The 142,877-nt window shown below is 43.0% G+C and overlaps 5 protein-coding genes across 8 annotated transcripts; 1 reads left to right on the top strand and 4 right to left on the bottom strand.

Moving 5' to 3' along the window:
- Positions 1-37,312: 37,312 nt before the first annotated feature.
- SPA17 (sperm autoantigenic protein 17) lies at positions 37,313-50,114 on the bottom strand. The gene is made up of 5 exons (XM_082749012.1): positions 49,952-50,114; positions 48,669-48,849; positions 43,025-43,095; positions 40,862-40,948; positions 37,313-37,658 (listed from the first exon to the last, which is right to left on the bottom strand). The coding sequence occupies exons 2-5, from the start codon at positions 48,820-48,822 to the stop codon at positions 37,521-37,523; spliced, it is 450 nt and encodes a 149-aa protein (XP_082605138.1). The 5' UTR covers positions 48,823-48,849; positions 49,952-50,114; the 3' UTR covers positions 37,313-37,520.
- SIAE (sialic acid acetylesterase) lies at positions 50,055-88,613 on the top strand. The gene is made up of 10 exons (XM_082749011.1): positions 50,055-50,324; positions 54,240-54,401; positions 62,393-62,568; positions 71,709-71,847; positions 75,430-75,607; positions 76,997-77,106; positions 77,657-77,790; positions 84,442-84,596; positions 85,823-86,012; positions 87,430-88,613. The coding sequence occupies exons 1-10, from the start codon at positions 50,258-50,260 to the stop codon at positions 87,679-87,681; spliced, it is 1,563 nt and encodes a 520-aa protein (XP_082605137.1). The 5' UTR covers positions 50,055-50,257; the 3' UTR covers positions 87,682-88,613.
- A 704-nt stretch (positions 88,614-89,317) lies between these two features.
- TBRG1 (transforming growth factor beta regulator 1) lies at positions 89,318-101,385 on the bottom strand. Of its 2 annotated transcripts, none has more exons than XR_014316355.1 (9): positions 101,025-101,383; positions 99,179-99,249; positions 98,324-98,556; positions 97,581-97,717; positions 97,157-97,303; positions 93,253-93,350; positions 92,899-93,009; positions 92,377-92,605; positions 89,318-91,706 (listed from the first exon to the last, which is right to left on the bottom strand). XR_014316355.1 is itself a non-coding variant. In XM_082749010.1 (9 exons), exons 1-9 carry the CDS (start codon positions 101,172-101,174, stop codon positions 91,561-91,563), a joined length of 1,236 nt encoding a protein of 411 aa, XP_082605136.1. In that variant the 5' UTR covers positions 101,175-101,385; the 3' UTR covers positions 89,318-91,560. The 2 variants fall into 2 exon arrangements, 1 of the variants encoding a protein (XP_082605136.1); XM_082749010.1 differs by having other exon boundaries at positions 92,377-92,519; positions 101,025-101,385.
- A 3,133-nt stretch (positions 101,386-104,518) lies between these two features.
- PANX3 (pannexin 3) lies at positions 104,519-111,900 on the bottom strand. Its single transcript, XM_082684419.1, has 5 exons — positions 111,174-111,900; positions 109,850-109,992; positions 107,158-107,372; positions 104,945-105,615; positions 104,519-104,823 (listed from the first exon to the last, which is right to left on the bottom strand). Exons 1-4 carry the CDS (start codon positions 111,352-111,354, stop codon positions 104,976-104,978), a joined length of 1,179 nt encoding a protein of 392 aa, XP_082540545.1. The 5' UTR covers positions 111,355-111,900; the 3' UTR covers positions 104,519-104,823; positions 104,945-104,975.
- Positions 111,901-115,384: 3,484 nt separating this feature from the next.
- On the bottom strand, positions 115,385-142,665 carry OR8A1 (olfactory receptor family 8 subfamily A member 1; the record flags this gene model as incomplete). 3 transcript variants are annotated; one of them, XM_082683830.1, is made up of 4 exons in its annotated part: positions 115,385-115,553; positions 115,902-115,973; positions 138,093-138,133; positions 141,781-142,665. In XM_082683830.1, coding segments are annotated over 3 exons (927 nt in total). In that variant the 3' UTR covers positions 115,385-115,553; positions 115,902-115,972. The 3 variants fall into 3 exon arrangements, with proteins under 3 accessions (XP_082539956.1, XP_082539958.1, XP_082539957.1); XM_082683832.1 differs by lacking the exons at positions 115,385-115,553; positions 115,902-115,973 and adding exons at positions 129,914-129,925; positions 138,486-138,559; XM_082683831.1 differs by lacking the exons at positions 115,385-115,553; positions 115,902-115,973 and adding exons at positions 132,589-132,634; positions 138,486-138,559.
- Positions 142,666-142,877: the final 212 nt, after the last annotated feature.

Genomic DNA, 142,877 nt, shown 5'->3' with positions numbered 1-142,877 from the left:
TAAATAAAAAAACTTTAAAAATAAATAAATAAATAAAGTGGGCATTACTTTTAATCACTACAAGGGGATGCTTTGCCCCTAGAAGCAGAAACCTTGGGCACACTGTGAGGGCACTTATTATGATTATTATAAACCAGTACCTATATGCAAGAACTTTTTTTTTTTTAAGATTTTATTTATTTATTTGACAGAGAGAGATCACAAGCAGGCAGAGAGGCAGGCAGAGAGGCAGGCAGAGAGAGAGGAGGAAGCAGGCTTCCTGATGAGCAGAGAGCATGATGCGGGGCTCAATCCCAGGACCCTGAGATCATGACCTGAGCCGAAGGCAGCGGCTTAACCACCCAGGTGCCTGGAGAATGAGCCACCCAGGTGCCTGGAGAACTTTTTCTTTTTTTTTTTTTAAAGATTTTATTTATTTATTTGACAGAGATCACAAGTAGGCTGAGAGACAGGCAGAGAGAGAGGAGGAAGCAGGCTCCCCGTTGAGCAGAGAGCCCGATGCAGGGCTCGATTCCAGGACCCCGGGATCATGACCTGAGCCGAAAGCAGAGGCTTTAACCCACTGAGCCACCCAGGCGCCCCTGCAAGAACTTTTGAATTTACTTGAAAGTAAAGTAGACATGTCATAAGTCTGAAAGGTCTCAAATCATTTTCCTAGAGCATTTTCTGTGCCAAATATTTATTTTGAGCATTTATTATGTGCCATCTGCTTTACACCAAGGGCATCACATATTGTACTGATCAAGCCTTTTTTGGTTGTAAGGGATAGAAACCCAGTTTCCATTAGCATGAGCATAAGTTCACTGCAAGGACAGAGGGGGAGCTTCAGTAACACCAATTCCAGGAATATAAAATATTAAAAAGATTCTCCTCTTGCCTTTTAATTTCTTGTCTTTGCTTCATTTTGCATAATGCTGCCCTCCTCATCGTACTGGAACTGTGGCTGCAGGCAGCTCTGAACTTAAACCATTACAGTCTTGAAATTAAAGGGAAATATCATTCTTCAATCCCAATTGCATTAATAATAACTAAAACATTCCTGGGAGAAGTGTCTGATAAACCAGACTCGGGCCACATGCTCATCCCTACCCCAATCCCTGTGGCTGGAAGGATGAACTAAAACTGACCCAGCCTGTTGCACAACCAGGTGGCCAGCTGGATTCTATGATGGACGTCCCCTCCAGAACCATTTGGTTAGAGTGGGCAAGAGCATTACCACCAAAGAAAAGGAGTTGTTCCTGATCAGGCTGACCGAGGAGTATAGGCCCAATTCAGTACATGAAGTCAGGCCATGCTAGTAATACTCCAGGGAAGCAATTACAATTATCCGTGTTTTATAGTCAAGGAACTTGTGGGGAAAGAGAGGTGAAGCAACTGGAACAAGGTCACACAGCTGGTGGGCAGAAGAGCTACGATTCTACTGGGGTTCGCTTCACTCCAAAGCTATGCCATTGCCTGGCCACCTCTCTTCTCTAGATGAGTTTCTCCTTGACCTATTAGAGTCATGGAGCCATCAGGAAAAATTACCCCAAATCTGCACACTGGGCAACGACCTTCTACCCCTCAGCTCCACTCCAGGAGACGCCATCTTTGTACTGCGGGCTCTTTTCAGGCTTCTGCTTCCTTTGGAGTTCCTAGCTGAAACAAAAATAAGGAATTAGTGGGCCGCTTGACTGGGTTGTCATGTCTGGACCCAGGGGCTTGGAATCCTATTGTAGGTTGCTGTTAGCCTTTCCATTTTCCAACCATGGTTCCCTCAGAGTCTCTCTGTGTTATCTTTACCCTCAGATTGGTGAGAAGGCTGCAGACAGGTCAGAAACAACAAAAGAAAGAGAGACCTTTTCCTCCTCTGCATACGCATAGCAAATTTTGTGCAGGTATTCTGCACAGTCCTTCTTGGGTATGTGTGCATGTTGCTGACCAATACTTGTGGACAACACAAACTCAGCCAACCTTTGGCCGGGGGGCTGGCAGTCACAAGCACGGTCACACCAAAACCTAACAAGGTGAAATCATAGACAGCAAAGAGTTGTGGTCAGTCCCTCCTTCTCTGTGCCTGGAGGATATGTAATGGTTTTTTTAGTGGCTGCCACACAGCCTGGGAATTGCTCATGTTTTGTCTTTCTCACTAGGCTGCAAATGCCTGTGGAGCCAGAATTTGGCCTTTCGTTTTGACATCTCAGGATCTAGCATGGTGCCTGAAATACAGCAGGAACTCGGTCAGTGTTTGTGGGTTGAATGGTTATAAGACAATGCTGTGGTTTGCATTGCTACGGTTAAAAAAGCAAGCATTCTCCAGGGGTCTGGCACACACAACAACCGTAAAAGCTATCACTTAGATGCCACTGGGTAGTTTACAAAGCAACGGATAACTCCTTGGCCAAAAACACGTTATATGTGCATCTCATTTAGACCTAAACCACAATGAAAATGTATGTGTCGCTTCTTACGAGCTTTGGACTTGGCTGGGTGCAGAGGAGGGAGAAGGAGGTTCCAGAAGGAAAGGGTGAAACCTGTAAGCGGGGTTTGGTCTTGCGGAGAGGCACGATGACGAGGACAATCAGACAACTTCTCGGAGACAGCATGCGCTAAGTTCTTCCATTGAAGTTGACCTTCAGGTGCTCCCTGGCGAAGGCCCAGCCTCTGTTCAGGTTCCAAGGAGGAAGCTGGATATGTAACCAGAGCAGGGTTAGAAGAGTGACTAGGAGATCAGCGAAAAAACATGACATGTGCAGGAAGGTTAAAGGCGCTGGAGATGACTCAGGTTGGAGAGGAGAAGGCCGAGAGGAAACTGAATCATTTTTTTCAAGCCAAAGAAGGGCTCCCCGGCTGGGGGATGGCGACCAGCTGTCCTCCTTTGCCTCTGCATGCAGAGCAAGGGGAAATGGGCTTAGACCGAAGGCAGGGCTAAGATTAGAGAGAAGGAAGAACTTGGCAGTGAGGGATGTTGTATAACCTAGTTTTCGAGACACTTGAGGACTGAGGAGACTCCCACACTCCTGGTCCGGGCCCAGTGGACGCGTATTTGGGGATGGTCTGGCATCTGGCTGGAGACGGAGGAGGGGGTCCTGTGGGCCCTTCTGTGTGGAGCCTGATCTCTCTGGGTGTCCTCAATTTCCCGTTGGAAGTAAAGTTCCCAAATTTTGGAGCTGGCAAGGCAGCACCTCCCCCACCCACCACGCACTGCACCAGTGTTCTGGGCTGGGTAATAATGCCTGTCATTTCCTCTCCCCGGGGGAGTGGGGCTGCAACCGCCCTGACAGCCCCGAGGGATTGAAGGCAACTAAAAATAGTGCATTAAATATAATCTGTTGAGGGGCACATTTGCATTGCTTTTCTTTCCCCCTTGCCTGTCTCTTCATCCTTCTGGGCAGGCCACTGCCTGGGTCTAACTCCGGGCACCGGGGCGCAGTTCCGAATTCCAGCTGCTCCCATTTTGTCGCAGAAGTGTTGTTTGGATGGGAGATCCGAGGGAGCAAATCCATATACTATCATCGAGGGTATCCTCCGGGGGTGTCCACTGGTGCGCCTCGTCGTCACTTCCTGTTGGGCCCTCTGGGCCCTGAGATGCGGGGAGTGAGGCTGGGAGTCGGGGAGGCAGTGTTGAGAGGGAGAGTCAGCCCAGGCTGTGTTCTCCCGCCACTTCTGTCTGTGGCACAGTCTCGGAGGTTAAATATTAATTAAAAGCAGAATGACAGGGAGAGCGGAGCAGCGTCACTTTTTATCCCAACACAAATGCTAATTTCCTTGCTAGTATACTGAGACTTTGCAGTGGGATTGGGAGCCCAGGCAGAATAGGTGGGGAGGGGGAATGAGGGGAGGAGAGGGGCGATGGGAGGGGGGAGGCCTGCCTTAGAGCTGGTAAGAGAGGAATGAGGCAGCCGAGGTATTGGTGCTGGAATTGGAGAAAGAAGTAGAGGGCTTGCAGGTTACAGAGTTCATGGTCACAACACCCTCCTAGGCTCCCCCTACTTTAACAGTCATGATCTAACAACTGTGGTAGAGCTGGCTCTCCCCAGGAGTCTAAAGCAAGGGTCCTGGGGTCCATGCATTGGTTACAGGGTTCACAAAACCCTGAAGATGCAGGTGTCTTGCATAGTTGCAAAACTATGTGTGCACGCGTAAAAGGTATTTGTGGGGCAGTAGTGAATTTCCATCAGGGCTGGCGAGATGTTCAACAGAGTCATCCTCAGCGTGTGGTATCCACCTTTGAGGTCTCCTCAAAGCCCAAGATGGCTGCTAGAGCCTTAGCTCAGGCTAAGGCTCTATCTTCTGGATAGGGAGCAGGAGAAAGCTGGGGTGGGCAGAGAGGGCAGAAAAGATCCACTCCAGTCTTCTGTCCCCCTATTAGTAAGCTATCCCAGAAATTCACCTCCAATTTACTGGCCACACCCACCTGCAGGAGAGGCTGGGAAATACGGTCTTTTAACTGACCGTGTTGCAGCTCCATATAAAATCAGTGTTTCTGTTAATAAGAAAAGGGAGAGAGTGGCAGACCCTTAGAAATTTCTGCAGCAGGCTCTGTCTCGCAAAAGGTCAAGAATCTCAGCTTTGGGAGAGGAGATGTTGCCATCTGGCCAAGGGTTCCATGCCCCTGCCCAGACAAAGATGCTTATAGAAACAGACCGAAAATCCAGGTGCCTCCTTTGTTCAGATGGAGTCCCGTCAGCCACTCCAGAGTTGACAGCTGGATCTTCAGCGGCTGGTGGTCCCACTTGAGGTGGGCAGGGTCAGCCTCCGATAAGGATGGTTATTTGAAAGGAAGCTAACTACCCCGGTTCTTGTTCCCCTGAGGAATGTGGCTCACAGGAGGCTTTGTGGTATGTGTCTAGGAACAGCTTTGTTTGGTCTCTCGTAATTATCTTCTTTCTGGCAGCACTTTGTTCCCCACAACCTGGAATAGGTGGCTGAGGAGAAGGAAGACATTGTTACTTTTCTTTTCTTTTAAGACTCTATTTATTTATTTGACAGAGAGAGAGAGATCGCAAGTAGGCAGAGAGGCAGGCAGAGAGAGAGGGGGCAAGCAGAATCGCTGCTGAGCAGAGAGCCCGATGGGGGACTCGATCCCAGGACCCTGAGATCATGACCTGAGCTGAAGGCAGAGGCTTAACCCACTGAGCCACTGAGGTGGCCCAAAGTTGTTACTTTCTGAGGGAAGAGGCCAATGGGGATGAGTCTGGGACGTGAGTGTCAGAGAAGTGAACTGGGCCAGTGAGAGATTCTATTTGTTGAGTACCTGGGTTGTATATTCAATTCAATCCTATTTATTTATTTTAGTCTTTGAAACTTTGTACATGCTCTTCCTAATGGAAATGGTCTTTCCATGATGGACGTTGATCCCTCTTCAAGAGTAAGCTCCATGAAACCGTTCCTGACTCCCCTTGCCCAAATGCCACCCTCACCCCCGCCTCAGGAAACTCGTTGCAGTTCTGGACCTATCTTTATTACAACATTCATCACCTTGTTTAAAATTGTTGACTTGTTTCCCTCCATTAGGCCAAGAGCTCCTAAATGATAATGTTTCATGATTACTTAGGGTGTGCAAGTCTTAGTAGGGCTTGATACCTGTTTGACGGGGGATGAACACATTTTGAAAGTGTTAATGAACATCTATTGTGAGCAGATAATTTAGAATTAAGAAGGGGATTAAACAAATTGCAAAGATACTGGCTTCTGAGAGTTCAACAGTCTAGAGGGTAAGACAGGAGAGTAGATTCCTGATCTGAAACAAAAGTAAGGGTGAGAAGATGCAGGTTATTTTTAGAAGGGGGAGGGAGAGATTAATTAAACAACAGGGGATCTTGGAAGGTTCAATATAATTTATAAGATATATAATATATAATTCAGATGACCAAAGTGTATTCATCAGATATATTTGGTCTTCATGTACAGTTTCTGAAAACATTTCAGAGCCATGAAGGTGAAATGGGTATAATGGGTATTTTATTACTAATACAGCTGACTTTTGGACCCCACCCAAGTTTGGGGGCTGGTTGCCAGAAGGACCAACCTTGTGGTTGGAACTTTCAGCCTCCTTCCCCCAACCTCTGGGGAGAGGGGCTGAAGGTTGAATTGGACAATAGGCAATGCTTAGCCAATTATGACTGTGTCATAAAGCCTCCATTAAAACCAAGAGGACAGTATTTGGGTTCTTTTTAAGGAAGCTTCCATACTTGGGGAGCCAGAATGCCCCTACATGCAGCCGAGTGGGGCCCTAAGCTCCAGGAGGACAGAGCTCCTTTGTTCACGAACTCACGCTATGCATCTCTTCATTTGGCTGCTGATTTACATCCTTTATCACACCCTTTTATACACTGGTAAATGTAAGTGAGCGTTTCCAGGAGTTCTGTGAGCTGTTCTAGCATATTCATTAAGTCTAAGGAGGAGGTTGTTAGAGCCTCCAATCTGTAGCTGGTTGGTCAGAAGCAAAGGTGTCAGCCTTGGGCTTGTGACTCACATCTGAAGTGGGGGATGGGGAGCATCTTGTAGGACTGAACCTTTAACCACAGGATAACCTGATGTTGTCTCCAGGTAGTTGGTGTCAGAATTGAATTCTCAGACACCAGCAGCCTCTCTGAGAATTACTTGGTGTAGCGTGTGTGGGCCTGCTCTCCAACCCCCACCATAGGAATTGGGGTCAGGAACCCTAAAGGAGAGGGGTAACACTGATTTTTGGGAGGCCTTGAAGGAAAAGCCAAGCCTCCGTCTTTAAGGCAGGCCTGGGGAGAAGGGGCAAGGGAAAGGAAGAAACATGTGCCCTCTTCGGAGATGAGGTATTTTGACAGAGTTGGAAATCCCTATGGGAATCTAGAAGTGTTTTTACCTGTTTGTTTAAAGATGGGGAGACGGGTGCTCTGTGTGCATTCGGTTGAGTACACGGCTCAGTCTTGTGCTGGAAGAAGGCTGCTGTTTTGTTCCTGTATGGCTGGCAGGTAGGTGTTCGTGATGGTGTCAGGACGGGGAGGTTTCGCTGTCCAGCGGGGGGGAGGAAGCCAAAAGCCTGGGTGGGGCCGGGGTCTGGGATGGGTGTCCTCTTGGTCCGAGTGCCTCGGCCCCCTTGGGGAAGGAGGTCCCTTGCTAGGTGTTCCCCTCACCCTTCCCTTTTCTGTCTTTCTTAAAATACCCTGTGTTCTTGCAGCAGTGCGGCTGCTAATCTAAAATAAAAACAGCAGGAAATGCAAATGGTCAGGTTCTCCTAGCAACAGGAGCGAACCCACGCAGGGCGTGTGGAGCAGAGCAAAGCTGTCCTGAAGCTGGGATGCGGGTGGCTGGGCAAGGAGCGAGTGTCCTCTTCCAGCTCGGCCCTCTAACTTCAGACAGCGACTCTCTGGTGGGCAGCCACCTGCCGTGCAGAAGAAACTCTCCAGGAAGTGGATGGGGGCAAAGGTTCTGGGGAGCAGGTGCCAGGGTGGGATGGGCGGCAGCTGGAGTGAAGACATATGATAGCAGTGGTTGGAATGGTGCTTCTCAGAACCTGACACTAGGGGACCAAGTAGGCACATGACTGGGGAAGGGCCTCAATTTGTGGGCATGTTCCTGTGTGTCCATTTTGATCAACCCATGGAGTCTTGTCACTCCTAAGGTTATGAAATCAAAGGAAGTAAGGTTTCCCTTGCTACCCAAAAGTGGAGCATTCCTCTGAAATCGTTCCTAAATCAAAATGATATAAAATGAAGAACCAATTACCATCAATTTATATGGAAAATTTTTTAACAGTTGCAGATGCCCAAAATAACCTTTCTCGAGCCTTTCTGATATCTTAGGGTGCCTCTTGGATGCACGAAATAAAACAAGATCAAGCACAGGTGCTCACAGTCACAGGTCAAAGCTCTGGTGGGACCGTTCTCACTGTTTGGGGGAGCGGGTGTGCACATTGCCTCTTTGGGACAAACACACCCCGAACACTATTTTCACTTTTCACCTTCTGTCATTAAAGCGGAAATCCCCTCTGGATTTCTTTCAGTGAGTGAAGACAGGTGTCGTTATTGTACGTCTTTCGTAAAAGCAGAGTGATGTAAGGTGAACTTTCGGGAAGTGGAGGATAACCTGTAGAAGATGATTGCGATTCCTAGGTAAGGGGATCAAAACCAGGAAACTACCAAGACTCTTAGAGACAGCCAACTTGATCCTCTTCTGTTACAAATGAAGAAACTGAGTTCCAGACATGTAAGTGACTTTCCCAAGACAGAGATCTCATTAGTGGCAGAAGGGATGACGAGAAAACAGGTATCCAGGCCGAGACTCATTCCATTTTAAGTCGAAACTGCTGTTGGTGTTCCTTTGCATACAGCTTGATAATTAGAAGCCACGATCACCCTGACGGGGGCCCTGGGGGAGAAGGCATCTTAGGTATGTCAAATAAATCTAAAGACATTTGAGAGACAAATGGGGCCATGCCCGCTGGGGAGTAAGGTGGAAAAGTTAGCATCTGGAGGCAAGAGGCTTTGGCTGGGGGTTAGAGAGAAAAGGATGTCTCTCAAATTGCCACACAGCTCCCAGTGCTGCAGGCATTCCTGGGGGCCTCACAGTGGGAAATGAGAAGAAGAGCATTCCTTCCCCTTCACCCCCTACATCAAGGATATGTGGTGGAAAATGGGGGAAGGTGTGGGCAATTTGTTCAAGGGGACAAGTCCATGCTCTGTAGATCTTGGAACAGAACTCTGGAATTCGGGCTCCCTGACTCCCAGAGAGGTCCATGTGGCCCAGACTGGGTGGTTTCGTATTATATAAGCAACTCTTCCATTACTCAGTCTCTGGCTTCCTCCTGCTTGTCTTCAGCAGCATCCCCCTCAGAAAACACCGTGGAAGGAAAGGGTTCTTAGTTCCAGCTGAGTCTTGGGAACTTGCATATATTGTCAGTCTGGAGGATTCCAGGGTAGGTGGCTGGGCCCATAACAGCGACAAGCCATGCCGGGGAAGGTGGCTGGTGTTGTCAGAGCTTGATTTCGACAGAGAAATCATGTATACATCTGTATTCTCTACTTCCCCATGGCCCCGTGGCCTCATGGCTCTCCGTGGTCAGAGCCCTGGAAGGGTACCTTCCGGCCACACCTTTCCAAGCTGCCCCACCTTTCTGGGCCAAAAGCCGAACTGAGGCAGTCCGTTGATGACCAGAAGAAGGAACATGGGCTTTGGTGGCAGCAGCTTGGGCTCGAATTCCAGCTTAGTCACTAACTGTATGACCTTAAGCAACTTCACTTGGCTCCTGAGAGTTGGATGCTTTATTGGTAAAATGAGAGCAATTGTGTCTGTCTCAGAGAGCCATATCCCGTAGTCGTATGTAAAGTGTTAGCGCAGCCAGACATACAGTCGGGATGCAGCACATACTGGCTTCTGCACTTCTTACTTACGGTTGCAGTTGCTTAGGGACCAGGTGGGAGTTCCAACTGCTATTGCCAAGGCAAGGAATGCTATTTTCCAGGTAGTCCAAGATGGAGCTCGGGATGTAGTTCTCCCACATGCAAAAATTAGTTTGCCTTTATTATGGATCGAACCGGTTTTTACGGATTGATCTGAGGTTGTGACTCTATGTCCCCATTGTGTCTCCAGCAACTGGTAGAGCAGGAACTTAGCAAACAGGTGTTGGGTGAGTGAATGAATATGCTGTTTATTTTAGAAAAGGCATTTTACATGAAAGAGCATCAGCTTACAAAAGAATATTAGAAACATAAGGAGTTTGTGAGTCTGGTCTACTTATAGAATCTTTTTGAGGCTGGGCCGAGAGAAGAGAGGTCAGGGTCCGGGTTGGGCACCTAATTTGCTAGTGGGCCTACGAAGCCACGACATGTAGCTCTGGACAGCCCTGGACAGCTTCCTCGCTCATACAAGGCAACAAGTTGTAGGCATCCGTGTGAATGGGTTTTGAGGGAGAGGGTCTTCCCAAGAGGTGTCCGAGGGGCTGTTGGGGCCAGTAGATGAATAGCCTTGGCCTTGACAACTCCATCCTCTATCCTTCTTTCAGCACATGAGAGGCATATTCAACTCGGGCTGCTCTAAGGAATGGTTTGTTCTTCCCTCTTCCCCCAGCCCCACCCAACCATCTCATTCTCTCCGTCTCTGTCTCTCTCTGCATCTGTCTGTCTGTCTCTCTCTCTCTGGCTGTCTTTCTCTGTTTCTCTCTCCCCCTCTCTCAAACACACACACATTATGTGTGTGTATATAATGTGTATATTATGTGTGTGTATATATACACATACACACACGCATATGAGTTTGGATATTGATCTTACCATCTTAACTCCAAAAAGTGTTTTTTTCAAGTGAGGATAGTTCTGGCTTATTCACTTATTCACTTATTGCTGGAGTTGTCAAAAATATCAATTTCCCATTGCTGAAATTTACCACCGCTGTAATTTACCATTGCAGAAATGGTAGTTCCCTGTGGCTCCTGGGGACTCAGCGGGGAAGATGGCCTCCCCATTGGACCTCTGGGAAATCACAGAGTTGGTTACAGCCATGGAGTCCCAAGGGGATGATAGCCCACTCCTCCCGGAAAGGGTGCCCCTGCTGAGTTTATTTGCAATCTTCTTGAGTCCCCCACTCGTTGAAGTGTTCATATCCTCTTCTTTGCGCTTCCTACACGGAACACCCTACAGACCTGCAAGAGGAATCAGAATTCCAGAACCCCTAATTGACAGGCAAAGAGTTTGGTCTTAGCTTTTTCCTTTCTAAAATCAGGCTCTTCGCTCCCTGGAATCAGGCTGCCTGATATCCTTATCTGTGAGACTGGCCGAGAGTAAGAAAATCGTATTTCTCTTCATGGGTGGGAAATCAGGTCATCCCTGTCCTAAGGTATAGAATACTCCCCCAGGCAGTGGAGAACAGATTCTGGTTTCTACCAAGAAAAACTATAGAGGAAAACTGTGGCTGCCTACTACTGAGTATCAGGGGAAAAAGTGGAGATATTTTTAACATACGGAATATCAGTGAACAGAATGCTAAGGAACCAGAAAACTTATTCCAATAAATATGAAGCATATGTTCTGCCTAAAGCAAACCCAGCTTTTGCTATATACAAATTTCATGAAGGAAAAAAAATGTCGGAAATTACAGAAATATCTGGCTACAACCATTTGTTGCAGCCGACCTAAAAGGCGCACAGGTGGCATGCCAAAGTGACTGGGTGGGCCCGGGATGCGTGGGGGGCTTGGCCATCTTGTCGTGCAGGTCTGGGGACTTGTCCAGAGCCCTCTGGAGTCCCGGGAGCACAGGCTCCAGATGGACGTACCCCCCTACACACAACCCCAGTTTGTAATGTCAGGGTGTGCGTCACCAACAATCAGAACATCATCTCCAGCTTCACAACCCTGAATCCTTAGCCAGGGAGAAAGCCTGTCTCAATGGCAAGAGATTTCCTGCAAGGGGGAAAAAAAAACCAAAAAAACAAAACAAAACAAAACAAAAAAACCAAGAGAAAAAAAAAAAAAGAAACCACCCTGCCACACAGGTTCTTCCTTTTGCAACTAGGAAAAGCAATTCCTATTCATCTCATTAGTGAAGTTCTAGTAATTGGGGATATTAATTTCATTGCTAAACCTGACAAATATTTTACTCTCTCCTGTAGTGGGTAATTGCATTCCCACAGTCTCTCCTTTTGTGCTGCCAGATGGGAAGGATGTGTATTTGCCATTTTCGCTAATACAATTAGTACCTTAGCCTGAAGCCAGCCCCCTCCTCGGGGGCACGCTCCCGGGGACGGAGACCCGCGCGGGGGACGCGAAGCGAGAGGAGGAGGAAGCGGGAGCCCAGCCGAGGCGGCCGAGGTACCCGGGGCCCGAGAGCCCGCGAGCACCGCCGGGGGAGGCGAGGCGCTGCCAAGCGCTAAACCGCGGCAATGAAAACACCACCGCTAACAACCGTGCGGTTGGGGAGCAACAAATCATGACGCCGCCCGCCACTCCCCCGGCAGCATCTCGGCTCCCCGCACCAAGGGCGCCGCCGCCCGAGTGGGTGCGCCGCCGCCGCCGCCGCCGCCCCCAGCTGTCCCCACGCCTCGGCGCTGCGCTCGTCGCGGGTGCCGGGCCCCCGGCGCGGGGCTGCACGCCTGCCGCGGGAGGAGGGTTGCTGCGCCGGCGGCCGGCAGGTGTTCGGCGGCCTGTTTCTTTCTCCCCGGGAGCAGGAGCGAGAACAATGCTCGGGCTTGCCTGGGCCTCCATGATGCTCTCTGCATCCTTCGCTTCTCCATCCCCACTGCTGCTGGGGCTGCCAGATATTTACTACGCCCTGGCCCGCCTCCTCAGCCATCACAGGACTGAGTGGCAGACGCCTGCTTCTGACACAGTTTCTCTCCCCGAGAGACGGGGGCGTGGGCACATCGGTGCCGGGCATGGGCGGCAGCTGGGGTCTCAAGATTCCTTTTTGCTGGCCTCGCCAATGAGACCCACGATTCTCTGGCTGCTCCCTGGCCTCCCCTGGGGTCCGAAGGTCAGGGCGCTGCGGGCACGGTACCGCTGATTTCCAACCCCGCCAACGCCAGAGGGAAGGCAGAACCAGACAGGGCACCCATCCTGCTCCTCCCCTTCCCTCCGGCCTCACGGCAGATTTGGGGACCCTTAAGGAAAAGTTCCAGAAAGAAACCACCTCTAAGACAGCCAAGGGCTGGTTCCAGGAAGGAGTCTGTCCTTCTACGGACTGTGATCGATATAGAATAGAAAACAATTTTAAAAAATCATCATTTAATAAATATATCGGGTAGGAGGGCCCGTAGCCACTATCCTGGTGAAGATTTACCCAGGGGTATTGCATTCATTTTCCTCATTTGGGGTCACCTCCCGGTGTCGGTGGCAAAGACTTACCTTAAAACACTCGTACTATTACACTGGAGTTTCAAGGAACCTGGGTAGAAGCAAGCCCATGATTCCTAATCCTGACTGTGTCACCAGAGATTAGGAAACTCTGAACTTCATGTGACCTCTCCAGTGTAGAAATGATACTTCTTCCAGAGACTGGGTTTTCTGAAACAAAGCTAAATGGAAATACACAAGCCTTTTAGCTGTTTTCCCTGACTGAAATGGACTCATGCTTCTCCAACATATGATCCCATACCTCTTCTTCCCCCAAGAAACCATCCTTGACCATAGCTGTGCGAAGTAATCTGTGTGGAGGGTGCCCCATGGGCCCCATTCCCTTACCTGTAGTCAGCATTGCCCTATACAATTAATTAAAAGTGAAAGTATTTTGTTCAGCAACCTGTTGCAAAGTCTTTCCTTGTTTAGACCTAGCCTTATTCGGAGTTTCCTGATAAATGAGTAGGAGAAACCCACTCATAGGTACTATAGGTTGCTGCTAAAATCGAGAGTCCTGCTGAATATTGTGCCTCTTTTTAAAATTTCCTATTATTTTTGTTTTTTATTTTTTAAAGATTTTATCTTCTTATTTGACACAGAGAGAAGGACAGCAAGAGAGAGAACACAAGCAGGGGTATCGGAAGAGGGAGAAGCAGGTTTCCTGCTGAGCAGGAGGGAGATGCAGGGCTCCATCCCAGGATCCTGAGATCAGGACCTGAGCCGTAGGCAGATGCCTAATGGCTGAGCAAACCAGGCGCCCAGTGTGCCTCTTTTTTAATGGGTAAATGCAATCAATTGTCTTTTCCTTTAGAGAGTATATCTTGACATGCGCTAGACCACTAGATCCTTAGGAACTTCACTGATGTGGTAAACCCTTGCATATGGTAAGAGTGTAAGGGATTAGTATGATGTTTAATTGAGGTGTCTCCAAGACCATGACAAAGAGCAGGAACATTAACAGTGAAAGTATATTGTTGTCCTTGCCACATGAAGTCAAATTGCTTCTGATTAGTTTTGGTGATAGGAATGGAGAGTGGGGGAGAATTTGCTAATTTAGTATCTGCATACCAGCTTCCAAGGGCTCTGTTGTGTTGTTCCAACAAAGTAACCACATGCAGAGTTGGCTGTAAATGACAGCATTGATTAAGTGTGTGATAATCTATAGCTATTCTCCAGGACCATCTGGCTTTTGCAAGAGCCAGTGAGGAAGTTAAATGGAGATGTGATTGGAATCACACCTCTGCCTCTTTCAAATTTTAATGGTGGCTCTAACTCTGTAATTCTATCAGGATGCTGGGTTTGCTTTTGGATTACTGTTGTGGCAGGGGGGAAGTGGGTTGAGGTAGAGCAGTTCTAGGACCTTCTACTTGGTTTTCCCTTCTGGCCATAATAGACCTCACCCTGTAGGGGTCAGGGAACCATGATGAAGATTCTTCCAGTTACTGAGTATATCTTTTCAAAATATACCTTCTAAGACCTAGAACCTGGCCTCGATCTGTGGTCTCGCTGGACTTGGACAAAAACTCCATCTTTTACCCGACTTTCATAAACACATTCTGGTTAGTGATATAAGAGGGTATTTCAGGTTTTAGGATTAATTTAATTCATCTATTTCTTAATGCTCTGAAGAATAGAGTATCCTCTGGGGGAATAGGATAGGGGGTGGTGAACAGGTTGCATAGAACATATTCATCTTAACATTCTCATATTCTGTAGCATTTAGACTTCTTCCTCCATCTGTATATGCCTGGGAAGTTCTGACATTTTGATCTTACTGGCTGTAGCTTATAGTTGAGATTGGCCAACTTACTTGTCTAGTAATGCCACTTCCCAAGTGCTCAAACCTTAATGCTAAATCTTCATTCCCAGTTGTGCATTCATTTTCAAAAATTTAGGTAATCAAGTTAAGGTGTGTTCTTCTTGGTCTAACAAACTTAGAATCCCCTTAAATACATGCTCCTCAGACTCCTGAAGTCCTGCAACTCTTTTGGTGTATGGTCTCTCCCCTCAGGGCCTAGGGCTGGTACTTTACAGTCTGAACTGTGCTGTTCTTTAACTTTCCTCGAGGATCTGGAAGCCATGAGGGTAGAGGAGGGGAGTCCCAAGGGGAACTGAATTTCCTTGGTGAGATCATTGAAAAGTTTTTATTCAGTGGGGAAAGGACTGCAGGACATTCAGGGAGGTTTAGTGAGTTTTGAACAGTCAAGATCTTAGTCCCATCTTGTCATCATGTCTACATAAATGTGTCCATCCCTTGTCTTGGGGCTCCACTTGCTTCCCATCAGCACCCTCAGCTTAGTCTATGAGACTGAAACTGAAGGATTTGAGTATTTAATTGGGTTGCAACTCTGTAACCACTATAATTATTTTCTAGATTTGGTCTTCACCCATATCAATTCAGAGATTACAAGAGATGGAGTCCTTTAGAGCTACCATACACACTTTCTGATCCGCTACCTGGTTCTGAGTTGGGTATTAGGAGGCTTTCAGTATGTCCTTTTCATTGTTTACTCTCTGGGGAGTCATCAGAAGCAGCCAGCCAACACCACCGTCTGTCTTTATAATCACAATTGTCACCATGGAGACTAAGTGCCACGGTGACTTGAATTCCATTGTCCTCCACCTGCACTTCATTCCTCACCACCTTGTAGGCTAAGTTGAGTCACTGTGATGCCACTGGATGCCATTATTAGAATAGATTACCAGTATTCCATTTTCTCCTGGTAGGGAGGTTAGTCCTGTGCTTTACAACGACAAGAGCAATAGGATATCAGAATTCTGGTTTGGGGAGATGTTTTCTGGGTCCTTCCTGATATCTATTCTTATATCAGTTTAGAGCCTAGCAGGAAACATGTGGCACACTCACATGTCACTGAGGTGGGTTTAATAAAGTGACTATTAAAAAGCTTAGTGTGGGGATGCTAGATTGAGTACAGCTCAATTCTTCATCCTTATCTCTGTCCTTTTGGGTCCTCATTAGGGGTGGAGCGTACTTCCTTGCCTCCTGTCTTTGGACTCATGTGACTTTTTGGTCAATGACATGTGAGTGGAAGTGAGAGGATGCCAGCTCCAAGCTTAGGCCTTAAGAGGAATCACACTTTTTTTTTTTTTTTAAAGATTTTATTTCTTTATTTGACAGAGAGAGATCACGAGTAGGCAGAGAGGCAGGCAGAGAGAGAGAAGGGAAGCAGGCTCCCTGCTGAGCAGAGAGCCCGATGTGGGGCTTGATCCCAGGACCCTGGGATCATGACCTGAGCCGAAGGCAGAGGCTTTAACCCACTGAGCCACCCAGGTGACCCCATTTTGGGGGTTTAAAAATTTTATTTATTTATTTGAGAGAGAGAGAGTGAGAGAGCGCATGCATGTGCATGAGGAGGGGGAGGAGCAGAGGGAGAGGGAGATGTAGGGTTCTATCCCAGGACCCCGAGATCATGACCTGGGCTGAAGCAGATGCTTAACCGGCTGAGCCACCCTGGCATCTTCCACTTGTTTTTGTATATTCTTTTTTTTTTTTTTTTAAAGATTTTATTTTTGTATTTGACAGAGAGAAAGATCACAAGTAGGCAGAGAGGCAGGTGGCGGGGTGGCGGGGTGGGGGGGGAAGCAGGCTCCCCATTGAGCAGAGCGCCAGATGTGGGGCTTGATCCCAAGACCCTGAGATCATGACCTGAGCCGAAGGCAGAGGCTTAACCCACTGAGCCACCCAGGCGCCCCTGTTTTTGTATATTCTTATAAGCTTCTTTCATCACCATGACAGAAGTATATATATACTAGCCCAAGGAGGATGAGAGGCATGTGGAACAGAGTTGGTCCAACTATCCTATAGACCTACAGTGAGAATCAGCATAACTCCTCTAGCTGCCAGAGCTACCCTCCTCCCTTTTCCCCTAAATTTCTAATTTTCTCCTATTTTCCATCTTTGTCTTTTTCAGAGATTTCCCCAAACTTTTCCTTCAATCCTTCTGTTGAATTTTATTTTAATACCATTTAAAATTGAGATATGCCTCTCAAAATATATGATTCACTACTTTAAAGTGCATGCTTTAGTGATTCTTAGTATATACACTCTGTTGTATAACAATCACCACTATCAAATTCCAGGACATTTCTAACATCCCAAGATCAAGACATTTTTTTTTTTTAAGATTTTATTTATTTATTTGACAGACAGAGATCACAAGTAGGCAGAGAGTCAGGCAGAGAGAGAGAGGGGGAAGCAGGCTCCCCGCTGAGCAGAGAGCCTGATGTGGGGCTCCATCCCATGACTTGAGGCGAGGGCAGAGGCTTTAACCCACTGGGCCACCCAGGCACCCGATCAGGACATTTCTAACATTTCTGTACCTCTTAGCAGTTAATCCCAATTCCCTCCTACTCTCATCCTCTGGAAATCATTAACCTATTCTCTATTTTTATAAATTTACCTATTCTGGACATTTCATAAAAATGGAATTATACAACACGTGGCCTTTTGTGTCTGGCTTCTTTCAATTAGCATAGTTATCTTCTTTTAAGTCTCATCCCTGTTTTAGCATGTAGTAATACAATTTTATGCCTCTTTGTTTTAAAGATTTATTTATTAGAGGAGAGAGGAAGAGAGAGAGAATGAGCAGGGGAGGGGTAGAGGGAGAGGGAGAGAATCTCAAGTAGTCTCCCCCTGGAGCATAGAGCCTGATGCAGGACTTGATCCCATGACTCCTGAGGTCATGACCTGAGCTGAAATTAAGATTCAGACGCTTAACCAACTGAGCCACTGAGGCACCCTAATACTTCATTCCTTTTTATGACAGAATAATATACTGTTGTATGGATATACCACATCTTCTTTACCCACCAATTGGTTGTTGGACGTTTGGGTCATTTCCACTGTTGGGCTACTCTGCATAATGCTGTGGACATTTATGTACAAGTTTTGGTGAAAACATATGTTTTTAAGTCTTTTGGCTATGTACTTAGAGATGGAGTTGCTGGGTCATATGGCAATTCTATGTTTAAGTTTTTGAGGCACTGCCAAACTTCATTGAGTTTTGAAATTCTATCATCAAATTTGATATTTCTTTTTTTTTTTTTAAAGATTTTATTTATTTGACAGAGATAGAGAGAGATCACAAGAAGGCAGAGAGGCAGGCATAGGAAGAGAGGGGGAAGCAAGCTCCCCGTTCAGCAGAGAGCCAATGTGGGGCTCAATCCCAGGACCCTGAGATCATGACCCGAGCCAAAGCCAGAGGCTTAACCCACTGAGCCACCCATGTGCCCTCAATTTGATATTTCCAAGCATCTCATTAAAATTATCTGAATGTGGGATGCCTGGGTGGCTCAGTGGGTTAAAGCCTCTGCCTTCAGCTCAGGTCATGATCCCGGGGTCCTGGGATTGAGCCCTGCATCAGGCTCTCTGCACAGCGGGGAGCCAGTTTCCTCCTCTCTATCTCTGCCTGCCTCTCTGCCTACTTGTGATCTCTGTCTGTCAAATAAATAAATAAAATCTTTAAAAAAATTATCTGAATGCTTCTTCTTTTTAAAAATGGAATGTAAAAATGGAATGTAATATCTTCCTCCCTGAGAGTTTCATGATATATCTATTTTTTGAGATTTCTTCTCCCTGTATAGTCTGTTGGAAAAGTTAATTTAATTTAATTTTAAAAGTCTGTTTCTATGTTAGAGGCTTTGCCTACCCTCTATGTCTCATAATCCTTGGCTGATCAAGAATGGTTTTAGTCAAGAATGAGGAACTGGAAAACTCTCTATCATGTTGGTAGTCTTTGAGTGTCAAAGTGATTTGATGGGTTGTTTGTTGAGAACTCCTAATGTCAATTATTTCAGTCAGCATCTTCAGAGAAGGACCTTCCAATCTCCTGTGGAAGGATAGGATCTTTCTACCTGTTTTCTGGGCTGGAGGTGGAATGATCGGGAAAGAAGGCTGGAAATCTCTGGATTCACAATTCAGTATGAACATGGTCACCTTATAGCCCTCTTTGGGCATAGTGTCTCTGTCCTCCAGTGGGCCTGGTAGCTTCTGGTCTGGAGGCTGTTCTATTCTCTCTGAACTGTAAACCTCTAGGTTTTGGCTAGAATAGGGGTGGGGGTCGGTTCCTAGTGGCATGGAGTGGGAAAAAGAACCTGAGGATCTAGCTTCTTCTCAAATAGCTTTTACTCGGTTTTATTTAGCCTTTTCCCTTTCACCTCTAGATCCTGTACTAACTTAATTGATACTGCCAATTTCTGCAACTTTTCTGAATTTTGTGGTGCAAATTGTCTTAATTCTCAGTCTTCCTCACATGGGGTTTGGAATTTGGCTCTTTCAGTTCTTCCGAATCTGGTTTCCAGTTTCCAAAACTTGTTAATTTTGTCTCAGTTCCCAATGCACTATGTTTTCATTAAAAAAATTCATTTGCTGCAGTGAAGTGTGTAAACCTGGCGATTCACAGACCTGTACCCCTGGGTCCTGGGGTACATTATATGTTAATAAAAAATAAAAGATTTAAAAAAATAAAAGATTTTAAAAAACAATAGCAATGCTATAAAACTCAAAAATAAAATTAGGAGGGCGCCTGAGTGGCTCAGTTGTTGGGCGTCTGCTTTCGGCTCAGGTCATGATCCTGGGGTCCTGGGATCCAGCCCCACATCAGTTTCTCTGCTCAGTGGGGAGTCTGCTTCTTCCTCTCTCACTCCCCTGCTTGTGTTCCCTCTCTCGCTGTTTCTCTCTCTCTATGTCAAATAAATAAATAAAATCTTTAAAAAAAATTAGGAAAAACAAAACAAAACAAAAAATTCATTTGCTGTTGCTTTAATGGAGTTTCTGGATGATATAGAATTGGATGCATGTGTTCAGTCTTCCATCTTAATCCAGAAGTCTCCAATCCACAAAAAAAATCTGATATTTTTCTTCCCATCCGAATTAGTCACAATTTAATTAGGGGATTAAAAACTACTATACTTATTTTAATAGAATTTAATATAAAGAATTGTTAATGAAGTATAAAGAATTGTTCCCTAAAAAGCTAGAATAGAAAACTCATCTGTTAGGGGAATAGAAATTGTGGGAAGCAGCTACCACCGCTCCTAGGCCTGCAGAACAAAGAGAGGAAGTCAGAATGACTAAAAGTTAGAAACTTAATGAAAGGGCCTCCCGGAGCTGAAACTCGGGCATCTGAGGAAGAACACTTGGCTGGAACGGGCATCTCTGAGCCCACACGGTGAGGCCAGCTAGGAGTCCTGGAAAGCTCCATTCAGTTGCTTCTGAACCTTTGCCCTGGGGGGAAGAAGCAGCAGCCTTGAAGGATAGCAACAGGCACAGAAGCCAAAGAGAAGTTAAACAGAAAAGAACACATGCCAGGGCACCTGGGTGGCTCAATTGGTTAAGTATCTGCCTCTGGCTCAGGTCATGATCTTGGGGCCCAGGAATGGAGTTCCTTGTTGGGTTCCCTGCTCTGCCGGTAATCTGCTCTTCCCTCTCCCTCTACCCCTCCCCGCACTTGTGCTTGTGTCTCTCTCCCAAATAAATCAGTAATATCTTGAAAAAAGAAAGAAAGAAAGAAAGAAAGAAAGAAAGAAAGAAAGAAAGAAAGAAAGAAAGAAAGAAAGGAAGAAAGAAAGAAAGAAAGAAAGGAAGAAAGGAAGGAAGGAAGGAGACATGTGCCATCCTCCTCCACTAGCCTTGAAGTTTCTCCTGAATGGGCCTTATTGTCAGAGCTTAAAAAGAGATCAGCTGGCAAAGGAGAAACATGGTGTATCAAATACCAAGCTCCATAAACATTAACAAGTAGGCTTAGTGTCAACAAGTTGATTTGCTAATGGTCCAATGTGCATGCATTCCCAAAAGCAGGATGAGTTCAAGTGCTTGTACATCATCTACTTTTAAGTTTTGCCAACCTCTGAATGAGAAATTGCATCTCACCATTGTTTAATCTGTGTTTCCCTTAGTGAGGGGGAGGTGCATCTTTTTTTCATATGTTTACTGGAACTGGATTTCCTTTTCTTCTTATATATTTGCCCATTTCCCTAATTTTTTTCCTTAATGATTTGCAGGAACTCTTAACTTTTTCGGCAAATGTATCTGAAACATAGAGGTAAGAATAGAGGCTAATATAAAAACATGCATGTTCCAATTACCGAGCTTTATTAAATTATCTTATTTGTATTCATTCATTGTCTTACTCTAGGTTTTGTTTTGTTTTGTTTTTAAGAAATAAAGCATGTATATACTTGAGATCCTTTTTTTTTTTTTTTTTTTTTTTTTAAATTTATTTTTTATTTTCAGCATAACAGTATTCATTATTTTTCACCACACCCAGTGCTCCATGCAATTCGTGCCCTTTATAATACCCACCACCTAGTACCCCAACCTCCCACCCCCCACCCCTTCAAAACCCTCAGATTGTTTTTCAGAGTCCATAGTCTCTCATGGTTCACCTCCCCTTCCAATTTCCCCCAACTCCCTTCTCCTCTCTAACTCCCCATGTCCTCCATGCTATTTGTTATGCTCCACAAATAAGTGAAACCATATGATAATTGACTCTCTCTGCTTGACTTATTTCACTCAGCATAATAATCTCTTCCAGTCCCGTCCATGTTGCTACAAAAGTTGGGTATTGGTCCTTTCTTTTTTTTTTTTTTTTTTTATAAACATATATTTTTATCCCCAGGGGTACAGGTCTGTGAATCACCAGGTTTACACACTTCACAGCACTCACCAAAGCACATACCCTCCGCAATGTCCATAATCCCACCCCCTTCTCCCAAACCCCCTCCCCCCAGCAACCCTCAGTTTGTTTTGTGAGATTAAGAGTCACTTATGGTTTGTCTCCCTCCCAATCCCATCTTGTTTCATTTATTCTTCTCCTACCCACTTAAGCCTCCATGTTGCATCACCACTTCCTCATATCAGGGAGATCATATGATAGTTGTCTTTCTCTGCTTGACTTATTTCGCTAAGCATGATACACTCTAGTTCCATCCATGTTGTCGCAAATGGCAAGATTTCATTTCTTTTGATGGCTGCATAGTATTCCATTGTGTATATATACCACATCTTCTTGATCCATTCATCTGTGGATGGACATCTAGGTTCTTTCCATAGTTTGGCTATTGTGGACATTGCTGCTATAAACATTCGGGTGCATGTGCCCCTTTGGATCACTACATTTGTATCTTTAGAGTAAATACCCAATAAAGCAATTGCTGGGTCATAGGGCAGTTCTATTTTCAACATTCTGAGGAACCTCCATGCTGTTTTCCAGAGTGGCTGCACCAGCTTGCATTCCCACCAACAGTGTAGGAGGGTTCCCCTTTCTCCACATCCTCGCCAGCATCTGTCATTTCCTGACTTGTTGATTTTAGCCATTCTGACTGGTGTGAGGTGATATCTCATTGTGGTTTTGATTTGTATTTCCCTGATGCCGAGTGATATGGAGCACTTTTTCATGTGTCTGTTGGCCATCTGGATGTCTTCTTTGCAGAAATGTCTGTTCATGTCCTCTGCCCATTTCTTGATTGGATTATTTGTTCTTTGGGTGTTGAGTTTGCTAAGTTCTTTATAGATTCTGGACACTAGTCCTTTATCTGATATGTCGTTTGCAAATATCTTCTCCCATTCTGTCAGTTGTCTTTTGATTTTGTTAACTGTTTCCTTTGCTGTGCAAAAGCTTTTGATCTTGATGAAATCCCAATAGTTCATTTTTTCCCTTGCTTCCCTTGCCTTTTGCGTTGTTCCTAGGAAGATGTTGCTGCGGCAGAGGTCGAAGAGGTTGCTGCCTGTGTTCTCCTCAAGGATTTTGATGGATTCCTTTCGCACATTGAGGTCCTTCATCCATTTTGAGTCTATTTTTGTGTGTGGTGTAAGGAAATGGTCCAATTTCATTTTTCTGCATGTGGCTGTCCAATTTTCCCAGCACCATTTATTGAAGAGGCTGTCTTTTTTCCATTGGACATTCTTTCCTGCTTTGTCGAAGATGAGTTGACCATAGATTTGAGGGTCTATTTCTGGGCTCTCTATTCTGTTCCATTGATCTATGTGTCTGTTTTTGTGCCAGTACCATGCTGTCTTGATGATGACAGCTTTGTAATAGAGCTTGAAGTCCGGAATTGTGATGCCACCAACGTTGGCTTTCTTTTTCAATATCCCTTTGGCTATTCGAGGTCTTTTCTGGTTCCATATAAATTTTAGCATTATTTGTTCCATTTCTTTGAAAAAGATGGATGGTACTTTGATAGGAATTGCATTAAATGTGTAGATTGCTTTAGGTAGCATAGACATTTTCACAATATTTATTCTTCCAATCCAGGAGCATGGAACATTTTTCCATTTCTTTGTGTCTTCCTCAATTTCTTTCATGAGTACTTTATAGTTTTCTGAGTATAGATTCTGTGTCTCTTTGGTTAGGTTTATTCCTAGGTATCTTATGGTTTTGGATGCAATTGTAAATGGGATTGACTCCTTAATATCTCTTTCTTCTGTCTTGCTGTTGGTGTAGAGAAATGCAACTGATTTCTGTGCATTGATTTTATATCCTGACACTTTACTGAATTCCTGTATAAGTTCTAGCAGTTTTCGAGTGGAGTCTTTTGGGTTTTCCACATATAGTATCATATCATCTGCGAAGAGTGATAATTTGACTTCTTCTTTGCCGATTTGGATGCCTTTAATTTCCTTTTGTTGTCTGATTGCTGAGGCTAGGACCTCTAGTACTATGTTGAATAGCAGTGGTGATAATGGACATCCCTGCCGTGTTCCTGACCTTAGTGGAAAAGCTTTCAGTTTTTCTCCATTGAGAATGATATTTGCGGTGGGTTTTTCATAGATGGCTTTGATGATATTGAGGTATGTGCCCTCTATCCCTACACTTTGAAGAGTTTTGATCAGGAAGGGATGCTGTACTTTGTCAAATGCTTTTTCAGCATCTATTGAAAGTATCATATGGTTCTTGTTCTTTCTTTTATTGATGTGTTGTATCACATTGACTGATTTGCGGATGTTGAACCAACCTTGCAGCCCTGGAATAAATCCCACTTGGTCGTGGTGAATAATCTTTTTAATGTACTGTTGAATCCTATTGGCTAGTATTTTGTTGAGTATTTTCGCATCTGTGTTCATCAAGGATATCGGTCTATAGCTCTCTTTTTTGGTGGGATCCTTGTCTGGTTTTGGGATCAAGGTGATGCTGGCCTCATAAAATGAGTTTGGAAGTTTTCCTTCCATTTCTATTTTTTGGAACAGTTTCAGGAGAATAGGAATTAGTTCTTCTTTAAATGTTTGGTAGAATTCCCCCGGGAAGCCATCTGGCCCTGGGCTTTTGTTTGTTTGGAGATTTTTAATGACTGTTTCAATCTCCTTACTGGTTATGGGTCTGTTCAGGCTTTCTATTTCTTCCTGGTTCAGTTGTGGTAGTTTATATGTTTCTAGGAATGCATCCATTTCTTCCAGATTGTCAAATTTATTGCCGTAGAGTTGCTCATAGTATGTTCTTATAATAGTTTGTATTTCTTTGGTGTTAGTTGTGATCTCTCCTCTTTCATTCATGATTTTATTTATTTGGGTCCTTTCTCTTTTCTTTTTGATAAGTCGGGCCAGGGGTTTATCAATTTTATTAATTCTTTCAAAGAACCAGCTCCTACTTTCGTTGATTTTTTCTATTGTTTTTTTGGTTTCTATTTCATTGATTTCTGCTCTGATCTTTATGATTTCTCTTCTCCTGCTGGGCTTAGGGTTTCTTTCTTGTTCTTTCTCCAGCTCCTTTAGGTGTAGGGTTAGGTTGTGTACCTGAGACCTTTCTTGTTTCTTGAGAAAGGCTTGTACCGCTATATATTTTCCTCTCAGGACTGCCTTTATTGTGTCCCACAGATTTTGAACTGTTGTATTTTCATTATCATTTGTTTCCATGATTTTTTTCAATTCTTCTTTAATTTCCCGGTTGACCCATTCATTCTTTAGAAGGATACTGTTTAGTCTCCATGTATTTGGGTTCTTTCCAAACTTCCTTTTGTGGTTGAGTTCTAGCTTTAGAGCATTGTGGTCTGAAAATATGCAGGGAATGATCCCAATCTTTTGATACCGGTTGAATCCTGATTTAGGACCAAGGATGTGATCTATTCTGGAGAATGTTCCATGTGCACTAGAGAAGAATGTGTATTCTGTTGCTTTGGGATGAAATGTTCTGAATATATCTGTGATGTCCATCTGGTCCAGTGTGTCGTTGAAGGCCTTTATTTCCTTGCTGATCTTTTGCTTGGATGACCTGTCCATTTCAGTGAGGGGAGTGTTAAAGTCCCCTACTATTATTGTATTGTTGTTGATGTGTTTCTTTGATTTTGTTATTAATTGGTTTATATAGTTGGCTGCTCCCACGTTGGGGGCATAGATATTTAAAATTGTTAAATCTTCTTGTTGGACAGACCCTTTGAGTATGATATAGTGTCCTTCCTCATCTCTTATTATAGTCTTTGGCTTAAAATCTAATTGATCTGATATAAGGATTGCCACTCCTGCTTTCTTCTGATGTCCATTAGCATGGTAAATTCTTTTCCACCCCCTCACTTTAAATCTGGAGGTGTCTTCGGGCTTAAAATGAGTTTCTTGGAGGCAACATATAGATGGGTTTTGTTTTTTTATCCATTCTGATACCCTGTGTCTTTTGACAGGGGCATTTAGCCCATTCACATTCAGGGTAACTATTGAGAGATATGAATTTAGTGCCATTGTATTGCCTGTAAGGTGACTGTTATTGTATATGGTCTCTGTTCCTTTCTGATCTACCACTTGTAGGCTCTCTCTTTGCTTAGAGGACCCCTTTCAATATTTCCTGTAGAGCTGGTTTGGTATTTGCAAATTCTTTCAGTTGTTGTTTGTCCTGGAAGCTTTTAATCTCTCCTTCTATTTTCAATGATAGCCTAGCTGGATATAGTATTATGGGCTGCATGTTTTTCTCGTTTAGTGCTCTAAAAATATCATGCCAGCTCTTTCTGGCCTGCCAGGTCTCTGTGGATAAGTCAGCTGCCAATCTAATATTTTTACCATTGTATGTTACAGACTTCTTTTCCCGGGCTGCTTTCAGGATTTTCTCTTTGTCACTGAGACTTGTAAATTTTACTATTAGGTGACGGGGTGTGGGCCTATTCTTATTGATTTTGAGGGGCGTTCTCTGAACCTCCTGAATTTTGATGCTCGTTCCCTTTGCCATATTGGGGAAATTCTCCCCAATAATTCTCTCCAGTATACCTTCTGCTCCCCTCTCTCTTTCTTCTTCTTCTGGAATCCCAATTATTCTAATGTTGTTTCGTCTTATGGTGTCACTTAATTCTCGAATTCTCCCCTCGTGGTCCAGTAGCTGTTTGTCCCTCTTTTGCTCAGCTTCTTTATTCTCTGTCATTTGGTCTTCTATATCACTAATTCTTTCTTCTGCCTCATTTATCCTAGCAGTGAGAGCCTCCATTTTTGATTGCACCTCATTAATAGCTTTTTTGATTTCAACTTGGTTAGATTTTAGTTCTTTTATTTCTCCAGAAAGGGCTTTTATATCTCTCGAGAGGGTTTCTCTAATATCTTCCATGCCTTTTTCGAGCCCGGCTAGAACCTTGAGAATTGTCATTCTGAACTCTAGATCTGACATATTACCGATGTCTGTATTGATTAGGTCCCTAGCCTTTGGTACTGCCTCTTGTTCTTTTTTTTGCGTTGAATTTTTACGTCTTGTCATTTTGGCCAGATAAGAGTAAATGAAGGGGCAAGTAAAATACTAAAAGGGTGGCAACAACCCCAGGAAAATATGCTTTAACTAAATTAGAAGAGATCCAAAATCGTGAGTGGGGAGAAAGGGGATAAAAAGAGGTTCAAAAAGGAAGAAAGAAAAAAAAAGAAAAGAAAAAAAAATTTTTTTAAAAAAAGAAAACACCTGAGAAAAATGTAAAAAAGAAAAAATATATATATTAGATAAACTAGTAAAAAATCGTTAAAAAAGAAAAAGGTAACAGTTAAAAAAAAAAAAATTTTACCCGAAGGCGAGAAGAAAAAGAAAAAAAGAAAAAAAAAAATGAAAAAGAAAAAATTAAATTAACTGCAAGACTAAAAAAAAATCACAGGAAAAAAGCCATGAGTTCCGTGCTTGGCTTTCTCCTCCTCTGGAATTCTGCTGCTCTCCTTGGTATTGAAACCGCACTCCTTGGTAGGTGAACTTGGTCTCGGCTGGATTTCTTGTTGATCTTCTGGGGGAGGGGCCTGTTGTAGTGATTCTCAAGTGTCTTTGCCCCAGGCGGAATTACACCGCCCTTACCCGGGGCCGGGGTGAGTAATCTGCTCGGGTTTGCTTTCTGGAGCTTTTGTTCCCTGAGCGCTTTCCGTAGAGTTCCGGAGGACGGGAACACAAATGGCGGCCTCCTGGTCTCCGGCCCGGAGGAGCCGAGAGCTCAGGGCCCCACTCCTCAGTGCACCCTCAGAGAACAGCGCCCAGTTACTCCCGTCTGCCTGACCTCCGGCCGCGCTCCGAGCTCACCGAGCCTGCGATCGGTTCAAGGTAACACCGAGCTGTGAGCTTACTGTCGGCTCTGTTTCTGTAGCCGGCTTTCCCGTTCCAATACCCGCAAGCTCTGCGACACTCAGACACCCCCGATCCTTCTGTGACCCTGCGGGACCTGAGGCCACGCTGACCCCGCGTGGGCTTCGCCCCGGTTTAGCCTCTGGACTGATGTCCCTCAGCGGAACAGACTTTTAAAAGTCCTGATTTTGTGCGCGGTTGCTCCGCCGCTTGCCGGGAGCCGGCCCCTCCCCCCGGGGTCTATCTTCCCGTCGCTTTGGATTCACTTCTCCGCCGGTCCTACCTTTCAGAAAGTGGTTGTTTTTCTGTTTCCAGAATTGCTCTTCTTCTTCTCTTCGGTCTGCCGATGGATTTTCAGGTGTTTGCAATCTTTAGATAAGCTATCTAGCTGATCTCCGGCTAGCTGAAGCAGTCTCAGCTTGCTACTTCTCCGCCATCTTGACTCCTCCCCTCCACTTGAGATCCTTTTGACCCCCTTCTTCAATCCTATTCTCTTCCATTCTCTACAATAATCACTATCAGGAATTCAGTGTGCCATTCCCATGCAAAGTTTTTATATTGAGTAGAAGTTATATTCTGGATACTAACCCTTTGTTAATTTTATGCATTTTGAATTGCAAATATCTCCTCTCATTCTGTGCTGTGTTTTTCACTTTGCTTATGGTGTTTTTTGATATATGAAAGTTTAAATTTTAATGTGATCATATTTATCAGATGTTTCTTTTATGGGGTGTGCTTTTTGTGTTACATTTTAAAAATCCTTCTTCTATCTTTCCTGTATTCTTTGTAGGTCTTATCTTTTTGATAAATCTCTATGTTCCCTTGAGGAAAGGATCATGATTTATGTACTTTCATCCTCTACAATATTAATTCCAGTAAATCCCAACTGGTGGGTCATCAGCCCTAGCTGATGGACAGCAGCATATTGTGTTTCTCTGCCTATCTGGCTTTCGCAGCTGATCTCTTCAGTCCTTATCTTGAGTTCTTCACTCTTTTTTCCTTTATCTTCATGTCTGCATTTCTCCTTCCTATTCTTTTAGGCAAGAGTGATGCGTTTAGAAGAATATCAGTTATAGCCAAAAATTATTAGAAATAAGGGGGATTACTAAAAAGTTAAAAAAATAAATAAAGGGGATTAATAGGATCATACAAGGCTGAAGCCTTGAACTTCAGCAGATCATCGAGTAGGTCAGCGACCAGATACAGTATCTTTCTGTCTTTTTGACCTACTTCCTACTATGTCAGCTTTTTTCTTTTTTTCTTTTTTAAAGATTTTATTTATTTATTTGACAGACAGAAATCACAAGTAGACAGAGAGGCAGGCAGAGAGAGAGGGGGACGCAGGTTCCCCGCCGAGCAGAGAGCCTGACATAGGGATCGATCCCAGGACCCTGAGACCATGATCCGAGCCGAAGGCAGAGGCTTTAACCCACTGAGCCACCCAGGCACTCCCGTAAGCTTTATTCTAAAGTTTATTCTTTGTTACAGCTACAGGACATTTTTATGCCTAACTCAGTGACATTTGGGCTATAATTTTTTGTTGAGGAAGGTGTCTATCTTACGCATTGTAGGATGTAAGAAGCATCTCTGGCTTCTACCTGTTAGATATCAGTATCATTCCTCTCCACCTTGGACTGGGACAAGCAAGATGGGTCCAGACATTGCTAGAAGTCTCCTGGGGGGTGAGATCACCCCCAGTTGAGAGCTGCTCACCTAATCTGATGGGCCTTAATCATGTGTCTGGTCTGAAACAATCATAGAAGGTGCTACTTGGCTTAAGCCAATCTGGACTTATCTCTAGAGATGGATCAGCTTTTGGTCTGTGTTGGTGAAGGGCAGAAATCAAAGAGAAAAGCTAGGTGCTAATGGGAAGGTAGAGGTGATACTTGATAGTCAAGAAAAGGCTACCCCCAGAAAAATCTGATATGAGGCACAAAGTGGCAGTTAAATGACCATTGCCATATTTTCCCATTATAATACCTGATAATTAATCAATGAGTCCTAGGCCCTCATTATCTCTTCCATTATAATGGATAGAAGGTGGGGGTGGGGAGCAGAGAGAGAGAGATATCTCTGAGGTCTCCTCTTATTAGGGCACTAATTTCACCATGAAGACCCTGCTTTCATTACTTTATCTAAACCTAAGTATCTCCCAAAGGTCTCATATCCAAATACAATCACATTGATGGTTAGGGCCTCAACACACGAATTTTGGAGGAAACATAATTCAGTATTATAATATCATTATTTGGAAGTTTGGTAATTATAATTCATTTAAAGAAGAAGTAGAAATGCATATCTTTCCATTATAGATTAGCCCCGATCAGCTAGTATGCCCATCATTGAATTTTCATACAGATGACAGTAGAGGAAGTCAAGAGTTTATATACGTGCCAGTATGTCAGAGACTTTTGAGTTAACTATCATAGGTCAGGTTCCTTGGAAATGGTTTCTGAGACTGATGGTTTTGAGAGTTTGAGCAGAGGTGGTTTACTGAACAATAGCTGTAAGGATTGTTAGGAAGCAGGACTGAATGGAAGAGGATGTTGAACTGGGCTAAAGTTGCAACAGAAGCTCAGCCAATGGTATGGCTGAGACCTGGGCGGGCCCTGCATAGAGGTCTCACTCTGAGGCAAGGGGCCATGTCCCTGGACCTCTGTAGTCGTTAGATGCAAACTGTCTCCAGGGAGGGTGCGACCAAGCGGGAAACAGCTCCCTAATGCTGACAGCGTTTTCTAGAATGGAAGTAGCCTTTAGTCCTGAAAACCTGTGGTGAGGGAGGGGGAAGCGTGGGCAGCAAACCACAGCCTTCACTACAGGACTCGAACAATCTAAAAGCAGGTGCCTCTAAACTCATCGAGGGGATAGCACTGCAGTCACTGATCATGTTCCCCTTCTAATTGCTTACGTCTCCAGGCAAGCATGTTTTCAATTATCTCGAGGATTTCAAAAACAAGTCTTTCTGGCAGCTTCTAAAATTGGCTTAATGCCTGGTTTATCAAACTGAGCCTTGCTTCTTAATACTATAATTTCAGTGCAATAAAATGCCTGAGTTTTTGGTTGAACCCTCTGAGACAGATGTTTTCAGGGATAGAAGGACAGCAGACTTTCGTACCTTTTCCATGATCTCTGATCCCCCGGGGATAGCATATTCCTTCCTGTGGTGATCTCTTTTTTTTTTTTTTTTTAAGATTTTATTTATTCATTTGACAGAGAGAAATCACAAGTAGGCAGAGAGGCAGGCAGAGAGAGAGAGAGGAGGAAGCAGGCTCCCTGCTGAGCAGAGAGCCCGATGCGGGACTCGATCCCAGGACCCTGAGATCATGACCTGAGCCGAAGGCAGCAGCTTAACCCACTGAGCCACCCAGGCACCCCTGTGGTGATCTCTTGATTGTGGAGTGCTGACAGTCCTGTGCCAAGGTATTTGGTAACAAATGTGGAAGCTTTTGTGATTTTTGTTACAATAACATCACCATCCAGTTTCCGTAGTGTAGTGGTTATCACGTTCGCCTCACACATCACCATCCAGCAGACTTTCATATTTTGTCTCTATACAACAGGGATTGTGTACTCCCAAGCATATTTTACTCACAAAAATATCTTTTATGTTCTGAAGTATCGCATTTTTCATGTCTACTCTTTTCTGAGAGCTTCACAGATGTAAGTGATTGTCAACCCCAGTAGCTATATTTGTAAAAAGCTCTTCCGATTGGATAGAAGTTTGTCCCCATCATAAATTCATATAAAATGGGTCATTATATGTTCATTACAGATATGTTCATTGCAGATGGGAGAGGGAAAATAGGACTAAAAGCAAAGAGCCAAAGTCCTAGTCATATATTTTACCCTACTCTTTAGAAATATCCTCAGGCCAAGAGAGCTCCATGTAGAAAATTAGTACTTGGTTCTTATAACCTCCCTTCTCTCCCATAAAACAAGAACATGGAAATAATTTCATAGGACAAAACCCAGTTTGGAGAAAATATGATACCTGCTGAAATGCTTCCATATATTAGAAAACTCAAGTTAGCTTGAGGTATAGAGAAACTACGGGGTTACTTTTACTGAGAAATTAGGGAAGTCACTGTTGTTTGCTCTAAGACCAGCAACAAAAGTGGATGGTGGGGGCACCTGGGTGGCTCAGTGGGTTAAACCTCTGCCTTCGGCTCAGGTCATGATCTCAGGGTCCTGGGATCAAGCCCCACCTCTGGCTCTCTGCTCAGCATGGAGCCTGCTTCCTCCTCTCCCTCTGCCTGCTTCTCTGCCTACTTGTGATCTCTGTCTGTCAAATAAATAAATAAAATCTTAAAAAAAAAAAAAAGAGAGGAATGGTGTCGTGTTTAAAGACAGAATGGCAGCAACAATTCAGGCTCTTGGGCTCATCTCTCACTCACAGACACTGACTGAGCTCCATATCACAGTGCAACAGGGAACCCGTCCCTCCAGATTCTTATGCTGGACTTATGTTTACTAAAACGGACCGGCTGATGATCTTGACAGAAACTCCTTTTATTTATTTATTTAAAGATTTTATTTATTTATTTGACAGACAGAGATCACAAGTAGGCAGAGAGGCAGAGCCACCTAGGCGCCCCCAGAAACTCCTTTAAAATAGGTACAGTGTTCTTTCTTAAAAATTTTAATTATTATTATTTATTATTATTATTTTTTTAAATTAGGTACGGTGTTCTTAAGAATGTTTTATGAGGGGCACCTGGGTGGCTCAGTGGGTTAAGCCTCTGCCTTTGGCTCGGGTCATGATCTCAGGGTCCTGGGATGGAGCCCCGCTATGGACTCTCTGCTCAGCAGGGAGCCTGCTTCCCCCTTCTTTCTTTCTCTGCCTGCCTCTCTGCCTACTTGTGATCTCTCTTTCTGTCAAATAAATAAATAAAATCTTTAAAAAATGTTTTATGGAAAACTCAGGGTCACAAACGCTCACAGCCTCCCACGGAACAAAATTTGGCATATATTTTAAAAACAGTTTCAGTTCTTTCTCTCTCGCATGGTTTTTCATGTTCTCCTAGACTCCAAAGCTCTTTCTCTTGGGAGACTCCCCTGTCCTCATGGCATAAGTCCAAGAAGTACCATCACCATTGCAATTTCTGTGGTAGGCGACTCAGATTCCCTCCATGTTTGTTAGCACCTCATCTGTTGTTTTTAAGTTTTCCCTGTCATTTTTGATACTTTCCTAGTGTTTTGGCAAATAATTGACTGTACAGCACAGTGTAATGTGAAGCCATGTGGTGATTAAATCATCGTGGTGGCTATTTGTTGGTTGCTTGCCCAACTTCCCTTATCCCTTCTTCCTGACAATATGACTCTATCTCCTAGAAGGCACTTCAAGCTTCCCTGAACTTCAACAAGTTTTTTTTTGGGCAAAATTGACCCTCTACTCCCAGGAGCGGGTTCTGATGAGCCAATTAGCATATCCTTTTTCCCTGGTCTCAGTGATTTATCCAGGGATGGGTGTATTACCCAATCAGAGCTAATTTGATGGAAGAAGATAAATATCTCTTCTTTCTCCTCCCACTTCTGTGTGAGCCACTAGAAACATTTCACTCTTTCCTGCTGCATGTAATAGAGGAACGAGGCAGTGAACAAAATGCCAAACCTCTTTCCTCAGGAACATACATTTTACTAGGAGGAAGAGGGCAGTACACAAGATATATTCATTAGATGGTGTTCAGAAACATGGGGAAAAGTTGATAAGGGAAAGGAGTAGAGAGATAACGGGTGGCAAGATCTGTGTAAAAATTTGTAGACTGGGGTGCCTGGGTGGCTCAGTGGGTTAAGCCTCTGCCTTCAGCTCAGGTCATGATCTTGGGGTCCTGGGATCGAGCCCGGATCGGGCTCTCTGCTCAGCAGGGAACCTTCTTCTTCCTCTCTGCCTACTTGTGATCTCTCTCTCTCTGTCAAATAAATAAATAAAATCTTAAAAATCAATAACAATAACAACTTCATAGACTCTTATGGATACTTTAGCTTTTACTCTGAGTGAAATGAGAAGTCATTGGAAATTTCAAGCAGAGGAATGACAGGGTATGACTTAAACTACGATAGGACATTCTGGCCATTGTGTTGAAAAGGGAAAATGGTGGAAGTAGGGAGACTAATGGTTGTGACAGTTATGAGGCTTTAGTATATTGATATATTGGTTCCGATTCTGCATTCCTTTTAATATAATTAAATCTAGAGTGGGGGAGGTATATCTTGAAAGAAATTATAGGTTCAGCTTTTGGCTTCTGAAGTTGATTAGAGTCAAACACAAAACACTTGCAAAAAGTTTTTAAGAAAAGTCTATTGGCAAAAGTATTTCCAACAACTAAAGGAGATAATGATGTGCAAGATGTGAAGAGAAATTTGGGTTCTCAATTTTCTACAAGCAGGAATCAGGTTCAGAAATTCACTTATCGGGGCGCCTGGGTGACTCAGTGGGTTAAAAGCCTCTGCTTTTGGCTCAGGTCATGATCCCAGGGTCCTGGGATTGAGCTCCACATTGGGCTCTCTGCTCAGCAGGGAGCCTGCTTCCTTCTCTCTCTCTGCCTGCTTCTCTGCCTATTTGTGATCTCTGTCTGCCAAATAAATAAATAAAATCTTAGGAAAAAAAAAGAAAAGAAATTCACTTATTCACCAAGAAAGACGTATTTGCCAATGCTCTTTATCAGTGACTAAGGAAGATGATGGGAAAAGGATAATTTTCTAGACTGAAGAACCAAGAGTTAGGTGAATAGACTGGAAAGTTATACTTGAAGAGGAGAACCTGTGCTTAATCATGGAAAATTATCCTCTTTTCCCAAATATAGGAACCTGACAATCTTCACTCAATGGGATTTCATAATTGTTATGGGCCAGTGACTCCTCTTCGCTCCCATTGTTTTATTTTTTGACTAAGAGTATATTTTTGTGGTTATATTGTCTCTGTCCATCATTTGTTGCATGCTGGGTGTATGAGAAGAAGAAACTTGCTTTTTTAATCCATAGGCTCAAGAACAGGCATATCTGGACCTGTTATAGATCCAGAATTTCAAGAATTTGATGGATCTTTTAGAGGTCTTGGGAATAGGAGTGAATCATTTTGTGCATATTTGAAAGGGACGTGAATAGTTATAACCAAGAGAGCAGACTGTGGTAGATTAAATTATTGATCCATCACAGTTCTTCATTACCCTGTAGTGGTGTTATGCATATATAAGGACTTTGCTACGGTTGCGTGGTGAGCAGTGTATTTTCTCACCTCTTGACTTTGGGCTCAGTGAAGTGGTTTTCTTTGGTCAGTGGGATGTCAGGGGAAGTAATATGGGCAAAAGCTTGAGATATTCTGTGTTGGCTTTTCCTGCTTGTGCTTCTGTGACTGCCACAAGAAGAGCATGCCTTTAGTGCATTTTTAGTATGGGCTCTGAATAGGACGTATGAAGCAGAGGTCCTGCACTTGACTCCTGTTCTTACAGCCTGAAGCAAACCTTCTCCAATCAACCCATGAACCTTCAGCATACAGCTGATCTAAACCTAATCTCCAGCCTACGTCCAGCCTACCTCAACAAATGATCCACAGACTCATGAGAAAAAAATAATTGTTTTAAATCTCTGACCTTTGGGATGGGTTATGAGGCATTAATGTGGTAATGGCTGAGCACTAAGGAGGTAATTGCAATAATTCATGAGAGAGAAAGAGAGGATGAGAACTAGGACCAGGGTGGTCACAGTAGAAGTGTTCAGATTCTGGATGTATTTATACATAGAACCCACAGGTTTAGCTGATAGATTATAAATGGAGTGTGAAAGAAAGAGAGGCATTGAGGATGAAGTCTAGGCTCTTGACTTGAGCAAACTGGAGAATGGAATGGTCATTTTCTGGGATGGGAAAAACAGAGGGACTTGAAGACTTGGCATAATATTAGGAGAGGTTGTCAGGAGCAGTAACATGGTATTGGCTGTGTCAAGTTTGAGTTGCCTCTAGACATCACTTGTATCTGAATATACAAGTCTGGAGTTGGAGAAAGTGTATACAGGTACACAGTGTATACTGGTGCACATCTGAGAGTAGCTAGTCTGTAGATGGCTTCTAAAGCCATGAGACTGGGTCAGATCAATAAGTGTGATCCCTTGAAAAGGGGGCCAGTGACTGAGCCTGGGGACATTTTAGAGTTTCATGGTTGGGGAGTTGAAGTTATCAGCAAAGGAGTTTGAGAAGGATCAGGCAGAGATATAAGAGGAAAACCAGTTAAATGATAGTAAAGTGTTAATATGTTTTGTTATGAATCTATTCCTCCCTACTCTCTTCTCTTTTCTTCCTTATTCCTTCACCAAAAATGTCACCACCACTAGATTTGTGTATGTGTGTGTGGATATGTGGAAAGCACAGTGTTAATCACTTTATATATAGAACAGAATTATTAAAAAGCTAACAGGTATATTTTTTTCTTTTTTCCTTTCTATATACTTGCTAGGGGGAAAATAAAATCTTTTTCTCTTCTGGATTTCTTTCCAGGACGGAGAAGCTAAGTCTTTGTATTAATTCTGGGATCCCTTCATAATCCTGCAAGCAGGATGGCTTTGAAGAGCAAGTAGATTGGAGGCTGATGCTTTGAAAGGAATAGGGGAATGAGTAGCTGGGATGCTGGAGGAGAGTTGATTAATTTTTTTCTCCCTAAGCCTGGGAGGCAGAGGGCGGGGGGTTCGGGTAGGAGGAAGAGGTCCAATGGGCATTAGAGACTTGTGTTTAGCTAGTATGCAGCTCCCTAGTGGCAGTCAGACCTTGGAAGGGGGGATGGCTCTCGAGGTGAGTGGAGATCGGAGATTGAATGCCACAACCTTGAAATTGTTTTCACAAGTCATCTGATTTGAGTGGAGAAGATCACTTGGGTGAACTTCTGTTGTACACCCTGATAAAGGCTCAGGGATGGTGGTGGGGGAAAATGGGGCACCTGAAATAAAAGTGCTTTGCAGAAAGAGAATGTCTGAGCTTGAGACAAGGATCTAAGTGTTGGCAGGTGTACTCCTGTTACGCATAACATGGGGCTGGTTTTAGAAGCTCCTCAAGACAGAGCCAGGCATTTTACTGAACTTTGGGGAATAATGGCTGTGTTACTGTAAACTTAGAGAGGTGTCGTCCTAGAACCAAAGCTCGGGACACCCAGTGTGTGCAGACAGGAGTCCGAACCAGCCAGGACGTTACCATGTGTCGCATCATTGCAGTAGAAGGTAACAGCATTGGTTAAACAAGACTCCACCTCCTCTCTCTTTTGTTTTGGGAAGGGAACTGCATCTTTTGGTCTAAGTCATGAACCTCACAGTGTCTTAAGATATTCAAGGATGAGAAGGTCTAAAAAAGGAGAGACTAAACTTTCTAAAAGGGGGCTTGAATGATTCACGGAAAAAAAAAGACGTAAGGCCTCTGAGTTTATGACACAGGTATTTACCATTCATGCTTTGGGGAAAACTTGGGAAGTTCTAGTATTTATGGGAGAGTGTTTATGATGTTATGATGGCTTCTGGTTTTTTTTTGTTTTTGTTTTTGTTTTTTTGCAAATATGTATTTGTCTTATTCTGTGAGGTTCTGGGTAGCAAGATAATAAAAAAGTGTGTTAGCGGCATGGGTGTAGGAACAGATATTCCCTAGCAAATCCCAGCACACGTTTTGGGCTCAATACATTTTTCAATAAATGACTGCATGTCTGCCTGCAGGACAAATGAAAACATATGGATGAAACTTACAGGGAGGCAGATTTTGGATTCAGCTTATCTTTTTAATAATTTGAGTTACTCATAAATTAAATGGGACTATGCGGGAAAGGCAATAAAATTCTCTATTACTGGGAGTGAAACAGAAGCAGAAAGACCATTTTTCAGGGAGGTGATAGAGGATTTATTTATTAGATACTGGTTAGACCACATAAGCACCGAGAGTCCTAAAAACTCAGATATGCCAGTTCTAAGACTTTAAATCCAGGGGTCTTCATACAGAAACTTGGGAGAAATATAAATAAGACTCATGAACTCTGAGAAATCTTTAAGAGGCATGTGTTCAATGGCATGTTTATTAAACAAACGCTCATGACAGATTTTCACAACAGCAACAAATGTTATTTCACTACATCAAATCTCCCTTCCTAAGAAAAAAAACAACAATCACAGCGAGGTTGATGGATCTGGATGGTTTGCTCATGTGTGTTTTTTTTTTTTCCCCCTGGGGAGCGGGGGAGTAAAACCAGTCTTCTCACTCGTTTTCTTCTCTTTTCTCTTCTTGAGCCTCACCTGATTTCATTTTCTTCACCTCCTCTCTGGCTAAGTATCCCCGGAAGGCTGCTTGAATTTTGAGAGCAGCGTTCTCTCTTTCTTCTTCTTCAGAAGTTTCCTTCATGGAAAGGAGAACAAATAAGAGACTTCTTAAATATCCAATTTTTAAAAAAATTAACATATAATGTATTATTAGCCCCCGGGGTACAGGTCTGTGAATCGCCAGGTTTACACACTTAACAGCACTCACCATAGCACATACCCTCCCCAATGTCCATAATTAAATATCCAATATTTTGATGCCATAAAAATAAGTGCAGAAATGTAATCAATATAGGGATGTAACAGTCGAGATCTGTTGCTTCCTAAGGGAATTTTATATACTGTCATGTTGTGCATGTTCCAAATGGTGAGTGCCAAAATAGCAGGCATTTTGTTTTCTCATTCTTTAATATGCCTCTGCAATAAATGATCAGTGCCAACTTCCCCCCTCAAAATAGCTCCTATTTAACAGTTTCCTAAGCAATGACATTTTTTTTTGGAAAATAAGTAAGAATCCTTGAAGCATGGTAAAAACGTCAAGAATAGTAAATGTGCTGTTTCAAAATAATGATCACATGAAATTAATTTCTTAATTTTTCAATGATTAGCTAATCAGAATCATACATGTAAAGTGGACTACCAAAGAAATCCTTTTAGTCCAATAATGTCAGTTTTAAGGTGGTTGGCTGAACTTCTGCATATAGTTTTTGTTTTTGTTTTGTTTTTTAAAATTTAGGTATAGGGGTGCCTGGGTTGCTCAGTCCCTTGAGCACATGGCTCTTGATTTCGGTTCAGGTCCTGATCTCAAGGTCCTGGGATCGAGCCCTGTATTGGGCATCATGCTCATCAAGGAGTCTGCCTGTCTCTGTCTTTCTCTGTCTCCCTGCTCTCTCCTCTCAAGTAAACAAATAAATAAACAAAAGCTTTCAAAAAAGAAATAAAATTTAGGTATTATTTACCTAAATTATAATAAGTGAGACACACAGATCTTAAGTGTCTAATTCAAAAGATATATAGTTTTTTAAAAATTATTTATTTATTTATTTGTCAGAGAGAGAGAGAGAGAGAGTACACAAGCAGGGGTGGGGTGGGGCAGCAGGCAGAGGCAGAGGGAGAAGCAGGCTTCCCATGGAGCAAGTAGCCCCATGTGGGAATCAATCCCAGGGCCCCAGGAACATGACCCAAGCCAAAGGCAGATGCTTAACCGACTGAGCCACCTAGGTGTCCAGTATTTAGTTTTAGTTTTTTTTTTAAGATTTTATTTATTTGGCAGACAGAGAGCACAAGTAGGCAGAGCAGTAGGCAGAGATAGAAGGAGAAGCAGGCTCTATGCTGAGTAGAGAGCCGGATGCAGGGCTCGATCCCAGAATCCTGGGATCATGACCTGAGCCGAAGGCAGAGGCTGTAACCCACTGAGCCAACCCAGGTGCCCCCGATACATAGTTTTTAATATATAGTTTTAAATTATAACAGTGATACATATACACTTAAAAACTTAAACATCAGGGAGCCTGGGTAGCTCAGTGGGTTAAGCCTCTGCCTTTGGCTCAGGTCATGATCCCAGGGTCCTGGGCTTAAGCCCCATGTCTGGCTCTCTGCTCCGCAGGAGACTGCTTCTCCCTCTCCTTGCCACTCCCCCTGTTTGTACTCTCTCTCTCTCTGTCAAATAAACAAAATCTTAAGAAGTAAATAAATAAAAACTTAAATGTCACTCATATTGGAAGTTCTCTCCCCGTTTCCAAATCTACTCCTAAGATGTAACCATTACCATGGGTTGAGTATATACAACTTTCAAAAATTTCTCTATATAAAAAGTATTTATATGGGTATACACATGGCTTTTTATTTTAAAAATGAGATAATACTAACTATAGTGTTCCCAATGACTTTTTCCTCATAACTATATATCTTGGTTCTCTTCTCTTTATTATTATTCAGTATGTAACTGCCCATTCTTCTTCTTTTTTAATGATACCATTATATTAGATGTACTAATGCAACTTGATTTATTTACTCAGTCTCCTGTTGACAGACCTTCAGGTTGTTAACACCCCTCACCCTATTAAAAAAACAATGAGGCAAATGTAGATCTCAAACTTCTAAATGCAAACAGAATGGTATTAAATCCTTTGAGATGATGCCCCAGTAGGAGCAAATGAATTATAATGAAGCTGGAAATCAATAGGATCTCAACTCAAAGTCATGAAATGCTGGTTAAAGTCAACTACTAAAGATGTAAGGAAATGACTCCCTTTCTTCCCTGACCTCCCATTGCATCGTATGGCAATGTTAGGCTGACTGGGTTGTGTTGATACAATTCTGGAATAATTTATAAAGGTTATAGGGAAAAGTTAAGCCTCCAACAGGGGAGGAGGTAAGGTATTCCTTGAAGAGGATGTCTACTTTGGGTGTCAGTTAATGGGTGACTAATGGGGACATTAGAACATGAAAAGGAACTCAGAAGTTTGGCCTTCAGCACTGTAGAGAGTGAGTTCTTTCTCACTAGGTTTGGTTCTCTAGCATCTGGGCTGTGAAGAGTATAGATAGTGATATGCTGGTAAATGCTTAGATATAGACTCTCCAGAAAAAATGTCTGATTTGCAATATTGGCCATGATCTTCATACTCCTACCATGGCTGATTTTAAGCTACCAAGCAGACATTGCTGATCATGGGTTGTATAGAGAGAGATGTGCACAATTGTCTCTTGAGAGCTGGATGTAGCACACTCCTGGGCATAGGTGTCTTTGAAGGTGGGCCCTACTCAAGTCTTTACTGCTTAGAGGTAGGCTGCTCATCAGGAAGTCATTTTGTAGACAACAGTACATGGAAGGTGAATAAGACCCATTGTGTAAAGCCATTCTGTTTGGTGGTATGTGATTCTCTGGGTTTCCTTTTGTTATCTCTGAACCTTTGTCACTGTGTGGTGGTGAAAGCATCAATTAGTGAAAAATTCTCAAAGAGGAAAGTGAATCTGAAGGATGAAGAGTGAGGCAGTGAGTTCTGTCTGTTTTTCCCTTTGGGGAGATTTCCCCACTCATTGAATTCTTGGAAAAAACAAAGATTTAATTTTTAAGGGGAAGAAGGAGTTTTCCTTTACGATAGGCATAGCTAAAAATGATCCACCAGTTAGTTTATCACTGATGCCAGTTATCTAGAAAGCAAAATCATAATTTTAGCAATATGGGTAACAGACTGGATTCCTATTTGGAGTATAATTTTAAATTGAGTGATATGATTCTTTGTAGGAATCTAATAGTATATGGAAAACATAACTTACTAAGACTTTGACTGGTGTCTCGTCCTCTTTCACAGATGTGCTAGACTTTTCTTTTTCAGACTCACAACTCTCAGGTGATTCATGTTCCTGGAGGAGGGGTGACAGGACCAAATAGTCAATCCAAAATAGTAAAGTGTTGGATCAAACCTCTTAAAGTCATTAAATACTGCTGTTATTGAGAAGTAGTAGGAATTAAATACATACTGATTTTTTTAAAAAGGAAAGTAGGTTGGAAAAAAAGAAATACATGAAAAATTTCAAAGGAATATGACCAAATGGTGGATTGGTGAATCAGTGAAAAATGCAGATTTTTTGCTTTTGGAATGTGTGTAACATTATTTCATATGAAAAACAAACTATTGTCTTATACTAAAAGGTGTTAAGATGCTGTAATGAATCTTGAACAAAGTATAAAAAAGAAGTGCTGTTAGTTTTTAAAATAAGAGCAAAATATATGCTACTATGTCCCATAGTGTGAGTCAAGTTTTGATGGTGTTCCCCAGTAGATTTGGGGAATTTGGAGAAAGTCAAGTTGACTTTTTAATGGAGTCTGTAGATTCAAAACCATGTCCAAGAGTTAAGTTCTGCTTGGGGAACAATTTAAGTAAAAAAGGGGAAATCAGCTCTGCCTATTTTGACATGGTTGTTGAAATATTCCACCAAAATATTAGAGGCATTGCTAATTTACAGCCTATGGGAAGAGTTTCTTTAATCTATAAAACAGAAATTTGAAGACATATAAGCTAATTAGTAAAGTCTTTAGAATTCAAAAGAGATGAAAAAAACACCTTGAAATTGCTATGTGACACAAAGATTTAAAACTTTCTGACATTATTCCTTTGATTGAAATAAAACATGAACACAGAGAATCTTGTTAAATGACTAGATGGAAACAAACTCAACGCCCCCATATCTGGCAGGCACAAATGGATGGAACTTTACTTTTGAACTCATGGAATAAGTGACAGGTATTTCCCCAGGAAATTCCCCAAATCTACTGGGGAACACAATCAAAACTTGAACTTGGCTAATTCCCTTTAATTCTAATATCTGATGGAGCTTTGCGGCTAACGTAATACTGAGTTGTCAGGAAGAGTGCTTCTCAGACTTGAATGTACCTACAAATTACTTTGGGGGAGCCTGTTAAAGTTCAGCTTCCAACTTGCAGATCTGGAGTAGGGCCTGAGACAAAATTTCCATCAGGTTACCAGTTAGATGATAGCAGTGATGCAGGGTTGTACACAGCTTTTCTCAACCAGTGTTCCTCTTCTGGACCACAGAACACAGAAAGTTTTGAGTGATTCGTCTCGTAATTCTCTCAAGGATGGTATATAATTAGAGCCATTCGAGGAAAAAAGGAGGGACACCAATTCCTTACATGCAGTGAGTGCCTTTGGCTTAGGCAAAATATTATTATTTTATTTTATTTTTTAAAGATTTTATTCATTTATTTGACAGAGAGACACAGCAAGAGAGGGAACACAAGCAGGGGGAGTGGGGGAGAGGGAGAAGCAGGCTTCCCGCTGAGCAGGGAGCCTGATGCAGGGCAGGCAGCCCAATGTGGGGCAGGGAGCCCTATTCAGGACTCTATCAAAGGACCCTGGGATCATGACCTGAACCACCCAGGTGCCCTAGGGCTTAATTATTTTGAGGAACCTTGGCTGAAAAAGGCTGATTCTGAAAATGCTGTTAAAGAGAAGGTAGGTTCAGTCTCTGAACAGATTAGCTTTGTAGAAAAAACTCTCCCATTATGAATTTAAATTATAATCAGTCTTTTGTAAGATGTCAATGATGATGAAACAACGGGATGAATGGTGTTTTATGAAATGCCATTCATGAATTCAACAAAAGTTTATTGAAGATCTGCTATTGCTAAGCATTGTGATACCCAATACAATTTGAAGAATAAATGAGTAATTACTCTGTAACTTTCAAGTTCATTCTTCCTGTTGATCACCTTTCCATTTCCGCTAAGTATCTGTCCATGATTGAAATAATTTAGAAAAAAATTTCTCATCAGAAAGAACAGCACAATTAAAAAGGTTTAATAAGATATTTGTTTGCCTTTCATGATGTTCATGATTCTGGGAAGACTGCAATATTCTCTGTTTTGGAGACAGGGAGAAGAAGATAACCAAATATACGAGTTTCCTGAGTCCATACCTTGAAAGCATGGTTGTTATAGAAGCGGTCATCTACCTTAGTCCCCCATTCTGCTGGGTCAAAGTTGGTTTCTAAATAACAAAAATATTATAATTTCGGACTTATTTTGAGTTCATTAAAGTAAATCCAGAATAGTAACACAAAACAAGTTTTCTTTTTTAAACCACAGGTTCTTTACTGCCAGTTGAAAATATTATTATATATATAACCTAACATTGTAAACATAACCAGTGATCACAGAATAAATGATGATGAATTAAACATTAGATGAGCCCTTGGGGATATTTAGAAAGGCACTTAAAAAAAACATAATTTCTGCTTTATAGAATTTATAATATGGGAGAGAACAAATGCCAATACTTAAGTACAAATACAGAAACTCATAAACACGTATCAGTAAACACAATAAAATGTATAAAAATAAATGCTAAATAGCAAGGAAGTTTGGAAAAGTGAAGAATGGGAGAGGTTATTAAAAAATGAGGCACATTATATAGTTAGTAGACATAGACAGGCTATATTTATATTCAAGCAGAATTTTCCTTTAACTTTTCATTATAAACAATTTCAAACTTAGAAAGTAGAAAGAAATAATACAGCAGAATCTCATGTGCACATTATTCACATTCAACAATTATAAACTCATGATTTATCTTATTTTATCTGTAATTTCACTCAATTTCCCTCTCTTTCGTCTGATTATTTTCAAGCCTGTTCCAGGCACCCTATTGTTTTATCTGCAAATATTTATTTTAAAGCCACAATACTATTATCACATCTAAAAATACTAACAATTATGCCTTAATATCAGCTATCCAAATTTTCCCTATTGTCTAATATATTTTTGGCTTTTTTCTTTTTACTGTTGATTTGTTCAAATCAAAACCCAAACAATAGGCACACACAGTATTTTGTTATGCCTTTCCCATCTCTTAATTGAACGAGATTTTCACCTATCTCTCAGCCCACATTTTTTCCCTGCAATGTTTTTGTTGAGGAAATTGGATCATTTTTCCTTTGGAGTTTTCCACAGTTCAGATATTTCTCATTCCACTCCTGTGATGACTTTTAACAAGTTCCTTTGCTTTTGAATTTCCTGTAGCTGATTCAGGATTTGTTTATTTAGGTATTTATTTATTTATTTGGAAAGCATACTTTATAGATAGCGTAGTGTAATATAATATCTGGTTGTATCTCTTTTTATAATCTTTATAAGCCCATTGATGATGATTGTTTAGATCATTTCTTTAGGGGTTGCAAAATGGCAATGTTCTTATTTGATCATGACTTCTTTATTTCTGGAGTAATCAGTAAAGAAAAACTTACCCATAGCAATTATTTGGTTACCCTGACATATAGTTCATCAATAAAAGGCATTTTAAAGTTTTGATTCTTTCCCCTTATCAACCAGTTTACAGAATAATCAGTTGGTTCCTTAGGATCCTCTTAAGGAGGTTTTCTTTGTTTGTTTGTTTTGATCATTATGAACAAATAAATATTTAAGAAATTGGATCAACTTCAATCCCTTGCATTTATTCTTCTTCTTGATGCTCTAATTGTCCAGAGTTGGCTGGTAGAAGCTCATTCCGGTGTTCAGATGCTCCTGAGTGCTTTGGAAACAACTCTAGTAATCTTTGACAGTTTCCTTCTTTTCTGGTATGACTAGATGTTCAGGTTCAGCTTGCATATTTCCTCACCAATTCACAGAATTAGGTAGTTCTCTAAGAAACCTTGGTTCCTGGGAAATGGTAGCTAAAGGCCACAGTCTAGAAGCTAAGTGCTCACCAGTACTGGGTTAATTATTGTTTTGTGGCCTTTTAAAAAATGCATACAGTTAGAAAACATTTTTTAATTTTTACAGAGAAAACATGTCATTGAAATCACACTGATATTTTTCTGTTCAAATTTAGGATTATTAACTTCCTTCATTTTTATATGTTTGTTATTTTTCTTATGGTAAAAATCTTAGTCCTAATAACATTGGATAGTGACTTATTTGCTATGTCCCACAGTGTATAAGAACTATAATTATACTATAACTTTAATTAAACTATGATATTATTAACAATGATTACTGAAAACAATTCAAGACTATCTAATGTCATTTTGTTTTTAGGCTATCTCCACTGAGGGATGTATAGTCAAATTACTGTGTTATAAAGTCACTTGAAAAAAAAAAGAATTAATTCTTTTCTGTGTGCTTATATCTACCCAGTCAATACTAGCTAGGTTTGTTTGTTTCATTTTGCTTCTGAACTTTAGAGATTCAACAATTTAAAAAATTTATTTCCACTTTAAATTATGTTAAACATTTATGATTTTCAGTTCAAAATATATTCAGAGAAGTCTCTCTTTTTTTTTTTTTTTTCTCAAGATTTATTTGACAGAGAGCGACCTAGTGAGGGAGGGAACATAAGCAGCGGGGGTGGGAGAGGGAGAAGCAGGCTTCCTGTGGAGCAAGGAGCTTGATGGGGGGCTCCCGCTGAGCAGGGAGCCTGATAGTGGCTCAATCCCAGGACCCTGGGATCATGACCTGAGCTGAAGGCAGACGCTTAACATACAGTTAATGTATATGTTAACTGTGACGGAGCCACGCAGGCGCCCCTAAACATAATTTTTCCTATGTTACTTTTTTCACCTAATGTATCCTGAAGATCACTCCATGGCAACATATAGAGATGGTCCTCACTCTGGTTTTGTTTGTTTTATAGTTGTATATAATTCCACTCTGTGGATGTCCTCTAGTTTATACAACAAATCCCCTATGAGGGCTTGTTCCCCTCAAAGAATGATGCCATGAAATGGGGAGAATTTGAATTTCTATGTCAAATTCTCTCTCTAGGTGTTCTATCATTTTGTGTCTCCTCCAGCAATGTATATGACTGCCTATTTCCTTTCCAGTCTTGCCTGGAATAAATTGGCAAACTTTGGCTTTTTGCCAGTCTGATGGGAGTGGTCCCCACTGTAGTTTTGATTTTCAGCTTCTGTTGCTATGGGTTAGTTTTAGTATGTTCTCATATGTTAAGGGCCATTTGCATTTTTTGTGTGTTTGCTCATATCTCTAGACCATTGTTTTATATAAGGTTTATTAGTTTTTTCTTCAGTATTTCTTTAAAGATTTTATTTATTTATTTGACAGACAGAGATCACAAGTAGGCTGAGAGGCAGGCAGAGAGAAAGGAGGAAGCAGGCTCCCTACTGAGCAGAGAGCCCAAGGCGGGGCTCGATCCCAGGACCCTGAGATCATGACCTGAGCTGAAAGCAGAGCCTTTAACCCACTGAGCCACCCAGGCGCCCCTAGTTTTTTCTTCAGTATTTTTACAAACCTTTAGTTATTAAGTTTATTAACCTGTTGTGATATAAATTACAAAGTTTTCCTCAGTTTGTCATTTGTAGTTTCATTTTTCTTATGGTAATTTTGTCATGGAAAAGCTTACTTTTATGTAGTCAAACCTATTAGTCTTTTTCCCTAATTGCTTTTGAATTTTTAAGTGATTATTGATAGCAATTAGCTAGCAAATTTTTTTCCTCTCTTATATTACAGAGAAATTCATCCATGTTTCCTTCTAGTATTTGTATGGTTTCATTAAAAAATAATTTAAATCTTCGGTCAATTTGGAATTTACCCTGGTGTATGTTGCAAGGAACAGATCTAATTTTATCTTTTTCCATCTTTATCTCAACATAGTCTACCTTATAAAAAGTCTACCTTCTCCCTAGTGATCTCAGATACCACTTATATCAAATGCTGATAGTTTTCTGTCAGAAAAAAATCAAAATTAAGACTAATAATTACCTATGAAGATTGCTGGCAAGGGAATTCTTGCATCGTGTGAGGGACTGGGCTAGAGGACTTTTTCTTCCCTTTTGGAGAGACTACATTCTGATAGATGTATCATTTGGATAATTTGCTTTTAGTTTGCGTAAATGGAAATGGGTATGGTGCTTTAAATTTTTTCTAATAGTTTTGTCTAATTCTTATTAGTTAGAGACTAGTAAGCTGAGACCATTAATCTGAATCACAAATTTCTTTAATTATCATGATCAGTAACAATGACTCAAATGTTTTTGTAATGGGACATTTCTGAGATCTAAAATTAAATAAATGACTAAAGACTTTTTAATCATGAATTTGTAAAATTAATGTTATAATAACAAAATTAAATTAATGCTCATTAGAATTCACCTCTTACCCTAAAAGATTTTTCTTAATAGCTTTTTAGAGGCACATAAGTTTCAACTTGTGCAACAGATATTCACAATGGAAAAGACCAACAACGTTCAGGAGTTTGGCAGAGATTCTAAGCTCTGCCAGGGTTCAGCAAAGAAGACAAGATGGCGGAGCTGTGCAGTGTGTATGGGAGTTGCCTGAATTCAAAACTTGTGGGAGGGGGCGCCTGGGTGGCTCAATGGGTTAAGCCTCTGCCTTCAGCTCAGGTTATGATCTCAGAGTCCTGGGATTGAGCTCCTCATCGGGCTCTCTGCTCAGCAGGGAGCCTGCTTCCCCCTCTCTCTGTGCCTGCCTCTCTGCCTACTTGTGATCTCTTATCAAATAAAAAAATATAAAATCTTTTTAAAAAAAGTTAAAAAAAAAACTTGTGGAAGGTTTCCTTCTTCTGGAAAATGATTTCAAATCAAATGCTTGCTTACTTGTAGTTATTTCTTGTCACCTTTACCACTTTGTTGGAATACTGCAGTCAACAGTAATGATGGAAACAGCTTATACAAAGTGGTTGTTCTAGTCAAAAAGGGTTTTCTTTTTTAATGGTAATATATAGCTGTAATAATTCCCATTTTGACTACTGGATCAGGTCTTGATAGTTATGAACCTTCAAGAATTGGAATTTGGACATTTTATTTCTGGAAATGAAGAAACTGCTTTGGCTCTCAGCCAAAGAGTCACTGTGAGTATGAATCTGGGCAGGACAGGACCTTGGGAGAATAGAGAAAGGATATAAATCACCTTCCCAAGCTGGAATTTCATTTTCTAATTTTTAAGTAGGCTCCACATCCAGTGTAGAACCCAATGTGGGGCGTGAGTTCATGACCCCAAAATCAAGACTTGAGCCAAAATCAAGAGTCAGATGCTTAACTGACTGAGCCACCAAGCACCTCTGGAATTTCACTTTAAAAGTAGTGTTTCTCTGTGACTTTTTGCAGACTAGTTTCATATACCCCAGCAAATACCAATCTATTTAAGGAGCATGGAATTATTATTATTATTTTTTAACAATACTTATAATACTTTCAAGTAAGAAGAGTTACCATGTAAAGAAAACTACAAACTTTCTCCCCAGGAGGACGAGACAGTCAACTGCCTGGCATGCACTGAAACAGACTGTTGGAAAATCGAGAGCTAGACTGGATGACCTCTTGAGGTTTCCTTCCACCCAGTGTGTCCATGAAGAATACAATGAAGAAGGTCTGTGTAACCAACTGGTAATTTTCAATAATGTGAAATAACTTGATTTATGAGATCTTGTCATAAAGCCATATGTTTTCAATAGCAAAAACTGTTATTTGAAGCTACCTGCCTCGTAAAAACTTTCTAAGGAATGAGGACTTAAGCCAGTTTCACCATAACCAAATACTTAGTCTCTTACTTAAAAAAAAAAAAAAAAAAGCCTATTTAAAAAAAGCTTACTCTCTCGTTTCTCTAGAAGATTTTCAAAGTATGCTGCTGCAAAAGCTGGTATATTTTCTGGTTGCTCCCTCAGAATCTCGCGTGTCAGCCCTTCAAGCAGATTTCCAAATCCTTGTGGAATTCGGTAGTGGGTGTTGGAGAATGGAATCGACATCTCCTTGGAAGGAACTGCCTATTGTACCTAGAGATTCATTAGAGAGTATTCTCTTTAAATTTGTCTGATTTTACTTATATAATCACAATTATGACAATAAATTATTCCTGAGCTCCCAATTTTCTGGACTTCAATTCTTTCCCCCCAACACAACTCCAGTCCATCACTTCTTCGAGTTTTGAACTCTCCATCATTAATTAGAATATTACAAAAACAGACTCATTTACTAGGCCAAGTCATCTTTTTAAATTACAAAAATTACAGATTTTTTCACAACGTTAAGTACTTTTTCTCTCTGTCCCTCTTGTCTTTTAAAGGTGAGGGTAATTTCTGCTATCCCACAGGAACTTAGAGAGAAGCATGTTAAAAATTCATCATAAATCGCTGTTTGGGGTCTAAAATTTTTAAAAAATTGAATTAAGAACTAACCTTGGTTCTAGAAATTATTCTAATTCGTTGAATGAAGAAGTTTAACACTTAAGGTCTTGCCCTTTGTTTCCACTTCTGAAGCATGACTTAAAATGCCCCAGAGTACCTACATACTCTGAAAGGGGCAGCAGGGTCAGAGGGGGGCGGAGGCAAGGTCACGATTTTGCAGTCGGAAGAGTCCATGATTTGGGGATTCTTGTGTTTTCTGGTTTGGTCTTGACCAGGTCTTATCTCCCTGTCTTGGAATACAAGGATGGATTAAGGACAGCTGCCAAGCAGCGGGTTGGGCTGCTGAGTATGCAAACGACACTCAGGGACCTGACCTTTTTGTGAAGGTGCCCATTTTGGGGCAAATCCGCAAGCCGGAGTAGGGGTCTAGGTGAGGGACTAGAAGGTTTGATGAGGCCCAAAGTGCGGAGGACGTTTTTCTGTTTTTGAGGGAACAGGAGATGAGGCACTGAATCATTGTCGGGTTGTGAGAAGGACAGCTAACACCCTGAACCACTGTGGGGAGTGGAGGGCGGCCGGAGGGGGGGACACGTCGAGGATCTGGGATTTCAGACTTTCGCAGAACGGGCTGCCTTGGCGCCCACTCTGCCTTCGCGGTCCCGCAATGTGTGTGGGATCGGAAAGAATGCGAGAGGCGAAGGGAAAAGGCGAGGTGTCGGATTTGGAGAGGAAGTGGGGTAAACCGCCTCACCTCTTCGTTCTCTCAGAGCTGGTGCCGATGGTTCCGGTTGTTATTTCTCGTTGCTGGGTAACCGTTTTTTTTTTTTTTTTTTAAATTCAACTACGGCGGCCGGGAAGGGGTGAGGCATGGTCGCACCGGGCCGCCAGGGGCCGGCTTCGCGACAGAACTGCCCGGGAGGGGGTGGAGTCAGGCCTCCCCGCCCCGCGCAGGCCCCGCCCACGACTCCGGCACCCCACCCCCCCCCCCCCCCACCCCGCCGCCGCCCCTGAAGTCCGTGTCCAGAGTCTCGCACCCGGGTGGCGGATCTTCGCCAACATGGTAGCGCCGGGATTTGTGTTTGGGCTGGTGCTGCCTTTAATCCTGCCGGCCGACACGAGTGCAGGTGAGGCGGCCCGGCTCGGCCCGACCCCTGCCCGTCCACCTGCGCGGGCTCCGAGATGCCGCGTCCTCCGCAGGACCCGCGAACCGCGACCCTGGAGCCGGCCTGGGGACCCAGGCCTAGGCCGCAATGTCTGCGGTCGGTCCGCAACCTCCACACCCTTGCTCGGTCCTGATGACCGGTGTGGCGCAGAGGCACATGTGGGCTTATCTTAAGGGGGAGGCCCAAAGGTCCCAGACCGAGGCCCTCGGGGTCTTTGAATAACCGCAGGGGAAGTGGAAGGGGGGTGGCGAAGCTCGTTAGATAATATTTGGAAACAGGTGACTGAGTCATCCCCAACATTTCCCTGCAGCCCCCTCAGTAGTACCCTTGGGGAGGGTTTGCTTCAAGCCTGGTTCCTTAGGGGAATTATATTTGACTAGTTTAAGTGGTGATTAGGATTAGGAAATACTACCCCCTCACGAGCTCAGAATATTTAAGGCTTAGCCTTGATTTCTGGCGCAGGTTACGGATTTCGGTGGTGGGATAGTAGACACGGCATTGGGGAGGAGGGCGACTCACTTTGACTACTGTCCAGGGCGGATCCTGTCATTTGACTACTCAAGGCTGGACACCGAGCCACAGCCATGGAGAACCAGAGGGTGGACTCTGCCCTCTATGTCAAGTACAGTGAAAATGCCGGACCCGTTGTTTCCCTCAAACCAGTCAAGCAGTGGAGCCCACAGATCCCTGCTAAGATAAGAAAGTTGAAGTGAGCATGGGGACAGGGTGCAGAAAAATGACTCTTGCTCCACCTGCGAACCCAGAAGTACCCAGACTGAGACCGCCTGCAGCCCATCAGTAGTGTCTGGGGCTTTAACAAAAGTGTAGACCAGCACTGCTCTGTATAGCACTTTCTGACTCTCGTTCCCACTCAGTGACCTTTGAGTCCAGCCTAGGAGAGGAGAGTAAGGCCATTTTCAAATTAGTTTTTCTTTTAAAGGCTGTGAACTTTAATGCCAATACGGTATTCTGTCTTCACCTTTGGGTCTTACCGTTCCATTACTTTGATTTACAATGACTGTATTTTTCATTAATGCTTTAAATTTTCTTTACTTCTTATTTGGTTGCATATCCTGGCATCTTTCTTTCCAGTCGTTCCCCCTGTGCCCATGTTGACTGTGTAAAATAGTTGAAATGTATAAAAATATATGAGCAATGAAACAAAAAAATTCAATACCCACGGGTGTTGCACCCAACTTAATAACTAGGTCATTGCATTTTATTGAGACTCTCTGGGTGTTCCTTTCCAATGCATCCATCAGAGGTAACCTAAACACTGTCCTAATTTTGTCAGTCTAATTTTAATGACTACTTTTAATGTCCCCAGAATGCTAATTCCTGTTGTTGTCTACTCCAACACCCAAATGAAGGAAAAATTGAAGACCTAAAAAAAAAAAAATTCAAATGCCAAGTGTCTTGTATTTGACAAAAGGAATGACCAGCCCCGCCTCCTTTCCTAGTCTCCTATTTTGTCCATTGCTCAATTCCTTGGTAATGTTCCACTGTCTACTCTTATCGGCTTGGAATGTGAGCTTTATAAGGGCAGGGAATAGGACTTTTTTTTTTTTTTTTTTAAATTTACCACCAGTATCTAACTGCAGCAGAGTGGAAATTGCAGTAACTTTGGAATCCAAGGTGGCTTGGTTTCTAGGCCTGTCCTAAACCACCTGTGTGGTTTCAGATTGGTCAAAGGAGTTGATGATGTGCAGTGTACTTAGCACTGTGCCTGCCACAAGTAAGCTCCCAGTAAAATGTAATCTCCCTGCTGCTAGCGGGATTTTTGTCTGTTTTCTTTTTCTTTCTTTTTCTTCCTGTTATATTTGCAGTGCTTAAAGTGGTGCCTGGCACACAAGGCATCAATAAATATTTGTCAAATTAATTAATTAATACTCAAGCTATTAACTGCAATTACCTAAGCTACCTGGGTGTCAGTCTGGTGATCAGTAAGTAACATGATTGTACGTTGGGGTGTGAAAGATCCTTTCTACTTCTAAAATTCTTTAATGCAGGATGCCTGGGTGGCTCAGTCATTAAGCGTCTGCTTTGACTCCGGTCGTGATCCCAGGGTTGTGGGATCGAGTCCCACATCAGGCTGCCCGACCTGTGGGAGGCCCGTTCTTCCCTCTTCCTCTCCACCTGCTTGTGTTCCCTCTCCCTCTGTGTCTCCCTCTGTCAAATAAGTAAATAAAATCTTAAAAAAAGAACCAGGAACAAGGAGGTCCTGTAAATGCGTGTTGGCGAAAACAGACGGACTCAGAAAGATGTGTCCCCTGTCTGGAAGACAATGGCTGCACTCAGAGAGCCCATCGGTCTGCACAGGCTCATGTGGGAGCAGACAGCTGGTTTCCTTCATTCTGTTCCCCCCTCCCCTCACCCTCACTCTGCTTAGCTCTTAGCCCTTTGGTTTCCAGTTTTTGTTCCATATGAGGTACCTACCCAAGACTAGGCCCTCCCACACATGTGCCTCTCCCCTTCCCTCCAGCTTGCTGCCAACCTGCTTATGCAATTGTGGGGTGGGAGAGTCTCTACTCCGAGCATTTTGCTTGTGGTAGCTGTGCCTCTCCAGCCCATTATCCAGCCTTCTGGATGATCTTTGGTTGTCATGTCAGTTATATGATGGGACTAAAAGCTCATGAGAGAGAGGGAGAGCAGAGCATGTTTAGCGACTGGGCTGTTACTTGAAACGCAGGACAAATAGGCCACCAGGTCTGTGTGGGATAGACCCCATTAACTGTGCTGTCCTGTTAAGCATAGCCTAAGGGGCCATCCTTATTTGTAGCTTCCAGGGAGGAAAATGTCAACCTTGTTAGTTCTCATTCTCCTTCCTGCCTATCATTTTTGCTTAAAGCCCTTAAAAAAACCCATAACTTTGTTAATTATTTTCTTCTAGGGATTTTAGTCTGTTTTGCTCAGACAAATTGGGACATAACTTAAGTTTTTTTTTTTCCCCTTGTTAAGTTTTGATGAGGAACTCACTGAGATAATTTGGATAGATGCTTGTTATTAATAAAATACTTCAATATAGGCTGCATGTTAAAAATAGGAATGATCTCGTTAAAGTGAGTTCTTATTCAGTCTTGTTAGTGACTCTAGAATAGAATCTGCAGTTTCAAGTGCTCTCCCTCTTGTTCTTTTTATATAATTTAGCTTGTGAGATGGGTAAAATTGAGACAGAAGACCTTTGTTCTGACATTTTGACCTTCTCTTTCTCACTGACCTTATTATTTCATCTTAATTTATCCGTACTTGCCTCAGAAGGAAGCAGACATTGCAGATATTCATAAATGCTTATTTAGAATTTTCAGTGGGTTGTCCAAAAAAAAAAAACCCCACCACAATAAGGGGAATTCTTTGTGGGAAATCGACACTGGTAGGATGGAAAAGGGGAGATAAAGAGTGAGGGGAAAGATTAGGGAAGGCTGTATTGGAGGGAGACAGGTTTCTTTATTCCCAGCAACAAGGAGTGGGCGTGGTAATAGAAAGTAGGGGAAGGAAGTGGTTTATTTTTCTCATAAATACCATCTGTGGGGTGTATAAGAGGAGCATGTTAGCAATATGGGGGGAGAAAGTGAAGCAGCAGGCCCAAGCCCCAGGGCAAAGTCAGATCAGGAGCTCTGAGGGGGAGGAGGCTGGTGGCACATGGGTTGCCCTAGGCTCTTTGAGTTTTTCTTTTATTGGTCACCTTGTACTATGATGCCTATTGTTGGCAACCGTTCTTGTTAGGTCGCTTACCTAATTGGGAGGAATAAGATCTGGGCTTAGAAGAATGAAAAGGGCTGGATATAGTCAAATTGTCCTGTATACTTTCTGTTCCTTGCTGTTTGAGCAGGTTTAATTGGTGATGACGCTTTTCTAAGGGTTTGTTACATTTTTTAGATGTCGCCTTTCGCTTCGCCTCATACATCAATAACTACATGGTGCTGCAGAAGGAGCCTGCCGGGGCAGTGATCTGGGGCTATGGCACATCGGGAGCCACGGTGACAGTGACTCTGTGGCAAGGTCAGGAAACCATCATGAGGAAAGTGACAAGTGTGAAAGGTAAGGAGGCTGGTCCTCTGTTCAGCTTTTGTCCTCTTCTGCCACCTGCTGGATAATCTGGAAATGAATGCTTGGGCTCCAGTTTAGGTTATCGCAGCCATCCACCATCCCTAAGAGCTCAAGTATTTACCATGTGTAGGGCCCTGGGGATACAAAGGAAATCAAGACAAAGTCAAAGCCCCTGCCGTCCACGGTCTCATGGAGTAATGGGAATAGACACCAAGTCATAAATTGCAGCGTGATGAATACTATGGTCAAGGTGTATATAGGGTGTCATGGGATTCAGAAGAGAAACGTCTCACTCAGACTGGATGGTAAGAGACGGTTTCTGCAGGAACTACCGTTTGAACTGAATCATATATGAAGGAGAGGCGGTTCTGGATTCACTGTCTGGCTTCAGGTTCTGACTCTGTAACATTATCACCATAAAACCTCAGGCATGTTATTTAATGTCTCTGCATCACAATTTCCTTATTTTTGAAGTGGGGATAATATTGATATTTAAGGGTGCCTCGGTGACTCAGTCAGTGAAGTGGCTGCCTTTGGCTCAGGTCATGATCCCAGGGTCCTGGGATCAAGTCCCATATCGGGATCCATGCTCAGCAGGGAGTCTGCTTCTCCTTCTCACTCTTCTTCTGTGCTCTCTGTCTCAAATATATATAAATAAGATATTTTTAAAAATGATATTTAGAATTATTGCAAAGATTAAATGAATTTACACATGTAAAGTACTTAGAACAGTGCCAGGCGCACAGGAAGTACTGAATAAATGTTAGCTGCCACTATATTGTTATATTTAGTCGGTCAAATATTTATTGAGTCCCCGTGTGCCAGAGACTGTGCTGGTAGTGGTGATACCATGATCAGCGAGATAGATGTGGTCTTCTTCTTCTTCTTCTTTTTAAAGATTTTATTTATTTATTTGGCAGAGAGAGACACAGCAAGAGAGAGAACGCAAACAGAGTTAGAGGGAGAAGCAGGCTTCCTGCTGAGCGGGGAACCTGATGTGGGGCTCCATCCCAGGACCCCGGGATCATGACTTGAGATGAAGGCAGATGTTTAATGACTGAGCCACCCAGGCACCCCTAGATGTGGTCTTCTAAGGAAGCTTACAGATAGGGGAGGAGAGAGAAAAATAATAAGCAATGACAGGTAAGTGCGTTAGGTGCCACAGTCTAGAAGTGCAGTGTGCTCTGGGGGTACCTAGAGGAAATAACTCACTTAGCCTGAGGTTTATCTTGAAAGATGAGTAGGGCAAACCAGGTAGGGGGAATAGCCTGGACGAAAGCATGGAGGTGTGAGTGAGCACGGGTCCTTGGCGAGATGGCAAACAGGCTGGTTTGCTTGAACGCTGTGGTGTATGACTGCTGGCAGATGAGGGGGAGAAGGTTGGAAATGTAGGAAGGCTTGTCTGTCACTGCTAAGGAGTATATATTCTGGTTTGGATTTTTAGATTTTAAGCAGCAAAATAACTCAGTTGGATTTGTATTTTAGAAAGATGACTCTGGCAGCACGGTGGGAAATGGGTTGGAGATCAGTAAGAGTAGAGGTGGTGAGAACTGGTAGGCAGTTATGAGATTCTGGCAATAGACTGTGAAGGCCTTACCCAAGGTGGTGGCTGCAGGGATGTTCAAGAAGTTGAGAAACAGAAGCTTCCATGAGCAGACAGGTCCTACAAAGGATTCTCTGTCTAGAAGAGATAAAGCCATGTAAGGTAGCATGGGAAGAACATAGCTGGAATTTACTGGAGGCAGGAAGTCACAGTCAGGGCTGGGTCAAGTGGAGATTGGATCAGATCTTGGTTAGAAGTAGCAATATAGCTATGGAGTATTCAAGGTGAGAGGCAGACGGGTAAGGAGGGTACTCTGGGGAGCAGTGGGGTGAAGGTGGGAGTTGGTGGTTTGAGTTGTGAGTTGAATATATGGATAACTGGGAAGCTTATGGAAATCCTTTTGGCCCTTAAAAACAAAGATGGCCGAATCAGTTCTTGTCAATATCCAATTCAGAGTGATCCAGACCCTGGTGCAGGCTCTTTGTAATTAATTTCCATTCAATGAATATTTTTAACTATTATGTACCAGCCGTAGATGCAAGGCGAGTGCTTCTAGTTCTTGGATTTTAAAACTTCTTGAGGTAGGAATGTTATTGGGTAAGACTAAGAGTTAAAAGGGAAGCTTAAGCTGATTGAGAAATTGTTCTCTGTTAGATTTAAATGCTACTGGTGACCTATAGGATAAACTGAAAAGGAATTCAAGAGATGAGCAGTGCTTTCTTTTTGTGTTGTGTCCATCTCAGAAATTAGCAGCACAGAGTATTTATTGAGTGTAATCTCAGTAAATGATGTCGATTTATAAATCCAAAGAACCACTGTAGTTTAAATATAATAAATAGGATATTCTTGGTGCCAATAATTAACATACCAATAAATATTTAGAAGACAGAGGCAACATAGTACTATAATGGTAGATACAGAAGATATATATATATATTTATATGTATATACATATATACATATGTATGTGTATACTTTATATATATTTATTAGGCTCTCCACATTTGCTTGGTACAAAAAAAGGTATTTATTTAATATAGATCCATAAACCTCCTTATAGGGGCATCTTGATCTTTGCCCATATATATAGCATTTCAGATTTTTAAAAATGTTCTTATGCATTATTTTAAGTCTTTTTTCCCCTCATGGCTATTGTAAGACCAATATTGGGAATGGCCAGAGATGGGACATGAGGGTAGGTAGTGACAACAAGGGGGTGAGCCTTTCTTTTCCTTCATGGTGATAGAGAACTTGCTCACTTGTATTGAGTTCAATCCTATAAATATCAACTGAAGGCTTATTGTGTATAAAACCCTGAAACCCTAGAAAATACGAAAAAGAATACAAATTATGCCCATCCTGCAGGAACGCACTCTCTCATGCTTTCCATTCACATTCGGTACTTTAGGTTTAAGTAATGCTTCTGTTGCTTTACTGCAGAGTGATGTGTCATTTGAAGTTAAAATATTCAGCAGCACCCTAAGGGAACCGAGTGATTCATAGACTATTGACGATAATTTCACAGGGAAAGGGGGGCTGTTATTGGTAGCAGTGGGGGTAGATCTCTTTATTAGGCTGTCCACGTTTACTTGGTAAGGAAGAAAGGTATGCATTGTATGTAGATCCATGAACTACCAATAGGGGCATCTCACTCTGTTCTGCACAAGAAGCAAAACAGATAAAGTGTTATTTGGAGTAAAGGACGCAAACATATAGGAAATTTTATAGGGCAGCAAAGAAAATGCTTCTGAAAGGAAACACTACAGGATATATCAGAGGGTTGATTTCTGTCTGAATTTTCATGAGGGCTCTGGGATTTTCAGCTAGACTACCTCAATTTGTCACTCTATCTCTGTTAATATTTACCTTATTACCTATAATCAATCCCTCGGGTACCCGCAACAAAATGGATTTAACAGCATGAAGGTTTTTGTCCAGCAGACTGACACTCAAGCTTTGGGAAAATTAAAAACTTGAGGGAATGATTGGGAATATGGGTCAGGTATGGGCCTATTCAGACCATCTTGTCAAATGATGCTTGATGATTCTTTCAGACATAAGGAATAAAATGAAGGGGGGGAAGCGTGTATCCTCTCACTCTGATGCACATGGGGGGTGCGTGGGGGGTGGTAACATGAGGGTGTGTCTGGATTTGTCATCACGACTGTGGTAAGCAGAGATATTTTCTCTAACTTAGAGAATTCCAAAAAGCTTAAACCCCTTAGAGAAGCAAAAAGCTCCCAGTTGCAGTGTTAGCATGCATGCTCCTTTTCTATGCTACATAATAAAGAAACTACCACAAACTTAGGTGCTTACGAGAACATATATTTATTATGACCCAGTTTCTAGCGATCTGGACGCCTGGGCCATCACTCAGCTGGGTTCTCTGCTCAGGGTCTCACAAGACTGAAATCAAGTGTTGGCTGGGCTGTGTTCTCGTCTGGAAGCTTGACTAGGGAATGATGCCCCGCTCTTGTAGATTGCAGGCAGATTCATTTCCTTATGCCGACAGCATTCGTGGAAGCAATTCTGTGGCTCCAAGTCTCCGATCTTGAGACCTTCTTTATTTTATTTTATTTTTTTAAAGATTTTGTTTATTTATTTAACAGACAGAGATCACAGGTAGGCAGAGAGGCAGGCAGAGAGAGAGAGGGAAGCAGGCTCCCTGTTGAGCAGAGAGCCCCATTCGGGGCTCGATCCCAGGGCCCTGGGATCATGACCCAAACTGAAGGCAGAGGCTTACCCCGCTGAGCCACCCAGGCGCCCCAAGACCTTCTTTATTTTAAAGGGCTCACCTTATTAGGTCGGGGCCCACCCAAGGATTTCTCCCTTTTCATTAACTTAAAGTCCGCTGATTAGGGACTTTAATTCCATTGGCAAAACTCCTTTATCTTTAACCAAGTCATCACGAGAATGACATCTCCTCCCCCATGCCATTTTCTGTTGGTTAGAAGCAAATCACAGATTCTGCCTGTATTTGAAGGGGAGGGGACTACATAAGGGTGTGACTTATGGGGGGTCACTGTGTCTGCCGTAGTGTGCTATCATTTAAACAACTTGCATAAACAGTTTTATTGCTAGAAAAATACTCAAGCTTTTTTTTTTCTTTTTACATTCATATTTGGTGGTGGTGGAGGTGAACTTTATACAGAATAAATGTAGGTTGTCAAGGGGCATTTTGGGCACTGAGATCTCCCAGTCACTTCCACAAATCACTGAGCTGATTTGCGGCTGGTGAAGTGCCAGGGTTTCTGTGGGAAGAAGCAAATAAGGCTGCTTCTTCCAGCTCTAGGCTTTCCTTTTGGGAAGGGAACGGTCATGGATAATTTTCCCTTTTCTCTTGGCATCTGAGATTTGGCACAATAACCCGAAAACTAATTACCATCTGATGTGAATAGCAAAAGGGAAGAAAGCATGAAAGCACTTTATGACTAATCATGTCTTTAGACAAATTCCTTTAATTTTTTTTTCCCTTTGATGATTTGTTCTTCCGATTTTTGAGGTGGGGGTTGGTCAGGGAGTTGGAATGAAAAAAAAAAAAAAAAGAGTTCTTTACCTAAGCCCTTGTCCCGGTATGTAGAGAAGTAGGAAGAGAAGAGGGACAGGAAGAAATAGGCCACGAGATACGCTCACCATTGGACACGGAAACACAAAGCCCTAATTGGTTTGCGTGGTCAGCGCTGGCCTTTACTCTCTGTGGGTTACCTGATGGCAAGCCTGGCACACGGTAAGCACTCAAAGACACTTTATAATGAGGGAAGGACATGAATCTTCTCCCATGGGAGAAGAAAGAATGGGAGGAAGCAGAAATTTGAATGCAACAAAAATGAGAATGTACAGAAACCTGGGCCTGGATTGCTAAGTGAGGTGGTAAGATGGCAGGTGATGAGGGCCCAGAAGAAGGAACCAGAGCCGCTGTTGCTCGGAAAGCCCATCAGGATCAGCGGAAAGCCAGCTGGGGGGTGAACTTCCCACTCTTGTTAGCGACTCAGTTGTATTGTTTGGCTTCAACCTCATGGATGTGGTGGGTCAACACAGTTTCTAAATACTCTAAGTGGATTTCATCATCCTGTGGTGAGCTCCGCTTTATCCAGCCGTTCTCTGTGGGAAACGGGGTGACTTTTGCCTTTGTCATTCTACCCTTGCCTTTAGTCTAAGAAGCAGCCTTCGCAGGGGTTGCCCTCCTTTGTGTGTACTTAACCAGGGAGGGAATCTTTGTTGTTTTAACCGAATTGTTTCTGAGTTAGTTTGACCCCTAGTCAGCTCTCTGCAGTGGGTCTGGTGTCTCCTGCGTTCCCAGCCAGGCAGCTTCACTTAACCCTCATTATTGTGTCAGAGTTTATTTATTTATTTTTATCAAGTGGGAGAGGGAAACCGCTTGAAACTGAGAGAACTTGAGGAGCAGGGCAGAGGCAGTTCTCCAGGGTCTGTGAGGGAGCTGAGAGCTTTCCTCAGGAGAGCAGTGCTTGGGGATAAGCGTCAGGCCTGCATCCCTAGTCCTCTTCAGAATATTTAGGTTCTAGAAGGAGCTCATCCTCCTGCTGTCGTAGGCCGATGTTGCCATCTCTTGTCCAAACGTCTCCCCTTGCTCTTATTTTTCTTCTTGTTGCTGGGCAGCAAAACGTTTTGTTCCAGAGGGCCCAGTGAAGACCATTTTGTTCACCAGCCATACTGGTGTGACATACTGTGTGACTGAGGCAAAGTGTAAATATCTAGTAAGCAACAGTGAGTAGAAGTAGATTGTTTAGTAGTAAAGAGCTAAAAAATCGTCCTGCCTAAGTTTTTTGACCTCCTCATCAGTAAATGAGTAACGTTGGTGGCAGAAGGACAGAGCTTCGGGAAGATATGTCCGTGCAAGAAGCCTGGAAAGACCTTGGCAAGCCTGTTGTTGGGACAGATTGGCGTGTCTGTCTGCTCAGAAGCATGAGCCATACGGCACATATCACACCTGTGCGACACAATCTGCACTAGCTGCCCACTGTTTCCAAAACAGTGATTTTTCCGCTTTAGGTGAATTATACATTTAATATGTTGCTGTCTGGCTACTGGTGGTGTAAAAACAATAGTGAACATTTGGACCTGGCTTTAACTGACCTCCAAGAGACGGGAGAAGCAATCTCAGTCAGTTTTACTTTTGAGAGGAACACGCGTGTACCCTTTTGCTGGTGCCTTGGGCCTTTTCGACACTTTCCCCAAGACTGAGCAATCCTGTATGGCCCAAGCTGTTACTCATCTCCTGTCGTGCATCTGGACCCCTCATGCTCCTGCATAGCTTTTGCTGATTTGGAAGAACCTAGCACCGTGTCTAGCACACAGTAGGCACCTGGATAGTATTTTTTCATTATTATTTTTTTTACAGGTTGCTGTGATGACTTCAGGCTGCTCCATTTCCAGTTCTTACCATTGTTTCCCTTTGAACTAACATTGATCTGATGGGCATGGATTAGAAATGATTTTGTATTCTTTGGCATTGTGCCAATAATATTTATTTTAAAATGATCACTTCTCTATGTTCTTTATTTTTCTCACTCACATTTCTTCAACTTTATGCATGTTGTTTGGTTCTCCGAGGCATAATTTTGCCATTTTGAAGATATTTTCCTTAAGTTTCCGAGTATGATGTTGGCAGTGGTGGTAGTATGAGTGGGTGAGAGGTAGGAAGGTGGTAGGGGGGTGGTTCTTAAGGAATATGCTATGCATTTCTGAAATAGGGTCTTGGATAGCTTTTTCATCTTCCTAATTGAGTCCGAAAACCTTGTGTCTGGTAAATAACTCTGAAAATAATTAATTGGGCACGTCTGAATAGCTTCTTCATAGAGATTAATTTGTATTCTCCTACCGTTTCCTTGTATGTCACTCTCTCTGCTCACCTGTGAGTCTGGAGAACCCAGACCCAACGGTAGTGTTAATCCTTGGATGCAACATGGGGCGTGGGTCGGGGAGCTATGACAAGGATGATACCATCAAGTAAGGGGAAAGTTCCAGATTGTAAATGATTTTCTCTAACCTGTGTTCATTTTTGATTATATAATACAGACTAGTTTGGGGCACTGTAAATCCATTAGATTACAATTCTATTAATATTGGCAGTTGGATGAGAGTTTCTATTTAATGTTTTTTTTTTAAATTAAACTCCCTAAATTTTAATCTCAGTATGTTTTTGTCTGTTCTCACTTAGGATTATAACCGAGTGAGTTATTTTTCCTGTAAATGCTTCAGTTACAAGGAAGGAGGGACTGGTACAGATTAAGGATAGAAATGCCACTGGTTTTGTTATTTCTATTTGCTTGTGTGAAATTTGGCCAATCTTCCTATCTTTGAATTCAGCTCATCACAATGTCTGGGTTTAGCCACAAATGAGTGTGACGCATGGCAGGACTGGACTTTAATTTCATTTTAATTGATTGATTAATTCCTTGGAGCCTCTTAATGCTTTCAGGACACTCTAACAGCTGGGTGGTGGTTCTGGATCCTGTGAAGCCTGGGGGACCTTACGAGATGGTGGCACAACAGACTTTTGGGAGAACGAACAGCACGCTGAGAGTTCATGATGTCCTGTTTGGAGATGTCTGGCTTTGCAGTGGGCAGAGTAACATGCAGATGACAGTTTCACAGGTAATTTTCAGAAGTTCAGTGTTAATAATGTTGATGATGATGAAGAAGAAGAAAAAAGAAGGAGGAAGGAGGAGGTAGAAACCTTCTTTTTTACCAGAGGCCAAAATCTGTTCTAAGTGTTTGGAATGTAATAATTTGATTTAATGACTTGATGAGGTGAAGATCATTCATTTCCTAGATGGGGACACTGGCCAGGGAGGTTAAAATGACCTGCTTAAGGTCAGCAGTTAATAATAGAGCCAGGTGACTCCAGAGCCTTTCTTAATCACGCCTGGTGCACTGCAAGGGTGTGGGGCACTCTTTCCTCCCTGAGCTAAAGGCAGAAGCTGGAGTATCTCATGGTCAGAGAGATTTCATATCAAATTGAAGACAAAGTAGATTACTCTTCTTCTTGATAGGTTTTAGAAGATGAGCTTCTGGAGAGAGCCTAGGAAATCAAAACAATTAGATTTTGTTTTAAGCTATGCATCTAGTAGAATACACGTCTTTTGTTGTCATGGAGATTTAACAAATTGAGACCAAATGTTGGCTTTGCCTTTCATCAGTTGTATGACTTGGAGCAAATTACTGTATTTCTGAGACTTTGTTTTCAAAATGTACTTTTTATTTTTATTTTTATTTTTTTAAAGATTTTATTTATTTATTTGACAGACAGAGAGTACAAGTAGGCAGAGAGTACAAATAGGCAAATCAACTATTTGATTTGCAAATAGTTTCCCACTCTGTAGGCAGAGAGAGAGGAAGGGAAGCAGTCTCCCCGCTGAGCAGAGAGCCCAATGTGGGACTTGATCCCAGAACCCTGAGATCATGACCTGAGCCGAAGGCAGCGCCTTAACCCACTGAGCCACCCAGTCGCCCTCAAAATGTACTTTTTAAAACAATCATTGTTAAAATGAATATAACATCATATTTATCATTTTAACCATTGCCAAGTGTACAACTCTGGGGCATTAAACATATTCACGGTCCTGTGAGTACCTATCACTAGTATCTGTACTCAAGATTTTTCATCATCCCTGTTGTAAACTCTGTACCCATTAAACAAGAACTCCTTTTCTCTCCCTCTTCCAGCCCCTGGTAACCTCTGTTCTGCTTTCTTCCTATGAATTTGCCTGTTCTTGTACCTCAGTTTTCAGTGTATAAGTCTCTTACCTCCTTGGCTAGATTTATTCCCAAGTATTAAATTCATTCGTTCTTTAGTTCATTCATTCCTTCATTCATTCATGCATTCATTTTCTGCCTAGAAACCATCTTCCTTTCTTTTTCTTCTTTTTTAGATGCTGTTGTAAATGGAATCATGCAATCTTTGTCCTTCTATGTCTCACTCATTTTACTAAGTATAATGTTTTCAAGGTCTATCCGTGTTGTAGCATATATCAAAATTTTGCCCTTTTTTATGACGCATTTTGTTTATGCATTCTTCTGTTGGTGGATGCTTGGGGGTTTCTGTCTTTTGGCTGTTGTGAATGATGCTGCTAGGAGCATCGCTTTACAGATATCTGTTCAAGTTCCTGCTTTCAGTTTTTTTGGATATATACCTATGAGGGAAATTGCTGGATCATCTGTTAGTTCTATGTTTAACTTTTGAGGAACCACCAAACCATTCTTCCACAGTGCCTGTACTATTTTATGTTCCTACTAGGAATCTGCAAAGGTTTCAATTTCTTTAACACATGTTACTTTCTAGTTTTTTGTTAGTTAAAAAAATTTTTTTATTATAGCCATGCTAGTAGATATGATTGTAGTTTTGATTTGCTTTTCCCTAATGATTTAATGATGTTGAGTGTTATTTCATGTACTTATTGGCCATTTATATATTTTCTTGGGGAACTAAGTTCTTTTTATTTATTTTTAAAAGAATTTTATTATTTTTTGTTACATTATCTTAGTCACCATACAGTACATCATTAGTTTTTGATGTAGTGTTCCATGATTCGTTGTTTGCATATAACACCCAGTGTGCCATGCAATATGTACCTTCCTTAATCTTTGTCCATTTTTCAATTGGGGTGTTTGTTGTTGAGTTGTAGGAATTATTTATATATTCTAGATATTAATCCCTTTTCAGATATTTGATTTGCAAATAGTTTCCCACTCTGTAGGTTGTCATTTCACATTCTTGAGAGTATCCTTTGATACACAAAATTTCTTAATTTTGTTGAAGTCTAGTTCATTTATTAATGTTTTGTTGTCTATGCTTTCGGTGTCATACTGATGAAATTGTTGCCAAATACAAAGGTTTTCCCCAGTGTTGTCCTCTAAGAATTCTATAGTTTTACCATAAATCCATTTTTTGGATTATTTGATCCATTTTGGGGGGTCAGTTTTTATTGGGTGAAGGTATAAGGTGAAGGTCTAACTTCATCCTTTTGCAAGTGGATATCCGGTTCTCCCAGCATCATTTGTTGAGGACTAGCCTTTTGCTATCATACTCTTGGAATTCCAATTGGCCATATATGTGTGTTTATTTCTGGGCTTCCTCTTTTATTTCCATTGGTCTATATGTCTCTGCTTATCCTCATACCATACTGTTTATATACTTCTACAAAGGTTTCAAAGTTGTGAAGTATAAGTCTTCCAACTTTATTCTTCTTTTTCAAGATTGCTTTTTGCTAGTCATGGTTCCTTGCAATTCCATATGAATATGAGGATATACTTTTCCATTTCTGCAAAAAAAGGCTACTGTAATTTTGATAGATACTGTGTTGAATCTATAGATTGCTTTGGGTAATATTGACATTTTAATGGGGTTAAGCCTACTTGATATGAAGGGATGTTTTCCCATTAATTTACATCTTTATTTTTTTTCAGCAGCATTTTACAGTTTTCAATGTACACATTTCTTACCTCCTTTGCTAGCTTTATTCCTAAGTAATTATTTTTGATACTATTATAAATTAATTTTCTCATAAGACTGCTCATTGCTGGTATATAGAAACAAGTGAGTTTTGCATGTTGGTCTTGTACCCTGAAACTTAGCATATCATCTGTGAATAGAGATAGTTATACCTATTTGGATGCCTTTTATTTCTTTTTTCTTTTCTAATAGCTCTGGCTAGAACTTTTAGTGTGATATTGAGTAATAGTGGTGAAAACAGACATCCTTTTCTTGTCCTGGTTTTAGGGAGAAAGCTTTCACTCTTTCACCACTGAGTGTGATCTTACTTGTGGGTTTTTCATAAGTGCCTTTTATCATGTTGAGGAAATTTCTCTCTATTTCTAGTTGTCTGAATTTTTTTTTTTAAATCATGAAAGTATGTTGAATTTTGTTAAATGTCTGGGACTTAGTTTTCATGACTGTACTGACCTAATTTACAAAGATTAAATTATTGTGTTTGTTTCTAAAAGGTCTTTATAAATTGAAAACTGCTGTCTAAAAGTAAGATGTCACTATGTTTTTAAACTTTTTATTATAAAACATTTCAAGCACACACAAAAATTAAGAGACTTATACACACCTATATACCCATCACTTAGATTGACAGTTGTGAATATTTTGTCATATTTGGTTTATGTGTGTGTGTGTGTGTGTGTGTGTGTGTGTGAGAACTATCTCAAGGTAAGCTGAAGACATCCTGATACTTCACTTGGGTATCATATATGAAATTAATATATATTCGTATGTCAAATTAATATGTTTAGATGTGTTTTTTCTTTACACAGAAAGGAGAGATAATAGGCCAGTGATGATTATTTTTGCTCAGTTTTTTCATAGCCTAGGATTTCTTTCGTTGGCATCAATTCTTCTTTCTCTCTTTCAGTCGTGGTCTTTGAAGAGTAACTGTTCTTAAATATTGAGACCTCATATTTTTTCTCCTCCCTTATTATATAACTATATAGAGCTTCACTGCTAGAATATTGGGTGGAAGAGCACTGGTAGGCTCCCAAGGAGGGATGGGGCACATAGAGTACATGGAGAATCAAGTGGGACAGAGCAAGGGAATTCTGATTTGCCAATGTCAGTCAGTGATGAAATTCACTTTGAAGGTTCATGTCTTCATTGCTCTTAGAGAATAGGGCCCCTCCTCTGATTGAGTGAGGTTTCTTAAGTAAAGCTGGATAGAAAGGACACTGGAAAAAGTTGCCAAGGGAAGCATGCCTCGTACTTTGGTATTCTAGCAAGACAGTAGTGGTAGCACAAAGCCTTGGTGCTCTATGTCTTTAGCACTCAGCTTCCTTTTTAAAATCTGCTCTACTTTCCAAATGAAAGCCCAAAACTATCTAGAATGAGGAGGTTGGATTTTGGGATAGGGTGTGATAGGTTTAGTGCTTTGGGCCTCCGAATTGTCATGGCTTCATTGGTTTGGTGGAAGCTATCTGACTTAAAAATAAAGTAAGGGAGGGGCGCCTCGGTGGCTCAGTGAGTTAAAGCCTCTACCTTCAGCTGAGATCAGGATCCCAGGGTCCTGTGATCGGGCCCCGCATCGGCCCCCGCATCGGCCCCCGCATCGGCCCCCGCATTGGGCTCTCTGCTCAGCGGGAAGCCTGCTTCCCCCTCTCTTGCGCCTGCCTCTCTGCCTACTGGTGATCTCTGTCTGTCAAATAAATAAATAAAATCTTTTAAAAAAAAGAAAGTAAGGGAGACTGTTGTGGTTTCATTTCAATTGGAATCAGGGCTGAATAGTGTATTAGCAAGTTCATAGATAATATTGAAACTAATCCGCTTAAAGTATTGCTGAAAGAGGAGTAAAGATTTTTCTGTGCAGTATCAGAACTTAAGAGAAATTACTCTGACTTAAGTTCTTTGACACATTTGAAACTGGGATTGATTTTCTTTGCTTATCTGTATGTTCTTATTTTTCTATAATGAGCATGAAATAACTAATTTTTAAAAGAAAGCTGTAAGAACGGAAATTGATACTGACTTAACTAATCTCTTAAATATTTATCGAATGCACTATTTACAATGAAGAGTCATATTATATACAAGGAATCTTAGGAATAAATTCTTTAATTTGCATCATGGGTTGGCACAGATATGTTCTGCGTACTTTGATTTATTTCCTTTAATCGGCTAAGAACTTGAAAACCTTATTGTCTTCCCAGGTCTTCCTAAAACTTAATTTCTTCTTAAGTTGATTTTTATTTTCCTGCCTTTCTCTCATTACCTACTTCTCCATTTTTGAGAAATACTTAAATTTGAGATTAAAAAATCTCTATGATGACACTGTGATCTCAGTTCATTTATCTTAAAAGAAAATTATAAAATTGGGTCCTTTCACATACTTTGATTTCTTGTTTTGCTTCTGTTTCTTCTACCCATGATTGCTTTTTTTTCTTTTTCATTTGTTAACCAATCACTAAATAGTGCTACTAAAAAGGTTCTACTCTGGACATATCTACTTCATTTTTTATTAGTTTTGTAATTCAGAATCTAAATTCTTGCATTTATGTCTTCATAACTGATATCTTATTTACTCTTGCTTCCTGCCCTCTTAAATATATGGATACCTTTGAGTTTAAATGTTTATTAAGGTGAATTTTAACGGGGCTCCCTTTCAGCACTAGTGAGTGGAAGCAAAATTGAAGTTTTATATCTTAAGAGAAAGCATGGTTTTGTATAACTCCCTAAGGAAAACAGTACTTTCCTTAATGTTTTAATTGTAGTTCCCTGTTTGCACAGAAAGTCATGGACCAGATGTATTTGTATCTATACAGTCAGGTTCCCAATAGCAGTCTATGCCAGGGGATCTCATCCCATTTTCTGTCAAGCTGAATGAGATTTTGATATTGTTAAGAGTGAACACATTCTCTCTGCCTAGAATTTACTCTTATGCATCTTCTGTATTAGACCAAGGCTACAAGCTCTGGCATATAGGAAGACAGAAAAAAGATTCCCTCTGACACAGCCAAGAGTTAATTTTTAAAAAAATTTTTTTTGCTTTAAATCATACGCTTAGTTTGCAAGACAATATTTTAGGTGCTGACAGTATCCAAACCAAATTCTCCAGTTTCTTAACACTGTGTAAAACTTTATTTTTTTGATCAAAAGAGTGCTTTATATGACTCCTTCTTTATCCCTTTTCCTCCTTTTCGTTTAAAGACTACCGACACGAACACACACACAAACACACGTACACGTATACATACACACATGTACACACAGTGTCTATCTCTTCTTTTTGCTCCCCTCCACGTGACTTTTCTGAGGAGGTAAGATTTCTACTATAACCTACCACTCTTCACATTCAAATGAAGGCAATGGCAGATTGTATGCCCATCTTGTTGTTAGGGTAAAGTAGAATTTTAAGATTGAGTGTTATTTATAACACTGAGTGAGATGTGTATAAATGGAGAAGAGTCTAAATGTTCATCTGTCGCCTCCTAAGTCAGGGTAGGTCTTAAGACTTGGATATTTCTAGTTAGGCTCAGAAGAAGATGGCCACTGTTAGACAGGAAACCCAGTTTTCAATATCCAGACATTCCTACCTTACACGTGGAGAAGTCAAAATCCAGAAGAAAAGGGTTGGTACCATATTACAATGAAAGATTCATGGGAATGATGATGGCTGGCTTATTTATAGTAATTCCCTCAACTTTAAACCTGCTCTATGATACTGTGGTAGAAGGGACTATAACTTACAGAATCCAAAGCTTTTTTAAGTAAAGTTCACCCTTGTCCCCTGTGCGCGCGCGCACACACACACACACACACACACACACACATATTCTTACACATGTGCCTTGCTTCCTCATGCAGACCCCATGCCAAGATTCTCTGAGGAAATAGATTCTTGACGTTTCTTCATTAATTCAAGAATGTGGCATAAAGGTTACAAAATGAACACCGGGGAGCAGCTGCTTTGATGGTGAACTGCAGGTCCCTTGAGAGCCAATGGTTTTCCCTCTCAGCCAAGGCAGCCTTAATGACTTCAAATACCTTGGTATTCATTTACATCCTCATTTAAATACTTGGTAGAAAAATAATTACACTGAGGTGTTTGATGAGATGAGATTTGATCTCAGCAGATGGAGGAAGGCTTCCCCTTTCATCAGCAGGGAAACCAAGTGTCATTTAAATGAAAATCTTCCTGAAATCTCTTTATTCCTAAATTTGCTGCCAATATCCCTGAGGAAATGCTTCCATCAAGAAGGCTTGGTGATATTGGGAAAGGGTACCAATTTCAGAAGTAATTGCCATCAGGTAGAGCAAGAATTTCCCCCACCCCCCTGACCCCCATTTTTAACACTTGCTGTGGCTTTCAAGTTTTGGCTTGAGATAGGACACCAATGTGAGTTTGAAAATGGAAGTTTTCCCCAGCGGGGGGGTTGGGGACCAGTACCATGTGCTTCGTAATGTGGAGGGTGCCAGCCGCCCAACTCTGGTGGCCTTGTGCTGCTCTGCAGGGCTCGCAGCGGTCTACACGACAAGTAGCTGGTTCGCCCATACCACCTCCCCGCGTTGGCATCTCCCTGTGAGGAGGCACTTGAGTTCCCAGTGCGGAAGCTGGTGTGGGTGGAGGGAAGGGAGGCAGTTTCGTCCCCTGTTCCCATGGCAGCGACGTATGATCCTCCGCGCTGAGAGCGGAGCTGATTTCAAGGGAGGTGACTTTTTACAGGTACTTGCTGCCGAAAAATACTTTTCCTGCCAGAATAGACCGAGAGCACTTGAGCCTGTTTTCACTCTTTACTGTTTACTTTACAGTACGCTTGCCAGGCAGGACTCGGAACAAACAGGGCTGGATTTCCTATGGAATTTTCCCGCCACCATCTGTCATCTCTGTCCTGCTAGCGACGACCACCAGTCACTCTGTCCGGCTAGAGCGGCTGTCACCCAGTGGGCATTTCAGGCTGTGGCTCCCTGGGAGACCCCGAGAGACACTTCACTTGCAGCTGGCCCTCTTATTGGCCACAGCAGGCTCCATAGCAAGTCAAAAGGCAGTTCAGGGGGCAGCCTATTTCAATGAAGTGCCCTGTGGGGGCACACTGGCTGCTCGGCGGCAGTTTCTCTCACGCTGTGGGCTGGAGGGCCAGCTGTATTCTCCGTGGTGGGTGGGAGGGAGAGGGAGCCAGCTGCACACTCTGTGGCCAGCGGCCAATGGAAAGTCTCCCAGCCTCCTGTGCCTCTCGCTGTGGCGGTCCTGTCAGCTGGAGCTCTTGTTCCCGGAGGCCAACAACGAGGCCAATGATAACTGGGCTTCCTGATGCTCCTTTTAGCCCTTTGTTTTGGTAAAACCAGACTAGTCTAGGGGGATAGTTTCTTGCCAGAGAGAAGGCAAGAAAAAAAACCCCACATAGATAATAAACCAAAACAATATATTTATAATATGTTCTTTGTAAATTAAATTTTAAAAACCTAACTAGAAAATCAGGATGGAAGGAAATAGCACTTTTGTGGAAGCTCACAGAGGAATGACTAACAAAGAAGCTCCTCTGTAGAGCGTGTTCTCATCCAGAAAATCTCCAAGCCATTCTCGTCATACTCTTGGCAACTGGGAAGGTTTCATAAAGGGATTTGGGGAAAAGTGATGTCTTTGGATGGACACTTTTCTTTGTCTGGTTCCTTGGGACTACGCTTCACATTCGCACCAAACACCACCTTTCTCAAAGGTGCCTGCTCTGCCTCCTCCTGTGCTTTTCTTGGGTGATTTGCCATGATGAGATGAGAATATAAGCATTTGAAACGTTTCAGTGTGTTTCAGTACTTTTACAGTCATTTCTCAGGTGTGTTCCTTTAAAAACACTTCTTTTAGGTGCTGTGGATTATGAACTCTACCTCCTCCTGGTCTTTTGGGCTCCATTTTGAAAAGAATTTGATGCTATGGTTTTATGGTATGAGATACCTTTTCTGAATAGAAGTATTTTATTCTTATTGTATATTTTTATATTATATGGTGTAATTGATAGTTGACCTTCTTCAGCCTAAATCTCATCTAATTCAGCCTTGCTCGCTGAGATCTCAAATTTCACTGTGTTCCTCTTTTCTTTGGGTACATGATTCATCATGGTCTCTGTTCATCAAGGTGGCTCAAAGTGACTCAGACTAGCTCATCACTGGTTTTGGTGACTTATTTGATCAGTCTTGGTATATGAAGGCTTAGAAGGAGCTCTGAGGGTTGGCAGTGTTTACTTAGAGGTAGTAGGATAGTTGATCACCCAGTAGGTAGGTGTAAGAAATGACATTCCTGTTTCTTTTCTAGATATTCAATGCCACAAGAGAACTGGCCAACACTGTGGCCTATCAGTCTGTCCGCATCTTCTCCGTGTCACTTATTCAGGCAGAGCAGGAGCTGGAGGACCTTGCTCAGGTTGACCTGCAGTGGGCGAAGCCCTCCTCAGGTAAGGGATGCTGGAACATGTGCCAGCGCCTACATAATGGGTCCGTGCCCTAGGTGGAGTCTGTAATCCTGGGTTCGCTTCTGATCTATTTATTGTGATTCAACCATCCCTTTACTCATTTCTGTTGACTTTCCACCCAATTTCTGATGGTAGCCATTTCATGTTTCCTCGCAAGATTCCACCAGTGACTCTCCCTCCTTGCTCTGAGCAGATGACGCTTCCTTGAGCTTCGCTGAACACACTGAGGCCTTTCAGCATGAGCTCTGTAAGCAGTTCTCCCCACTGCCTCAATGTTCTTCTCCTTTTTTCTCCCTTCCTTTGTTTCTGTGTCTGAACACAATGGGCTGGTATCCTTTTAGGGTTGCCTCTGATGCAGGCACTCACCTCCTCCATAGCCTTCTTTTACCCTTCGAGCTCTGGTCTTCCATGCCCTTGTCCATTTAGCACAGAATCCTTATTTCCTGCCTGTTCTGTATCGGGCTTTGTGCTGGGCCTCAAGGATACAGCAGTGAGCAGGGCAGAAACAGGCCCTGCTCTCAGATTTAGCCTTTCTTTTATTCTGACAAAACAAAGGAAAACTGAACATCATAAACATCCTTCTCATGATGCCTCACCTCTCTCCTTTGCTTTATTAAGCTTTTCTAGAACATTTTTTGTTCTCATTCTTTTGACTGCCTTTCCTTGTGTTCATTCTTTGTAATTTGGCTTCTGCTTCCACCTCAACAATGGGCTCACCTCAAGGCTAGCACTGTTCTTCCAGTTATGCTCTCTGGACACCCTAGCATTTGACACTGCTGACCACTGCTTTTAGAAACTCCACATTCTAGGGGCGCCTGGGTGGCTCAGTTGACTGAACATCTGACTCTTGATTTTGGCTCCCGTCACGATCTCAGTATCCTGGGATGGAGTCCTGTGTTGTCCTCTGTGCTCAGTGGGAGTCTGCTTGGGATTCTCTTTCTCACTCTTACCCTCCCCACCAAACAAACAAATAAATAAATAATAAATTAAAAAAAATAAATAAATTAAAAAAAAGAAACTGCACATTCTTCACTTGCATGATGTCTCCTCCTCTTCCTAGTTTCCCCCTCTGACTTCTCCCTCTCTCTCTCTCTTTCTTCCATCCCTTCCTCCAAATGTCCCTTGTGCTTTTTCTCATCTCTTTTCTTTTTTGTCTGTACCTGCTTTACTTTGGTAACCTCTGCTCCCACATGTTCTTCTTTTTTTAAATTCAATTAATTAACATATAGAGGATTGTTAGTTTTAGAAGTAGAGTTCAGTGATTCATCAGTTGCATAGAACACCCAGTGCTCCTGACGTCACGTGTCCTCCTGAATGTCCATCATCCAGTAACCTCATCCCTCATCCCTCCCCCCAGCAACCCTCAGTTTGTTTCCTGTGATTCAGACTCTCTTATGAATTGTCTCACTCTCTGATTTCATCCTGTTTCACTTTTCCCTCCCTTCCCCTAGGCTTCTCTGTTTCTTAAATTCCACGTATGAATGAGAACATATGATAATTGTCTTTCTCTGATTGACTTATTTTGCTTAGCGTAATACCCTCTAGTTCCGACCACATCGTTGCAAATGGCAAGATTTTGGTTTTTTGATGGCTGAGTAATATTCCATTGTATATAGATACCACATCTTCTTTACCCATTCATTGGTTATTGGGCATCTGGGCTCTTTCCATAGTTTGGCTATCATGGACATTGCTGCTATAAACGTTGGGGTGCAGGTGCCACTTCAGATCACTACATTTGTTCTTTGGGGTAAATACCCAGTAGTGCAATTGCTGGGTCATAGGGTAGCTCTATTTTCAACTTTTTGAGGAACCTCCATACTGTTTTCCACAGTGGCTGCACCAGTTTGCATTCCCACCAACGATGTAAAAGGATTCCCCTTTCTCCGCATCCTTACCAACATCTTTCGTTTCCTGCGTGCTCCCACATTTTCAAGTGTTAATTCATTCAACAAATATTCGAGAGCCTGCTGTGTGCTAAGCACTGTTCTAAGTGCTTCGGGGATAGCAGCGAATTAGACAGGCAAGAACACCTGATCTCATGGAGCTTCCGTTCTAGTGCGGGGGAATACAGGAAATGAATAATAAAGTCAGTACATTATATACCAGCCAGTATCACACCATCTAAATTCTCCCTATGAGAACTCAGGAGCTGAATTGATTTGGGTTAATTTTTGGATAAATCTTTTGGTCTATGAACTTTCCCTGCGTGTTATCCAAAGCTCAGGAATCAGTTAGATCTGGGTAATGCATTTTACTTTGCTACCAGCTCCCTTTCACTCCAAACTTGGAGACCAAATACATTTGGGTATCAAGGGGTAGGGTAGATGGTGAGCAAACTAACGAGACAAAAATACATAAATGAAATACATCAGGGAAAGGAGTGCATGTAGGACTGTTGGGGCTGGGCTGGGGTTTTAGTTTCCAGTGGAGAGTGGCCATGGAGGTCCCAACTGAGAAAGGCGAGGCAGTGCAGATATTGGGGAAGAGCATAGTAGGTCAAGTCGCTCTCATATTCCAAATTTCCGCCACCTCTCCTTCTGTTGTCACGTCTCTCTGACTACAGCTGGGAAGAACTCATGATTAGATGGGAGCCACCTAGGTAAGACAGGGCAATCTCCCCATCTCAAGGTCCTCAACCCCTGTCACATCTACAAAGCCCCACAGCCACGTAAGGTAACATAGCCACAGACTGCAGGCATTGGGCTGTGGACATCTTTGGAGGCTGTTCTGCCTTCCAACCAGTCTTATTCCCAAGCATTTCAAGTGGCTTTCTGGCATTCTGCTTTCTTTCCTCCAAGATGTGATTCCCCTGCCATCTAATCTTTCACTATTCCCCTTCTGTGCTCTAGGCTCTAGTCACATCCGTTCAACAGTTTTCCTACTCCACGTGCCTTTTGGCACATTGTTTCCTCTGTCTAGAACGCCAGCTCCACACCCCCCCCCTTTCTCCTCCTCTCTCCTTTTCCTTCTCCCGCCCATCAGAGGGTCCACCTTTATACCCACAGCCACCGGACACCAGCCAATGGACATTTACTGACCCTCCCGCCCCCCGTCAGGTAGTAGACACTGGGGATGCAGAAGGGAAGAAGATAAGGTTCCTGTTTTTGACTAGCTAATAGTTTTGGGGGGGGGAGTCAGGGAAACACTATGCAGAGAATATTATGGAAGCCTAGGGGAGGGGTCAGTCTTATAGGCTTTTTGTGATCTGCCTTCCATTTGCTATTCTTCATCTTGCTGTTGAAACCCCTTACCACTTGTTTGTATTTCTTGAGGCACTCAACTGTATCTTGCCATGTATTTTGTGCAGCTGAATGTTTGACTTACTGTGTAAGTCTTTATTTACTTTATTTACTTTATGTACTCTTTATTTACTGTATCCCAGCCAGTAGAAGGGCCTTTGGCACTCAGTCAATTTTATTTCATTCGAAATTGATTTGAATTCCCAGGATTACACTGGCAATGTTTGGAGTGTGGGTGTTCTGCAGTGCCAAGCCGGTGACCTACAGGCAGCAGTAGAACTACCGCGTTTCTGACTTCTTTTCTTGAATTTTTCCTCAACAGAGAACTTAGGCCATGGGATTTTCACGTACATGTCAGCAGTGTGCTGGCTCTTCGGGCGCCACCTGTATGATGTCCTGAAGTACCCCATCGGGCTGATGTCTTCCTCGTGGGGTGGGACACCCATCGAAGCGTGGTCTTCTGGAAGGCCACTGAGAGCCTGTGGTGTTCCAGCACGAGGGTAAGAAAGTATCCTGAAGTACGGGAGAAAGATCCATGAAATTTTATAAGAAAGAAGGACAGTAGTTTTCTCAGGAGAATCAAGGATTTGCTGAATGTCCAAATAGGTATTGAATGTATGTAACTTATTCCACAAACACGTCAGGTGTTTTTCTCACTGTGCTTGGCACCAGCCTCATTTGAGGATATGTCAGGAAGCCATTACGATCCTTTTCCTTAATAGCTAATACTTACTGAAAGCTTTCTCTATGTCGGATACTGTTGTAATCACTTTCTGTGCATTAACTCGCTTAGTACTCCCGACAGCCTCTAGAAGTGTAGATACTATTAACCTAAATCATATGTGAATAAAGCTGCCGAGTCTCAGGTTTAGTAACTCGCTTATGGGTACAACTGGCAAGGGGCAAAGTCTGGCTTCAGTGTCTGTGCTCTCAGCCACCATGCTGTATTGCCCATGAGAACAAAGAGTCTAATAGGAAAAACAAATATACACGTGATCAAAGAAATCTATTTGATTATGAAATACTTATGATGAAAGCACCATCAGGAAAAGCAGGATCCAGAAGAAGACGTGGAGTTGGGGAGAAAGGAGTAGTTAATAAAATCCCGACACTGATATTAACACAGAGATTTACAGGATGTGAACTGCTTTCTCAGACATCATTTCATTCATTCTGGGAAGGCCCCTGGGGAGAGGATGGACTTGAGCTCTTGGTGTAGCTCAGGTAAAGACACGCCTGTGGGGGAGGGAGGACAGTGAGCTTTGGAACTGAGAGAATGGGAGGGATCTCAAGCCAGGCTTCCCAGATCCCTGGGGACAGGAAGGGACTCCACTGACAGTGCGGGGAAGTGGGCATTATTCTCATATACAGCTGCCATGAGTATAAACTCATCTATGTATTTTACAGAGAAATTTAAGAATGTGTTCAAAGCCTTGAAAAAATATGCCCTTTGACCCAGGAATTTCACTTCTGGGAATTTATCTTAAGGACATAATTAAGCATCTATGCAGTAATTTTAGCTATAAGGAAGATAAGAAGAAAAATTAATCCAAGTGTCCATCCACTGAATGCTGGTTAGATAAAATGTCTGCATGAGACACTCATAATAAAACACTTCTCTTCTCTGGTCTTAGTGACCTTATCTGGAAACTGGGATGGTCCCCTCTGGACTCACAGAAAGCTGACTGATACACTTATCCCAGGGAGAACCTGGATAGATATGAAAGTTGGAGGCTGTTCACATGGGAAACAGAGTGGTTCAGTCTGATTCTGTGTGGTTTCATGAGAGTTTCACCCCAAGTGAAAGCTGGATAGACAACAAGTTTCGGGATAATCATGTGATCGGTCACTAGCATTCTCGTGACACTTGTGGATCTTATCAATTGCAGGTTCACTCAGTCTGATTCTGTGACGGGTCCCAGTAAGCACTCTGTTCTCTGGAATGCCATGATCCACCCACTGCATAACATGACTCTGAAAGGGGTGATATGGTACCAGGGTGAGTGCTCATTCTGCTGTCTCTCCATTGTATCAGTTAGCTTCTGCTGCTTAACAAAGCACCCCAGCACTGAGTGACTTAGACAATAATAATTTTATTTGGCTCACCATTCACTGGGTTATTTGGGTAATTTTCCTGTACAGACTGCTTTGGTTAATTTCTGTTGGGATGCCTGATGTGTCTTTGGCCACCTGGCAGGTGTCTGATGGCTGGGTGACCTAGGATGGCTTCTCCTTCCTGTCTGTCTTTTGAGACAAACGGCCACATGGTCTCAAGTGGCCTCTCAGCCTTGAGCAAATTAGTTTAGACTTCTTTATCATTGACATTGCAGTGTCAGGGTTCCCCATGCATCAAGAGAGAGAGAAACCCAAAGCTGAAATACTTTTCAAGCCTCTGCTTGCAGCCTGTTTGCTAAGGCCCCCTTGGCCAGTCCAGAAGGACTGCAGGAAGGCCCACTCCCTAAGGGCATGGATAGAGGTTGGGGAGCAATGTGTGGCCGTGTCTGCACTCACCCCAAGCACTCACCTCTCACAATCTGGACTGTTTTTAGGGGAGTCCAACGTGGATTTTAACAGGGACCTGTACAATTGTACATTCCCTGCGCTCATTGAAGACTGGCGCCAGACCTTCCACTGGGGGTCCCAGGGGCAGACAGAGCGTTTCTTCCCATTTGGATTTGTCCAGGTATGTGTTGAGGGAAGGAAGGTTTGGGCATCGGTGTGGGGGTGTGCTGTGGAGGTCTCTTTCCTGGGATCCATATTCCTTTTTTTGCCCTCATTGTCTGGTTAAGAAATGAGTGTAAGACTTAATTCATTTCAGTTCACAGATGGGCAAGTGCATCTGCAACATAAGGTTAATAAGTGATTAATACTTATTAAAAAAGGTATATATGTGCATTAAAGCTATTTAAAAGTAAGCAACAAAGAAGCTGAAACATTTTTTGGTCACTGAACCTCCACTTTATTTATTTTATTTTATTTTTATCTTTTTTTCATTATTATGTTCAATTAACCAACATATAGAACATTCTTTTTTTTTTAAGATTTTATTTATTTATTTGACAGACAGAGATCACAAGCAGGCAGAGAGAGAGAGAGAGCGTGGGGGGTAAGCAGTTTCCCCGCTGAGCAAAGAGCCCAATGCAGGGCTCGATCCCAGGACCCTGGGATCATGACCTGAGCTGAAGGCAGAGGCTTAACCCACTGAGGCCCCCAGGTGCCCCTCAATTAACCAACATATAGTACATCATTAGTTTTTGATGTAGTGTTCAGTGGTTCATCAGTTGTATATACATTTCTAATTCCCCAATCCTGACATAGGCAGACCTCTTCACTCATGTGTTTTTGCAGTGAGATCCACACCATAACATTGTACCATAGCTTGCTTCTGCCTTAATGTTATATTGTGAGCATTTTTTCATGCCAGTTAATATTAATCTTAAGCACAACTTGTAATAATTGCTGAGTACTTTGAAATACAGCTGTATTCTAATTTATTTAACTAGTTCTCAATAAATGGGCCCTTAGGTTGCTTTAAACACCTTGCTTTTAAAAGCAGCAGCATGCTTATTTTCCTTGTGGCTAAATCATTGCATATGTACTTAATTCTTTCCGTAAGATAAATTCCCAGAAATGAAATTGCTAGGTCAAGTTGAACGTTTTTTAAGGCGTTGAACATGTCCTCAAGTTTCTTTGTAGAAGTGTATAAATTTGGATTAATTGTATACTCTCAGCAGGTATGTGTGAGAATGTCCACTTCCCCACAGCCTCCCTAACCAGTGCTGCCCCTTCCCCACCAACAGTGACGTTTTGCTCTCTCACTGCCCGCCCACTGCTTGTGCTCTCCCACACTTTCCTAGCCAACCTCATGCCTCAGACCTCAGCCTGGGTATCAGGTTAGGAAGCTTTCTGGGAGTTTTTAGCATGGGGTACTTAGCACCCTCTCCTTCCCCATGTTACTTTCATGTCAGTTGTACACATGACCTCTTTTTCCTGGATCACATTTGCGTCCCAGTACCTTACTGGTTGGCAGTCATTAAATACGGCCTAACACATGAATGGAAAAAGATGTCAAGAGAAATCATACTTTTAATTAGTGGCAACTAGTTGGAAAGATTCTGCTCTCCTCTTGCTGAAAAGGAAGAAATATATTTAACCAAGTTCATAATGGTGTTACCCTGCCTGTTCGTTTGGCCCCTCCAAGACATAGACATCTTAGCAGGGCGGTCATTCTGACTTGCCTGGAATATAGGAAATAAAACAAGTAAGGTGTTGGAAAAGCGGGGCCCAACTCACAGTGTGATAATGGAATAGGCTTTAATATTTGAATGAGATGCACGTGCGTCCAGCTGTCTGGCTCTGCACGGCCCCCAGATCCCTCGCGCTTGCCGTCCTCACATCTCCCCCACCCTGTCCTATTTCACCATACCTTTTTTTGGATAAAGATTTTTATAGACCTTCTTTCCACTTATAATTACTTTACAACCGTGTTCTTTCTCCTTTCTCACATTTGTTTTGACTTCAAAACAAGATGATTCTACTCATTATTATCAAAATAGCAAGCCCTGTCATCAGCTCTCTGTTTCTGTTGGTGGAAACTCCATTTGGACTTTTGTGGTTCTTTTTTTGTCTTTGCTGTATAGATGGTGATTTGAATGTGACTTCAGCCAATACCAGCCATGTGTCGTATGCTTATTATATGCCATGAACTGTGTAAGGTGCTAGAAATAGCACGTGAATCAGAGAGACCTGGTCCTTGCACTCAGGCCTTTCTGTTTCGTGAGACTAAGTCCCTTAGTCTCCCGGCTTTAGCGATCATCATCAACAAAAATCTGTTGGTTGCTTGTGGAAAGCTGAGAATGCAAACGTATACCTTCAAGGAGACATATCAAACATGACAAAATAGTGGTTCAGCACGTGGCTGTGGAGCTAGTCTGCCTGGATTCAAATCCAGCTCTGACTCCAGCCATGTGATTTTTAAAAATATATTTAACTTATTTGACAGAGAGCAGAAGCTGGGGAGCAGGGGAGGGAGAAGCGGGCTCCCTGCTGACCAGGGAGTCCTGTGTGGGGCTCCATCCTAGGACCGTGGGATCATGACCTGAGTTGAAGGCAGAGGCTTAACCCACTGAGCTACCCAGACTCCCCTAAAACATTATTTTTATTATTATCTTTATTATTTTAGATATTATGTGAGTTAATCCATATAAAATCTGGCCCATGCCAGGTAATGTTAGTCTTAATTATTATCAATGTTAGAAGTCAGAACATGTGGAGGGACAGTTGGTCTGCGAGGATAGATGAGTTTATAGCAGTGTTGAGTTTGAAATGATGGTGGCAATAGCTAGAGAGACGTTAGAGACGGAGGACTGGAGCTCAGTGGAGTTAGATACGTGTGTGCGAGAGGTAGTAGGAAGGTGATCTGGAGCGTGGGAGGAAAGGAAGACTAGGAGGCTAGGAGGCTAGGAAGTCTGTACCAAGGGTCTGGAGGAATGGTGGAGTGGACTGCAGAATGCAGTATGCTGTTGTAAAGTGCCCTGAGTGTGGCCACTTCATTATTCTGTGGCCAATCATATGCCTTCATTAGGAGCAGTATTTCTACTCATTGCTGTGGGAGGCTGAACAGCACCCTAGTAGATCTCAGATCTGGGAAAACATGAATTTCTTTTGGGTATGGAGTCTGCTGGTGCCTCCGTGTGGCCGCTTTGGAGTAGAGCAAGCCACGAAACGGGCCTCCCTGCTGCCATTTTGAAACAACTTCCTGGGCTGCTGTGGCTGCATTTAGCATTTCTCTCTCTCGTGCTTCAGGCTAGTACTTACCCTAGACTCTTTCTGGTAGCTTTGTTGCCGTGATCCTCATCGTGACACTGGCTGGTGACCACGGTTCTGCTCTCAGTTTTCTGGCGGTGGTGTGGGAAGGAGTAGGGTCACTCACTGTGTCTTCTCACCAAGTTCCTTTATGAAGCTTCAGCAGCTTTTATCATTTCCTATGTTCAAGCAGATTTGCCCAAGAGATTTTAATAAGAGAACTGGAAGTGTCCCCTTGGTTCAAGATCGTGTCCTTTCTTCTACCATTGCAACCTCTCCAGGGTTTTCCTGAGGATTTTCTAGAAGGTCAAGAAGCAGAACACTTCCTGTGCTCAAAGCTCCATTTGGCCACATTTGTCGGGATGATCTCAGGTATTTGCTCGCTCTGAAAGTGAGAAGGCTGGGGGAGCAGTCTCTACATGACGTAGCTCCCCTCATGGGGACAGAAATTTGCAAATGGCGTCCAAAGATAGCGTGCTTGCTCCGTTTTCCAGCTTGTGACCTGACTGCCTGTTAGATCATGGCTGTGAAAGAGGGGTGGCGGGTTGATGCCTCTCACTGGCTGGACAGGGGCTAAGAATAAGGTATGGTCTAATTCAGAGAACAGGGTGATATAAATATCAGAGAAGTGAGGAAGGAAGGGTTGGGACCACATGCGTCTGAGTAATATTAAAGAATTTTCCCAGGAGCTCTGTCTTCTGCAGGAGTAGGAGTCTGTCGACTTTAAGTCGAGATGAAAGCATTTACTCAGGATGTTACAGAGTCAGACGCCCTTTTACTGCCTTACTTCTCCTGCACTAGTCTGAGGTGCCATCATCTCTCCCTTGAAGTCTTGCCTCCTCTCTGGTCTTCCTGCTTCTACCTTTTCTCCCCTTTACGATAGTCTCATCATTTCAGTTAAAGCCATCCTTTGAAATGTAAGCTGCATCAGAAGGCTCCAGTGGTTCCGCCACACAAGCGAGGTCAGCAAAGCGACAGGCGGTCCGCCCCTGCCGCACTGCCCGTCTGACCTCACGCCCTAACTCTCTTTGCCTCACTTGCTCCACGTCAGCTGCACTGGCTACCTTAGTCTTCCAGCACACCAGGCATACTTGGCCCTAGGGCCGGCCATTTTCCTTTCCTTCTGCCTGGAAAGTTCTTTCCCTGGTATGTTAGTTTTCTGTTGCTGCATAAAAAATTTCTGCATATTTAGCAGCTTCAAACAATGATGCACACATTTCTTATCTCACAGTTTGTGTGGGCGAGGAGTCTGGCATGCCTGGCTTAGCTGAGTCCTCTGCTCGGGGCTGCAGTGAAGGTGTTGGACAGAGCTGGGGTCTCAGCTGAGGCTTGGGGTTGTCTTCCAAGCTTAGGTGGCTGTTGGTAGAATTCGTTTCTTTGAAGCTGTAGAACTCAGGGCAGCTGACTTCTTGAAGGCCAGCAGGAGAGAGTCTCAGACTTCTCTTTTCAGACTTCCCCTTTTTAAAGAATTTGCTGACTGAGTTGGGCTCTGCATCTACTCTTCCTTTGGTTACCTTGAAGTCTGCCGATAAAGGGCCTTACCTACACTTGCAGAATCCCGAGATGGGTGTTGTCCTTTCTCTGGGTCCCATCCCCTATCCAGGTGGTTGCTTGCTTCTGTCATTTTGTCTTTTAGGCTGTCTTATTCCTGCCCATCCCATTTCTGCTGCTCTCCTAGGTCAGGCCTTTTATCTCATGTGTCTAGAATGTTCTAGTAGCTTTTAAACCAGTCAGCCTCTCTGCTTTTGGGCTCTTTTCTTCACAGAATCATTTGCACGATCACTAGATTAATCCTTTGAAATAGTCCTTTTATCATTTTCAGTGGCTCTCTAATTTCTAAATTAAGGTTAAATTCACACAGAATTAACCATTTTAAAGCATTCAGTTCAGTGGCATTAGTACATTCACAGTGTTCTGCAACCATCACCTCCATAGTGATCCCCTGTTGCTTGTGGGGGAGTTAGAAACGCTATCCAAACACTTGCCTCACCGTCTTAACAACATTGTCTTTCCTACATAAACCCTTCAGTTCAGCTCGATTACTCTCTCTCTTGCTTTCAAAATTGCCTTTTTCTTTCTTGGGTTTGCATATTATAAGATTCTGACATATCCTGTTTGTAGTGACTACTCATATTTTCTGGGCCCATCCAAGTTTTTTTTTTTTTTCCCCAACATATTCTGAGGTCCTGTGTCTTAGAATAATAAACTTTAATGCAGAGTACTTGCTGTCTGTGCCTCCATTGTAGCATTTAATTCATGCTATTTTATATTACTCTTTAACATTTCTTATGTACGGGTCTGTCCCCTCAACAAAGCTGGGAAGTACTTGTACCAGTTAGCTATTGCTATGTAACAGATCACCTCAAAACTCCATGGCTTAGCATAACATTTACTGTAGCTCACATGTGTGGGTCGCTGGAGGCTGGTTGATCTTGACTGAGCACCACCGAACTCTTTCATATCTCTGTGGGTCAGTGGCAGGTGGGGGCTCTCACTTAGGCTTGGCTGGAGTGGGTTAGAGGAGGACAGTCCGTCCCACGGCGCTCACCCTTCTGCAGAGTGCTGTGGACTAGGCCAGGCATGTCATTCTCCCGACAGCAGAAATGTGACACAGCAAGTGGAACCACACGGGTCTCTGGAGGCTGAGGCTAGGAACTGATGTGTCCTAACTTCTGTTTCAGTCTGTTGACCAAAGAAAACCACCTTAGAAAGTGGTGGGGGAACCCAGCCTTTCTTTTCCTGGGAGAAACCCCAAAGCCAGATGGCAGGAAGATGTGACTGTAGGAAGGGGGGAAGAATTGGGGTCTTTGCTGCAATTTACCACATGCTCACAGATGCTTTCCTCTCAGGTTCCTTATAGCACTTGAACATGTTTTAGATCGATGTGTCAGTTACCTGTTGCTATGTAACAAACAACCCCCAAAATTAGTGGCTTTAAAACGTCAGCCATTGTATTTGCTCATGATGCCATGGGTGGGTCAGGCAGGGCTCAGCTGGGGCGGCTTGGCTCTGCTTGATGTGATGTCAGCCCGGCTTGCTTCTGTGGCTACAATTTGAACTGAAGTCTCAAGCTTTCACGTGACTGTCCCCTCTGCTGAGCCCATAGGGTCATTAACCCCTCTCCCTCCTAAGGATCTTCCAATGTCCAAGGCCCCATCTCCATGTAGTTTCTCCGGGAGCGCAGCTGGACTGTTTTTACCTGGCCATCCCCAGGGGCCAGGAGAATGAAATCAGAAGGCCAGGGCACTTGGGACAATGACTCAGAGGCCGAGGGTGACTTCTACTGCATTCTGCTGGGTGGAGAATATCACAGGCTCAGCCCAGATTCAGTGGGAGGAGGAATAGGCTCCGCCTCTTGATGGGCGTTACAGCACAGACACACTGGGGTGTCGGGGGAGGGGTATTCAGCCACAATGGTAAGAAGCTCACTAAGTACTTGTTGAATGAGCATTTGAATGAATGAATGAAGCAGAAGCTTATGAAGAAGACTCTAGGACAGGGTTCTGATGCAACATTCTCTGCTTTTTAGTTATCTTCATATCTTTCTGCAACCTCAGATGACACATTCCCCCAGATCCGTTGGCATCAAACAGCAGATTTTGGCTATGTCCCCAACGCAAGGATGCCCAACACTTTCATGGCAGTAGCAATGGATCTCTGTGATAGGAAGTCACCTTTTGGCAGGTACGGGTGCTTCTTGGGCTTTGTTTGAACAATACTCCCTGTTCTTTGTCTGTGGCCTTCACTGTGACGTTTACTTGTGAGAGGGCAAAGAGTGGGTGCCCTAAGGACTGGACCTTAGGAGCATTATCTGTTCATCATTTACACTGGCATGGGTTGCAGTAAATTAAACTTCCACATCTCAGTGCCTGGTGCAAGGACATTTTATTTCTTGTTCACACCACATGTCTGAAGAAGGTCAACAGAGGTCATCAGAGAGGTTTTGCCGGTTAGAGTCATTCACAGATCCAGAGCAACAAGATTCCAAGTTGGTCTGGGCTTCCAGGCACCTTAAAGTCTCCCCCTGGTGGTGAAAGGAGCTTTTGCTCACATCGCATTGGCCAGAGCAGGTCATCTGGCTCTGCTGGGCTTCAAGCTTCGGGCTTGGGGGAGAGCAGGAAGTGGACTTCTTCCCTGAACTCAGAGGGGCAGTGATGGGATATCTGTGAATGGCTCCATTGACTACCGCATGCTAGCTGTGGGATACAGGGGGATCTGAAGGGACATGGGGCCCAACTCATAGTGTCTGGTTTATAGTATGAACTTGAACAAATATTTATTTTTTTGTTTTATTTTTAAAAGATTTTATTTATTTATTTGACAGAGAGAGATCACAAGTAGGCAGAGAGGCAGGCAGAGAGAGAGAGAGAGAGAGAGAGAGGTAAGCAGGCTCCCCGCTGAGCAGAGAGCCCCATGCGGGACTCGATCCCAGGGCCCTGAGATCATGACCTGGGCCGAAGGCAGAGGCTTAACCCACTGAACCACCCAGGTGCCCCAAATATTTATTTTTGAACAAATGAAGATTGATTTATTGAATGAATAAAACCTGGAGGGGGCTGAGTGATGAACGATGGATTCAGACGAAACACAGGACTTTCAGTGGCTAGAAGAATTTTGCGTAAGCTCTCCTCCAGTGCCTTTCCTCCCTCCCTGGGGGACCTTTATTCCTTCCTTCTAAGTCACCTGCTTTTTCATGGTTTCTCACCCATAGGAGGCCCAGAGCCCCATTTATGGTCACAATTCACCATGTCTCCTAAACAGACAAGCCACTGGTCACTGGCTATTAGATTTAGTCAGCTTCATTCTTATCTTCCTGAAGGGTGCTTTGTGTAATCCTTTTCTCTTGTTTCTTTTTTTTAAAGTGTGGTTACTGTTGCGCTCAAGTTCTCTGCTTGTTCTTTCTCCTGCAGCATCCACCCTCGAGACAAACAGACAGTGGCTTACAGGCTGCACTTGGGGGCCCGGGCTGTGGCTTATGGTGAGAAGTTGATCTTTCAAGGACCACTGCCTGAGAACATGGAGCTCCTGGCTGACAAGGGGCTGCTCAACGTCACGTATTCACAGGAAATCCGGGTGCAGAGGCAGGACAAGATATTTGAGGTGAGAAGAATGTTGAAACAGTAGGGATTCATCCTATGTCAGGGTTTTCTCCACACCGAGGCCCATCTCTAATTGTAACATTTCTGTGAGGCAGAGCTTGGCTTTTAGTAGGGTGGAGTTTATCTCAGAGGAGTGACTGAGTAGCTATTAATTCTTTCACTTAGTGGTAATTTGATAGGACAGTCCAGGAAAGGAATTCATATTAAATATTCCTTTTGTATTTCTGCTCCCAGAGCAGCCATCTTTGCTCTGGTAAGGGCTTGGGGCTTTCTGTGGAGGTTACCTATTGAAAGATTCCTTACTCTTGAGTATTTCCCTCATCCTTGGATGTCTTTTTATATCACACGATCCCAAATCCTAATATATTTTTCAATTTAGTGTTTCCTTTGAGAGGCTTAGCTTGGGGGTTTGTAAGTCAGTGTGAATTAATGTAATGAAACTACTTTCTAATAGTATCTAGCGAGGGAGAGAAGGAGCCACACTTAGCCTCGTCCCACTGTGGAACGAGGCCTTTGTAGGGGTCTTCCATGGTTGGGGGTGCAGGTCGAGGCATTCCTCTTGGAACATGGAGATGAGCGTCTCTGGGAACCTGAGGCCATCAGGCTGGATGGGGTGGGGGGAGCAGTGTATGAAAAGAGGGCACTGGAGGGAATGAAAGAACATGGAAGACCAACTTGAATTATACACTAGCTTCTCTAGGGCTGTTCTCCTCTGGCGTCCCAGCTGCAACACCCACTTGCCTCAGGTGCTTGGGCAGCACTAAACCGCCCTGAGCTTCTCTGGACACTGGGGCTAAGGTAATTCTAGCTCTCCAGAAGTCTCCATGCTGAGTTCAGTTCTCCCCTGTAGTCAGCGGCTGGCAGTCTGCCTGTCATCCAGACCCAGAATCCTAGTTGGGAGCAGGACAGAATTTCACCTATGGGTACTGGATAATTTATGTCCCCTTCCTTGGATTGTTTCTGGTTGGAGAGAGGCTTATTATCCAAGGTCCCTTTGTGCCCCTTCTTCATTCCCTAGCTCCTTTGGGCGGGCCAGAGCGCTCACAGCAGCTGGACCGCTCCATCGGCTCAGTTCTGCCTGCTGTGCCATCTGGTCAGACGCGGATGTTGCTGGGAGCCTACATTCAAAAATATATTAGAATTTGGGATCGTGTGATCTAAACGCTCTATGTGATGATGCCTCCTTGTCTCCCTGTCACTGAATGGTTTATTGATTGATTGATTTGATCACATGAGCATTTCTCATCACACTATGGCTGTGTTGACCAAACCCAACCTGAACTCGGGTTTGTTCTGGTTCTTGTAGGAAAGGCATCCTTGGCTAAGTGTGGCTCCTTCTCTCCCTGTGACCCCTGTTTCCAGTCTTTTGGAATGGCCTCACTGACCCAAGCATTGCGATGTTATCATTCTCTTGTTAGGTCTCATGTTGCCGTGACCGTCAGTGCAAGTGGCTCCCAGCTCCCATGGACGCTTTCTCAGCCCAGACGGTGGCCCTGAATATCCGTTCTTGCCGTGGCGCTCTGGCTGCCGTTCGCTACGCCTGGACCACGTGGCCTTGTGAATATAAGCAGTGCCCCCTGTACCACCCCAGGAGCACCCTGCCAGCCCCTCCCTTCATTGCGTCCCTGACAGACCCAAGGCGGGGCAAGCACAGCGAGCTTGCTGAGTGACGTAGTGGCCTCATGACCCTCATCTTGGACTTAAGTGTGGGTCCTTGAGATTTGGGCATTTAGGTGTTGAAGTGATGACAACTAATGCTTTTAAAGGCAACTAATAGCAAAGCCGCCTGGCCAGCTCCCAGCCAGCACATGGTTGTTTCTAGATTCTGAATAGGAGACAAGCCAGTGCTGGCAGGCAAAGGAGATGCTTGCCTTTTGTCCCCTAGACAGCCTAGTGTCTTACTGGACTAATTCCCAGCTACAAACAAATGCAGCCTGTGTCATTCACTTGCCTTGTGGAGAGCGTGCGGTGTCACACTTTTGTGACCTTATGTCCAGCGTTGGGTGGAAATACACGGCTGGAAGAGATTTCAAGGCTCATTATTTATGTGTTCTTTACAGGATCTGGCTAGTGGTTACTGAGTCTCTGTACAAAGTTTCTAAACTTCCCAACAGTTTTTCCTTATGTAGAACTGAACTCTTTCTAGCCCTATTTGTGTTCTCAAAGCCAAAAACAGTTCTGTTCCTTCAGTCTAAATAATGATAATGTGACTGTCTGAAACCAACCAGCCCCGTGTGCAGGCATGTGGGATGGCGCGGAGGGGCTGCCTGAGGGAGGAGGAGATGGGGGCGTTGGTAGCGGCCCAGGAACGTATGTGGGCAGCCAGGGACGGGTGGGGGAGTCACAGGCTCAGGACTTGACAACAGAGGTTCCTGAGAAGCAAGCAGGTTCAGTATAATCTCAGGCTTTTTAAGGTAAGAGGTTTACCTATAAAAAGGATAACCCAGATGGAAGAAAAAAGAGGCTGAAAATAAAGCTCCATGATAAGCATGTAGAAAAATAATCCAGATGGGACAAATGTGAAAGCGTGCTCTGTGTGGACTGTTAAGAATTGTAATGCTGTTTATTGGTTGATTAAAAACAGCTAACAGCAACTTGATAACTGTGTCATCTATTGGAATCTGGAAATCAAAATATAATCATTAGTGGCAATTTATAGCCCATCAAAACCGGGTTAGGAACAGGTTTGTAAATTGTCCTCTGAAGCATGAGTAGCTTCCTCTCCCTTAATGGGAAAAAGAACTAAAGCACGAAGCACCTGACCCACGGGGCCCCGGTGTAGCTCCGAGCACCCCCAAGTCAGTGCCAGGATTTATTTTGTAAAAAACCAATACAACTACACAGTCTGCAAGGAGCTTTGGCTCCTCAGAGGGCTTTTGCTGTACAGTTAACTCCCAACACCCATGCCTTGACCTCGTATGCATCTGACCTAAGGGGAACCACAAACCTAGGAATAGACTCCTGAGAAAAAGTAAATCTGCCCTCCCCTCTGGCAACACACATGCACACGGGCTTTTCTAATTCGCAGGTGGCTTGACATGATCAAGATCCATACGCCCAGGCTCCTTCCTTCCCCAATCACCAAGTGTAACACAGGGAAGAAATTAGCTTCAAGAAGTAGATAAATTAATGAGAAGTCATGTGAAACTTCATTTTTAATGGCTGAATCATTTAAAACATTCTGCGGGAATTCAGTTTATTTTCCAAATGAAAATAACTTTTTAGTATTTGAAAAATGAAGTTTATAATTACTGTAGATTTGGACACTAACAAAAAAGAATAAACAAGTAAGAATCACCCCCAAAATTTATCATTTGGCAAAAAAATTTGATATTTTGGTAAACATTCACTTGATTTTCTTGGGTTATATTTTACATACTACATGTCATATTATAATCTGTTTTTGACTTACTCTAGTAAAATATTTTTCCTATGTAAGTTGAGTATAACTGAAGTGTTTCAGTTTGTGGGAGCCCCCTACTTTAACCAATTTTCCATCAGTGGACATAGAGATGTTTTCCAATCTTTCCCTGTTCTAATACTGTGAGAATGTTATGTGCAGACATCATAGTGCACTTACCTCCTTGGGATTCTTAATGTGGAGTAACAGTTTTAAGGGAAATATGTTTAAAATTTTGATACTTACAGCTTAATTCTCTTGAAGGGTCCAATAGTGTACAGCCCAAGGTATAGTGCCATTTAGCCTCACTCCCATTGACACTGGATATTGTCAAATTTAAACCTACTGGGGGGGGGGGGATCAAGTTTTTAAAAATGATCCACAGTAAAAACATTTTACATTTATTCCATGTACCCCTTTTGTGTGTATTGATGTGATTTTTATATAAATACACATATACATACTATAGTTGAAACCCAAATTTCAACAATTTGACATGTGATGTCTTCTACTTAGTTCTGTTTTATTTAACTTAAAAAATAGAGGTCTTGGCTCCCTAAGTTTAGGAACAAACAATGGGTTGAGATCTCTATTTAGAACCACTCCTCCAGGAAAGTTAAAGTAAATACTCAGATTAAAGCAAATAGCATGATAACTTATTTAAAAAAAAAAAAAGTCTTTCTTAAAGTGAGGGTGGCTTTTGAGGGGGCGCCTGTGTGGCTCAGTGGGTTAAGCCTCTGCCTTCAGCTCAGCTCCTGTGTCCTGGGATCGAGCCCCGCTTTGGGCTCTCTGGTCAGCAGCAAGTCTGCTTCTCTAGCACCCCTGCCTGCCCCTCTGCCTACTTGTGGTCTCTGTCAAATAAATAAATAAAATCTTAAAAAAAAAAGAAAAAAAGCGAGGCTCGCTTTTATGTGTTTTACTCCAACAGCACTACAAGAAGATATTTGCTCTATGTAAAAGCAGCAGCTGTCATTTCTGTGGAAGTGCACATGTCCAGCCAACTTAGGCAGCAACAGAAGGAAAACATGAAAGCATTAACAGCTTTGAGTCTCCCCTTTATACCTCTGGTTTGCTGTTACCAAAATTTTATCTTTTTATACTGTAAAAACTATACAAACTTATAAAAGGACTATAGGGAAGAGTCATAGAGTTAACAGAGGTTACTCTAGTTTCTGAGTCTCGTGGCCAGTGCGCAATGCTCTCAACACGGCTGTCCGACCGATCTACTCCTGGGAAACAAGATCCCCTTCTTCTTGTCCCCAGTCAGCAGCTAGGAATTGCAGCAGTGACACCTGTCACCACTCCTTCCCCGTTCCACCCCTTCTGGGGTCCTTCCGTGGCTTCCATCCAGCCGGCCTGGGTACCTGGTGGGGCGCATGGTTCCACTGTGGTCCAGGTCAGGTGAGGCGGGTTTGAAACCTCCCCCTCAGCCCCATAAGCAAGGCCGACACGTTCGGATGCGTGGAATACAGTCATGTCATTAGCCGGCTAGCGAAGTGACGGGGTCAGCCTGTCCTGCGGATGGATGGGGGCTGCCCCCCGACATGATGTATCTGTGTGATCATGTGGACTCTGCGTTCAGCGACAAGCACATTCTCGGATAAAGAACAGCAAAGGGGGCAGACAGGATTACTGAGGACCTTTTGATTCCCTTGAAGGATGTGGCATGTGAAGAAAAAGATGAACGGTGGGCCTCGGCCTGGCCTCTCCAGCTTGGGGACAAGCAGCACTGGGCTGTGAGCGTACCGACATGAAAACAAGGCAGCTGCTTGGGTAGCAGGGGCTGGGACGTCGTTTCTGGAGCTAGGATCAGAATCCAGGCGGAAGGCTGTCAGACTCCTACCTCTCCCTCCTGAGTCAGCAGCCTTCTCTCACTTGGGCTCACAGAACACTAAGTTTACACTACCTCAGGCAGAGCTAAGTGGGGGGGAGGGGGGGGATCCTGATTACAACAAGATGAAAATAAGCAGATTTGTAAAGAGAAATTTATTGCTAAAAATAAAGCAGCTGAAGTTTTTCCCAGGGAACACTGTCACCACGGGAGCCTCCATGACAAAATGTGCTATCTCCTTCACTCCTGAAATGCGGTCTTCTTCCATATTTGGAATTTTACTTTAGTTAAATGACATGGTATGTGGTCCCCTCCCGCTCAGTCTGAGGACGGAGTTGGGCTACACTGTGACAGAGGCTTCAGGCGCTGCAGGAGAGTGTCCACCAGGGGTTCGTGCGTCAGGAACACGGGTTGGTAAGAAGACACGAAGGGTGTGGGCTGAAGCTCTGGAAGGTCCAAGGATCCTGAAGAAGAAAATCCCTTCAGTTCCCCGATGCCTGGGAATCTCAGGGGACTGCTCAGACACATGGATGTCCTTTCAATTCCCAACACCCTTACACCTGTCAGCCAAATCTTGCCCTTGTTTGGGAAGACATGACAGAAACTTGACTTTTACAATGAAGGAAACTGTGGCCGGAATAGATTCAGTGATTTGCCTCAGGTTATACAGTAAATTAGAGAGAGAGAATTTGAATTCTATAATTTCTAGCACAGGGCTCTCCCTATAGGACCCAGTGCCAGATCCCTCATTGTTCCACCCATCGGTGGGGGGAATCCACCAAACATAGGTGGGACCAAGGCCATGACCTGGTTTCTTCCACTTCCTTTGAAATTTTACACAGCAGACTCTCCCCTGGAGCTCTGCTTGGGTCTTACTCAGGTTAGGAAAAAAGCCCAATTTCTCTGCGGGCCGAGCCTCATCCTGATGGCGGCCACTCCGTGTGACTGCTGCCAGCACTGCTGGGGAGCCCGGCAGGCCAGCCCATCCTCACGCCCGGGACCCTCTGTGGTCGGGGGGCGGTGAAGTTTCTATCCCTTACTGCCCAGCAATTTGCAGTACTCAACTCTGAATGAAGCGTAGAGGTCAGCCTAGAAATAGTCCATTTTCAAACCAGAAAGGTAAAGTTAAGATACCTGGCAGGATGGGATCACTGTGATCTTCACCAAAGGCCTGTCTCTGAAAGGCTTCGAAGCTTATAGCTGCATTACTGTCTGGTAGTCCTTGCGGCAGCTGCCCGTCTCCGGGTTTCCACACCTCAAATTTCACCCACTGGTAACTGCAGGATCCAAGGGCATTGTCATAAGGGATGTCTGTGAGCCGTAATAGCCCATTCTTACTTCCAGAGATCGCTCCCATATGTATCTAAAAATCATATTAACAAAGTAACTAAGAGAAGATTGGTGTCTGCAGGGACACGTTCTCCTGCAGGACTTCCCAGTGCCTTTGCTGTCGTGGTACTCAGAGAAAATGGTAACTCTGGTTCCGTGGGGTGCTGGCTCCTGCTCACCCGAGGCTGAGCGCTACCACCGATGTACACTGGCTGAGGAGCAAGCGCGCTCTGCACACAGAAGCGGCTCAGTGAGTTTCAGAACGAGCAAAGCAGTAACTGCCGCTCATGGTGCTTCTCTCAAGAGAATGGATTTGACCACACTTACTTGACACATTTTCGAGCTCCTGGACAGCTCTGGATCAGGTTGTGAATAGTCGGATGAGAAAACCCAAAAAAGTCAGCTCCAGAAGGAAGCAGGCTGGGCATTAGTTTCCCCCTAAATAGGAGAGGAAGGATTTGTAGTTTAAGAGGGGAGAGGGAGAGGAGAATGGGTTTAGGACTGGGGTATGAATGTAGAGAACACACTTTCTTGATGTGGATACTCTGTGGTAAGAAACAGAAAGGATGCAAGGATCTGTAGAGAGCTATCTACAGATATGGGGTCTCCAGACATTAAACACAGGGAAGTCTTACTGTACCACAAGTGATCTCTTTAGGCTGTTTCCAAGCTTCAACTTACAGAGCAGCACTTATGGCCTTGAGCAGTCCTGCATGACAGGCATCTGCAGAAGAGGTGACGATGGCGTTCTGCGGGTCATCTTCAGGAACAATTTCAAACTGAGAAAGACCAAAGGGCAATAAGCTCAACCTTGGAGGAGCAAGTAGTAGAAAGTCACACTCCTTCTCTAACTACATGTTCACTCTAGGTCTTGAAGCTGATGCACACAACACTAGCAGGTGGGCACAGTTTCCTAGAGTGCAATTCAAAATTCAAACGAGTCCAAGAAAACACAAAGTCCTCTGGCTGTTTCAGTTCTATACACCTGCCTGACTGTTCTCCAGCAGTCAACACTTCAATTTGTTACGTACTTTTCCTATCCACTTACTTACATCTATTAAGTATAAATACAAATGGTATTTAAAAAAATTTTTTTTGAAAATTTATTTATTTATCTGACACAGAGAGAAAGAGCACCACTTTCTCCCTGCTGAGGGGGAGCCTGACATGGGGCTCCATTTCATGACCCTGAGATCATGACCTAAGCCAAAATCAAGAGTCAGATGTTCAACCAACTGAGCCACCCAGGCACCCCACAGATGGTGTTTTAGAAATTATGAAATAAAATAAGATCATGTAATCTTAGCTTTACTTTGTAATATCTAGGAGGAATATACCCATTTTTACTGCAAGGCTCACTTATTTTTTGAACTGCAAAATATCTTGACTATAAAAAACCCTCTTATATTAAAATTATACTAATACTGAGGAATTTTTGCCAAGAGATTATTTTTGTAACAAATACTATCTAGCCAACTTAATTCTTTGACCAATTTTCTGCAATTTCAGTAAAATTTTGTGAAGGAAATTATTTCTGTAGTAAGTTCTTTTTTGCCAACTAAACTCCTTGACCAGTGTTCTACAAAGTTTGGTTAAACAGTATCCATTTGTTTCAAAGACACACAGATGGCTAACAGACACATGAAAAGATGTTCAACATCACTCATCATCAGGGAAATGCAATCAAAATTACAATCAGATACCACATGACACTGGTCAGAATGGCTACAATTAACAACACAGGAAATAATAGGTGTTGGCCAAGATATGGAGAAAGGGAAACCCTCGTTCACTGTTGGTGGGAATGCAAATTCGTATAGCCACTCTGGAAAACAGTATGGAGTTTCCTCCAAATGTTAAAAATAGAACTACTCTGTGATCTAGCAATTGCACTATTATGTATTTATCCAAAGGATACAAACAGGGTTTTGAAGGGAAACATGCACCATTATCAACGACAGCTAAATAGCGGAAACAGCCCAAGTGTCCATCAACTGATGAATGGATAAAGAAGAGGTGGCATACACACACACACACACACACACACACACACTGGAATGTTACTCAGCAATCAAAAAAGAATGAAATCTTGCCATTTCCAACAACATGGATAGAACTAGAATGTATTATACTAAGAGAAATAAGTAGAAAAAAAGACAGATACCATATGATTTCACTCCTATGTGGAATTTAAGAAACAGAACAGATGAGCATGGGGGAAAAAAAGGCAAGAGAGAGGCAAACCATAAAACAGACTCTTAACTAGAGAGAACAAACTGAGGTTTACTGGAGGAGTGGTGGGGAGGTGGTGCTGCGTGGGGGACAGGGATTAAGGAGGGCACATGTGATGAGCGCTGGGTGCCGTAAGTGATGAGTCACTAAATTTACTCCTGAAGCTAATATTAATTACACTGTATGTTGACTAGAATTTAAACAAAAACTTAATAAAAACAAAAACAGTATCCAGCTTTTTAATGTTTAATCAAATCATTCCATAAGATTTATTTTCTGTGTATTTTCAATCATGTGATTAATCATTTCTTAGAATCCAAAACCTATTTTACCTACTTTCTGCAGCTGTTTTCTTCTGCAGTTTTTACTTCAATTTTACTGTGTCAAATTCAGAGCTCTTTCAATTTTCTCAATAATTTATCTTGTGAGTTTTGGTCAGTGGTTTTGTTACTTCTCTTATTTTGATCTTGGAGAGCGTTCCCTGTTTGTATGCATAACTCTACTTCATTCTTTTAACTGCTACATAATATTACACAAGGTGGATAAATGTTAATTTTTAACCATTCTCCTACTGATGTTCATTTCGGCTATTTCTAATTTCTTGCTATTGCATACAATGCTATGATGTATATTGTTATATGTAACTCTTTTATTCACATTTGCATATTTTTCTAGGAGATGCTCTAATACCTAGCAGTATTCTGGGTCAAAGGACACACGTATTAAACTTGTTGATATTGCCAAGTTGCCTTCCAAAAGACTGAAAACGTTTTCACACATACTAATGCATACTTGTTTACCTACACCCTGGCCAACACTAAGTTTTACCACTCTCTCTGCTCTTCACTCTCTCTGCTGTTTTAATATGAACAGCAAATGAGCAAAGTAAGACCTTTTTATTCGCATTTCCCTCATTGCTAAGGAGGTCCATTCTTACCAACCATCTGCACTATTTCTATGCAATACCAGTTGTATCTGCTTGTTTTTTATATTTGACCACAGGAGCACTATATCTGGATATTAATCCCCTTATATATTTTCCTCCTGTTTTTTCCTTGAGTTTTAACTTGGATTATTGGGCCTTTTGTTGTTCATTAAATTTTTAAGGGTCAAATCTGTTACTATTTTCCTTCATGGCTCCTACTACAGTTCATGCTTTGCTAAAGAAAAGCTTTTACCTCAAAGATTATAAAAATATTCTTCTATATTTTCTGTTAACATATAGTACAAAACATTCTATAAAGCTAAAGTAATTAAAAGTCCTAGTAGCATTTATAAACAAAGAGATGAAGAAAAATCATGTGGAAGCATACTCAAGTATTCTATGCATAATATGCACACTAGAGATACCACTTCATGTTAGTTTTGAAAAAAAAAAAAAAAGAACTGAAACTCATGATGTACCTGAAAATTATGCCTAGAGGGGTTAACAAGTTTAAAAAAAAAAAAAAAAAAGGAAACTAAAACCCCACAAACCTTTCTTCTCAGAAATAGTCCAGCAGTTTGTCTTTCAGGAAATTAAGAATCAGCTTGTCTATATCCATTATAATGCTATTAACTTTTGATTAAACTTGCACTGAATTTATAAATCTGTTATAAATGGTCAGGTCATCTGAACACTCATGTGCATCTAACAGTGCTCTAACCAGGACTGGGGCAGGGCACTATTATCCACATGCATCAGCAGGCTCTCAGCTTCTGCTCAAAGGTTCTTTCCTTGCCTCTACCTCCTTCCACCTAACTTTCTACTGATCTGTAACATAATCAGACAGTGAAGCCTGGAACTCTGAAAATGGTCTGTTTTTTCCCAATGATCAGAGGTGATGGCTGGGGAAAATGAACTGCCTTCAACCACAGCAGTGGGAAGGATGAACAGAGAGATTTCATAAGCCTAATGTTCACGTCTCCCAAGTCCTTAAGAGTGTGTGCAATCAGAAACCAATATGCAGTCTCTTTGTTTCCTCCGTTTCAGTCCTTCTTGAAATAGTGGAGTATCCAAGTCCTCGTTCTGGTATATAGGCCTGCAGCTTGCACATAAGCAGACTCACTCAGCCTCACGGTCACCATAGCAACAATGCAAGTGGCAGGTTTCAAAGGAAAGGGCGTCAGGATAGGAGTAAGACAGATTCAAATCCCAACTTAAGCACTTATTAACAAAGGTCTGACTTAGGGCCAATTGCTCTTCTGCATCTTGGAGTTATCCAGATGGCTATTATACAGTATGTATTCTAAGTGTTGAATCAGGTAATACTTATTCAAGTGGCTGCCACACAGAAGGTTCTTAAAGACAGACAGGAAGAAAGAAAGAAAGAGAGAAAAAAAGGAAAAGGGTGGTTATTCGTAGAGCCGGTACCTGAGGCTGCATGCCGCCATCCTTGATCTGGCAGGTGTACAGACACTTCTGATCTGGGCACTTGATGCTGGCATATGTCCGTGTACTGCAGTAGCCCACGGGGTAGATGGCACTCTCGTCATGGAAGCCAGGTCGGTCGGTGATGATCTATAAGAAAGATGCCCCCAATCAGCAAATGAGGTCGCTGGAGAGAATTCAGGAGTCCAGTGGACTGTGGTAGCCTTTAAGACCACTTTGGGACTGTAAAGAGTGACTCGAATCACTGAGAGTGTGTTGGTTGGGCAGCAGACACAACTGACCTGGAAATTCTCTGGGATTGGTCTGGATCAGCAAGGGGCTGCGGCTAATGGGAACAGGGAGGGAAGGCTCAACCCCGTTCCCGTATTTCTGATTCTCCTCTCTATGTATCGCTGGTCTCACTCACCTCCCCCAGGCTATATACTGTTAGACCCCCCAGTCCGATGGGGAACACAGGCCGTCCTGAGGGATCCAGGGCAATGGGCTGAACCAGCTTGCGAGCACCTCCCTCCATTTTCTTTCTCTTGGATGTTTTCTTCAGAACTGAAACGCAAATCTGGGGTCACCCACTTTAGGCCCCTCCCAATGCGGAGGGGAAGGGAAAAATTTACACGTGAATGCTAAGAGCAATAAGCCAATCCTCATTCTATGTACTCACTGAATGGGCACATGGGACTTTCCCTCAAAGCCCAGAGTATCTTTCTAACCCACCCACCTGGCAGTCGCTAATTTTAATATTAGTGCTGAGGACCTAAAAGGCTTGCATTTTTTAAGGCCTCTTACCTTCATTTATCAGATCAGAAATTTCCCAAGCCATCCGTGTGCTCAAAAGGCCACCTAGCCCATTTACCTACCTCTGGGAAAGATAAAACTGAAGGCCCCCCAGGGAATTGGGGGTGTGTGTGCAGGGGGTGGTGGGGGGGGGGTGGGAAGCCTGAGCTTGCTCCCTTCACATTTACCCAGGTCTGTCCACAATTCCTCCACCCAAAGTGGCTCTAATACACTTGCCTTCCAAGGCTATTAGGGCTGGTTAAGGGTCAAAAGAGGGTTTCAGGACATCCGTGGTCGTTTGTGTCTATCAGTGAGTTCCAGGTCTTTGCCATTAGTCACTGGGCCACTGGGGCAAGTGATACCCTCTCCCCAAGGTACCTTCCAGTTTGTTGTTCTCTTTGCCTTTTTCTTTTTTCTCCTTCTTGGATTTCTTCCCAAATGGCTCCTCAGCCCCAGTGCTGGGCCCAGTAATGGACCCGGCTCCCTGTACAGTTCCCACAGAGCTGGCCAGACTGTAAGTCAGGGGCAAACTGGAGCCGTGGGAAGGAGCTGCGGCTTGTACCTCCCCTTCAGTTAGAGCCTGAAGCTGGAGGAGCTTCTTTAGCAAATACCTGAGGTGGGGAAGGAAAGGGAGCAGAGGTATGAACTTCTGGTTTATCTCAGTTCAGTTTTTCACTCAAGCCACAGTTATATACAAAGATTATTACACTCATAAAAACAAGGTTCTTCTTGGGTCCAGGGAATAATGAAGCTCCAGAAGACAGTATGTTAAGGAGCGAAAGATAAAGACTATAGCTTGTCTCTCTTGCATCTACACAAGGGTTCCTCTCCTTTGATATTGACAGGTGTTAGGGTGCCAAAGGACACACTCCACAACCTGCTTATGTATATGTTTTCTATGTACCCACTGTGCTTTGCAGAGAGCAGTACGTACTGAGTGTTTGTGGAATGAGAGGCAGTTTCTCTTATTACTTCTCCTTTATAATTGGGGAGTTATAAGAAGATAGCTCCTTATATGTGGCAAGGGGGCTGTGTGAGAAAGGTGAATAGAGGAGCTGTCTCATCCCCAGGGTCCAACAAGACTTGGGTAAATGGGAACTGTTTCTCTTTACTTGATCAGTAGCCAATCAGTTGTATAATGCACAAAAATTCCACTGGAGAAAAATTCCAGAAGAGTAACACCATATCAATCGCTGAAAATGTGATTCTGAACACAAAGCGAAGGCAGCTCACCGTCTTTCTTCTTTCGCTTTAAGAAATTTTTCCTCCAGACGAGCAATTTCATCACAAATAGCAGCATTTTCCTTTAAGAAAAAATTTTTGATATAATCACATAAAAAGAATACAAGATCAAAGTATTACGCTGGGAAGAGGAGCTGTATTTCTTTTCTTCTTTTTTGAGAGAGAACTCACATGCAGGAACGACATGGGAAGGAAGGTGAGGGGAAAGGGCTGAGGGAGTGGAAAGAGAGAGAATCTGAAGCAGGCTCCATGCCCAGCAAGAAGCCCAACACAGGGCTAGATCTCATGATCCTGAGATCATGACCTGAGCTGAAATCAAGAGTCAGGTGCTTAACAGACTGAGTCACCTAGGTACCCTAAGAGGAGCTATATTTCAAACCAAAAATCTGTGTTGCTGGGTGAGAAGGATGAGCTACTCTACCTTGCAAACTATTAAAAAAACCTACAGGTAAAGGTAGAGTAAGTTCCACTATGGGTAATTACAAAACTTATTGAATCTGGGGCAATTCTGAGTGAAAAGGGGGTGCTATTAATTATGATGCCAGCACAGTACGGTAGACTATGGTCTCCTAGGCAAACCAAGATGTAGGATCACCCTGATTGGGGTAGCCTTTGGCAGAGAAAAGGGAATACTACTTAAATTTAACCCTTACAAATATGAGAAGTACCTGTTCCTGAGTGCCTTGACTTACAAAACCAACCTAACTCAAAGCATCCCATGCAATATGAACCTTAAAGAGAAAAACTGGATAGAATAAAATCAACTGTAGTATGCAAAATTCTTAAACTTCATAATCTACTTATGTGTACTCAAGTATCATCTTCCTGACTTGATCTGTTTTCCAAGCATCAGTTGTAAAGGAAATGCTCCCATCTGGACGCTCCACAAGTGAGACCTCAGGCTCTTCACAAAGCCTACTTCATGTCCTTAGTGGACCCAACATCCTAGGAACAAGAGACTTTAGGTACCTCTGACATGGAGGGGATAAAAGAAGGGGAATGGCCAGTGAAGTATCAAGTCCCCTTAATTCTATTTTCTTCATTTCTCTCCAGAGCACAAAGCAAGTGTTCTCATTTCCAAACCTTCCCTTATCCTTCCAAAAATGCTGAGAGATGTTCAAGGCTTTTGGCAGAAAGAAGAGGTAAGGTGGTGACTCAGACATGGAAGCCCCCTGGAGAGCTCCATTCCCTATTGCCCAGCACAGAGGCAAGCTCCAGCAAGCCAGAGCACCCCACCACAAATTGTGGCTGGTACGCCAGTTCTCTCATTCAACACACTCAGTGCCTCGGCGGTAAAAGAACAGCAGAAATACTTGGGAGACTCAAGGGATAAGGGGTAAACTGCCGAAAGCTTCGCAAGCGTGTTGAGGGAAGAGGTCAGTTATGCTGGGGTGCTGGGGCTTACGCTGTGCAGTGGAAGTAGTAAAGAAACGAGGACCAGGGTGTGTAAGCTGGAATCTGACACAGTGCCCTTGAGCAAGTCATCTCTCCGGGTTTCAGGGCGGCCATTTCTAAAAACAAGGCCTCACTCTAGGGTTCTCCTGCGAATCAAACGCCCTTCCAAGAGTTTTGCGGTAAGAACTACAATGACTGAGACTTACGGGCGCTTTACTTTCCTCACTTAATCTTCACAACTCTGAAAAGCAGTCGGGTCGGGAAACAGAAGAGTACAGACATTACCTAATTTGTTTAAGGACACAAGGCCAACGGCAAGTAACGTGTACTGCAAAAGCTAATGCTACTGTTCCTGCCACTCGGGAGGGGGACGGTGTGGGGGGAAGATGTCGCGAATCAGGAGTGTCGAAGCGGAGAGGGGCCGAGTGACGGTCAGACTCACAAACACGGTGGCTTTGGCCGCTTTGCGCAGCCGCAGGTACTTAAGCCGGTACTTCTCGTTCTGGCTCTTCTTCGGGAGCTTTTTCATCCTGGCCTTGCCGGACTGCAGCGGGGTCCGAGGCGAGGAGGCCGGGCCGCCCAGCAGGCTCATGGTCCGGCCCCGCTACGGGGCCTTTGGGGCGCGGCCGGCATCGGCTCCAATGCGGAGAAGCGCCGGTTTCGTCTTGTATGGGCCGCCGGGATCCGGCCTCTTAGGAATCTATCCTTCCAGAACGTTCGCAAGGCGGACAGCGGCGCCAGAAGTCCGGCAACCGACCTCGGCCCGGGACCTCCCCGCACTTCCGCGTCTGTCTCGGAAGTGAGCCCTGGCCGGAAGTTACGTAATGGCGCCGGCCGCGCGTAACTTCCGGGCCCGTGAGTCTGCGGCGGTCGCCGCTCTGCTGGTCCGCGGGCCAGGGGGAAGGGGGCGGGTGAGAGGGCTCTGTGACTGCGCGCTCTGCGCTTGGCTGAGGAGTCTTTGGAGCTAACGCCTAACCCCCTTCCGCTCAGTCTTCCCGGCGCGAACGTCGCCCGTGCTCCCTCCAGCCCGCTGCGTTTCAGCGCCGGTTTTCCACACTTCCTAACACAGTCTTCCCGTTGTGGGGACGCGCTTGAACCCAGGTGCTGGGACTGCGGCGTTCTTGTACAGAGCTCGCAGAAAGGTCTCTTGAGAGAAAGGTCTCTGTGAGGGCAGGGATTTGACGAGGATCTGAGACACTAGTGAACAGAAAAACCAGGCCGGTGCCTCCCCCGGTGGAATCTAATCGGGAAAACAAGATCCAACGCGCAGTTTTGAAAACATGCTAGGGCCAGGGCACTTGGTAAACGTTTCCTTGACGGAACTAAAAGTATGTGTCTGGACCTGGACCTGTGTTTATTTAGCGCTAACTTTGTAACCAAGGATTCTCCGAAGTCATCAGATGAAGAGGGTAGACAATTGTTTAGGAAGCCGTGTTGGTAACGGCTCCGGTAGGAAGACGGAAAGGCTTGTGTTGCTGCTTATGCCAGCAATGCCGCTAACCGGCCGAGGGAGCCTCTGCGTCCCAGGTCTTCCGTTTAAGAACGGAATCTCCTGTTTAGAATAATGGGAACTAATGGGGGTTCTGAGTTACGTATTCCAAATGTAGACTTCTAGAGTTGTATGTGGAAATTAAGGAAAGCGTGTACATAGTGAAAACAAGTTCAGTGAATTACAGGAGGAAAATGTAACGCTAATGGGTCTAAGTAACTTAGAGAGTTCCAGAAGAGAGGTTTAGAATTGACCCAGATATGTAATTTCTGATAACTAAAAAATAGTGACAGGGTCCGACAAAATAGTTTTAAAGTTCTTTTATGTCCCTCCATGTTCAAAGCTGCCCTTTGTGGGACTTGTCTGGGTTTTCATAGAGCAACTCTTCAGGAAGCCAGTGTGTTTTCACAAAGGCAGGCGTATCAGAATCACTTTGGAAACTGCCAGGAATATTTTCGGCCTACAAAATATCCTCAATCCTACCTTCGCTAGTATAGATTGGTTCTTGCAACATGAGAAAAGAGAACAGTGATAGGAAGAGATTGTCTTTTTTTTTTTTTTTAATCTGTTTGCCAGCTGCATGATTTACTTGCTGTCCAGCTGTATTTTGTACCTTGCAGGCTTTTTGATCTGACTTTATTTTCACTATTCCTCTTCATATACCGGTATCATAGCTGGTGGGAGGAAAGTGTGATCATTGCTTTAGTTTTCAAGCTGCTCTGGCCAATGGATTTCAGTGGAATTTGCATTAAAATATTATTTTTCATCACTAAAACCATTTCCTTACAACTCATAAAACACTGTGCAAATTTTATATATTTAGAACATATAGTACAAAGAAGATTTTTAAAAATCCACAATGTTGCCACATAGACATAAAGATCTTCATTCTTCATTCTTTTATTTCACTAAAATGAAGTGAATTTTTATTCACTTTATTCACTTGGCAGATTGCCCCACATATTCAACAGCACATAGGGTGAGCCACTTTTAACATGTGTGTTTAATACTTTCATGCATTTTGATGTATGTTGGATAATAAAATGTTTTCTTCTTGTTCACTTAACATTATTATAGTTATTTTGTGGTGTTATGACTGCTTTATATGCATAATTTCAAACTGATTCTTAATAAGAATATTAAGAATATACTTAAGTATTAAGTATAATAAGTAATATTAAGTATGGCATAAGAATTTTGCATGTTTACGTCTATGTCATTTGGATTTTTGGTCATCAGTTGCTGTGAAGTGCACCTTTGTGCACAAAACTTTTTTGTTTTTATTTTTTTTTTAAAGATTTTATTTATTTATTTGACAGAGATCACAAGTAGGCAGAGAGGCAGGCAGAGAGAGAGAGGGAAGGAGGATGCGGGGCTGGATCCCAGGACCCTGGGATCATGACCTGAGTGGAAGGCAGAGGCTTTAACCCACTGAGCCACCCAGGCACCCCACAAAGCTTTTTTTAGACAAGATTATTTAGGGGCTGGGTCTGTACGCTCCAAACAATGTAACATTGTCAAGCAACATTCAGTCACTTATTTATTCAGAAGAGTATTTATTGAGTGCCCACTATGACACAACTTTTAGGAAACTTGTTTTAGAGGAAAAGACAGGCCAGTGAATGGACAGTGTTAATACAGTGTACTAACTTTTATCTCAGAGGTAGGTATTGAATGATATGGTAGCAAATAGGGAAGAGGGGAGGAGATAGGAAAGCATCCTGAAGAAAATATGGCTGGACAGACTCTGAAGGAGAGCTGATGGCTGGCCAGTGAAGAACGGAGGAGGGCATCTTGGGCAGTGAAGACAGCACATTCAAAGGCTCAGCATTATTAGAAGCAAGGGAACAATGTAATTTTTCTGCTTACCTATATGAAGAGGGGTCTAAATGGCTTATACAAAAGTTCTCTGAAGAAATCTGCAACTCTAAAAAGAAATATCCAATGAGAGACAACCTGGTATTGTAGACTGAGTAGGGCCTCTGAACTCAGACCAAGTTTCCATTAAATCCAGACATAGGAATGGAAGCTAGAAGCTAAGACGGGGTAATGAGTCAGAGAAGAGAGAGAAGGGGCTCAACAGCACTTTACTGTCAATCCCTTATAGTTCTAAAGAGGTTGCTATTCAGTGATTGGCTCTAAGTGGAGAAGGCATAGCATCCCCTGGAATATTAGAAACACATCTGGGCCCATTAGGAGTTGTGAGTCCACAGTCCATAATCCCAGCCCATGAGTCTTTGGTTTAGATGATTAAAACCACCATAGCTCCACCCACAGCTGAGGCGTGGCCCTAGCCTTGTTCTATGCTGGCCTAACCCCCAAGAGCAGATAAGTTCCTGCATCAATATCTTCTGGCCAACTCTGTGGGCCACACAGGGTCTGGGCAAGTCAATGACTTCCACAAAGCAAGCTGGCAAGTTCCTAGGAGGTCAGGCCACAGCACAAGGTTTCCAGGGATTTCACATTTTTATTCACCTTTTTCACTTGGCAGATTGCCTCACATACTCTTTGGGTTAAGCTGAGTGTGCATCCTAGAAGGGACATGGAGTAAATACACGGAGAAGAACCTGCCTCCATAAATAGCCTTTAGAATTTTCTTTCCTTGTAGAATATTTAGACTTCTGGTTTAGTTTTAGTTTTTTTTTTTTTTTTTTTCTATCGTAGAATGCTCTAGACCTAATTTATTTTAGTACTTTGACTCTTCAGCTCCAACTTTCAGATTTGTTTTCATGCGTTGATTTTATCTTCTCACCTTTAGGAAAACATAATACAGGATGTATGATTCAGCTGAAACCACACTTAGCATTTCTAAAGTGGTATTTTTGTACATTAGTGTGTGAGGCTTGTGAAGAAGGAGATAGAGTTTTACTTACCATAAAATTTTCTTGCTCCATGGGTTCTTAACTATGGGTTTTCATCACCTATTCTGTGGGTGAGATGTTTAGGTTTTGAGGGTTCTAAGCCAGCCAATAATGTCATGAAATCGACCACTGTGTCAATGTTGTGCTTCTCGGTGGTCATGTCCTTCAAAACACATAAGACACTCAACCAGCTAAAAGAGATGAGCTCAGAGATGTTGGCTCGGAGGAAAAGAAGGATCACATTGAGGTCATTAATGGGGCATCCCAGCATCTTTCTGCTCAGGAGATCAAAAGCTGGGAGCATCTCGTAGATGGAGAGGAGTCGTTTGTCCCACCGACACAGTCGTGTGAGGTTGTATATTATCACTGGAACCAATAGCGTGTATATTGTTAAACTGGAGAGACTAACAATTTGCAAGACCGACAGAGAGGTCAGCCTGCACGTGATCAGATGGGGCATGTGGGTCTCATCACCTAGCAGCCCTGTCTTGACGGAACAGCTGAATTCCTCTTGGAAGAAGACGTCCAGGTGGAAGTGGCCAAGGTACAGGTAGATGACTGAGGTGAAGAGGAGCAAGAGTGAGTTCCTCAGCAGGTAGGCAGCCACTAGGAAATGTGAGCGCTGCTTACATGCCAGGTACCGCTCTAGCAAGGGGAATTCAAAGTATCGTTCTTTCCGAGCCCTGGATAGGGGAAGAAAGGAGGCAGGGTTAGGAGAGATAATTTAGAATCACATCCCAAGAGAGCCATGTGGGGAAGTAATGGAATCTGAGCACCCAACATGGCGTTCGTTCTTGGCTCCCATGAAGATCTGCCTTCCCTGAGCACAGCTCCTCCTCTCCCCAAAGGGTGTGTGAGTACATTTTCATTCTCCAACCAGTGAGTGCAGTGTGGTCAACCCAGTGAGTGAGCAGTGGATAACAAATGGTCACACTCAACTTCTGCCCTGCAGAGCACGCTAAACCTTCAAGCTAAAACAGGATCCTTAGGTAGCAATAGGCTTATTAAATTGGCACTGGCCTGGGAGTCTAGATAACCACATTCTTGTTCTTGGTCTGCATACTCTGTGGATGATTTCTAGGGCAACCTAGAAATTTTATTTTATTTTAAAAGTTTTATTTTATTTTATATTATAAATTTTATTTACCTTATTTTATAAAAATAAACATGCTAACAGGGGTCTGTGGAGAGCTGTGGTGTTCAGGCACGTGTAAGCCAGTCTTGGCTCTGAAGGAGCCTATGGTCTGGCTTGTGGGGAAGGGGCAGATACGATATGAAAACAGTAAATGAAAATCATGCTTGACTTGCGGCTAAAATGATGGATATAAGCCATGGTGTCATAAAAAGTTAGGAGAGAGGTAATGGCATGGCCCAAAGCGTTTAGAAAACTTTACAGAGAATACTGTCTTAGACATGGCCTTCAAGAGGTAGATCAAGTTCAGAGAGGTAGATGGGAGAAGATATTTTTTCAGAGGATAGACTGTGTGTACAAACATGAGACAGAATACGGTTTCAGGGATCAGCTCAACACTCCTCTTGGTGGGGCCTGCCAATTGGCTGCCCACTTTAAAACTGCACCCCTCCACCACCTTCCAGCTTTCCTGACCCCCTCACTCAGCTTTACATTTCCCCCCACTTCTTACCACTTATCTTCTGCCATATAATTTGCTTACGTGTTGTGTTTATTGTCTGTTTCCCCTCAGTAGAATGGATAGGTGTAGCTTTGTCTCCCTCCAACCCTTGCCCCAGCACACACAGCACACACCAGGTTGGAGGCACCCAGAACAGCCCCTGGGATGCTGCGAAGGCTGCTTGAATGCTTCGGTGTATGAACCGTAGGTTATTCAGGAGAAGACGAGACTGCGGGTGGAGGGGGAGGTTTCTGTCACTTGGTGGTCAGAGGTGTGAAAAAGTAGTTGGTGACAGTGTGTGCAAGGCCTTGGAAAAATACTTGGGAGAATTTGGGTCGTCTTCTGGAGGCATGGGGGGAGGTTCTGAGTGGGGGAATGGTACATGGAAGTGGTACATTAGAGAGATTAGTCCCCCGTGACTCGGGGTGTCCTTTCTCCCCTCCCTGTAGAGAAATGATAGAAAGTGGGTGAGATGGTGTGTTAAACACGTTGGATTCTTGAGAAGGATGGTACAGAGGATAAAGATGACCTTGCAAGGGTATCTTGTTAGCGCGCAGCTGAGTCCTTCAGAAAGAGGTAGAAGAGGCCACTCACTTCTCCAGCTCATCCCAGAAAACGTGGGGGTCCGAGCTGTTCTGCTGGATCTTCAGCATGTGCTGGACCAGGCGGATGGAGCGATTGTAGGATTTGTCCAGTTCGCTGATGATGAAGAGCAGGTCCGAGCTGAGGGCCGGCGCGGCTGCATACTGCCACAGCAGGACCGGCAGGTACATGGCCACCGCCAGGGCCAGCAGGGAGTAGGGGAGGGCCTGTGGGGTGACAGTGAGCAGAGGAGGGAAGCCCAGGGGGCAGGGGCCTTGTAGAGAGAATACTTAGTGAGGGGTTCTCATTCCCACCTCATGCCTCAGAAGGGGAAGGCAGTGTGGGCAACAAGCCACCACAGGCCTAGGACTTAGGGCTCTCTGCTGACTTGGCTGAATATAGTGAAGCCCAGAGGAGAAGGGATGGCGGGTCTCTCCGCTCCCCAGCTCCACTCCTCAGATGTCGGGTCTGTGTAGGTGTGGAGGACCTCAGGGAGGACAGAAGGAGGGAGAGGGATAGAGGGAGGAAGAGAGGGAGACAGAAGGGGAGAAGGGAACAAAGAGAGAACATGACAACCCTCCCCTCTTTCTGTCCCCCACGAATGTTAGCCTGGGTCGCTAGCCAGAGATCATGGCCGGCTGTGGTCATGGAGTCACATCCCCAGGGAGAGCGACCTTCATTCTCAATCGTCACTCTCCATCAACTTCTCTTTCTCTGACTGTTCCAAGTTCTTATCACCAGGCATCCAGAGTCTGTTAGCTTTGAAAGCCCAACCACCAGGGGTCCTAACATTGCTGAGAGGGGGAGGTCCACTCCCACATCCTGCATGCCTTCCCTGACTCCTCTCCTGTGCGGTGGTCTTTACAGCTCTGCAGCCATGGTCACGCCGCATGACATCATCGGGGACTGTCTTGGAATTCTTTGGAGGCCACTTCTGTTGTGCATGCACACAAGCTGACACTTAGGTACAAGGGAGTATTGTGTCCTCACTACACACTTTGCTACCTGAGATAAGCCACTATTTGGCCACAGTAAAAACTCTACTTGTTTCAGGCTTTTTGAAGCTACATTTGTGTGAGGTGTTTCACATGCGTATTTCATTTGACCATCAGGAGGATGCCACCAGGCGGACACTATTAATATCTCTATCTTCCAGACAAGGAGAGTGAAGCATGAAAAGCTTAAGTGACCTGGACAGGGTCACACATCTCATGGCGGGGGGAGCAGGATTGGGGAACTAGGCAGTCTGATCTGGGAGCTTATTGCCTTAGGGACTACGTGACTAAAGCTTCTGCTGAGGAAAGGATGCTTTTTATTTCAGCGGAGAGTTTGAAGAAAAAGAGGGAGGATGCATATTTGGTTGCACCTAGGTAGAGAAGAAAAGGGTGTGCGCACGCGTGTGTGTGTTTCTGAACTAAACACCAGAGACAGGCTAGGAATACTACACCCATCCACTTGAGAAAATCAGAACCTTTTCATTTCTGTTCAGGAAATGGCATTTCTTGAAAATAAACGTCACCCCCAGAGATTTGGTCTCAGTGGGTTTGAAATGGAGCCAGAGAATCTGGGTTTAAAGGGCACTCAGGCCATCCTGACAGACTGTCTGACTCTTTTCTGGCATTTAAATCTCGTCTGCAATATCTTGACCTTTTGGCCATCTGGATCCTGTTTGAACACTTCCAGTGACAGAGACCCCCATGAACTCTTTCCATTAAGTCTCTGGTTTTGTCTGGGTCCCAGACCCGAGTGGCCTTTGGAGGCCTTGTAGACTGTCATAGCTGGAAAATGTCACGAGTGACTTCTGATTCAACACGGTGAATTGGACCAACACATGACTTTGGCTCCCTCATGAAGCCCCACGAGAATGACAATAAAGGGATTTAAAAAAAGACCTAATTCTAGGTTCACTGTCATCAGTACGACAAGGAAAACAGGAGACAAGAGCCTGCCGTAAAATGTTGCGAGCTGGAAAGTAGCGTGCTAGGAAGCAGCAGCGCGTAGGTAGGATGGGGAGTTGAGGCAGGCCAAGCAAGCTGTTATTGCACTACAGAGCCAGAAAGACCCAAGAATTGCAGATATGAGGAACCTCTGAAAATGGGTACAGGTGGGCTGTCAACAGGAATACTGAAGACACAGACCCGCAGATCCTCCCTAGAACACGACGCCCTTATCAAGCGACTGCCCTTTCCACCCCCTGGCAGAGGCTTATGGTTCACTCTCTGGAAACATTAAACAAAAGAGCTTCTGCACTTGTCTCCACTGAGGGCAGGGGAACAACACTGAGGACCATGTTAGTTGAGTGACTACTGAGTGCTGAGACCCACAGCTGTGTTCCTAGTGGGTTGGAAGCTTAGAACCCACTTGCTCTGTGCCCCCTCTGCACAGATTAAGGATCCCCCAGTGATTCTTCTTGGGAACTGGCCCAAAAGAAAGGATCACATATACCCATGTTTGAGGGTTTCCCAATGAAATGGCCCAAAGGGTTCACTGTCATCAGTAGGCTGGTCGGCCAGCGTCACCCACAGGCACAAAGCTTCCAGCCAGATAAAAGATCACTGGACACTTGAAGAAACACAAGAGTCAATGACGAAAATAAAAAAGCAAGGGAGCAGAGTGGCTAAGAGGCCAGAGAGAAGACACTGATGGAGCTCTGGCCTGCCCTGCCCTGCCCCAAAGCAGCTGGATGGAGCCCGGGCCCACCTACCTTGTGAGGCCACAGGGACTTCATCTTGTGCGGGCCAAGCTTGTCCAGTTCATGGTGGACGAGTGAGTCCCAGCAGGAACTGTCCACGTAGGCGGCCTGCCGGATGGTGAAGTTACTGGGAGAGAAGCAGCGGATGGGAGGCCCTGGAACAGGAACACAGCTCGGAGGCAGCCCGGAGCCGGAGTGGAGGAATGGGGACCCAGGGATCAACCAGCCAAGAGCTTCCCAAGGGTTGCCACCACGGCTCTGCCGATTTCCGTATCTGACAGGCACTTTCTCTGTCCCAGGCCCCAGTTTCTGGCTGCAAGGCCGAGTCACCACAAGTCGGTTTGGCTCAGGCCTGCCAGTGTGACTGGCCTTTGATGAGGGTTCTTTCCTCTCAGAGCTCCCCCTGGACTCCCAGACATGTGGGCAGCGGAGTCGCCCCACTCTCCAGGGTATGGGGGTAAGACCTTTCTGAGAGGACTGACATCTTCTAGGTTCTAAACTTTAGAGGGTTAATTGCCTGGACTTCTGAACCCACATCAAGAGGAGGGGTGAGCAGGCTGTGCAGAAAGGAAAGTGGGCTTGGTTGGGGGAGAGTTTTGTTTTCCCGTCATTCTCTAGAGAGAGGCAGAAATGGGAACCAATGGTTCTCCCCATCTTGTGGGAGAATGAAGAGGCAGTGAGAGGTTGATATGCAAGCTAATTGCACAGCCAGAAAAGAAAGCCAGAAATCCGAATTCTCTACCTTTTCCTTAACAGAGGAAATCTGCTGAGTTAATCTAGTGCCTAGAACAGCAGACATATGTGTCTGTTCATGTTTGTGTGCGTGGCCATGGTCTGTGGGGAAGAAGAAATGGATTTACTTAGCATCTATATGTCAGGCTCTTAATGCAAGTCCTCAAATCGGAAGCCTTGGAAGGGGGAAATGGAGAGTAGGAGAAGGCCGAGACGGTGAGCGGCTCGTCTGAAGCGTGGCGGACTAGAACCGTTAGTGGTCCTATGTCCTGAAAACACAGAGCCCCAGTCTTTCTCATCCATAGGAAAATGAAAATGAAAGTTTATTTTATTGCAATGACATAAAACATTATGAAATGCCACGATTAAAACTAGATATTTTTATTACAAAAGTTGGGAAATGATTTTCAAAATTTTCAGTGCCTCAGCTCTGCTGGTGCCTTACCCACCCCCCAACCCCTGCCCCACATCGTCTGCCTTTTGGGTAATGCCCAGGCCAAAGTCACCGAAGCTGGACACGGTGGGAGCTGTCTCATCTCAGAGCCTATGCAAAGAGTGAAACGAAGTGGGGTCTCTCATACACTGGGTCTTGGAGGCCACTTACCGGCGGAGAACTCTTGGGCGAAGGCCAGAGACATCAGCAACAAGGGGAAGCCCACAGCTATGAACTTGACCATGCGGTCCAGGGGAAGTTCCAGGCGCAGTCCTTTGAGGCGGGGGCCTCTGCGGTCCGGCAGCAAGGCATCTGACAGCATGTATTCTGCAGCTGCGTGTGCGAGCGACATGGTGCCAGGGACCTTTGGGGTGCAGCGACGGAAGGAGGGGTCCCAGGACAGTCGCTGGGGAGGGATGGCAGCTTCAAGCAGCTGGCTTTGAGCAGACAGTGACTGCAGCACCAGCCTCGCGGAGATATGTGCTAGGAGCAGGCACTGGTTCTCTAAATAACCGGCCAGGCCCTGAGCCAGGCATCTGGTAATTAGAGGGAGGCACAGCTTAGTGGGTCCTCACTGGAGGAGGGTCGGGCTTCAGCTGGGGCTGGTGCCAGGCTGCTCTCTCTGGATTGTCCCCTAGCAGATGGAGTCCGTGGTTTTATGCTGCCCTCTCATTAATAAAGTATTTTTGGTGGGGTGGTGGAGAGGAGGAGGGTGGTGGAGCCGGGCCCCCCAAGTAATTGGTGTGGAATTTGGGTGGGGATTGCTTAAATCTGTTGAGGGCCCTCATTTTGTGGTTAGGGTGGGAGTGGAGCCCCTAAGACCCCGCCAGGATTGTTGCTCCTACATAGTATTCTTTGTCTCCGCGATGACTTTTGCCTTGGGCCCAGGCTCTTTCCCAGAAACTACTCTATATTTGCTGTTAAATTTGCCTCTGGTCTTCTCCCACAGTTTCAACCACATACGTACAATTTCCATCTATTTACAATTTTTTTTTTTTTTTTTAGCCCCCATCAGTTCTCTAGAAAGCTGAGGGATGGGGGGCAGTATTGAATAGTGGAAAGAACATGGTCTTTAAATTTTAGAGGGAAAAGTCTCCCACTGGAGACCTAGCAGAACTCTTTTTTTAAAATTAAAAAAAATTTTTTTTATTACGTGACTTGAGGCGAGTCACTTTTGCTTCAATATTCTCATCTATCAAATGGTATTATGTTGTAATCTTACAAGATTGTGAGGGTGATTAAGAGTATTTGTATGTGAAGGTGTAAACTGTAAAGTACAGGGAAAATGTCAACTCTGTTTTAATTTGGTGGACTTGGGTGGGTGGAAAATCAAACACTGGGGCCTAGGGCACTTTGTCTTTAGCACTATCTTGAGACTTGGCAATTGAGGCCTTGACCTTGGCCTTAACACTGGGCCCCTTTGGTTGTATCCTTCTCCCAAGGCAAGAGTCCCAGGGGCTGAGGGGAAATGTCCATTCAGAGCATGTGCACCGGCTGTGGGCCACTCTCCTAGCACTAGGACACTGTAATTCCCTGTCGAGGTGGCCCCGGCCTGCTTCCAGGGCTGGTATGGGCCTTCTCCTCGGGTGCATCCTCCCAAAGGCAGATTGTGCTGCTGGTGTGCGCTCCTGGGCCTAAGAAATGGCTTGTTATAGGGATTTGGGTAGAATTTTAAAGTTGTGGGGTGCCCACACAGGCAATTGTGTGAAGCTTTTTGCAATGTGGAACTTAGGTGGTTTGGAAAGAAGGGATCTGGAAAGTCTGGGGATTCTAAATTCAAGTCTGGTATTCCTGATGATAACAGAGGGTGTATGTGTATGTCTGTATGTGTGTCAAGGTAGAAAGAACATATTTTATTTAACATTTTGTTAGCTTGATTTATAACTTTTAAGTGTTTAGATATATGGTCTGTGGGCCTCTATTTGAACTGCTTTTCCTGGGCTCACAAATGTTCAGGCTGGACCTGCCTGTCGCTTCACTTCCGGGCTAGAGGCCGACTCTGATTCAGAGCTGCCCTGTGTGTTAAATGGACTGACCCAGGCATGGGAACAGGATCTATTCTATTCCCCATTTTTATCTTTTCATTGTGTGTGTTTTTATCAAATGTTCATTATTGGTTTGTATGTATGTATTTTCTTTTGCCTAAATCAGTTTACATTTTGTTGGAAGATATACAGACATTAGTAATCACATATCATAAGTGTATAGTTCAACGAACTTTCTTCTGATCAAGAAATAGAACCTTAGTAATACCCCAGAAGCTACCTTTGTGCTCCTTCCCAAGTATCATTTCCCAAATGGTAACCATTATGCTAACTTCTAATAACATACATTAGTGTTGTGTCTTCTTTGTATATTCTAGAAACGGTATCAGATGGATATACTCTTTTGTGTCTGGCTTCTTTTGCACTACATTATGTTCTTGGTTTTTTTTGGTGGTTTCAGTTTGTTAAAATTTGGTCAAAGATTTTGCATTTATATTTACAAAAAAGAACAAGCTTGATCTAATTTTCTTTTCTTGGAAGGACTCTGGCACGTAATGCCAGCCTCATGAAAAGAATTAGAAAATACTTCTTTTTTATTTGTTCTCTGGAAAAGTTTGTGCAAGATCAGTGTCAATTCTCTTCACTAAATATTTGCAAGAATTCATAGGTGAAGCCATCTAGGCATGGGGTTTTCTTTGTGGGGAAGTTTTAGTTAATGGATTCAAGTTCCTTAGTAAGTATTTGACTATTCAGATTTTCTGGTCTCTCTTCTATTAGCTTAAAGGCACTAGTTTTCTATTGTTATGTATAAAACTGTCCCAAAACTGAGGGCTTGAAACAATCATATATTCATTTAATCTCCTCCTTTGCCTGTTGACAAACATTCATTTTGCTTGTACTCCTTGTGCCACAGAAAATGTACATTTCCCCTTGTGGTCCTTCAAGAGAATTCAATTGGAATATATATCGAGGACCTAGAAGTTTTAGGACATAGGACAGCATATCTTGTCTTGAGTACTATCATATTGCTCTCTAGAATGGCCACAGTACATAAAGATCATCTCAAAGAGTCTGTAGATCAGAAATCTAAGAGCAGCTTGGCTGGGTTGTTCTGACTCAAGGTCCGTCATGATGTTATAGTCAAGATGTTGGACAGGGGTTGCACAACCAAAGGCTTCAGCGGGACTGGAGGATCCAAATCCAGGCTCACCCACTAATTATACTGGCTGGAGTCTTAGGTCCTCACTGGGTGTCGGCAGGAGGCCTCCATTTCTTACCCTGGGGGCCTCTCCATGGGGGCAACATGGCAGCCGGTTTTTCCAGAGCAGATGCTCCAACAGGTAGATCAAACAGGAAGCTGTAGTGCCTTTCAGGACCTCACCTCTGACACTGCAATGGCTGTTTCTATTTTTTTTTTTTTTTTTTACTGTTCAGTAGAAGGGAGTCATGAAATCCAGCCCATGTTCAAGGGGAGGGGAATTAGGCACCACATATTGAAGGGAGTGTCAAAAAATATGTGGAATATTTTAAAAACACTACAAGTGACTAGTTAAATTTCTGAGGAAATTGTCCATTTTTCATCTATATCGTCAAATTTATTTTGCATACCAGTATTTACGATATCCTTTCATTATACTGTAGCAATAGCTTGTCATGAAAACACTGAATATAAAACAAAGTTGAAAGCTTATACAGTGAATATCTGTAATATTTCAATCATTAGTATATGTACTCTGCTTGATTTTTTTGCACATCTATCAATCCATCCCTCTATCCACCTATCAATCGATGTTATTTTTCTGGGTACATGTCAAAGTAAATGACAAATATTCACATACTTCTCCCTAAATAATTCAGCATGAATATCACTCATTATACTTAAAATTTGTCTACAGTTTGTTTCTTTCAAGGTAAAATTTACATACAGGGTGCACAAAACTCAAGTATGCATACACTGAGTTTGACAAATGCAGACACAGGTGTAATGCACACCTAACTAAAGATTAGAATGTTATCATCACTCCAGAAAATTCCATTTTATTCTTTTTTAAGGATCCTTATTTTCTGGTGAAAATCTCCACTCTTTTGTCTGATTCATCCATCGTATTAATCAGAATTATTTTAAAATCTTTGTTGCCAACTCCAGAATTGGGGACGATCTGAAGGTCTGCTTCTATTGTCTCTTTTTTGCAAAGGGTCTTACCTCCTTGTCATTTTTGTACTACATGCTGAACACTGAAAGAACCAGAGATGGCTCTAGATGATGCTATTTTTTGTCACAGATGCTTCCCCTTTTTTCCCTTAGGTACATAGGGCAAGATGCTGATCACTGAATCTGATCAGGGACTGAGCTGAATTAGGCCAGCGCTGGAGTTTTAATAAGATTCATTCCACAACTTAGTTTTTTCTAATCTTAGAGCCTGATCTTTCCAGGTTTTTGATTGGGAGCCTGGGTCTTTGTCTCTTAATCTCTGAAAGACTGGAGAGTTTCCATTATCCTCTTTAGAGGATTTCAGCTTAATTCTTTAGCCTCCCACTGCCTGTAGTTAGTTTCACAATCTGGCACCTGTTTTGAAGGAGAGTTGGGTTGAGTGAATTTGTATCAGTGAGTTGAATGCAGGCTCCCTCCCTGTGTAGTGTCTTTGTTTCCTAAATACCACAAAGCAGTAGGAGATGTCACTGTTGGTCTAGTCCACCAGTATGTGGGGAATGTCCTGTGGGGAAGTCTGCGTGCGTGTTTAAAGTCCCTCAAATCTCCAAATGTCCCTTCACCTTCCTAACAACTGCGGAGGGATCCAATAGTTCATTTTAGCCCCAACAGAGCCCCTTTGCTTGGACCAAGGCCAATGGTGAGCTGGCAGCCACAAGCAGAAAATTCCTCCAGAGTGAAAATTCCTGGAGATTGTCCTCTTACCTCGAAATGGGTTTGTCCTCTCTGGAAGTTTAATTCATCTTGTCCTTATTTCTTCCAAAGCTTCCTGATATTCTGATAACAAAACACAATTTTTGTAGTAAATACAGCCTTTTATTCCCTGCCCTGACATACTGCACTTTACCTAAAAGTCTATGTACTACAATTTTTAAAAAAGATTTTATTTATTTATTTGATAGAGACACAGCGAGAAAGGGAACACAAGCAGAGGGAGTGAGAGAGGGAGAAGCAGGCTTCCCACTGAGCAAGGAGCCTGATGCAGGGCTCGATCCCAGGCCCAGGACGCTGAGATCATGACCCAAGCAGAAGGCAGATGCTTAACCCACTGAGCCACGCAGGCACCCCTATGCACTACAATTTTAATATTCAAAAGTGATTTTGTGTTTTATATCTTATTGTTTGTTTGTTTGTTTCTTTTTTTTTTTACACAGCCCTGTGCCTCTAAAGTCAATTCATGTTGCTTGTTCACAGCTAATCTGTTGTTTTTACCTCCTCCTTTGCCTGTTGACGAACACACATTTTGCTCTTACGTGTGCCCCAGAAAATGTACATTTCCCCACGTGGTCCTTCAGGAAAATTCTATTGGGATATATATCAAGGACCTAGAAGTTCTGGGTCATAGGGCAGCATGTAGTTACCTTGTCTCAAGTCGTATCCTATTGCTCTCTAGAATGGCGGTGGTGCATAAAGTTTCTTATATTCCCTTATCTTCACTGACAATTAACATCCTCCAACTTTTTTTTTCTTTAAGATTTTATTTATTTATTTGACAGAGAGGGATCACAAGCAGGCAGAGAGAGACAGAGGGGAAGGGGGAAGCAGGCCCCCCGCTGAGCAGAAAGCCCGATGTGGGGCTCTATCCCAGGACCCTGAGATCATGACCCCAGCGGAAGGCAGAGAGACTCAACCCACCGAGCCATCTGGGCACCCCAACATCCTCCAAATTTAAAGTTTGTGTCTGTTGAATGCAAAGCAGAGGTTCTCAAAATGTGGTCCAGGAGCCCCTGAGAGTACCTGAGGAGCTTTTAAGGGGTACGCAAGGCTGGAACTCTTTTCCTAATTAATATTAATGCACCATTTGGTTTTTAAACTTCCATTCTTGGAAGACAGTGTAACGGTGTTTTCTGGAGGCTGCATGATATTGATCTTTCAGTGGCTTCTTCACAGCAAGCAATCGGAGAGGCAACAATCTGAACACAAACATATCAGACCCATAGAAAAATCTCAGAGCTTTTGCTGAAGGCTTTGGACCTGCCTTCGTGATGCCTGCTGCATTGGAGGATGCAGGAGAGAAAGGCATAAGACGCAAAGACTGTTAATAGGGACTACAATGTTGAATTAAGCCAAAAAGAAAATTGTCCTATCAGTATCCTGCATGCTAGACTATGGGAGAAGTAATGACTGATGAATAATTCACAAAAGGATAGTTTTAATAACTCAATGTCTACTGTCGAGCCAATCAACCCCATCACAAACACCACGACCAGTAAGTTTCTGATGTAGTATATGGGAGTGTGAGGCTGAGAAGGAAGAAATATTAGAGCATTCAGCATGCATGCGCCCCCTCCCCTCCCCCGCCCCGGTGGTGCCCCCTAGAAGAGGAGGAGCCAGAGCCCTGGCTGCCATGGGGAGTCCCAGAGAATGAGCTCTGTCCCTATATAGCTAAGTTCTGCAGGAATTCTCTTCCAAGTGGGAGGCCAGCTTTGAGCATCTGCCCCACTGAGCTGTTGCCTGTGTTTTACTCATCTCACTACACTCTGTGTTTCTTAGCAGTCAGAAGGTCCAGGCCGTGTTTCAGAGATCAGCATGGTTAGAGGAAATGGCCAAGGCCTGGGGAGTTTTTCCTGCCTACAGACTTTTCATACATTCAGAGATAAAACTTTTTGTGCTGCATTTCTTGGGTCTGGATGTGTATTTTGCTTCAGAAATTTAATCTCCTTTTTCATACAGGCGATCCCAAAATATTCACCAGAACATGATAATGTAAAGCTGACATTATCCCAATCCAGGGAGTGCCACGTGGCATGGTTCTAGTTCTGCCATGTACTGAATGACAAGTCCTGCCCTGATCTACCAAGTGAGAAGTCAGAATATCAACTCTCAAGGTGTTCTGTAAACCCAAAATGGGATAATGCACATGGAAATTTTTTTTTCAAATGCTCAGTTGCTATAGAAATATAAGTTGCCATCAGGCAGCTGGAAATTGACTTCAGATTTTTCCTGGACCTGAAGCTCTATGATTCAATTCAGCAGGAGAGACTAGTTACCAGCTAAGTCAGAGGGCAGTCGTTGGGGTGACAGCAAAAGGGGTATAGTCTGCACTCTGACAGCCCATGTGTATCAGTATATTTCTTTTTATTATGTTCAATTAGTCAACATTGGTGATGGGTATTAAGGTGGGGACACATGTGATCATGCATATTGGTATTGATGGAGATTGACTCATTGAATTTTAATGCACACAGATGTAGAAGTTAGAAGACCATGAAGAATCTGTTTTACATGCCTGCATGTGGTATATGGTTGATGAGCCAAAGACGAAGGAAAGAAATAATAAAAAAAAATTGTATATATCCACACAAAAAAGATGTATGTTATCACAGTTATTTATCTGTGAAAAATTATATATGTTTGTGAGTGTACATTTTGAAAATTGTAAAAAAGCAAAAAAGAAGTAGGATATAGTACTTTGTGTATTTATGCCAGTAACTAGATTTTCTTTGTATATGAAACTGAATCCAATAAGTTGGCAGTTGGGTTAAGCCCCATGATACTGGAAAGTCAAGGATCTATGACTCTCTACAGTGTTCTATTAAAGAAAGATTAGATTATATCAACTGAGAATTTTCTAGCTTGAAAAATTCAGGATCAGAATAATTTTATAGCTTAAAAGTTGGGTAGATTAGGCTCGCAATGTAGTTTGTCTTGAATAAAATCAGGGAACTAAGAAAAAAAGATGAGATCTATTGGTCTTTCTGTACTGAGAGGAGCTCAGGAAAATTCAGGTTAGGTCAGGGTTAGAAGTAGTGAAACTAGAAATAAAATATAATATTTTTATAGATCAAAAGAAAGATAATTTGAGTGGGGAACCAGATGTCCCTTCTCTATGTATCCTTTATATTGGGGTCCCAAGAAGTCTGTCTGTTCTTAAATTCCCATCTCATGTTGTACTCCACTCCTGAGAGTGAAGTATGCAGAAATATTAAGAAGAAGGACATAGAAAGTCATGGGGGCAGCATTCACTCTGGAAAAAAGAAAATAGAACCAATTAAGAAACATACTCATAGTGCAGTAGACAATAAGTATTGAGAAATTCAAACTGTGATGTATGTATGTTGGGGGGATAAGTAAGAAGCATTGGGGGTTCAGCAAGTTTAAGAAAACTAAATCCCAATCAAATCAAATTGACAGTAATTCCCTTAGCAAAGAACTTATAATAACTATAATGAGTTAGACACTATTTTAGGCCCTGAATCAACAAATAATATCTAAATGAAGTGAATCAACAAAGATCACTGTAAGCATATTATTTAGAAACTCTGTTTCCCATCTTGACTGTGTGACCCCGAGCAAGTTATATGACTGCTAGAAGCCTAAACTACCTTAGCTACAGCTTGGGAATCATTATAGTAGCTACTTCATAGAATCATGAGGTTTAAATCACTGTGGGACCTGGTAAACAAGTGTTCAATAAATTTTAACTCTTGGGTTGTTTATTATTATTATTTACTTGTTCACATCATGGTATTTAACCAAAGTGCTATTATCTCCACAGTGGCAAAGTACTCAAGTCTTAGACATGTTTTCTAGAAGCATGCATCTTCATTGTTAGGAATCTAAACTGACAGACATCTGTGTCTAAGATGTATTTCCTAAAATAAAAATAATTTAAATTCTAGTTACTTTAGTTGCCTTACTTATATAATTAATGCCATTTGCATAATTCAGTAGAGTTTATGCATTCCTTTCACACATTTAAATCATTTAATCCTCATAAAAATCTTGGGGGCAGATGGTACTTATTAGCAGGAATTGTAATATGTTTTTTATCATTGAAGAAACTCAAGAGCAGATAGATTAAGAGATTTGCCCAAGGTCACAGAACTGAGAGATGACTTGGAACTTGAAACCGAAGAACTTTTTTTTCCCCTTGCCTCTAGTTCAGTGGTTCTTAACATGTGGTGCCCAGATCAGCATGATCAGCAACCCCTGGGAATTTGTAATAGATACCGTGGGCCCTACCCAGATCTATCAGAATTCTGGAGATGAGTCCTGTGATCTGAGTCTTAACAACTTTTCTAGGCGATTCTGGTGTACATGAACATTAGAGAGCCACTGTCCTAAGTTTGTATCCTCTTAAATATGTACACCGGTGTCTCTCAGGCACCTTATTCTTGAGAGTTTGCTATTTGCACAGCACAGGGGAAAAGAGGAATGCTGTATTATTATAATTTTTTCATCTTCCAGGAAACTAAAGCTCAAAAAGTTACTCAAGTTACCAGGTAGCTAGCAAGAGACAGAACTGGGCCTGGGACCCAGGACTTCTGGCCACCAGTCCATCCTGCAACATGCTGTTTTGCTATAATTGACTTTTGTGTAGGACTTTATTTTTTGAAGTAAAATGGATTTACTGGGTTTCTGCAGATAAACAGGAGAGGGATCTTATTACTTTTTTTTTTAATTTCAAAAGCATTTTAAAGCGTTTTTTAAAAATTTCAAAACCAATGTATGCACATGAAAAAAAGGGAAAATATAAGTAGGCAAGAAAAAAATGAGAAATTAAAAACACCATATTTCCTCTATTTAATGATGACCATTTTTAATTACTTAATGTCTGCCTTCCAGATATTTTTTGTATGGACGCATGTACCTTTTTTTCCTTGAAATGAGACCATATTATGTACACTGTTTATAACTTACTTTTTGTGTTGCATTTTAAAATACATGGTTTCATATGATTCCCTCCACTCCTCTCCACTAACAATACCCGTCTTAACCATGTTCCTTTAGGCTTGGCTCAGATTTCAATAGTAAAGACAGAAAAACCCACATTGCATCATAAACTTTATACCTTAAATTATCGTGCCAGAAATGGCACCATTTATTCATGAATATAACTCTTTAAGTTGTGTTTATCATCCCATTTTAAGATAAGGGGTTTGAAAGTCAGAGAAAGGTTAATCAACTTTGCAACTGTCATTCAGCTAAGAAGTGGCAGAGGCAGAATTTGTACTGAGATCAGACTGATTCCAAAGTGTATGATCTGAATAATTAGCGGGGCCATATAATTTATCACGGAACTAGGATATATCTGATGATCCTACAGTGATGTCAGCAGAAATGTCAGAGTAGGGAACTCCCCACATCCTGTCATACACAAAAGCAATAAATAAACTGACGAAAGACTTCTGAAATTAACTTTCTAGGAACTCTGGATACCAACCAAAAGCTTGCAACAACAGAGACACACAATTAAGGGAAAAAAGCTAAATCTCAGGAGGATAGCTTTGTGATATTTTAATTTATCCTCGATGCATCTCCTGCTCTGGGCTTGTTGTTGGCCTTGGAGACAACAGCCTGCATTCCTGGCATAAGTACCAGTGCTGGAGGGAGAACAGCAGACCCAATTCTCAAAGAATATGGCCATTTGTTTTGACCTCTCTGATGGTTCTCTGAAAGGCCAGCTCAAAGATCTCTACTTTAAGTAACCTGGACTTTTCCCAGGGCTAGGGTGGCTGCAGGGGAAGAGGACATGTGTGAGAAGTGTTTAAAGGCAAATACATTAGTGACTGTAAGGATAAGAGTTGGGGCAAACTTGGGAAGAAAGACTAGGGAATAAGATGTTTTGGGAAATAGAGGCTTTGAAAAGTTCCTGTATATTCCTGAGAATCAAGAAGGGCACACTCATGCCCAGCAGGGGCACGTGCTCAGAATAGATCTGAGAAGATCCTAAGTTCTCACCTCTGACTGCTCTTCAGGCAGCATTATTTACAAAAGTCCATCAACAGATGCATGGATAAGAGAAATGTAGTATATCCATACAATGGAATATTATTCAGCCATGAAAAGGTTGAAATAGTGACATACACTATAACGTGAATGAATCTTGAAAACATTACACTGAGTAAAAGAAGACAGACACGAAAGGCCACATATTTACAATTCCATTTATATGAAATGACCAAATTAGGCAACTCAATAGGGACAGAAAGCAGATTAGTGGTTGTCAGGGGCTGAGGGTAGGTGGGAGTAGGGAGTGACTATTTACAATAGCAAGGCATTGCAAATGTACTAAAAACTATAGTATACACAACCTAAAATGCTTAAAGTGGTGAATTTTACCTCAATAGAAACCAAAAATAAAACAGAAAATAAAAAAGCAGGTGGCTCTAATAGTTTTGAGATGCCTTTGAAATGATGTCTCCATGGCAACAGTCTCTGAAGTGACATCAAGTCAGAGGATCTCCTCCTGGGGTTGTTATCATCCAAGCAAGAGCCCTCAAAGGTTCTTAGAGAAAACTCAACTTTTAATGAACCCCTGAGGTCTTATTTGTGTTCAAGTTCCAAGGAGACTATGCCTTATGGGGCTTATGTGAAGTTTGTGATAATGAATTGTTTTTCTCTATTTGTAAATTTTGTGCAGTAAGATTGAGGAGATAGCTTGGGATTTATTAATGACACTGAAGGACGCAGAAAAATTCTAAGCAAGGGCGCCTGGGTGGCTCAGTGGGTTAAGCCGCTGCCTTCGGCTCAGGTCATGATCTCAGGGTCCTGGGATCGAGTCCCACATCGGGCTCTCTGCTTAGCAGGGAGCCTGCTTCTCGCTCTCTCTCTCTCTCTGCTAGTCTCTCTACCTACCTGTGATCTCTCTCTGTCAAATAAATAAATAAAATCTTTAAAAAAAAATTCTAAGCAAAAATCTATAAATAAGGTACCAACTGGCATTGCTGAGATTGGTTTAATAGGGGCCACAAAGAAAAATAAGCAGTCACTGATAAGTGTGCATATATACTCATCAACATAAACAGGCCTTGAAGAAGATTGGTTTTGGTATTTGTGCTATAATTCCATAATTTCTCCAAAGGGACTCCAGCCCTCAACTCTGACCAGAAATACATCTAACTCTCCAACTTGCTGAGACTTGAATTTCCTCAAATCAAGATTTATTGGCTAAAAGTCCTCATTAAAATAAAAATGTACCTAATAAGGAATGTAGAATACAGATTTTCACATACCAACTATATTAGTCCTTGAAGGAGTGAGTTTATCAGATCCCTTCCACAAGGAATGGAATTCAGAGCAGCCAGGACTGGGTGTTTAAGAACAGAATTGGATATATAGGTATACCCTATAAAGGGATATACATGTATATAGTATACATGTATATACCCTATATATCCTATAGACCTACATAGGTATGTAGGAAAAGAATATAGGTGCCTTTGTTATACGACTTGTGATTTCTGAGTTTTTAAAAAAAGATTTTATTTATTTATTTGACAGAAAAAGAGAGATCACAAGTAGGCAGAGAGGCAGGCAGAGGGCAAGGGGGAAGCATGCTCCCTGCTGAGCAGAAAGCCCAATGCGGGGCTTGATTCCAGGACCCTGAGATCATGACCTGAGCCAAAGGCAGAGGCTTAGCCCACTGAACTACCAAGGCACCCGTAGCATCTTTTTAAAAAGATTTTATTTATTTGTCAGAGAGAGAGAGTGAGCAAGCACAAGCAGGGGGAGTGACAGGCAGAGGGAGAAGCTGGCTTCTCCCTAAGTGAGGAGCCCGATACTGGGCTCAGTCCGAGGACCCTGGGATCATGACTTGAGTTGAAAGCAGACACTTAACTGAGTAAGCCACCCGGGCATCCCCATTTGTGATTTCTTAAAATGCTCAGAAACTACTTTTCTTCTTTAATCTCTATGTCTAAAGCTTTCTCCCTTAAAGCCAGGGCTTTGGATTAAGGTATGGTTACTAAAATGCATGACAAAAATGTATTGCCTGGGAAGGATGTTTCATTGAGCTATGTTTACACAACAGGACATCAGAATAGCTGATATTACCAAGCACAATTTAGCCATGTCTTTTTCAAGTATTTGTTCAATTATCACCTTTATGATGAGGCCTAACCTCACCATCTTACATAAAATTGCAGCCCATTTCCCTCCCTTTCTATCATCTTTCCTTGCTTTATTTTTAAGGATATAAAAAATTACAAAAAATATCTTTTATATTTATCCATGTACTTATAATTTTAAATGCTCTCCAGGTTTACATTTATATTATATATACAAGGTTATATTTTACAATTTCAAGGGCTCCCCAAATTATCTTTGTCATTCTGCTTAGAGAAATTCCCCTAGCATTTCTTTCAGTGTAGTCAACTGACAACAGAATCTTGAAGCTTTTGTATGGAAAAAATCTTGATTTCACCTTCAATTTTGAAAGATACTTCCATTGAATACAGAATTCTAGAATGCTAATTGTTTTCTTTCTGCACTCTAACCATGTTCTTCCATTATCTTCTTGCTTGCATTGTTTCTGATGAGAAATCTGCAGTAATTCTTATCTTTGTTCCTTGGTCTATAATGTGTTTTTATCCTTTGGTGGCTTTTATTTTTAATTTTCATTTATTTATTTATTTTCTTTGGCTGCTTTTAAAATGTTCACTTTATGATTGCTATTTAGCAATTTGATTATGGTACAACTTTGTGTGGTTTTATTTGTGTCATTTCTGCTTGAAGATTAAATGAGCCTCTTGGATACATGGATATATAATTTTCATCTAATTTGGAAACATTTCAACCATTACTTTAAAAAAATATTTTCCCCCCTTTCTCTTGCTAGGACTCAAATTGCACCTGGTTAGTTAGAAAGAGGTTAGACTGGTTGCTATTGTTCTAAAGGTTACTGAGGTTCTATTAATTTTTATGTCAGTCTTTTTTCTGTCTTTCTTCCTAGAGAGTTTCTATTGCTCTGTCTTCAAGGGCCTTGATATTTTCTTCTGCAGTGTAAAATCTGATGTTAATATAATTGAGTGATTTTTTTTCCCTCTTCAGATATTTATTTTTAAGTTTCTAGATATTCCATTTGCTTTTTCTTTATGCCTTCAATTTCTTTTAGCATCATGTTCATTTTTTCTTTAAATTATTGAGAATATTGAATATATTTAAAATAGTTAATTGTAAAGTCCTTATCTGCAAATTCCATCATCTCTGTCATTTCTGGGCTGTTTCTATTGACTTATTTTCCTCCTGGTTTTGGATCACATTTTTCTGCTTCTTCCATATCTGGTAATTTTTAATGGCATGTAAAATTACAGATTTTATGTTCGTGAGTGCAGAATCTTATTGTATTTCTTTTAAGTCTATTGGGCTTTCTTCCAGCAGGCTTTCTTTTAAAATTTGAAGCTTTTCTGGATGCATCTAGAATAGCCTAGGGTATGCCCTGTCTGGCAGGAATTCGAATGATTTCAGGCTGCATGAGCTCTGGGAATTATTCTGCTTAATATTCTCTGGTAGTTGGTTTTGTCCTAGATTCTTTTCCCCCCTTCCTCCTTCCCCCAAATCTGGCCTCATGGAATTTAACTGTATTCAGATTTGGTATTGAACCAAAGTCTCAAGTAGACCTTTATGCAGGTTTCTGGAGCTCCCCTGAGCAGGCTCTCTTTGCTCCAATACTCTAGTTGCTTTGGGCTCTCCACCTGCCAGCATCTGTCTCCTCAGTTCAGCACAATTACCAGACTATGATTGCTTTGCTTTCCCTGCACTCCTATTTGGAAATTGCCTCTAGGAATAAAATCAAGGTGATCATATTTATCCGCGTCCCCCTTTTCCCCTGGACCTATATTCTTCTGCTGCTTTTTGTCAACAGTTGTTGACATATATTCTATTATATATAAAGAACAGTTGTTTCATATATTCCATTTTTTCTAATTTAAGGCATAGGGCAAATCTGAACCCTAGTACTCCCTCATGGTTGGAAGAGGAAGTTTCAACCCCAATTTTTCTTGAATTATCTTTTCTGTATACTTTTCATGACACCTCACATGGGAAAAGTTGAGCATTTATTCATGTGTTTAAAAGGAATTAATATTTCTATTTTCTTTGAAATCTCTATTCATGTCTTTTGTCCATTTTCTCTTGGGTTGTAGGTCTTTTTATCCTCAATTTTTAGAAGCTCTCTATATTACAGACTTTAGCTTTTTGTCTGAGATATAAATATACACATTTGAAATTTCCACTGTTTATGGTGTGAGAAATGGATCTAATTTTATTATTGTTCATATGGCTATCCAGTTGTACCATCACTATTTAAAAAAATGGAAACTCATCTTTTTCCTACTGGCTTGAGATGCTACCTTCATCAAATATTAAATTTCTACTTGTTCTCAAGTCCATATGCAAGTTTTATATTTCTCTCAAGCCATATACCATTCTCTTCATGTGATGTTATAGAAGCTTTATAATGTCTCCATATCTTAGGGTCAGCTCTTATACATTGTGCATTCCCCACCAATCCCCACACCCCCAGGATTTTCTGTGCTATTTTTGTTTATTTATTCTTTCTTATAAACTTTATAATCAGTTTGTATTCTCCAGAAAAAAACTGAGACTATATTTATTGAGATGTTACATTTGCAAACAGAATTAGAATTGATATATTTTGGTTGACTCTTCCAATCCAAGAACATGGAATGTCTTCCTATTTGTTAGATCTCATTTGTGTCCTAAGTATGTTTATATCTTTAGCCAGAGAGGTTTTATAAAGTTCTTGTTGAATTTTTACCTAGGAATTTTATTTTAATTTTTCTATTATAATGAGGTCTATGATTGCATGTTTCAACAGGCTACTATTTGTATATGAAGTATGTTGATTTTTTACTTTATTCCTGTAATTTTATTGGTATTATTTTTAGTATACTTTCATTAATTCTTTTGAAGTTTTCATATATATAATAATGTCATCTGCACATACACATGTCTTTACTTCTTTCTTTCTGATTCTTTTGCCTCTAATTCTGTTCTCTTGCCTAATGGCATTTTCCTCTTCCCTCCTATACAATACTAAGTATAGTGGGCATCCTCTTCTTGGTGTAGGTTTTAGTGGGAATGCATTAGTTTGCTGGGGCTGCCATAACAAAATAGTATTGATTGGGTGGCATAAACAACAGAAATTTATTTCATCACAGTTTTGGAGGCTAGAAATTAAGATCAAGGTTATCAGCAGGTGGCCTTCTCCCAAGGCCTCCACTTGGCTTGCAGATGGATGTCCTCTCCCTGTGCCCTCCCATGGTTTTCTCTCTGTATGCGCACATCCCTGGTGTCTCTCTCAGTGTCCAAATTTCCTCATTTTATAAGGACACCAGTTGGATGAGGTGTTGGATTAGGGCCCACCCTAATGGCCTCATTGTAACTTAATTACCTATTTAAAGGACCCTTTCCCAATGTAGTCATATTAGGGCTTCAACACATGAATTTGGAGGGGGAGGGGCACAAACCAGGCTATAACAGTAATGAATATTTTTACATTAAGAATGTTTTCAATTCATCTGAAGAACTACCAATTTCTATTTATTTAATGTTTAGACATAATGAATGAGTATGGAATTTGGTAAAATGCCTTTTCATGTGCTCTTGACCCCACCTCATCACATCCCCTCAGGTGCTTCAGATCCTAAATTTTCTATTTTCTTCCTTGTACCTTTAATATTCTCTTCCCTACTAACTTTTTCTCAGTGTACAAGCAGAAGATCACCTTCCTTACACTAAAAATGTTCTCCCAATACTCTTTCCCTCTCTTTTTATTTTACTGTAAAAAATTTAGATGTATATTGTATATTGATGTATATTGTACTTTCCATTTCTATCTACATTCAAGGGCTGGTGTTCATTTTTATTTTATTTTTATTTTATTTATTTATTTTTTTTTAAAGATTCCATTTATTTATTTGACAGAGAGAAATCACAAGTAGATGGAGAGGCAGGCAGAGAGAGAGAGAGAGAGAGGGAAGCAGGCTCCCCGCTGAGCAGAGAGCCCGATGCGGGACTCGATCGCAGCACCCTGAGATCATGACCGAAGGCAGCGGCTTAACCCACTGAGCCACCCAGGCGCCCCTGGTGTTCATTTTTAAATGTTATGGCATTCCTTTCCCATTTCTCTCTCCTAATACCCAGGCACCTCTGTGCAGATATACCAGTAAATCAAAATCTGGGTTTTCTGTGCGTTTATGAACTAATTGTCAGTCTTTCCTGGAATACAGGGAGCTCCTGAGCAGGATCTTTGATTTCCGTCCTTGAATTTTAGGCATGTTGCCACCAGGTGGCAGTAGATAAAGGAATCATCCACTCTGAACCCATATTGAAGATGTTTAGGCCTTTGCTGCTTTTTAAACACCATCTTCAACCTCTTTTTAATGGAAATATAAAAATGTATATAAATTTGTATTTAAATGTGTACATATTTATGTATATAAAGATGTACTTATTTACATTTTATATATACACATATACATATATAATTTATTTAATGGAGGAATATATATGCATATACATAGTAAAATAGTGTGTGTGTGTGTGTGTGTGTGTGTGTGTGTATACATATACATACATATTTTAAAAAGTAAAATAAAATCAAGCATTACTGTCATGTGGAAATGTTACAACCCCATCCAATATCCAGATCTGTAAGTTGTGTTATGGAATTTTGGTCATCTTTGAAGACAGCCAGTGTGGGGATTCCTGTGTAGCATCCACCCTGGGCCCTGGGACCAAATTGGGGAGCGGAAAGAGTAGGCACCTGCCTCCATTGTTCTGAAGTAAGCAGTGCCAGGGTTGAAGTGAAATTGTGTATCATATTGGTTAAACTGTGCTTCTGGTATGATCTCAAAGGCCATGGTACCCTGTTTCCTATAATATCTAGGTGAGTATTTGAAGAAACCACTTCTTGATTACTACTTAGGCCTCTGATTTATCTACATGTAAAATAAAATTCTTTAAAATATCATCTTATGGCTGTGTGCCTGGGTATCTCAGTTGGTTAAGCGTCTGCCTCTGGCTCAGGCTATGATCCCAGGGTCCCGGGATCAAGTCCTACATCGGGCTCCCTGCTCGCCCGGAGCCTGGTTCTCCCTCTGCCTGCAGCTCCCCCTGCTTGTGCTCTTTTTCTCTCTCTCTGTCAAATAAATAAATAAAATAAAATAAAAATGATCTTATGGCCACAGTGATACAGGCAAAGGATATTTTCCTCCTTGATTTGGAAAGGAGCTTCTAGGCACAGTCTTAATTGGAAATCATGGTCTTTAGCTCAGAATTCCTGCCAGGCTAACAAAAAGAGAAAGGAACTAGGCTCTTCTTTTCCTGGAATAATAGGGAAAAGAAGGATCTAGGTTCAGGATTGCCCCCCCCCCTCCACTATCAGCATTTTCCCTTCTAGAAGCAGCAGGGGAAGGGAACATAGGACTTGGCTCTGATGTCACTATTGGGAGAGTGGCTGCATTTCACGTCTTTTGGTATCATTCCCAACCTAGAGTCCCACAATGGAATGTTTTGGATGTGGATTTTGGTTTGGATTTGTCCCCTCCTCTTGTTTGGGTCTGGGGTGGGGGAGAATGAATCAAGGGAGGAGGTCTTTCCAGGTATCAGTCTTTTTTTTTTTTAGGATTTTAAAAATTTATTTATTTGACACACACACAGAGAGAAAGATCACAAGTAGGCAGAGAGGCAGGCAGAGGGAGAAGGGGAAGCAGGCTCCCTGCTAAGCAGTGAGCCTGATGCGGGGCTAGATCTCAGGACCCTGAGATCATAACCTGAGCTGAAGGCAGAGGCTTAACCCACTGAGCCACCCAGGTGCTCCCCCAGGTATCAGTCTTAAACCTGGTTCAAGGTCAAGTTCTGAGTAGCCTGGGCAACTACTCAATCTCTCTGAGATGCTGTCAGTACTGGATTCTGGCGCACAGTCTGGCACCACTCCACTTGGCCTGGAGATATGCTGAGGACCTATGGACACTTCAGACCTGCAGATGAATTTATAAGGGAAGAGCACACATAAGTGTGGAAAGGGACAAAAGGGATAGCCATAACTACCTCCCTCCCCTTCCTTTGCATGGAAACTAGACATTCTCTTGATTTGGAGATAAAGTCTCATTCTGAAGGTAAGGAAATGGCTCGACCTCTAATAAGGTTCTTCTTTTCTAAACCGAGAGATTACTGTCCAAGAAAGGGTGGCTCAGGCATGATTGCTAGATCCCTGCAGAGTTCACACATAGACCAGAGCTGCAGGTCATTTACCTTTTCTTGATCTTAGGGAAGTGGTGTGTCACTCCATACCCCTTTGTCTTCTTATTTTTCTTATCTTTAGTTTATCCTTCAAAGATGTCTTTTATTCATTTTTCAATGCCCTGCAAATAATTGAACTCATTAATCATCATCACTACATAAACTACAAGACTTTTATTTCTTTCTTTGTCATCAGTGACCACTGTGTTTTGAGACTAGGGGCTTATGGTCACTGTGGAGGCTGTGTTCTCTAATGATTCCTTCCTGCACATGCTTGGTTCCCACATAACAATGTTTGGTAGAGCCGTGGCTTGACCGGGAGGCCCGGACTGACCACCTTTTATGATGACAACAGCAACAACTCTTACAGGTTGTAGCCCCTTCCTCTGGCTCTCCTGAAATAGCTCCGGTGTTATGCCTGGTGGATTTTGTAGTCATGGGCACTAACTTTGTAGTCATCAGTCTTAGTATCTTTATTTCAGGTTTTTACTCACTTTATCTCTGTAGGCATCATCTCTGATGGGGAGGGGCCAGGTCCAAAGTTTCAATACCTACAGAGTCCATTTAAAACTGATCACTCTCTCTTCCTCTTCTTTCCTTTTCACCCTTCCCCATTTCTTTAGCACTCATGCTCTTTTAAAAAAGATTTATTCATTTATTAGAGAGAGAGCATGTGAGAGAGCATGAGCAAGGGGAAGGGCAGAGGAAGAGGGAGAGAATCTTAAGCAGACTTGGCACTCAGTGATGAGCCCAATGTCAATCCCATGACCCTGAGATCATGACCTGAGCCGAAATTAAGAGTTGGACACTTAGCTGACTGAGCCTCCCAGGCGCCCCAGCATCCATGTTCTTCATAAATTTGACTTTTGGAATTCGACTGTAGGGTAAAGAGAGAAACATTTTATTTCCCACCAGCCGCTGATGGTGGCCCTACTCTGTATGTAAAGATCACCAGGAAGCAGGAAATGATCAGCCACTGATGGTGGCCCTACCCTACTCTGTATGTAAAGGTCACCAGGAAGCAGGAAGTGATTCTTACCTACCTTCAAGTATTCCTTCCTGCCTTTGCTTTTCTAGCTCCTGTGCCTTATTGGCCCTTGGCTAGGGCCTCTCTCTTCTCCCTGCCTCACCCAATACCGGATTTGCTTTGCTCTCTGGATCCCGTGCACTAAATCTTGTATCCTTGCCTGCCCCAGCAGCCCACAGGACAAAAAAGGACAGGACACAGGAAAGCTAAAGATTAAGAATGATAGTTGTACATCTCTCTGCTCCCCTCCCTCACAAACAGCTCGTCTCCCAAAAGAACTTCCAGATTGGATTGGGAGATCTCTGAATTGCTCTTGACTTGAGAAGCACTTTGTGTATTTACCCCAAATTACACATGGGTTCCCAGCAACAGATCCAAACTCTGACCAGTGGAGAGAAAGGCTAAAAGGGAAATAGTCTTTTAAAGAGGTTGTATCTTAAGATTTCTTAATTATTTCTTGGGGGTAGTTTAAAAATTGAAGGTATCACAGTATTGAACTATATTTAATGGAACTTAGTAAGGGAGTCTTTGAGATGTGATAGGAAGGGAACCTGCTGTGGACAAATGATTGCCCCATCTGTGAAGGGGGCCACCGGCTCTGGCCTAACTGGTAACTGGGTACCTATTCCTTCTGTACCCCAGGATGAGGAAAAATGGGAGGAATCCTTTCTCTTTGTTTGCATTCCCTCCTGACTCATCCCCAAGAGAGAATAGTGAGTCCTGAGTGTGGGGGCTAGGACACAGGACTGGTGAAGTATGGCCCCAACCCCTGAACCTTCCCTTTTTAGGACAGGCCTGTCCTCAGGAGTTTCCTCGTGTTCAGAGTGGCTTCCCTTTGCAGGGAAGACTACTATGGCCAGTTCTGTTGGTTTGTAAAGTTAATCTGGGGAAGTAGGTAGGAAATTACAGAGTCCTTTTATGGTTACAGCTCCAACCTCTTTAGTTTATCTTTTTAAAATAACGCTCTTGTGAGACAAATGGCTTACAGACTTCCCCTACCCTTTTCCGCAAAGACATTACTCTCTGAAAGAATAATCATCTCTGGAATTTGGCCCATTTGTACTTTTTTTTGTGGGGAGGGTTTACTATAGCAACAAAAGAGCCTGGAAGGGAAAAAAAAACAAGTGTAAGTACACACTGAGTATTGTGTGGAAGCAAGAGGGGAGGGCAGTTCTCACCCCACGAGGAAGATGGTGGAGGGGCTCCTGACAGTCACAGGATGTGAGAGCTGTTCTCCAGCCTGGAATGCTCTCTGTCCCCCTCCCTTCCCTTGGAACTTAGTAAGGGAGTCTTTGTTGGAGTCCCTTGGGTGCTCCAACAGGCTAGCGGTGCGGGTGCATCTTATCAACTTCTCAGTGTTTGGGTTGGTCTTATCTTGTGTTGTGTGGCTCCTGTCTTCTTTCTCAGTTAGCTCACGACTCTGAGTGTGGAGGGGAGGAGGATTAATTATCAGCAGCCGATATCAGTCAGTGTTCTCCAGATAAGCAGAATCAATAGGATTTATCTATCTACAGGTTTTTTTTTTTTAAAGATTTTATTTATTTATTTGACAGACAGAGATCACAAGTAGGCAGAGAGGCAGGCAGAGAGAGAGGAGGAAGCAGACTCCCCACTGAGCAGAGAGCCAGATGGGCTTGACCCCAGGACCCTGAGATCATGACCTGAGCCGAAGGCAGAGGCTCAACTCACTGAGCCACCCAGGTGCCCCCACTCTACAGATTTGTTTTAAGGAACTGGCTCACATGGCTGTGGAAGCAAACAAGTCTGCAATTTGTAGAGCAGGCTGGCTTGCTGGAATTCAGTAAGAGCTGATGTTGTAGTTTTGAATCTCAAAGTCATGGGGCACACCAGCAGGTGGAGACTAAGGCAGGATTCTATGTCTTGAGGCAAAACTCCTTCCAGAAATTTCTTTGCTTTTAAGGCTTTCAAGCAACTGGATGAGAGCTACCCACACTATGGCTTAGAGTCAGATGATCATGAATGTTAACCATATTTACAAAATACATCCAGGGCAACTTCTAGACTAATGTTTGTTCGAACAACTGGATACTATAGTACAGAGAAGCTGACATATAAAATCAGCTGTCACAGTCCATCCATTGTCAACTTGGCATCTAAATGTATCTCCTTGAACTGTACTTAATCTCCATATAAAGACAATAACAAAGCCATACTTCTTCCCAACATGATACAGCCGAACTGACACATAAGATCAAGAATCACACCACTCTTACCCAAAGCTCTCTTAACTCTTCAGTACACTCACTGATTTAGCCCATCACTCACCTTTTCCTAAATATACTTGTAGTCTTATTTATTTTTAAAATTTCTTTTCAGTATTTCAGAATTCATTGTTTATGCACCACACCCAGTGCTCCATGCAATCTGTGCCCTCCATAATACCCACCACCAGGCTCACCCAACCTCCCACCTCCCTCCCCTCCAAAACCCTCAGATTGTTTCTCAGAGTCCACAATCTCTCATGGTTCATCTCCCCCTCCAATTTTTCCCCCAACTCCCTTCTCCTTTCCATCTCCCTATGTCCTCTGTGTTATTCCTTATGCTCCACAATGTATTTTCTATACATCCTCATCTTTTTTTTAGCTTTGCTTTCCCTACCTGGAAATCCTTCTCCCCTTGTCTGCCAGACACCTTCTACTTATCACTTAGGACTCTGAGAAAAGAGTTCTTAGCACACTGTAAAACTTAATCGTGTATTTCCATAGCAACGATGTTAAGAAATAGGACATGGTTTCCAAGTGAAGATTGAGTATAAAACAAATAAAGGCCTGGCCAATTATCTGTCATAAAGACACACCCCATATTATACACTATAATCTTTCAAAACATAAAACCAATTAAATAAATTGTATAACATAGGCAATGAGTTAGTCCTCAGCAGACAACAAAGTGTGCATGTGTGCATGTATGTGTGTGTGGGTGCATGTGTGTGTCACATAAAAGGAGCACTACTATAACCAGGGTTCATTTAAAATAGAAATGCCAACTATGCTACATGTTAGCCTGTAAACAATAAGGATGTCATTAGCCTTATTTGAGTTTGAAAATAATTTGGGGGACGTATTAAATTATTTTAAGAAGTTTCCCAGTAAATTTTGAGCAGATTCATAGATATCTAGATTGCAAACAAATGTGGTTAGAGTTGTTTTGCTCACATTAGAGCATTAGTTTATCTTTTTAAAATACAGTTCTTGTGAGACAAATGGCCTACAGACTTCCCGTACCCACTTCCTCAAAGATGATGCTCTCTGAAGGAATAATCATCTCTGGAATTTGGCCTCTTTGTACTTTTTTTGGGAGGGGGCATATTACACCAGTAAAAAGAGCCTGGAAGGGAAGAAACAAGTATAAGTACACATTGAGTATTGTGTGGAAGCAAGAGGGGAGGGCAGTTCTCACCCCACGAGGAAGATGGTGGAGGGGCTCCTGACAGTCACAGGATGTGAGAGCTGTTCTCCAGCCAGGAATGCTCTCTGACCCCCTCCCTTCCCTTGGGTGCTCCAACAGGCTATCTCTGGATACAGCCTGTGATGGTTCCTAGCTGCAAGAAGCAATCTGACTCTGGTTAACTTCAGCAGGGGAGAAATTTATTGGAAAGATACGGGGTAATTGACAAAACTGTACAGAATCTAGGGAACCAAGTTTAGGAAATAACTAGGAACCACGGGAAGCCCCAGGGGCTAGAATCATAGTTATGACCACAAGTAAGGGATGTGCTGCTTTAAGTCACACCGGACATTGGCCATCATCACTGGTTCCATTACACATGTATCACCATTGGTTGCAAGAGAGCACAACCTTTGTCTTTCCATTATGGACTCAAAATTCTCCTTGCTTCTTCATACCACTTGCTCTGGAAGCAAATCTAAGTGGGGGAATCTGATTGGCTGAGGTCTCTCTCTACCTTGTAGAGATCTGGAGAGTACTGTCTGGCCTTACTAGCTACCAACTGGGAAGAATTCCAGTCGAACCGGGAAGGTCTCCAGACAGACAAGGGGGTTCTGGTGCTGGGGAGCCCAATATCGACTACATTCTGAATTTCACTTCCTCAGGGAACAAGGTTATACATACCGATAAAGTGACTTACATGGACACCTTTTAATTAAAGCAGTGCTTCTCGAAGTGCAGTCCCCAACTTATAGCATTAGCATCACCCGGGAACTTTAAAGAAATACAGGTTCTCAAACCCCGCTCCAGAGTTAGTAAATCAGAAACTCTGGGGTACAGCCCTGCACATTGTCTTCCTAAGCCTCTTAGGTCATTCTGATGCAGGCTCAAGTTTGACATCCACTCCTCTATCAGTCAAGGACACATTTCAATGACAGTGGGGTTTCAGGCCATGAATCAATTATGGTGCCCACTCTCTCTCAGCCACATGAAATTCAAAATTTAATTTTAATATTTGAAATGGAGCAAAAATTACCGCTATTCTGAAATTAAAGTAGTTTCTGGCTTTTTTTTTTCTTTTTTAAACTAGGAGATTGTGGAGATGTTTTTAAAAATCTTTTTGGTGTCCTGATTTACTGATACCTAAGCACTTGCTTCATTGCTTCCAGCCCAGCCCCAAGTAATGAAACTCAGTCAATGTATGCTTCACACCTGGAGCTGCCTTCCTCTAAATTCCAGGCAAAGACAGGAAATAAGGTGGTGGAGACTCCCACTGTATGATGCAGTGGCAGTTCCCCAGGGGGTAACTCGTGGGCCAGTGATATGAGTGGCAGGAGGAAGCCCAAGGATATAAATGTGATGGTACGTTGGCCAGGAGGCCTTCAGAGAGCATGTGCCCTGCAGTTGTGTATACAAGCCCCAAGATACTGCTGGGCCCTGGGGTAGGGGTGGAGAGGGGTGGGGGCAGAGACAGCAGGAGGGATCCTGGGACAGGACAGCTTCAGGCAGTTGGCTCTGAGCAGTTATCTATGCTGGGAACGGGAGATGCTTCTCTAACTGTTCTGGCCTCGGGTCATTAGAGGGAGGCTTGGCCTTGAGAGAGTCTTTGCTGGAAAAGGATCCAACTTCAGCTGAGCCTGGTGCCAGACTGCTTACCCTGAGCTACCCAGAGCTGGTAGAGCTCCACTGCTTTGTGCTAAACCCTCACAAAGGAATTTTCAGCATGGTGATAGGGAAAGGGAGGCTATGGGCCAGTGACCCTCCATTACTGGTGTGGGACTTGGAGCGAAATTTGCTTAAATGTGTTGAAGGTTCTCATTTTGAGGTTTGGAATGAGAATGGAACCCCAAGACTCTGCTTGGGATTATTATGACTGCATTTTCTTCTTTTTCCTAATGAAGGTTTAGCTGTGGTTCCCATTCCAAAACTGTGCATTTGATGCTAAAGACCATCTTTTCTATACCTTTGCCCTGGAATTTTTCCAAGCTGTTTCAACTACATGAGAGCCTTCTGAAAAGCTCTGGATCGCATAGCAGGATACAGAAGTACAAAAGGCATAAACTTTGAAAGCTGCAGTCGAAAGACCAGGGATGGTAGTATTAGTTTTTCACTGTGTAACTTTTGAGGAACTGAATACACAAACACGTAATGGCCAGACCTTGTGTAAAAATGGAATTCCTGGGGTGCCTGGGTGGTTCAGTGAGTTAAAGCCTCTGCCTTCAGCTCAGGTTATGATCCCAGGGTCCTGGGATAGAGCCCCACATCAGGCTCTCTGCTCAGTGGGGAGTCTGCTTCCTCCTCTCTCTGCCTGCCTCTCTGCCTACTTGTGATCTCTGTCAAATAAATAAATTAAAATCTTAAAAAAAAATGGAATTCTTACCCACGACCTGTGGAGCAACCAGCCTGTAAAGCCTAACCACAGCCTGTGCAAGAATTAGCCCAGAAGGGGCGCCTGGGTGGCTCAGTGGGTTAAGCCTCTGCTTTTGGCTCAGGTCATGATCTCAGGGTCCTGGGATCTAGACCCACGTCCAGCTCCTTGCTCAGCGGGGAGCCTGCTTCTCCCTCTCTCTCTGCTTGCCTGTCTCCCTACTTGTGATCTCTCTTTCTCTGTCAAATTAAAAAAAATAATAATTAGCCCAGAATGGTCAGGATTCAGTTGCTGACTGCCAGCTTTGCTGCTGTCTGTCCTCTGTTCCAACGCTGGACCAGAGAAAGCCAAATCCGCTCCCTCAGCCAATCACAGAGGGAGCCCCGCCTCTAACTTCCCCATGCCAACCACCTCTAATGAGAGCATCACTGAAATCCTTCCCTTTTTTCCGCCTCCTTGACCTCCTCATGAGTCTCTCTACTGAAGGCAAGCTACAGTGGCTCGTTCCTTGTTACAGCAAGCTCTGAATAAATAGCCTTTGCTTGTTCTCTTTCGGTGGTCTTTGTTTTTTCCACACTTTGGACAACTCACTTAGCTCTATTTTTCTTATTTTTTTTTTTAAAGATTTACTTATTTATTTGAAAGAGACAGAGTGAGCACATGTGCATGCGAGTTGGGGAGGGGCAAAGAAAGAGGGAGAGAAGCAGACTTCCCACTCAGCGCAGAGTGCAACGGGCTCCATCCTGTGACCCCATGACCCTGAGAGCATGACCTGAGCTGAAATCAAGAGTCAGAGGCCACAAGAAGTGAGCCACCCACGCACCCCCTATTTTTCTTATTTGTAAACTCTATATAAGATGGTCTCACAAGTCAGTAAGTATTAAATGCTGTTGAGCATTGAGATGACATTTAAAAGAAAAACACTTTATTGAGGTGATTGATGTATTGAATGTATACAACTAGATGAGCTCATAGATAAGTATACATCCACGAAAACCATCACCACACTCAATGCCATGAACATATGCATTGCCTCCAAAAGTTTCCTTCTGTCTCCTATCTAAAAAATTTTTTTGTGACACCAACACAACACAAGACTTACCATTTTAGCAAATCTTGGAGTATACAATGCCGTATTGTTACCTACAGACAAAAAAAGAAAAAGACCCTTTGAGGTTCGGGCTGAGTGTCCTTCTCAGAGGACACATGAGAGAGGATGCTCCAGTGAACACACTTCTTCTCTCTCTAATGGTCTGAAAAATGAGTGAGAAGCTTATGCACTCACATGGCCTTCCTCTCTTTTTAAGAAAACTCCATGCCACACCCATAATAAGTAGGAAAAAACCCCAAGAAAGCTGAAATTAAAGTTATCTCAAACTTAGTATGCTTTCTGATAAAGAACAGTCTTTTGCATACAAATTTGAATTCACTCTAAAAAAAGATGCTTTGGGAAGTGCAATATGAAGGACAAACTTATCTCAACTGTAGGACTTACCAGTCAGGGAGAGAAGCAGCTATGGGCAGACGCATAGGCAAAGGTCACCTCCCTCCACTCCAGCCTTCTTAGACCTGGTGAGAGGTGTGTCATCCTCAGTGTCTCTCTGGCTGTGCCTCCCCTTCCCCAAAGGATGAACAGATCTAAAGGGGACTTGCTTTCAATGTTGGGATGCCAGAATTCCCTCCTCGAATGCCCTTGACCTGCTTATAGGGCTTTTCCCAAGGTCCATCCCCTAAAAGTAAACCACATAGATGGTTGTTCATCCCTAGACCAAAGGGGTTACCAGGGGATGGCTGTGTCTAGGGGACATGGATGGAGATTGGACGCGAGGATATCCATAAATGTGTCTGTATGAGACCCTCACAGAGGGGGCTGAATCTGGCGGGGGGACGTGGAGGGAGCACACTGTGGCCCGTGGGCAGGGGGCTGGAGACCAGGCAGAGCCTTCCTTTAATATCACATTCTGGTGCAGAACTCCTAACATTCTGAGATTTCTAAATTTGAACCTGGCATTTTAGCTGGTTGTGAAGGTATATTTGTCAAGGTAGGAAGAAGAAAATATTTAACATTTTGTTAGCTTGATTATTCATTTCCAAATATTAAGAGAATCTTTCTCTAGGCCTCACAGATGTTGAGGGTGGGCTTGCCTGTCTCCATATTTAGCAGTCCATTGGCCAGCTCTGATCCCCAGGCTCTTGGGCCATGTTGATTGGTATGCATCTGGGGGTTGAGTCTAAAAAAAGGAACTTTTATTTCTATTTCTCTTTTCCCCACTCCCTACTTCCATGCATCTTATCTCTTTGGGTATCCATTCTAACCTATTTAATGTATATTTTATGTTATTATTTTTTCTTTCTAATGTTTTTGTTTGTTTGTGGACATGTAATTTTATGTACATCAGTAATGTGTTATAGAGCTCGCACAGCCCTCGAGCTCTAGTCTCCATCGCTCACAGCTGATCCTCTGCTTTTAACTGCTGCCGAGTCTCTGCCATAGCCTGTCCTTTTATGTACCCAGTGGTGGGTATAAAGAGAGAGCTTTTAATTTGCCCTGCTCTGTTTAGTAATTGGTTGAAGCGTCTCTTGACATGCGTGGTGGCCCTTCAGGTTTTGTCATGTAATGTGATCGTCGTACATACCTTGCCCATGTTTTCTCTTGATGGTTTTCTTCTCGTTGGTTTGCCTGCATTTCTAATATATGTTAGTTAGATATCATCTTCCACTCTGTTTCTATTATCTCCATCCCCTATGTCCTTTGCTGAACAAATATCCCAATTTCTGATATGATATTCACCAATTTATTTGGCTTTACGGTGTCTCTTCTTCAGTTAAAAAGTATTTTCCCACTTGCTCCCCCCCCCCCCCCCAACCAGTGGACTTCTATAGTGGTAGCGATCTTATTTCTGAGGAAAGATCAGGAAAGAATGGGTAGCCACCTGGGAATGGCTCTTTCAATATCCATTCTACTCTCATTTTGGTCAGGTTAAAAACTAAATATTACATACCCAGATGCCCTGGTAGCTGGAGCCCTGGGATGTGAATTGCCACTGGAAAGGTGGTGGAAGGGGGTTCCCCATACTTCACTGTGTCTTGGGATCATCTGAGGGTTGACTAAAGCACAGATTTTGGCTAATTCTATAGGCCTGGAGCCCACAGAGGACCTGGAAATTTGCATTTCCGACAGGTTTCCAGGTGATGCTCATCCTAGGTTCTGCTATTCATGAGTGTGAAAGGCAATTTTCATGGGGGAAGTGAGGACAGGGGCAGTAGGACCCCTAGATCATGTCTATTGTGGGGTCACTCTGGGGGTCTTCTCACTCCTTCTCCAGTCATTCAAAAATCTTTAAGCAACTAGTTTCCTATATTAGATTTCTTTCTCCTTGAGAAGAGTAGTTATTTCTGTTTCCCATAATAAACCACTGCTTGATATAATAGCATACCAAAAAGAACTATAAATGACAAGAGGATGTCCATAAATTCTTTGCCCTATGTCAGGCCGCTGAGCTTAACCCTTTTACCCTTGATATCATTATAAACAAGGGGAGCAGGAAGAAACTTTGTCCCAAGGCCACTGGATTTACTGAGTGAGGCTGGCACTAAATCTATCAGTTATTTAAGCAGAACAAGAGATTTTGCTGCAATGTGTCATCTAGGGTGACCCCCTCGCCCAACCTGCTTTGTCTGGGACTGGACAGATTTCCTGAAATGTAGGGCTTTCAGTGCTAATGCTGGGAAAAGGCCTGGCAACCCGGGTCAGGTTGGTCACTCTGGTGTAATCTTCCCTTAGTCATCTTGAAGAAGTTTCCTACAAAGGGAAAGAGGCTAGGGCAGGCGATCAAAGGTGGGGACCTGAGAAATTATTTTTTGGAGGTACCTGAAACTGGAAAAGCATACATAGGTCAAACTTAAGAGGCTGTTCAAACGGAGTGTCAGCCTGAAGGTGAGGGATAATGTGTGAGAGCCAACCGTGAGCTCTAAGTTACTAGATTCAGATTCCAGTGTTGTTTGTTCACCAGCTGTGTGACCACAGCAAGTGACGGAACGAAGTTTACATATCTGTGGGATGGGGATAACAATAGTACCTATGTGTGGTGAGGCATTATTGAAATAACACCTATGAAGCATTTAGGGGAGTTGCATGGCTCAGGGTAAGCATCTCAAAACATGTGACTGGCTCTTAACTACTTTTATTGTTGCTATGAAATTACATAAAGGGATCATGCAGAGGTGCTCGGGCAGGAACAAGTAGAGAGGAGTGAAGAGAGGAGAGGAGGTCTGGATGAGCAAGTAGCTGTGTCTCACTTCTCAGTGACTTTCACATTCACCTCTTTGTACACTCCCTGGCGCACGCGCACACACACACACACACACATACACACACAAAAGAACTGGGTTGAGTAATATTTTCTGTAGGGAAGGTAATAAAACAATGGGTGACTTTCAAACTCAATGCTGAAAGTTTAAAATTTATGTTAAATTCTAGTTAAGATAGTAAATGTTTACCAAAGGGTCCAGGACAGAAAAAATGGATCTCAAGTGAAAGAAAACATGACCTTGAAGTCATCTGATTTCAAACAGAAAGGAGAGTCCAGAGAAGGAGGGAAGGAAGATGGAAGAAGGGGAGGAGGCATTCATCCAACATGTAGTCAAGCACCCATTTCCTGTCATGGTTGAGTAAGCATTCAGGGAGCTTCCCTCTGGCATTAAAACAACTTAATTTTAAAATTGAGAAACAGTAACACTAAACCTCAAAACACGTTTCTCCTCAGTGTTTTCTGCATGGCGGCCTTTACCTCCTTATTCCTCAAGCTGTAGATTAGGGGATTCAGCATGGGGATCACTGTGGTGTAGAACACGGAGGCCACGTTCTCCTGAGCCAGGGAACTGGCTGTGGAGGGTTTTAAGTACATGAACGCAGTAGATCCATAGAATATCCCCACAGCCACAAGGTGGGAGCTGCAGGTGCTGAAGGCTTTGGACCTGCCCTTGGTGGTGCTGATGCGGAGGATGTTGGAGAGGATGAAGATGTAGGAAACAAGGACTGTTAAACTGGTGACTATGATATTGAATCCAGCTAAAAAGAAGACTGTCATCTCAATATCATAGGTGCTAGAGCAGGAGAGCTTCATGAGAGGGAGGATGTCACAGAAGTAGTGACTGATGAAGAGCTCACAATAGGACAGTTTTAACATGAGGCCAGTCTCTATTGTTGAGCCAATGAGCCCCATGGCATAGACCACAGCCACCAGCCGGGAGCAGACTTGACGGCACATGATGACATTGTAGAGCAAAGGGCTGCAGATGGCGACGTAGCGGTCATAGGCCATCACTGTCAGCATGTAACACTCGGCAATGACAAACACAAGGAAGAAGTAGAGCTGTGACATGCACCCTGCATAGGAGATGGTGTTCTTCTCTGACACAAAGTTCACCAACATTTTTGGGGTAATGACAGAGGAGTAGCAGAGGTCCACAAATGACAGATTGCTAAGGAAGTAGTACATGGGGGTGTGAAGCTGAGGATTCAGACAGATCAGTGTGAACATGCCCAGGTTCCCTATCATGGTGACCAAGTAGATCCCAAGGAAGAGGAAGAAAAGGGGGAGCTGGAGCTCTAGTTGATTTGTCAATCCCCTGAGAATGAACTCGGTCACTGTAGAGTGATTTTCTGCAGCCATTTTCCTGTTTTGGAGGCCCTGTGGGGATGGGAGAGAAGAGCCCATGAAAGGCTGCATCTTTGACTTTAGATGAAGTTAGTTTTGAGCACTTGGTCTTGGCTGGATGATCCTGGGCTCTTTCCGGATGAATCCTCTCCTCACCTTGCAGTTTGCTGGGAGAAAGACCAGCCTCCGGGTGTTTCAAAGATCATGAGGATGAGGGGAAAAAAGGG

This window comes from Mustela nivalis (genome assembly GCF_964662115.1).
Source record: "Mustela nivalis genome assembly, chromosome: 9".
NCBI lineage: Eukaryota > Metazoa > Chordata > Mammalia > Carnivora > Mustelidae > Mustela > Mustela nivalis.
Note: the sequence above shows the minus strand (reverse complement) of the source record. Positions and strands in the feature narration are given on the sequence as shown.

Coding starts and splice junctions, on each gene's coding strand:
- SIAE (XM_082749011.1), top strand. CDS start 50,258: ATGGTAGCGCCGGGATTTGTGTTTGGGCTGGTGCTGCCTTTAATCCTG. Junction 62,569..71,708: donor TGCAGATGACAGTTTCACAG/GTAATTTTCAGA, acceptor TTTCTTTTCTAG/ATATTCAATGCCACAAGAGA. Junction 77,791..84,441: donor TCCCATTTGGATTTGTCCAG/GTATGTGTTGAG, acceptor TCTGCTTTTTAG/TTATCTTCATATCTTTCTGC.
- PANX3 (XM_082684419.1), bottom strand. CDS start 111,354: ATGTCGCTCGCACACGCAGCTGCAGAATACATGCTGTCAGATGCCTTG. Junction 107,373..109,849: donor AGTCCCTGTGGCCTCACAAG/GTAGGTGGGCCC, acceptor GTCACCCCACAG/GCCCTCCCCTACTCCCTGCT. Junction 105,616..107,157: donor TTCTGGGATGAGCTGGAGAA/GTGAGTGGCCTC, acceptor TCCCCTATCCAG/GGCTCGGAAAGAACGATACT.
- SPA17 (XM_082749012.1), bottom strand. CDS start 48,822: ATGTCGATTCCATTCTCCAACACCCACTACCGAATTCCACAAGGATTT. Junction 43,096..48,668: donor TCTTCTAGAGAAACGAGAGA/GTAAGCTTTTTT, acceptor TTTGTTATTTAG/AAACCAACTTTGACCCAGCA. Junction 40,949..43,024: donor ATAACAACCATGCTTTCAAG/GTATGGACTCAG, acceptor CCCCTCCTCCAG/GAACATGAATCACCTGAGAG.
- TBRG1 (XM_082749010.1), bottom strand. CDS start 101,174: ATGAGCCTGCTGGGCGGCCCGGCCTCCTCGCCTCGGACCCCGCTGCAG. Junction 97,718..98,323: donor AGAGAACAACAAACTGGAAG/GTACCTTGGGGA, acceptor TTTGCGTTTCAG/TTCTGAAGAAAACATCCAAG. Junction 91,707..92,376: donor CAGTGATCCCATCCTGCCAG/GTATCTTAACTT, acceptor TTTCTTCTTCAG/GATCCTTGGACCTTCCAGAG.